This window comes from Camelus dromedarius, chromosome 21, assembly GCF_036321535.1.
Source record: "Camelus dromedarius isolate mCamDro1 chromosome 21, mCamDro1.pat, whole genome shotgun sequence".
Classification (NCBI taxonomy): Eukaryota; Metazoa; Chordata; class Mammalia; order Artiodactyla; family Camelidae; genus Camelus; species Camelus dromedarius.
This window is the reverse complement of record NC_087456.1, coordinates 18,701,988-18,824,395: the sequence shown is the minus strand read 5'-3', so window position 1 is coordinate 18,824,395 and position 122,408 is coordinate 18,701,988. Positions and strand designations below refer to the sequence as shown.

The following is a 122,408-nucleotide window of genomic DNA, read 5'->3' as shown; positions in this document are numbered from 1 at the left end:
AATCACCATCTCACAGCTCCTACTAAGTAATGTTTATAAGCAAGTATTAGGAAACGGTTAATGGGGAACCTTACATTGGATGGGTCACATTGATAGCAACTGAGCCCAAGCAAGTGATGCCAAGAGAAATAATTCAGACATTAGGTGCCTCCTGAGGGGAGGCAATAAAAATACACCACATCCAATGAAGCTGATTTACAAAAAAGCAAAAATGAAAACAAAAGGCCTTGAACTTGACCAAGTCTCTAGATATAACAGTGGTTCTATAAAAAAAAATACAGCGACAAGTAAACAATGTCACAGACATGCGATGGGACAAATCCAAAATGTGGAAAATAGAAACAATACAGAGCCAACAGCTAGGGTCTTCAACAAATAAATGGCAAGAATGAAAGCAGATGGGAGTCTTAAAGATTAACAGACATCAACCAAATGCAGTGTGTGGACCCTGTTTGGATTCTAGTGAAAAGACACTGATGATGAGACAACTGCAGAAACGTGAAGAATGACTGTGTATCAGATGACATTAAAGAATCATCGTTCAATGTTTTGTTATGATAATGGTTTCACAGTTGTGTGGAAAAAAAGAGATCCTTATCAGTTAAAGGTAATATCAAAGCCTTGAGAGATGAAATGATGTGATTCCTGGAATTTGTTTTGAAATAATCCTGCAGGGGTGAGAGTGGAGGTGAGGAGAACTATCTGTGGAGGGGGAACAGATACAGCAAGACTGGCCGTCTGTTAATGGGTAATGGACACATGGGGGTCTATTTATCCTTTTCTCTTTTTTTAGGGTTAGAATGTCATTTTATGATTTTATTTCATTTGCATTCTTTTTTATTGAAGTATAGTCAGTTTACAATGTGTCAATTTCTGGTGTACACATAATGTTTCAGTCACACATAAACATGCATAGATTTGTATATCCTATTCTTTTTGTGTGGAAATTTCTTAATTAAAAAGTCCTTTTTTAACCACCTAAACTGATGATCAGTCCCTTGCAAAGGTAGTGCCTGAGCAACTTAAGCTTAGCTGTGCTCCATCCACAGGCTCTTCTCTCATGTCTCCACCTCCTGCATCCAAGCAAGCACCATCTCTTATTTCCAGTGTCCCCAGAAAGGCAGTTTGAGCCAATTGGTCATTGTCTCTGGTTCTGTATATTCAGTCTATTGCCCCCCCACCCCCTTTTATTCTGTCCTATCCTCCAACCTACCCTCTCTCCTTGGACCATTTTTATGGATTTTAGACCAAGAATGCGACTTCTTTTGCAGTCACCCTTCTGCCAGCCTCCAGCAGCCACTCTTCCTCTCTCCACTTTTTCTTCAATGGGTCTAGCCCCTGGTACCAGGGAGTTCTGAGCCAAGTAGTGGTTCACAGACCTCCTCAGTCTGGTCTCACCCTCCTACCTGGGATCCTCCTCTGCGTCACGTCAGTAGAGGACTGGAGTGCACAGTCCTGGCTCTCTCCAACTGCTCACGTGGTCCTTCCCTCATGAGGAAGACTAATCTGATTGGTTACAGACCCAGACGTGGTGAGCTTTGCTGTTACCACTTTTTAGAAAAGTCTGTACCGGGCCTGCCTCTCCTGTATTTTCTGTTCTACCAACAAACAGGAAATTAAGGTAGCTGGTAAGTCCTTCTGCCACTGGGGTTTAAAAGTCACTCACCGCACTGATCATAACAATGGATTGAGAGGTTCTGCATGTGCTGCTTTCCCCATAGACAAATCCTGTCTTGATTTGAGAAATAGGCCCACCCTTTGGCCTCAGGTTCCAGCTGCATTCTGTAATCTAACTTCTAGAATTAAGAACTGTCAGGCTGCTCATAAACTGTTGGAGAGATTTCTCTGATCCCTGTTTAGCCAGTGAGCTCTGTGTCTGTGCACGATTGTGCAGAGCTGTGGTGGGAAAGCAGGTAATGGGACCTGAAAATCTCTAACAGAAACCAAACCTTTCTTCCCCTGCTTACTGCCTAATAACACATCATTAGGAAAGGTCCACTGCTGGCCCTGATTTCAGGCCAACAAAGGGTGACAGCATGTCATTAAAAACTAAATACTGCACAAGACAAACTTAAAACATCGTTATACCATATACCTAGGAAGCACTCAGAAGCCAACCTGAGAGGCTTCCGGTAACCAAAAATAGGATACTGTGAGCATCAGTAAGAATAATCATCACAATGGATTAAAACATACAAATAGTCATAAGTTTATAATGATACTAAAAAGCAAACAAACAAAAACTAATTGGTCACTTTTAGAGAATGCTAGGAAGCCAAATCATTACTTTGAAAATTGGTAAATAAAGGAAAATATTCAAACATCTATCCTGCCCTTCTTAGAGGACTGTACCACTGGGTGACCAAATAGAAGATGAGGAACATTTTTCTTTAAAGAAGATTTTCAACTGATAAATGAAGAAGGAATGACAGAATTAAATTATCACCATTTTGCAGCTCTTAATGTACTAATAAACTTGGCATTCACCAATAACAGTATTGACGTCATAGACAGACAACCATGTAGAAGGACATAACACCTATAAAGTCATCTTGCTGGTCCCTCCCCCCATCAAAGCTGAATTTGATCAAGCCTCAATCCAACAGCCAATTTACCAATTTACCAATTGGAGAGGTCAGAGGAACATGTTCAACTACACATATACCAAGAGGTGCAACCAGCAAAATCCAGGCTGTAGGAAACTCTATAAGACAAACAACTTGATTTCTTCAGTAATTAAATATCAAGGAAAAAGTAAGGTGGAGGTGAAAATTACAACGGAAACTTTACAAACATATCAACCAATCACAAATATAATCAATCTCGTTGGACTTCTAATTCAGACCAACAGTTTTTTCTAAAAGCCACTCATTACATTTATGAGAAAATATCACTTGAACACTGACTAGATATTTGATAATATTAAGCAATTATTATCCTTTAAGGGTGATAATAGTATTGTGGTTGTGCTTTTTAAAAAACATCCTCATCGTTTAAATATACATGCTGAAAAATTATGGATGTAATGAAATGATGTCTTGCATCTGTTTCAGAATAATGAGGGGGAGGCGATACCTGCAGGTGGAGGCAGGATGGGCCCCGAGTGGATGGCTGTCGTGGAAGGGAGATCCGGAGGTCCGACGTGGGGTTCGTGGCACCTTGGCCCAATGACCCTCTGCGATAAAACTCTTTACAAAAACTTGCATATTGTAGCTTGAAAATGGGAGGTTCCTCTCTGCCTGGCAGGGTAATTTATAGACTTACCATTTTGTCGTCGCCTTCGTTGTTGTTATTACTGCTGTTAAGAAAGGAAAAAAAAAAGCAATTCCTCCTCTCCTTCTTGCCAGACCCTCCCTCCAGAGGGCAAAGTACTCTCTGAGTCCCAGAGAACTGAGCTTCCTTCGCAAACAGGGCAGAATCAAATGGCTTTGTTTTCAAAGCCTTTACACAAACCAACCAGCCTCAGACTTGCCCAGAAAGCACAGGTGGGGTCTCTGGGCCTGGGAAGGGGAGGCGGGGGAGTCCGACCTGCGACCCCTGTCAGGGAAGGGGGAGTGTGGCTGGGGGATCTGCTGTTGGCTGGTTGGCAAGTGGGAGGGAAGAGAACTTTCTTTCTCTCTGGTTTGGCTTTCACACAGCTGATTCTCTGCACAGCTTCACTATAGTCTTAACCGTCCTGTCAGTATAGTCCCTTAACCCATTGAAAAAGCCCTACTTTTAGAAAATGTGTTCAGATGTCTCAATTTCCTCACAAGGGTCATTCTGTTTTCCACTCAGTGGCCTGAGAAGGTGGCAGGTCTTGTCCAATGGTGATAGGTGGTGGTAACAGTGATTGAAGCCAGTTTTGATGGTCAACGATTGTCATGTTCTCGGTAAAGACCGTTAGGTTTTAGAAGTACCATGTAAGCACCCAGAATCTTGTGCAACACTAGGGAAACTGAGGGCTCTTCCTAATGATTGGCCAGAAGGGACTTGCAGCCAGACTTGCTTTAGAAAAACGAAGTGATGTTTCAGCACAAGAATGTGATGGTTCTATTTCACACCCAAAAGTCACATGTTATCCATTTCATTCCTTCCTGAATTATAATAAAATTAAGAACCCCAAATCTCCTTCCATGTACCTTTAGACACAATTTTTGTTAGTGGCTTACTTTTGGCAGCCACCACGCTGGCTCCTCTAGCCCCTTTAATTGCTAATACAGTCGAAAACAATGCCAGTCAGGCCCTGCCCCCACCCACTTCCACTCAGACAAGAACGGTGATCCGGACTGACTATCGAGAGACTTTAAATTTCGAAATCACGAGGGTCATGATAGTTCACTTAGAATGCCGCGAAAGAGGATGTTTTAGACTTGACAAGCAAGTAAAATTGGAGCTGTCATCGAGTTGGACCTAAAATACTTGCAGTATTTTCTCATCTAGATGAGTCCAGATTGTCTCAGGGAATCTGGAGGACCACTGAAAAGAAAGAACTGGGTGACAGTCTAAACAGAGGCCCTCAGTTGTCCTGGGGGGGGGTGGCGGGAGGCACAGGATGTGGGGTCGTCCTGGTTTCACGTTTCCTCTGTGTCTCTTTCTCTGATCTTTCTCCTCCTCCCTGTCTCTAAATTTGAATTGCCCCCAGCTTTGGGCTTAAGAGTCCTCTTCCCTACCCACACCCCCTTCTTACTGAGTAGCTAAAGACTTCCAGGGAAGTACCAAGAGATACGTGGCACTTTGTACAGCCACTCATATAAAACCATGTCCTAAATTTTGGAATGTGCTATTTTACCTTATCTCTTTCTCCAAAGAACTAGAGTTGGCCCCAAGTTTTCAACTTTGTAAATTTATTTCAGAAAAATAAAACACCATTTCCTCAAATGAATAAGAGTTTTCTCCAGTAGGTGAGGTGAATAATTCATGGTGCTCTAAAAGCACTACGACTGATAGCAATTTTTTTAAAAAGAAGAAAGATGCAGCAATCTCACGAGTACACAGCCAAAAGAATTGGAAGTAGGGTTTCAAAAGGATACTTGCACGTTCATAGTCACAGTAGTAGTATTCACAATAGGCAAGAGGTGAAAGCAACTCAAGTGTCCACCGATCAGTTAATAGATAAACACAATGTGGTGTGTACAAATAAGGGAATATTATTCAGCCCTAAAATGGGTGGAAATCCTGACATGCTACAGCATGGATGAACCTTGAAGACATTATGCTAAGTGAAATAAACCAGTCACAGGACAAATACTGTATGATTCCACTGACAGAAGGTACTCAGAGTAGTCAAACTCATAGAAACAAAGTAAAATGGTGGTTGTCTAAAGCTGGAGGGAGGGAAAAAGGAGAGTTGGTTGATGGCATAGCATTTCAGATTTGCAAGATGAGGAAGTTCTGGAGATCTATTTTACAACAATGTGAATATACTTAATACTGCTGAGCTGTGCACTTGAAAATGGTTAAGATGATAACATTTTACACTGCCTGGCTTTTACCACAACTTTTTAAAAAAGAAAAACCATTCCTACAACCTCCTAATTTCACATTCTAGAAGGAAACATAACAGCTTATAATTAATAACATTGTGATAGTAAATCTGGTATTTCTCCACCAGTATCTCAGAGGGCTCACCATCCTCACTCCATAGATTAAATCATCTCCCTACTTTCTCACTGATTGTCTATACCCAGGCAGCCAGTCAGTCTATCTGTCCCTTCCTCTCCGTCTCTCTCCCTCTCTGTCTCTCTCCCCCTCCCCCTTTCTCTCTCTCCCCCTCCCTTTCTCCTCTTCTCCTTCCCTTCCTCCCTCCATCCCTTGCTGGTTTCCTATAAATAATAATTTCTGTCACACTTTATAAACTTTAAATAATTTCACCTTCATTATCTCATTTACACACCAGCCCTGTAAGGTAAGTGTTCTTGCCACTTTATAAATAAGACACAGAGACTTAGCGCAGTTCCTAATCCCCCACTTTCACAGTGCATCACTGCTCCAGAGAGAGGTTCTTACACTGTAGGGTTCGTAAGACTCCCCTGAGAATGTCCGTTAAAATGTGGGTTCCTGGGCCCCACCTCCAGAGAGTCTGCTTTGGAGGTCTGGAATGAGACCCAGGAGTCTGAATTGCTAACAAGCACCCCCTCCCACGTGCTTCTAAGCGGGTGACTGGCAACCTGCACCTTCAGAAACGCGCAGCCCAGGAGACAGTCATGCCCAGCATGACATGAGGCAGCTGTGACCATGAACCTCTCTGCTTATTTAACCTGCCTGGAAGGGGCGGTACAGTGACACTGATCTTCTATAAGGAACTGGCCATATAAACAAGGTACTTTCTTATCTGGAAGCAGTTAGAAAAAGGAAGGGAAGGAAAGCAAGAAGCAAGGAGAAGAAGTTCTAAACACCCCACTCCATCGAAAATAATCCGCCTGGTGGAAATCCCAGCCAGCCTGCCACCGCGAACATTCTTCTTCATCTCTCACCACTGGACACTTGGTACGTGCAGAGGGGACTAAACGGGCACTGCTTTTGGAAGGTGGGGGAAGAACCTGAGTTGGGCTCCTCATTTTCCAGGCAGAAGTGCACAGCGGGAAGGGCCTGGTGCTGAGTCACAGGCAAAGCAGGGCTGGAGCACAAGCCATCTCCAGACTCCCGGGCCTGCATGGTGGGACCTAAGTCACGCAGCTTCCCCAGCCCAGAGGGGCGAGAACGGAGTTCTTTCTGCGGGGCTTGGCGGAGCTGGGGGGGGGTCAGGCAGGCTCTGCAGAAGCCCAGAGTCATAAGGACAAGCAAACTTTCTGCCCAAGAGACAGAGCACTCTTCTTGCCAGGAAAAAGTCATTGTGATTTAAATTGGATGTTGAGGGCTAAGATGAGTGAGACAAGTACAATATGGATTGAAATGGTTTGAGTATAAAGAAAAATATTCCTTTTGCAAATAGGCTACATTTATTCTGCAACTAAGAGATAAAATGAGATATCTGTGGGAAGGCTTTTGTCCTTTCTTGTGGACTTTTAAAAACAGACAAACTTGTGCTAAAGAAAAAATTAATCATATTCCATAAAGCTAACTCTTATGACTACTGAAGAGTTAGAATTACCTTGAGTGGGAAGTTTGACATCAGTCAGGACTTTTGAAAGAATTCCAGAAGGTGAGACTTGGGGGTACCCAATCCTGTGGCATCCTTCTGTGATGGGAGCCTCTCCTCCAAGAGAGACTGATCTTACCATTGATGATGTCACTGATGTCACTGGGGCTCACTGAGCAGCCGTATTTCTCTGGCATGACCAGGGTCACGCAGGGTGACGGGCTGAGAGAAGACAACTCAGGGCTGTCCTGTGTGCTGTAGACAAGTCCGTGCCTGGGTGTGGGCATCAGGCACCGGCACACACTCCGGCTACATGTCGGTGCCGGCCGCAGCCGCCGAATGATATGCCCCCGGGGATGCTTCCACCTTAAAGGGTGTTGCATGTTTGACACCCTCCTTCCTGGCTGCTGCGTGTCACTATCATAAACAGCCCATCTACTAAAGCTCGGGGGTCACCACACCCCTGCCTCAGACTTCTCTGCCCTGCCCTAAAGGCATGTGGCTCATACTCATCTCCGGGTGGTGAGTCTCACATGCATGGCTAAGTGAGTGACACATCAGTTCTCTGCTGGGATTTCACTCTGCCGTAATCTCAGGAACAGTGACAGAAGAAGCACCTTCCATTACTACACTTCTGTGGTTATTTTTCATAAAACCTTCTATAAGTAATGATTCCTTACCATCATTTTTATTCACCATTTTTCAAATGGGATGACCACATATTAATCATCTAAACTGGGACATTCCTAAGAGGGAGAGCTATTAATAATTACACTAGGACAAGTGCAGGCTGAGACTCTCCCAGGTAAAATGGGACATATGGTCACTCTACTTATGAAGATGAGCTGAATGAAGGAAACCCGTGAAGCAGAGACCCAGCTGACCTAAGATGACATAAAACATGAACAAAAAAGAACTCACTGTAATAAACAGCTGAGATTTGGTGTTGTTTGTTATCACAACATAACCTAGCAAAAACTGATGAATACAACCCCTTGTAGCTGTGTAATTTCTTTGTTACCATCTCGGTGAAATGGGGCAACGTAATATTACCCATGTCATTGGGTGGTTGTGGGGATTAAATGAGTGACTATATGTAAAGCACTTAGATCAGTGCCTGCAGAGTGAACAGTCCCTCGATGTAGCTATTATTATTTATTATAATAATAACCTTTTAGGAGACTAAAAGAACTCTCTAACACGTGAAGTCAAATTTCAAGCAAAACATGTTACTACGCAGGAGTGGCAGGAAAGCCAATTGTCTCTCGTTGTCCCACACAAGCTGTTTGCCCTTTTGGAGGCCCTGAGGCCCTGCCCCCTTCTCTCCACCTGTGAGCCCATTCTACCTACATCTCTCTCTAATACCCGACTCCACAGACCATCCTACGACTGCTTTCCTGTGAATCCCTTCACTCCCTTGACCTTTGTTTGCTTCCATCTCACCCACATGACTTAACCAGGAATCAACACAACAATCCATCATTTTCGCTCCTGAGCCTGAGTTACTGAATAAAATCCTCCAGGATTTCTTGAAAATCTTTAATGGGCTCTTTCTCCCATTTCCCACAAGAGATATCTCCAAATTTTACCATTCTCCTCAAGCTCTGTAACCTACCACCTTCCTCCTCACTCAGAAAGGAACTGGAGGCCACTAGGGAGGGACCATGCAGTTGAGTCACTGTTCCTACCCACCAAAAGCGATCCCTCTTTTGCTCTGGAACCTGCTCCCTGCCCCACACCCCCTCAGGGTCTTCAGCTTCTTCTCTGGGGCTCTCAGCCCTTTGAATATCAATGTGCCTGCATGGGTCCCACCTTCCAAAAACAATTCCCTCAACCTGGTGTCTCCCTCCAGCCCTGAATCTCCCCTTCTCTTCCTGCAAGTAACTGTCCCCCGTTCCTCAATCCAATGGAAGATTATTCACTTTCCTTTACCTTATTTTCCCCTTTGCTTTTCCAGCTGTATCTCCTGCACACCATAAAATTTCTCAATATTCTTAGTCAGTATTCAAGACAATATTCTCATAGCAGGTATTCTGAATACATAAGAATTCTAAAGACAGAAGAGAAGTGCCACTTCCTTATATTATCAATTTTCAGTCAGTCTTTTCTCTAGATTCAATGATCTCAACTCCTTTAGCTCCTTTCCATAAATGGTAATATGCTAGATCAGCAAATTTACATTTTTTACACTAAGTTACTGTCACCTCAAATGGGATTTGTAATTGGCACTCATAAAAAATGAATTATTAATACCATTTCAATAGCTCTCCTTCCACATTCTGATTGCTGAAGTGTTTGTTGTTGTTTTTAAAAGAAGCTACTCACATTGCTACTCATTTTCAATTTGTGGTCATTCTGCCCCCTCCCAAGATCTTTATATGCCAAACCTTGGGTCATTCTAATTATTCTTCAATTTGTCAGCTTAATTAATTTGAAAGTAATCTGGGTTTTATTGGAGAATGTTAACGACAGTTCATGGATAATGTTAAAATGTTTTAAGAACAGTTTTAAAATAATTAGCAATTTGTCATTCCATAAGGCTAGACACACTAAATAAATTTGTTTTAAATTGTTATGATTATCTTTAAAAAACAAAATATCTTGAAGTAGTTGTCACAAGGCATTAATTAGCATATATAGGAATTATAAGATAAAATGTGAAATTAACAAGGCCAAGCAATTTTCAAAATTATCCTTTCAATTAGAAATGAAGTCTTTAGTGCTTAATTTTCATCTATCACCATCATTGCTATATAGTCCTTGTAATGAATTGTATTCGATTCTGGATCAATTGCAGCAGACAACATCTCTTCCATTTCCTCCTGAGAAAAGGGCTCACCTAGGAGGAACAAGAAAGGAAACTCATCATTTACAATCTTCCGATCTTTTTTTCTTTCTCTTTACACTAGCCGACTTAATTGCCATGGAATCCCGCCATCCCCCACTGTGTCGCTAGTGACTCTCCCTGGGGCCATAAAGCCAGCACATTATGGCAGTCCAGAGGGTCAAAGAGCATGCTGTTGTACCCCTGGCAAATTGTGGAGTTATTTTACCTTGCGATATCATAGTTCAAGCAACCCACAGAATCGATCTTTTCAGCCAAAACAGAAGGAAGACATGAAAACATCATTAAATAAGATTGTTTATTTACTTAAACTATTAAAATTGCCAGAGGATTAACCTGAACTCACAGTTTTATAGGGGGTCTAATCACTATATTTAGTAAGGGTATGAAGAGAGGATTAAATGGTTGCTATGCAGAAATGCTGAAGAGCAGATAACTGTAACACTATCTTCCAACCAGGGTAGGCCAATTTAGTATCCAGCTGCGCCCAGTGACAGATACCACTCATCAGCCATTTCAAAACAGTCCTCCTTGTTATAGTTTGGCCCAGTATTGCTGTCAAATGAAACCAAAAGTTGGATAGAAAATCTGTGGGCTTTAGTCGGACTCAGATAACAGCTGAAGGCCATCTTGGATATTGGTTTCAAGATGAAAAGCAAACTCAGGAAGAACACTGGAAAGGCTGTCATCTATTTAAGACAGAACTTTGTCCTGATATTAAACAAAATACAGAAATATTCACATCGCCATCTTACCCCTACAGAGCCTTAATTCAAACAGGTAAATTACCAAGGCCTGAGGATTACATACCTTTTGAACGTAAGTTTCCTGCCACTACAAACAATGCTTTCTAAGGTAGAATTCAGTTAATAACACAAAAATTATTCAAGTGGGGATTTTGATGACACTGATGACTGCATCGGGGGGAATGTGCTCAGATCTTTTGAAATCATGCTTACATCCTAAAAGAGAATACCTAAAACGCCTAAAAAGACAAATTCTCAATCTTTCTTATACCTGGTTTTTAAATACTAAATCCACTGCCAATGAACTTTGATGAGCATCACATAAGTCCTTATAAGAATGCTAACAAGAGTGAGGTGGGGCTACAGCTCAGTGGTAGAGTGTGTGCTTAGCATTTATTGAGGTCCTGGGTTCAATCCTCAGTATCTCCATTAAAAAAAATTAATAATAAGTAAATAAAGCTAATTACCCTCCCCCAAAAAGGAAAAAAATTTACTTAAACAAACAAACAAACATTGAGCTATTGCGGGGAGGGGGAAAGGAATACTAACTACAAACATGTTTTGAGAGCTACTGTGTGCCAGGCACTGATCTAAGTACTTCTATGTATTAATGAAGGTTACTCTCCCAACCACCTCATGAGAGGTAAGAACTGTATCCCTACTTACACTTGAGGACACCAGCACCCAAAGAAAAAAGGCAGGCAGCCCCAGTCAGTGAGTGGTGGAATGGGGACCTGAACGCCATCAAGTCCATCTCAAAGTCCATGAACTCACCAACGACTCTGCTGCTTGGAACAAGGCCCTGTTCACAGTGAAATACAGACGGTGGTCATGGCTTTCTCGGGTAAGGAAAAGATATGCAGTATTTGATTAAGAAGGGGAGGAAAACAGCTTAATGATTAAAAGCACAAGCTTGGGCGGCAGAATGCCTGGGTTCAAACACTAAAGCGTCTCATTAGCTTTAAGATGCCGGCAAGTCACTTAACCTCTCTGTGTCTCAGTTTTCCTGTCTGTAAAATGGAGATGATACTAATACTACCTATCTTATAGGCTTGTTATGAGGATTAAAAGTGTTATTATTTGGCTGAGGTCTATCCTGATGGGGCTTTTTCTGTAGACCTACACATCATTGGCATGCCTCACAGAGTAAGTATGTGGTTTCCTTTACTCTCAGAACTACACGTTAGATCTGTGGGAAAGAACTACAAGACAGAGCTGCAAACTAAACTATGAAAAACCTAACAGTCAAACTTTTGATCTTAGGTATTGGCATATTCCAACAATCAGGACTGTTCTAGGGTATGACAGCTTAGGAGTAAATATGATTTGAACTTGATGCATGTTTAGAGGGTGTCTAAAATTCAGAACCAGGCAGATCCATCTCCTCTGATCCTAACTACAGTCCTAAAGTAAGCTGCTTGAGGAAATTTGACCCCAAAGTTTACAGGTGAGGAATTTCTGAAGTATGTTCATATTCCACTGGAGATCAAAGAAGCCCAACTAAAAGAATTGTGGACTGACTGACATGTCAAATGTGGATTGAGCAAAAAATCTTTTTGAAAGGGATATCTTGAAGATTATGACTAAAATATTGGAGAACTAAGGGGATGGACAGTGGAAGGAAGCAGAACACGTGAAATTCCTTAAAAATTTACTGACTTTAATTTTGCCTATGTTACACATAATTAAAAACCCCTTTACACATAAACAAAAGTGTTATTATTTAAATAGCACTTAAAACATTGCCTGGCACACAGGCAGCAACATGTGCTTGTTTCAAAAAATCTTTTTGAGATCTTCCCTGCTGCCAAATACTATCTGACACAATACACACACCTGGACACATGTGGACTTCTATCTTGCAGGAACTTGATTCAGTGTGATTTATTACGTTCATCATAGAACACACACTCTCAAACTGATTAATATTCTGTGGATATTGTGGAAAGCTGCATTGGTCTCTGTATCCTCTAGTCTGTTTCTGATTCCCTAGTTCAGTAGTGGCATTTCCACAATACCCATCATCCAGGCCAAAGCCTTCCTACATTTGACTCAGCTCGCACCTTTGCCCCCTGCACTCTGTTATTCTTCATGACCTGTGGATCCACTGTAGACAGTCCTATTATCTCAATCTCTTCTTTCTATTCCCATTGTCACTGCCAGATAAAGCCCTTATTAGGGTACCTTCAAAATGCTGAAATAGTCTCCTGATTAGTCTCCCCAGTCCAATCTCTTTCTTGCTCATCTAACAAACCCACCAGCACCAGACTAAGCTCCCACAATCCCTCTTACACCATGTGACTCATCTGCTCAAAACCCTACAATGCTTCTCCACTGCCCACAGGATGAGTTCTAAACCCCTGAGCCCAGGCCTCCACAACCTAGTCCCAGTAAATCTGCCTACGTTCATTTTCTACTGTTTGCCAACAAGACCCTCTGGGCTCTCTCTCCTCACAGGCTCCCGAAACATCATGCTCACTCCTCCCTCCCCGTTGTTGTTCGTACTTTTTGTCAGTCTCTGTCTCCCTCTCTTCAGCCCCTTCACCCATTCTACATTCATCTACTGACTCATTCATTAATTCAACAAACATTCGCTGAGACTTACTATGTGTGGAGGTGCCATAATGCGTAGGATTTTACTCCTGTTCTCAAAAACTCACCCATCAACTCCACTATCTTAAGAAATCTATTCTGTCTTCCCAGACCAAGCTTTCCAGGCTGGTCCAGCCCACACGGATCTCCTGATACAAGCTTTTTTCTACTGTCTTCTATTTTGAATTGTCTTATAAGTTAGTTCTATTTCCTCCAGTAAGATTATAATATTTTTGAGAAAGGGAGCAGATTTTAGTATCATTACCTCTCACTGCTCTTAGTATCCCTCACCTGCACACAGTAGGTGCATCATACTAACGACATTGAACTATTTTGGCCTTTTTAACTAAATTCATATCGCCTAATATAATCTAGGATTTACCTCCCTTAAATTAATCCTTAGGATTAAGAAGCCAATGCTTTAAAAGTCATAATATTCTCATCAAAGTTAATCCCTAAGATAATTTTAACAACGTCATGAGTTCCTTACTCTCACTTCCTGTATTCTCACCTAATGATGGATCAAGTCAAAATGGTCAAACTAGCGGCACATGGAAATGCTGTCTTAGTCTTCCCTACTCAAAATTACTTGCACTTCTGATTCTGTCTCAAGTGATTAGCAACTCTGAATCATTCAGGATTCATCTGTGAACTACTGAACTGAACAGAGACAGAACTCTAACTTTATATGGGAAGAGGGGAGGTGATCAATATGAGAATGGTTTCAAGGGAATGTCCATTGGGCTACTGACATTCAGGAAAAACAAATTTGCACATCAGCCTAGGAAAAGAGAATTCCTAAAGGAAATATGTTGGCATATATAGGTGTACAGGTACTACGTATAATTTGTGTGTGTGTGTGTGTGTGTGTGTACACAGTTCAAGTACAAAGCAAATGGTACCATTAGCATAAAAAACTGAAACATTTTATGTGAATTCATATTCATTTGAGGCTGTATTATCCCTAACTTCACCAACTGAAAAGTTCTTTAAAGAAGGAATTTTGATAGACTCCTGAATCTTCAATCTAGTAACACGCACTGACTTATAGTAATTGATAGCTCATGTTTTCCAGGTGGCATACCTTTCACTCTGGAAACACCCCATAAGGGAATAGAATGACTTCAATTTACAGAAGTATCATTATACTTTACAAAATCCTATAAGGCAATAATCCATCTCCCCTTAACCTACTGTTTGTCCACTTTTCCCCCCATGAAACAGAAACCACCCCAAAACCAAAATAATAATAGTAAATGACTCCTTTTAACTGGAATGATGGATTTTAAAGTATCCCCTAGAATTTTTGCATAACTGTTTTTAAATTATTAATCACTTTAAAAAGTCACTGCTATAAGTAGTAAATCACTGTCACCTTCTTCAGTCATATACTTGATCAGTTCTTCCTTAGAAAGAAACCCACGTTTAGCTGGATCTAATACCTAGGGGGAAAGGAAAGATAGAAATTATATTTTTATTTAGTGAATAAAATCTACTTAATGAATTTTTCATATAAATATAAATATATGTAAAATCTGGAGCTTACATACCTCAAAAGCTCGAAGAAGGATATCTTCTGGAATTGGTCTGTATCTAATTATGCAATAAAAGGTTTAAATCTCACAGTACTTAGCTCAGTCTACATAACAAATGATCACATTTTTTAAAAGCTGCTAACATTCTAGGATAATGATACTTCCCTCACTGAAATATTTTTGGGTTTCTAGATAATAAAGTTAAAAGCACTCCCCACCCACAGGGAATACTCAGTTAAAAATCACTGGCATGCTTGATGTTATCTATTAGCTTTTTTCATCATTCTGGAAATCAGTTTATTTGGAAATAAAATTTCTACAGTAAACCAATTATGGTAAGCTAATGCTACACTTTCTCTAGAAAAATAATTAGAGTTAATTCTTATTTATCATCGATAATTCAAAACAGAAAATGATAAGAATGTTGATTTATGCTTTTTGTAGCTTATTTGCCCTTTAATTACACTTTGCTTATTAGATTAATATTGAAGTGGTTGATATTTCTGAGAACATACCAACCAGCAGTTCAGAAGTGTAGAGAAAAATTAGAAGGAAGTTATCCAAAGATAAACATTGGCTGCATATAACATACAAAGTGAAAAAGACAAGTATTTTGAAATTAATGTGATTCTAATCATTACTTTACCTTAACAATTGCATTTACATTCTTACCTTCTTTCCAGTAGAACTTCAGTCATCACTGGAAGAAATTTTTCATACCGAATGTATCCAGTGGGTTCTTCTTCCTCTACCTAAACATTCAACAGATAACAGCCACTTATTCATTCAACAAATGTATTGAGCAACTACTTTTTCCAAGCACTGTGCCAAGTGCTGGGCATTTGATAACGAGCATAATTGGGCATGGTCCCTGCTCATAGAGTTTATATTCTGGTAGTGGATTCATATAGTAATTCAAAAAACAACAAAGCTGAATGCCTAATTCTAAGTTTATGTAAGCACACTAAAGTAAAGGAGCAGGGGTCTACTAGAGCACAGAATAAAGGAAACTTCTACGCCAGATCATCAGGAAAGGCATTCATGAGGAAATCACACTCGAGTTGATTTCTAAAGGATGAGTAGAAGGCAATTAGACAAAGACAGCAGTGAAGACACTCCCAAGTAGATGAAAATGCGTGCTCTGAGAGCCTGCTGGAGGGTCTTAGAGGCCAGGATGCTGGAGAATAGAGAGCAAAGAGGAGAATGTTTTCAGATGAGGCTGGAGAGAGAAACAGGGACCAGGCCGTGCAGGGCATTATCATCCATGAAAGTGACTTTGGTTGTTATCCTAAGACCAATGGGAAATCACTGAAGGTCTCATAGATGTGTGTCTGAAAGATCACACTGGTTGTGGGTGAGGCGACTTCCACAGTAGTCTAAGCAGGTAAGATAAAGGCTTGGATTGGAGGGGTGGTCATGGAGAGAGAAGTGGATGGTTACAGGAAATATTTAAGAAGTAAAACCAGTCACACTTGGTTGCTGCATCTATTACGGGCAAGGATAAGAAAAAAAGAGGAGTCAAGGACAACTCTCCGGATTCTGACTTGCACAAATGCAATGCAGTGATGCTTTTCCCTGAGATAAGGAGCACTGGATAAGAAACCAGGTTAGGGGACCAATCATTAGCTTGAGGACCAAAATACATATCAAATCATTGTAATATTTATTAAGTAACTAGGTGGTCTGTGGAACATTGTTATACCACCACTAATTAAGAGAAGACTACACCTCAGAAAGAATCTTTGGTCCCTAGCACTGTTAGATGAGAGTAAGAAAGACTCATGCCTGTAAGGTTCACCTTTGATGGGATGGCTGAACAATACGCTATTGATTTTAACTTTCATGTCAGGCTATTTATGAGGAGCTGTAAATTTTCCACTCCCTTTCAAAAATCCTATTAAGAGGCTCACATATCCCAATTCAACAGTGGAGATTTTAAAAGATTTATTCTTTGAGCAAAAGGTAAGAAATCTATAGGTTGCTGCTAAGTGGAACACACTGTCATCAAATGACAACTATTTTTTAATGTTTATACTAGGTTCTCACCCAGTATGAGTGGAGCCCTTGGACTCTACTGTCAGCAAAAAATGTCATCCACATAATGACAGAATGATGCGTTTCAGAATTTCTGAGCCCATCAATACATGAACAATGGTTTTCAGCTGCCTTTAAATCCAAGACAAGCATTTTGCAAATTAATGTTCATATGGCTCTGATGTGCTTGAGTAGCACTCTGTAACTCCCAACTCCAGGAGCCTCTTAAAAATAAAATGTCAATCTCATAAGACTGCCTTCAGAAGGATAATTTTTAAATTAAAAGGTTGAGTTTCTATTCTGATTAGTCCAGAAACCTGCTCCAGAAGCCAGAGCAATGGTTTGATTCCCCTTCCTGCCACCCCCAACAAACTACTGCAGAGCAAACAGTTTTGACCTTGGAAATCAAAACTCCTCTTATTTTATGAGCATCCTCTTCAATCTACAAACTGTTTTTCGTTTTTTCAAAGGGAGTTTAACCCTACAGCACTCTCCCCATCATGTGAGAATTCACAAACACACATACATATGTGCCTCAAAATTCCTACCCCTTCACTCCCCCCCCCCCAACACACACACAACTTCCACAAGCCTCTGGTACTCTGAACATAGGTGAAAACTCTGCAGATCATTCTGGCAGATCTGACAGATCTGACAGATCTGTGTAGTGCCAAAACTGCACAAAAGCAGTGAGTTAAAGCAGATCGCCAATGAATCAGGACAGAAGAATAGACATACATTTTCCTTGACTTTTTTTTTTTTTAAAAAGAGGGATAATGAACAAACAGAGGGCTTGTGGTTAAAAAGTAAGAAGAAAAATATCTAAGTCCATCTTTAACTTGGGCGGGTCGTGAAAATCTATGACCCAACACTGTCCTCTAGAGGCCACATCTAATGCATTCTTTTGTATTAAAAGATGTATAAGCAATGGCATAAAAACAATATAATATGATATTTCTAAATACACCATTAGTGAACTGTATAATATATACCAGACACTAGATTATTTAAAATTGTATATTATTTAAATAAATCTATTTTAGAATAGTTTTAGATTTACAGAAAAGTTACAAAGCTAGTAGAGTTCCTATATACCCCACTTCCTCCAGTTTCCTCTAATTGTTAACCCTTACATGACTGTGGTACAACTATAGTTGGCTCATTGTCACAACTAATGAACCAATACTGATGCATTAGTACTCACTAAACTCCATGCTTTATTTGGATTCCATTGATTTTTATAAAAGGTATTTTGAAAATATGGTATATCGCTCTATCATAAAAGAGAAACAATAGGCAGAGGGTAGAATACCACTTCTGGCAATCTGGAAATGGGTGGCGGGAGTGGAGGATATGAGATGGTTCTATTATTTCTGGTGCAGGACAAACTAGCTAGCTTTATGAGGCCGTAAGTAAGATAGGACAAAAACACTACTTTCTAGAAATGTTATGCAATGATGGCTTAATGAATCTTTACATCACATATTAAAACTCCTTTAAGACTTAATAGAAATAAATCCAACATTAAAACCATACTTTATAGTATATTATATATGTGTATATATATACACACACATATACATATATAGGTATAGAGAGAGATATCAGTTGAGTTGCATTCCCCCAAAATTCATATGTTGGAGTCCTAACCCCTAGTACCTCAAAATGTGACTTAATGGGAGAGAAAGTATTTACCAAGGTAATCAAGTTAAAATGAGGTCATCAGAGTGGGCCCTAATCCAATATGACTGGTGTCTTTATGAAAAGGAGATATTTGGACACACAGACACGCACTCAGGGAGAACGCTGTGTGAACATAAAGACAAGTCATCTACGAGCCAAGGACAAAGGTATGGAACAGATCCTTCCCTCATAGCTAACAAAAGGAACCAACCCTGCCAATACCTTGATTCTGTACTTCTGACCTCCAGAACTATGAGACAATAAATTTCTGCTGTTTAAGCACTGTTTATTGTACTTTGTTATAACAGCTCTAGCAAACTATTTTATACACACACACACACACACACACACACGTATATGTATATATATGCATGTGTATATAGTCTAAATATGTATGGTACATTTTAATCCAAATACTTTGAATCACTATCATGAAGCATAAGTCCCTACACTTATCAATGGGAGATTAGGAAAGCAGATATTCAAAATTCAGAACTGATTTTACAGAGTTGACAGAATATGATGTAGCCAGACCTACTTTCTCCAGGAGAAAATGCAATTAACGAACTTATAGTGAAATAAATTCAAGAAACATTCCCTAAATTATAGCAGACATGTTTGAAAAGACTAGCATTGCCATTTCTTCACTTGGAGCAAAGTCATACTGAAAAAATCCATTTGACTTCTGTACTAGTTAGGTTCTTTAAAAAAGAAAAAAGGATGTTGTCTTCCCATAGGAAAATATATTCACCATGTTAGACCAAGGATAGTTTAAAATACTCTGATTAAAACTCATCTCCCAGCATCCACATTTGTAATATGGGGAGGACAGTAATAACTACCTTACATGGTTGTTGTGAAGGTTACATGAGATCTAACATAAAGGTGTTTGTGAACCTTGAATTATTATAATTATTATTGTTATCAATAGTATGCATACTTCTGGCTCTATATCATGCAATGACACTTCGTCCTAAAAAATCCATCTCTGGTGCTAAAATTCTTGACACATCCTCCTTTCTCCACCATATGGACCTGTTTTTGCAGAAGTCTGATCATGTCTCATAGCTGTAAAATGCCACATGGAATGTGGCGAGAGTGTATTAAATTACTAGGCTATCTAAGACCTTATCCCTTGCCCCTGGACCCCCACCTAGAGGACGGGGTAGTGGATTAGCAGCAGTGATGCCTCCACTTCTCCTATTGCCTTCATGCCTCTTTGCACCGATAGGAGAGGGAGAGGGACAGCCACCAAATGCCTCCCTCCTCTTCAAAAGACAAAGACAAACAAACCAAATGTGTCCTGTTACTATAAACATGAATGAGACCAAGTAAGTTATAACCTAGTTTGTTTCATCTAAGGGAAAGGTTAATGTGCCGAAAATAAGGTAATAATTAGAAAGCAACCTTGGCAGCATTTACGAATGCAAAGGAAATAAAACCTCTTTGCAGGATGATCCTCTGGCTTAGGTGTCAATTATCATTTATAGAGAATTCACCTTAACAGTGTGCCAGCAGATGTTCGCCTGGAAGACCTTATACACCTGGCTTCTCCTTCTCCAAAGAACTACAGCGGAGTAGGCCACCTGAAGAAATAGCACTGCTTCCTTGGCACACAAAGAGGCCCCCCTCCACAAGGCTAGCGCTGTGCCTTCAGACATTCCATAGTCTCTCTGCATCCTCTTCCTCAATATGGAGTGGTCTCAACATATATGTAAATACTGTGGGTTTTTTTTTTAAACAACATTTCTCTAAGACTCAAAGCATGAGGCAAATACTGTTTCTTACTCTATTTCAGTAAAAGTCAATATTTTTTAAACCAGTCCTTTTAAAAAATATTTTATTTGTCATTATATTATTTAATTATTTTATTTTGTGGGAGTAGGTGGATATAATTAGATTTATTTATTTTTAGAGGAGGTACTGGGGATTAAACCCATGCTAAGCATGCACTCTACCACTGAGTTATACCCTCCCCTCAAAGTCAATTTTCTTGATCTGTTTTGCATCTGAGGAAATTTGGGCACAGGGAGGTAAAGTGCCTGTCTTGGTCCTCAAAGTTGGTCAGGTGTTCTGATGGGATCACAGCCCAGAGTTCTTTCTCCCCACAGTGAAATCATCAGGCCATCTCTTTTCTCATTAAAGCATTATTTATTTTAATGCTGAACTCACAGGATGGGTGCAATAAAACACAGCAATATTTCATTTCTCCCCAGTGATATAACAATCAGTCAATAAATTGAACTATTTCATGCTTCACAAATCAAGATAATACCAGTAGTTAAGATGGTTTATAAAGCACCTACATTTCATCTAGTTCCAGGTCACCAAACAAGATATACATATGAATTTTTTAAACTACTTGTAGTAAAAAATATAAAAACCATGAGATATTTCAAGTTAGAATTGAACACCACACATACAAACTGACATAAATCATGTTTCAAAACTGAAACATGAATACAATTTTTAAAAATATTTCTCTACTTTGGGTAGAATAAAACAAAAAAATTCATTGGCATTTCCCAAAAATATTATCTTTACAAAGGAAAAATCTTAGACCTACCTACTTAAGAAAAAGTTTTACTCCAAACATTCTAGATGTGCTTGTGAAAAATTAGGCTATATAATTCTTTGGGGTTATAAGTCCCTTTCTTACTACTGGAAGTATCAAAAAAAGAATGAATCACCTTTTGGCTGGACCATGGGAGAGTCTAAGAATCAACAAGTGACTAAACCATGTAATCAAAAAGAGTCCCTTCCAACTGTGACTTTCTACAACTTGAAGTGATGGGGGAGTCAGTGGCTGTTAAGCCGTTAACTTCCCCTTTATCCTCTGGGATGGGGGTGGCGGGTAAGGGGCTCCAGCTGCACTAATTGTTTCACACCCTTCAGTTTCAGTTTCTCTCCGCCTAGGCACTGAGTGTTCCTCCCTAACTCCAGTACAGCCCTCTCCTATTTGACAGAGGCAGTAAGTGTTGAAGCAATGGTCCCCACTAAGGTACTCTTATTCCCATTTATACCAAAAGCAATAGCATAAAACTATGTTGCAATAAGTCTGGAGGAAAAGGTCTATCCTGGGTTGAGATTTGGTTAAGATTTGGTTAGCACAATAAATATCTGAATATTGTATAACATTTATTAGATCCACTGATATGTTTTAAATCACACTTATAACAACATGTTAATTTAAAAACTATCACTATTTTTATATTTTATAAAGTAATTTTATTCAAACTCTCAGTGTATCTTCAACAACACACTTTCAATTTCTAAGAGTTTGACTATTTTAGATGCTTCGTGTAAGTGGACACATGAAGTACTTATCTTTCTTGTGACTACCATTTTCACATAGCATAATATATTCAAGGTTCATCCATGTTGCAGTGTGACAGAATCTTCTTCTTAAAATGTTAGTTTTTAAATATTAGATAACAGTATGGAAAAATCATTTTGATGGAATATTGAAAAAGGTAAAATATTCTGGTTGTGTTTGAGTGATTGATGGATACAAGAGAGATCACTCCCCTACCATTTTCTTGTCCAATTTTAATCAGCATGTATTTTTGAAATAATGAAATCTTTGTAATAACATGGAAAATGTTTGTGGTATAATTAGGGGGGAAAAAGCAAAGTTCAGAATTATACATACTGAATTGAACCATAAGATTACTGTCATGTTAAAAACATGTACAGGAAAATAATACAGAAGGAAGTGCACTAAAACACAATGATGATTATATTAAGGTGATGGATTGTGGGCATGGCCAACATAGCAGAGTAGGAAGACCCTTAGCTCACATCTTCCCACAGGCACACCAAAATTACAACTACTTACAAAGCAACTCACTATGAAAATGACCTGAAGACTAGCAGAAAAGATTTTCTACAACTATAGATAAAAAGAAGGAACCACAGCAAGACAGGTAGGAGGGGCAGAGATGTGGTATTGTCAGGGCTCACACCCCCAGACAGGCAGCCCACAAACAGAAGGATAATCACAATTGCAGAGGTTCTCCCCAGGGAGTAAGGGGGCAGAGCCCCACATCAGGCTCCCCAGCTCAGTGGTTCTGCACTGGAAGATAAGTCCCCAGAACATCTGACAAGTGTATAGGAGAGTTGGAGGGCTGCAGGAAAGAGAGACTCCAATTCCTAAAGGGCACAGACAAAATCTCACTTGCTCTGAGTCCTAGCAGAGAGGCAGTAGTGTAAAAGGAGCCTGTGTCAGACCCACTTGCTAATCTTGGGAGAAACTCCCAGAGAGGCAGAAGGCAACTGCATCTCCCAGGGATGAAGACACTGGTGGTAGCCATTTTGGGGAGCTTCTTCCATCACAATGACACCAGCACTGGCAAGCATCATTCTGGAATCCTCCCCCTAGCATATTAGTGCTGGGGGCTTATCTACCCACCAGTCAGCTGGCAGCAGCCCCTGCCCACCCAGGCCATACAGACAGCTGCAGGTGGCCATACAGACAGCTGCAGGTGGACCCAGTCTTGCCATCCTGTGGACCCAAAGCAGTTGCCTCCCTTCACCAGGCTGTGCAGCCAACCACAAAGAAAGTCTACCCCACCCTCCCAGGACCATAGCCACTGTACAAGGCAGGGCACCACCTGGGCTGGGGACCAGCCACGCCTATCAGCATGCCCACAGTAGTCAGCCCTTCCACTACAGAAGGGTAAACGCAGTCCACATAGGGGGCATATAGCTCTGGTGACCAGAGGGGAGTGTGCTGCTGGGTCCTACATAAGTCTACTTCTCCAAGATCAGGAAGTAACACTGACCTACCCAATACATAGAAATAAACAAAAAGAATTAGGCTAAATGAAGATATTGTAACAAGAGACAAAGAAAGACATTACATAATGATAGGATCAACCCAACAAGAAGATGTAAAAACTGTAAATAAATATGCACCCAATATAGGAGCACTTAAATACATAAAGCAAATATTAACGGACATAAAGGGAGAAATCGACAGTAACACAGTAACAGTAGGGGACTCTAACATCACACTTACATCAATGTACAGATCATGTAGACAGAAAATCAATAAGGAAACACTGGCCTTAAATGAAACATTAGAGCAAATGGACTTAATTGATATATATAGAGCACTCCATCCAAAAGCAGCAGAATACACACTCCTTTCAAGCACACGTGGAACATTCTCCGAGACAGATCACACGACAGGCCACAAAACAGTTCTCAATAAATTTAAGAAGACTGAAATCCTATCAAGCATCTTTTCCAATCGTAACAATATGAGACTAGATATCAACCACAAGAAAAAAACTGTAAAAAACACAAACATTTGAAAGCTAAACATATGCTACTAGACAACCAATTTCCTTGAAGAAGTCAGAGGAAACCAAAAAATACCTGGAGACAAATGAAGAAGGAAACACAACAATCCAAAACCTATGGGCAAAAGCAGTTCTAAGAGGGAAGTTTACATCAATACAAGCCTACTTTCAGGAAAAGAAGAAAAATCTCAATCTAACCTTACACCTAGAGGAACTAGAAAAAGAAGAACAACAAAACACAAAGTTAGCAGAAGGAAATAAACCATAAAGATCAGAGCAGAAATAAATGAAACAGAGACTAAAAAAAATAGAAAAGATAAATAAAACTAGGAACTGGTTCTTTGAAAAGATACAGTAAATTAATAAACCTTTCGCCAGACTCATCAAGAAAAAAAGAGAAGGCCCAAAGTAAGAAAATCAGAAATGAAAAGCAGTTACAACTGACAACACAGAAATACAAAGGCTCATAAGAGATTCCAATTACACATCAATAAAATAGACCATCTAGAAAAAAAATGGATAAATTCCTAGAAATATACAATCTCCCAAGACTGAATCAGGAAGAAATAGAAAACTATCTGCAGAACAACCATTGATGAAAAAGGCTGGAACCTACCCAGAAAAGATCTTCTACAGCTAAAAACATAAAGAAGGAATCACAATGAGACGGGAAGGTGAGGCAGACTCACACTATAATCAAGTCCCATATCGCCAAGTAGGCAACCCAGAAACAAGAATAATTATATTGCAGAAGTGCTCCCATAGGAGTGAGAGTTCTGAACCTTAGGTCCAACTATAAAATAAATAAGCCATGGGGATGTAATATACAGCATAATGAATATGGTATTTATGGAATATTATGGAATATGGTTATTATAATTATATTGTAGTAACTTTGTGCAGGGACAGATGGTCATTAGACCTATCATGGTGACCATTTCACAATGTATGCAAATGTCTTATCATTACGTAGTACACTTGAAACTAACATAATATTGTACATCAACTACATTTCAATGTTTTTTAAAAAGGACAGAAATATACAGGGATATGGTTACAAAACATTGGTCAACATTCAAATTTAAAAAGTGATGGATTATCAGAAAGAATTTTTTATGTTTATTTAAAATTTTTCTGTAATGTGAATATTACTTATACAATAAAATTTTTGAAATAAAAACTTATTAGTCTATTGTCATGGTTGTGTTCTACATAAAGTTATGAAACATATTTATTTATAAATATTAAATTACAGATTTCCCTGGGTCATTTTCATGCTGTTGATCACTGCTTTAGTACCATTTGCTATTTTTCTTCCAACTACAAATAAGCAATACTTTCAGTGTAGTCTTTGTATAAAACATTCCCCTCAACTCTCCCCAACCTTCAAATATACCTTTTTCCATTCACAAGTAATGGCTGGTGGCCATGAATCGCCAAAGTACCTCCAGGTCTACAATTCTTTAACTCCATCATTGAACATTAACACAAATTAAAGCCGATCTAATCCATTCTCCCACCTTCCGCAATTCAAGGATGTGTAGGAAAAATAACAGACAAAAATATTTCACATCCCCAAGAACTTCAAAATAAAAAACAATTACCCCTACCCTTTCTCAATCTCTGAGAAGCTTGGTACAGTCAGATTCTGAATGATGTGACATCTCGGGGCTCATCTGATGAGAATGGTGTAGATCAGGTCTAGGCGGACAGAAATCCACACTTCACAAGTATGTGGATTATGCAGATCCCGTTCCACTAACTAAAGAGCCACTTCTAAAGTTTCAAAGAGAAAAAAATTCTGAAGATACTTAACCAATTAAAAATAATGAGAAACTGTGATTTGGGATCTCGGAGGCTTGTGGTATGTCAGGTATGGTATGATATTTTCATCCAAGATGAAAAACGTAGAAAATGACTAAGCAGGATCATCACATTGCATCACATTATTTTAACTGGTTACTGGGGAGTATCTATCACACTTTGACATCATAAAGTCTTCTCACCAGTATTAATTTAACATTAAATCACTGACCACAGATATATAAAATACTACTGGACATTTATTTGTGGGTGAGTCTCTCCATTCAGCTAAATGAATAGAACCAAATACAATCTCAAATACTTAAATGTCCATGTACTTAAAATTTTGATGTTCACAATTGTTAAAGTATTCAAAACTATCTTAAGCCAAATTAAGATGGGACTTTTTCAGTTTTCCTATGCCGCTAACCTTGGTACCTGACACACAGTACCAATGCTCAATTACTATTTGTTGAATGAATGAGTACCAGCTCACAATAGTTTTTAGTAACTTTTATTACTGTAACCTTGGAATTTTTGAGCACATGAATCAGACCTATTATAAAACTCTTCACTCAAGTAGCTCTTTAGTTCTTTGGAAGTCTAAATTTCCACATTTGCTATTATTCTGGTACTAGGTCCTGCAAGTAGAGTCTAATAATTGTGTTAAGCTATGTTAAGTATAAGAGGCAGAAGAGAAAAGTGTAAAAAACATAATTACAACCAGAATATTCTCAGGCCTATAGGAAACAGTAGAGAAGGTTCTTGAACCAGTATGTCAGATCATTCTAGGTGCTAAGGATGCAATGGTGAACAAAACAGATACACCTTGTGCCTTCAAGAAGCTTATGTTTTAGAGAGGACAGACAGATAGATAAGTAGATTAATTTTAGACTGTGTTGAATACTACTGAAAAAAACACAAAGGGATGGATTCTCAAATCAGACTTACCAGAATCAGAGATCTTACCTAGTATCAAACTTTCAGGAACAGATTCACCAGACATACATGAAACACGGGGCAGTTTAGAATGCCAACATCATCTCCAAGATCCTTTCTTGCCACATGAAGACTCACTCTGGCCCAGATCTAACACACAAGGTCACTAAGTACTGTGTGTACTTGGATATAGAGCATCCCAGAGTAGAAGTAAGAGCAAGAACAAAGAATGACTATAAGTATATTTAACATCACCCACAACAGCAAGGAAACCAGTATGTAAGCAAGAGCAATGGTAGGAAATGATCAGCATGCGGCACCTAGGGTCTTTTAAGCTATAAAAAGTAAAAGTACTTTGGATTTTTCTTCTAAGTGAGTTGGCAACCTCAGAGTTAGGGTATTCTTTTTGTAGTTACCCTTAATATTTAAAGGTGCTTACTTACTACAATCCAAAGTTTGTATTATATCATACATGCTACAATTGTCCAGTGTTCTAGTCCTAACATTTCATAATGATCTCTTTCAAAAGATTATTTAATGATCTGGATGTATGCTACTTTTCTCTGGATTATTGCTGCTATTTTCTATTGAATGGTTATCAAATACCAGTGGAATTATGGGTTAAGAAAGTAAATTGCACATATGCATGTAATTTCACTTTCTCTTTCAAACCTCATTAAAATTGCACTAAAGGAATTATTTTTTAAATAATCATAAACCTACTGAGAGGTAGGGAGAAAAAGAAAGGATTCAAGAACAATAAAAGTTTGGAAGCTGGAAAGCAGATGAATAAGTGACAATGATCTATTAGACCCAAAAAACTGAACCCCAAGCCAGCAGTGGGTAAGAAATTCTCAAGCACCAGTTACTTCTGGAAATTGAGGTGAAGGGAAAAGGAACTAAAATTAGGGGCTCTAGGGCAAGCTGTTTGAAAACTAAAGCATTAAATCACCTCTCAGTTTCTCCCATAGGGTGACTGTCTCTCCCCATCTCTGCAAGAGTCTAGAGATTTCTATTTTGCAGAGAATAAACAGAAGGTGTCTAAACCAGAAGTTGGATGCTTCTGTCTCCCAGGCAGATGGGAAGACTCATTCCTGGGGAATCAAACCCGCACAAAAGAAAATTCTCAAAGACTCTGATGTTAGTGATTCCCACATTACCCAAAGATGTAGTTTAAAGCTGACAAGCTCCACACATGTGTTTGTTATGAGCTTGACACTCAAGGTTTATTCAACATAGGATTATGCAAAGATAAGAAAATGTCAAACTATCATTAATATCTTTAGATGTAGGAAACAAGAACAGGATGCTATTCAGAAAGAAACAAAGAACAAAAACAAGCTAGAAACTAAAAACAGAACATAAATGATAAACTCGATAAATACATCGTAAGAGAAAGTTTAAGAAATCTGCCAGAGAATAGAACCAAAACAAAAAAACAGAGATGGAAAATAGAAGAGTGAAAAATAAGAAAACTAGTAGTCTGGAGGCATACAATGAATAAGTGGTGCTTGAAAGACAAAGCAAAGAAAAAGAGTGGACAGTTAGAAATCATTAAATTTCTTGGAACCAAAGGATGTAAGCTGCCAATCTGAAAGTCTCACTAAGTACCTAACACTTTGATGAAAATGGATCCACACCAAGGTAAATCACTGTGACATTTCAAACACTGAAGACAAAAGAAGATTCTCCAGACTTCCAGAGAGCAGGGGGCGGGGGAGGGAGAGTTTACATACAAAGGATGGAAATCAGAATGGAACTGCACTATCTCAGTAGCATACCCAGAGCGAAATAACAAGGAGAGATATCTTCAAAATTCTTAAAGACTTGAATGTAGAATTCTCTACCCAGCCAAAGACTACCATAGTTAACTTCAGACATCCAAGGTCTCAAACATTTTACCTCCAAGGCACTCTTTTTCAGGAAGCCACTGAATAATGTGCCAAAATCCTAAAGGAACCGGAAGCAGGAAAACTTGGGACACAAAGAAATCTAACTCAGAAGAGGGAAAACAAAGGTTCCCAGGAATATCACAGAGATCCCAGAATGACAGCTGTGCACCAGACAGAGGTCACCGGTTCTACACCAAGGCTGTTTGACTGCAGAGATAGATATGTTGAGGACTACATTAGCACGATCTCCCCTGCCACTGTATCATCTTTTTACCCAAGGACTGAATTCTAGGATAAGCCTGGCCCAGTTCTGACCTATCACTGACCTATCTTACTGGCAAAGTTTCTCCTCACTCTTCCATGACCCACTGCTTGGACCTGACGAGGACCTTCATTTCATCCCTAAGTAGTTTTCTTCTTTGATATAATCCTCAAAGTTAGACATAGGCCCTGACGAGCTTAGAGACAGAAAACGCGAAGCAGCCAAGTCTCTTTGATGCATTCTACTGGACATTTAACACGGTTCACATTACAGCTTTTCTGATGACAGTGATGGCAGCTATGAAAATGTGCCTCTTCGATCCCCGGCTGCAGTAACCATAACTGAATGATGACCCTAACCACTGTGTTCGAGCCAAGCCACACTTCTCATGGGCTGCTCCCAGCCAGTATCAGAGTGTGGAAGGGATACTAAGTAAGTCCCATTCCAAGAAGGGGGCTCCTCCGATGGGCAGATCTGGAGTGAGACCTCCCCACTGCCTTTCCTTCTAGAAGTGCTGCAGTCCAAGGCTTTTCCCACCCAACCTTCCTTCCTTCCTTTCTTCCTCTCACTCTTTGACAGGGGTCAAACCGGTGTTGCATTCTGATGGCTCTCCAAGCCTCCCGACTGATTTCCCTTCACAGGTGTTTTCCCCAATAAATCTCTTCAACATCTAATGCCTAGTGTTTGCTTCTCAGAGTACCCAAAGCATATCACAAGTGGTGTCAGGAGTGATCTGAGACAACAGGTAGTAAGATGGAGTTCTGAGACAGGTTCACTCCCTGTCAAGGAGGCAAAAAGGATGCTCGTGCTAAGCAGTATTTGGGACACAGATAGTCTCTGGCAGTCCCCTGCTAAAGATTTAACTGGAGGTGATCTGGGAAAATCCTAGTGAAAAGGAATGCCCTTGCAGGTGCTATGATTCAAGCATTTGAAAGATGAGGGGTGGGGGGAAGTAATGCCTACAAAGCAGCAAATTTGGCTTTAAGTGGTGTTGATGCCCTGAAGAGGAATCATGAGAAACTGAGGGCCTGTTGTCAAGCAGCACCAGATGTGGGAGCCAGAGGGCCTCTTTGATAGCTTACAAAGAAGCCCCTATCAACTTCAGTAAAAGAGCAGACTCGCTTAGGTAACATGTAAAACTGGCGTGACAAAATTCTATAAAGGCTGAGGTAGTAAATATTTTAGGCTCTGAAGGGCATATAAAATCTTCATTGTACATTCTTCTTTATTTTTATAACCCTTTAAAAATGTAAAAACCATCCTTAGCTCACAGGCAGTAAAAAACAGGCTGTGGGGAGGACCTGGTCTGTAGGACATAGTTTGACATTCTTCAGATAGAAGCTATGAACATCAGGACTGACTGCACAGCCGAGTATTTAAGTGCAACAACCCAGCACACTGAAGCACGGGGTGGAGGCACTCAGGTGGGGTCCCTGAGGGCACTGGCTGGTCAGATGCTCTGGACACTGTGGGCTGGACGCACCCATACCTAGCAGGACACAGCTCCTGTGCTGTCCCGCAGAACACTCTCCCTGACAACACAGCAACAGTGCCCCCCCAGGAACTGCCCTCACCTCCTCGCCTAGCAAGGAAACTGAACACTTGGGTTAAATTCTAGAATAACCTGGCTGGGGAAGTGCTGGTCTGATAAGGGGGGAAAGAGACTCTATTCTGAAACAGCAAAAGGAATTAGCCAGCATGAACGAGAAGGTGCAAGGGGAGGGACCCTGAGACTGGTCAGAGTGCTGGATGAAGGAGGCTGCATTATGTGACAGAATATGCAAAAAATCATTGACTTTGGGTACTTTCTCAGGACGCAGAATCAAATACCTTGGCAAAGACAACAGAAGATGGGGCACACTTGCTGCTATGGTGGTTGTTAGATACCTGGAACAAGTAATAATCAGCACTGAGTGGAGTGAAAAAGCCAAACTGATAAAAGGGGAGGGCTGGAATGGACAGATTATGAATCAAAACACCAACTAGAGGATTATGTCCCACGGGCAGGCTCAGAGGATGCACTGCTCACCAAGGACATCAAGAATGTGCTATGAGAAAGGTAGTGGCATCACTAAGGAGTTCTGTGATGGTCCTCCTCTGCGAGCCATGGCTGACTAGAACAGGCACACAAGGATTTGGACTTATTAATAACCATGGAACCACCCTTATGCCCAAGTAATAGGAGTCAGGCAGAGCTGTTTAAGCACAGAATCTAAGAGGCCACATATAATGACCAGTAAGGTTAAAGAGGGAGGCAAGAGAAATTACAGAGATAAACAGAGTACATGATATGCTTAGGGGCAAAACAGACCAGTAGCTAATAAGGATTCTGTTTAACAACTAAAATCAAAATAGGACAGCAAAAAAAAAATGTTACAATGAAAATATGTATGTTCCCATATAACTGAAAAATTGTGCTCTACACTGGAATTTGACACAACATTGTAAAATGACTATAACTCAATAAAAAAGTTTAAAAAAATCAAAATAAGGCAAGAATGGAGGAACAGAGGACTAAGGATGGTCACCCCCCTCAAAAGTCATGACCTCTGCTTAATTCCTAAACCTCAGTTACTTTTCATACCCAGAACCCACTGACTGAAGAAGTAGCAAAAAGTCGTTCATAATATTCCTTTCTTATGTTTTCTACCTGTGTTACTGAGGTATAATTTACATGCAATAAAGTTTACTCATTTCAAAGTGTTGGTTTGAATTAGTTTTGGCAATATTATCATCAGATCATCACCACCCCTACCACAATCAAGATACAGAAGATGTCTTTGATTATAAAGTTAACTCCTTTGCACTTAGATGCATTCTCTCCTCTAACTCCTGGCAACAACTAGTCATTCTGACACCAGAGTTTTGCCTTTCCTACAATTTCACGTACGTGAAATCACACAATACAGTCTTTTGCTTGACTTCCTTCACTAAACATACTCTTGTTGAGGTTTATCCCTGTTGTGTGTGTATCACTATTTTGTACCTTTTTATTGCTGAGTAAAGCAGTCGTCCATAGTACTTTTTATTTATCCATTCCCCAGTTGATGGACGTTTAAGTTGTTTTCAGTTTTTTGGCTACTATGATTAGTGCTATCATGAACATTTGTTTGTAAGTCTTTGTGTGGACATGTATTTTCATTTTTCTGGGGTAAATAATTACAGTTGGGATTGCTAGGTTGTATAATAAGTGTATATTATTTAAGACACTGACAAGCTGTTTTCCAAAGTGATTGTAACATTTTGTATTTCTACCAGCAATGTGTAAGAGTTTAAGTTTGCCAGCATTTAACATGTTCATACTTTCAAATTTTAGCCTAGAATGTGGATGTGTAGTGGCATCTCATTGTCCCCAACAACTAGAGATGTTCATTATCTTTTATGTGCTTACTGGCCATTCATACATTATCTTTTATGAAATGTCTACTTCAATCTTTGGCTATTTTAAAAATTAGGTTGATTGCTTTCTTAATATTAGTTGAAACAGACATTCATATATTCTGGATACAATATCAGATAAATTACTTTTTAAATATTTTCCCCCAATCTGTGACTTGTACTTTTTTGTTTTGTTTTTTTACTCTGTCACTTGAAGGGCAAAAATTTTTAATTCTGATGAAATTAATCACTGTTTTTCCTTTATGGTTCACACTTTTTTGTGTCTGATCTAAGAAATCTTTGCTAACTGAATGTCCTAGTCTTCTCTATGTTTTCTCCTAGAAGTTTTATAGTTTTAGTTCTCATTTTCAGCTCTATGACCCATTTCAAGTTAACTTCTGTGTATGGAGTAAGAGTGTTGAAGTTTGTTTTCTTTCTATTCAGATGCCCCTTTGCTCCAACATTATTTACTGAAATGATTATCCTTTCTTCATTGAACTACCTTGGCACTTTTGTCAAAGATGTAAGTGTGGTTCTACTTCTGGATTCTCTAGACCATTTCATTGATCTATACATGTATCTGTACACAAATATCACACTGTCTTGATCATTGCAGCTTCATAGTAAATCTTGCAATCAGGTGGTATAAAGCCAACTTTGCCCGTTCTTGTCAAAATTATTTCATTTGTTCTAGGTCCTTTACTTTTCCATTCAAATTTTAGAATCAGCTTGTAAATTTCTTCAAAAAAGCTTGCTATGATTTGGTTGAAAATGTATTGAATCTATAGATCAATCTGAGAAAAAGTGCCATCTTAAAAATATTGAGCTTTCCAATTCACAAACATGTATATCTACCTTTTATTTAGATCTTAATTTCCCTATACAATGTTTGCTATTTTTAAAGTATGTATCACTTATCTTTTGTTAAATTTATTCATTAGTTCACTTTTTATGCTACTGTATATAGAACTGTTTACTCAATTTCATTTTTCTAATTGTTAATTTCTAGTTTATAGAAATACAATTAATTTTGTATGTTGACCTTATAGCCTATGACCAGGCTAAATTCATGTACTGGTTCTAATAGCTTTTTGGTAAATTTCTTACGATTTTCTACATGAACAATCATGTTGTTTAACATACAGAGAGTTTTACTTTTTCTTTTCCAGACAGTGTATCTTTTATTATTGTTTCTTGCCTCACTGCACTGGCTAGGACTTCGAATACAATGATGAATAGGAGTGATAAACACAGGCATTCATGATTTCAGGTAGAAAGCACTGAGCTTTCACCATGGAGTAAGATGTTAGCCTTAGGTTTTTTGTAGATACACTTAGTCAAGTTGAGAAGTTTCCTTTTATTCTTAGTTTGTTGGATATTTTAATCTTTAGTGAGTATTTACTTTTTTCAATGCTTTTTCTACATTTATTGAAATGATCATAAGGTTTATCTCCTTTGTTCTGTTAATACAGTAAAGTACTATTGATTGATATAAAGCCAACCTTAAATTCCTGGGATAAACCCCATTTGCTCATGATATATTATCCTTTTTAACATATTGTTGAAAGGGATTTGGTAAAATTTTATTAAGGATTTTCCACATCTACGTTAACAAGATCCATAGTTTCTTTTCTTTGTAATATAATTGTCTTATTTCAGTATCAGAGTAATACTAGCCTCAAAAAATGAGTTGGAATCCACACACCTATGGTCAATTGATCTTCAGCAAAGGAGGCAAGAATATACAATGGAGAAAAGATAGCCTCTTCAGCAAGTTGTGCTGGGAAAACTGGAAAGCTGCACGTAGATCAGTGAAGTTAGAACACTCCTTCACACCATACACAAAAATAAACTCAAAATGGCTTAAAGGCTTAAACATAAGACAGGATACTATAAATCTAGAAGAGAACATAGGGAAACTATTCTCTGACATGAATTGTAGCAATGTTCTTCTAGGTCAGTCTACAATAGAAAGACAATAGAAAAAAGGCAAAAATAAACAAAATGGGACTTATAAGGCTTGTAATTTAACTTATAAGCTTTTGCCAGCAATGGAAACTATAAACAAAATGAAAAGACAACCTATGGAATGGGAGAAAATATTTGCAAATGATGCAACTGACAAGCGCTTAGTTTTCAGAATATACGAACAGCTCATACAACTCAATAACAACAACAAAAATACCAACCCAATCAAAAAATGGGCAGAAGACTCAAACAGACATTTCTCCAATGAAGACATACAGATGTACATTAGGCACATGAAAAGATGCTCAGTATCACTCATTACTAGAGAAATGCAACTTAAAACTACAGTGAAGTATCACCTCATACCATGGCCATGATCAAAAAGTTTACAAATAATAAATGCTGGAGAGGCTGTGGAGAAAAGGGAACACTCCTATATTGTTGGTGGGAATATAAACTGGTGCAGCCACTATGGAGACCAGCATGGAGATTCCTTAAAAAACTAAAAATAGACATCTATCCAAATTCATCAAATTGTACATCTGAAATATGTATAGTTTACTGTACAGGAATTATACCACAATCAAGGTGTTAAAAAAAAAAAACACCTAAAAATTAGAGTTACCATATGATCTAGCAATCCCACTCCTGGACATATATCCAGAGAAAACTCCAATTTGAAAAGATATGTGCACCCCAATGTTCATAGCAGCACTATGTACAATAGCTAAGACATTGAAGCAACCTAAATGTCCATCAACAGATGACTGGATAAAGATGATTGTGGTATATATACACAATGGAATACTACTCAGCCATAAAAAAAGAATGAAATAATGCCATTTGCAGCACCATGGATGGATCTAGAGATTATCACACTAAATGAAATCAGACAGAGAAAGACAAATATCATATGATATCACTTACATGTGGAATCTAAAATAATGATACAAATAAACTTCTTTACAAAACAGAAACAGATTCAGACATTGAAAACATATTTATGGTTACCAAAGGGGTAGGGGAGAAAAAAATTAGAAGTTTGGGATTAGCAGATACAAACTACTATATATAAAATAAACAACAAGGTCCTATTGTATAGCACAGGGACCAATATTCAAAATCTTGTAATAAACTATAATGAAAAGGAATATATATATATATTCTAGATCACTTTGCTGTACACCAGAAACACAACATTGTAAATCACCTATACTTCAATAAAAAAAAAATGATTTGCAAAGTGTTCTTTCCTATATTTTCAGAAAGATTTTTGTATAGAATTGGTACTACTTCCTCCATAAATGTTTGAGAAAATTAACCAGCAAAGTCATATGAATCTCTAGTTTTCTTTGTGGGAGATTTTTAAATTATAGATTTAATTTTGGTAATTGATATGGGGCTACTCAAATTCTCTAGTTTTTCCTGGGTCAGTTTTGGTAGTTTCCTTCTCTCGGGGAATTTATCCATTTCATCTAAGTTGCCAGATTTATTGGTATAGTATTGTTCATAATGTTTCTTTATTATCCTTTTAAAATGTCTGAAGGATAATGATAACCCCTCCTTTAATCTTGATATTGGTAATTTGTGTTGATCTCCTTAGCTAGAAGTTTACCATTTATATTTGAAAAGACCAGTATTTTGGTTTTAGACCAGTATTTTGGTTTTACTGTCCATTTTCTATTTTGCTGATTTCTGCTCTTTATAATTTTCTTCCTTCTATTTATATTGGGTTTATGTTGCTCTTCTTTTTCTAGCTTCTTAATATGAGAATTTAGGTAATTAATTTTAGATCTTTTGCCTTTCCTAATATAAACATTTAAAATAGTAAATTTTTCTCTAAATGCTGCTTTACCTGCATTCCATACAGTTTCACATGTATCTTTATTAACATTCAGGGTAAAATATTTTCTGATTCCCCCTGTGATTTCTTCTTCAATTCATGAATTATTTAGAAGTATTTTCTTAATTTCAAGTATTTGAAGATTTCCTAGTGATCTTATTCTCAATTGATCTCTAATTTAATTCATTTTTTTTTATCAGAGAATATATCCTGTATAATTTCAATTTTAAAAAATCTATTGAGACTTGTTTTAAAGCCCAGCACTTAATCTCTTACTGAACATTCCATGTACACTTGGAAAGAACATGTATTTTGTGGTTGTTGGATGTGGTGTTCTACAAATACCAGTTAGGTCGAAGTAGTTGATGGTGTGGTTTATATCTTTATAACTTTGCTGATATTTTATGTAGCTGTTTTATCAGTTACTTTTCATCTGTCAATATTCTTTCTGCACAATGCTCTTTCTGCATTCTCTTAAATTGATACTCATTTTGCAGCCTCCTTAAGTGAAGAACTTAAAAATCCTTATTTGTCAGTCAGTCCCGTGTCTACGGCCTTTCTTCAACTAATTATAAAGATTATACATCTAAAGTGAAGTTCTTCCTTGATCCATTACATTACTTGGTCACAGCCATTTCTTAAAGATCTGATATTAATCCTTGCAGATCCTGTTGATTGGCTAATTCGCATAGCTGTCCTAATGTCTTCACTGAGCACATTTAGTAGTTTAAGGCATTTTTTGTTTTTGGTAAGGATTTCTTTTTTAATTACAAGAAGCTGGAGCTAAACAAAGAGTCTGCTGAATGAAACTTTCTTAGCCCTACTTACCTCTGCAATCAGATCGTGTAGCTCTCCTTCACTAGGGCAGCATCCTAATGACCTGATAATTGTCCCGATCTCTCTGGGGAGAAAAGCAGTCAATAGTTTTAGAATATAAACTCTGAAAAGGCAAATGCTATGTTTCTCTAAACTATTTCAGAGCAGGTGCAGCATAGCAAACAAAGTCACTCAATAAGTATTGCCTCATGAGGATGGAAGATACTTTCTGAGGAAAGGAAAAGGCAGAGAAGTGAACCAAAGAGAGAAGAAAGAAGTGTTTGCACTGACTGGCAAGTGCAAGACTTGCCTGGGCCAAAATCAAAAAGTTCTAAAAAAGGAAAAGAAATGAGGGGGAGTAAGAAAAAGAAATGCCATCCACTTACTGATTTTAAGTGCTAGTTAACTCTTTTGAGTTTTTCAGTTTCCACATCTGTAAAATGTGGATGGTAAAGTCCACCTTATAGGCTTATGGAGTCTACATTAGTGGCAGAGTACCTAAAAGTCGGACTTCTAGTGTCAGACTGCTAGGGTTCAAATCCCAGCCCTCCAACTTGCTAGATTGGGCAGGTTAACCTCCGTGTGCATGAGCCTACCTGGTAGGTAAAACACAGTGTCTTCCTTGAAACACTTAGAACTGGGCTGGAAGCACTCTAAAGGTCAAATAATATGATCTCTGCCAAGCACAGCTCTTGGCCGAGTAGCCACTCAATAAATATGTAATGTAATGCAACTTAGTAATGTAATTCAATTCAACAAATAACCTAAAAAAAGTATAAATGATATTCAGTACTCTCTGGATACTAAGACAAGGATTGGTAATAGATAATTAAATATTTCCACTTAAAATGATTAAAAATTTGTAATATTTTGAATGCTAATTTCACAAATATTCACTTAAATAGAACATTTAACTTTTTTTTACACCATTCTAGATATTATTGGTGGTGTTGTATTTACTCCCTATTTTACTGAGAAATCATTTTAAATAAGGATTCTTAAGTTCTTCACTTAAGGAGGCTGCAGGATGAGTATCAACTTAAGAGGAAAACCTAAAGTCCATAACTAAGGCAGATAGAATTCTTAACGTTCACTGATTGATCTGAAGGCCCACTAAACACGTAATGTCCTCATGTCAGTTCTATTTCATACCTCCCTGAGCACCTTAGTGTCCACACATCTGCACTGTGTTTCATGCCCATATCCCTCACTGGGGCAGGATCTGAACATGGTGCTGTTACTAGAAACTAAAAACATTTTAAGAGATTATACTTTCAAGAAGCCTCTAAAGATGACCCATGAAACTGGCTAACATCAATGTAGTAATACATTAATGTAACTAGACTGGCTATTGCATACATTAGAACAAAGAGTTAATGAGGCAGGGACAAAAAATATGATTTGGCAAGTATTCACAGATTTTTCTCCTCTGTAACCTTCCAGGCCTTCTGTTATGCAAATCAGAGAAGTGCTTCAACTCTAGGCTCAGAAGAACAAGAATAAAGACTGCCTTACCTCACAGAAACAAAGGGAAGGTCAGAAAGGGAGGAGGGGAAGAGACTGAAAGCCCTTGCAGGTTAGAAATTTCAGGGAGGTGGTGAGATGGGGGAAAAAAGAGAAATTTCAGGCCTGTGCTGTGCAATATAGCAGCCACTACCTCTATCTGGCTATGGAGCACTGGAAATGTGACTAGTCTAGATTGAAATGGGCTGTAAGTGAAAAACACACAGGTTTCAAAAACTTAGTATGAAAAAAGTGTAAAATATCTCATTAATAATTCTAAAATTGATTACATGTTGAAATCATAATATTTCAGATATATTGGGTTAAATAAAACATATTGTTAAAATTAATTTTACCTGTTTATCTTTTACTTTTTAAAAATACGGTTACTAGAAAATGTTTAACTGTATGTGTAATACTCCTTTTGGGTAAGACTTCTCTAGGGAATAGGTGCCACAATGAGTCAGACTGAGAAGAAATACACCTAAAGAGAAAATTAGAATTACATTGTGTTGTGTCAGCAACATAATTCCCCCTTGAGCCACTCTGAGAAATTTTTAACCGTATTTAAATAAGGTCCTTTGTTGCTGACCCAGGAGTCTCACATCTGCGCCAACATCCATGAGACAGTAACAGGCTAACTTACTAGCTTGTAAGTAGAGTAAAATCAAACCAAAGAAGTGAAGAGCTCCTGTTAAGAAGAGTGTCCTGGCTGGAAGACACAGTGACCCAGGAAGCGCTCAGAGGAGCCACTGTGCAAATATCCCCACCACAGCCCATTTCAAGGCACCAATCTAACGTTACTCAAGGCAGAGTTGGGAAGAGATGCACAAATGCGCCATCACCACATGGTACACTCACCATACAGGGGACAAAAATCATCTCCAGAGCATAAATAAGACTAAACCATAATAATTTAGAAAGTGGTAAGTTTTCAGTATTTATTACCTTTGTTATTTTTCCACTATTAATAAAAATATTTATTTTGCATTTTATACAGAACCACCTGAAAAAGTATAGAACGTTACCTGAGTTCATGTATCACCCTTGTGCGGGGGCCATAATTTCTCTGCACCATTCCAATTTTAGTATAAGTGCTGCCCAAGCGAGCATATTTGTTTTTGATATAATTTACTTGTAAGTTTGTAAAATTTATTTTTATATAAATTAGGTTTAATAGTGGCTTGCAAATTTCCTAAAAACTTGCCCATCAGCTCTTGTGAGCTGCTACAAGTCACCATGATTTCGCTCCAGCACACCACTGATCCAGTGAGCCCCAGTGACTTCATTCAGACAGGTCAAGTGACTTCTGCCCTGCATCTCTAGACAGGTGCATCTCCTATACAAGCAGCATGCTTAGGACTAACTCATTTAGTGTTATAATACATACACAAAGCAGAAATCGAATACAACTTCAGTGAAAAAAAATTTTTTAATCTTTCTTCCTTTGGAAATTTCTTTCTTCCTTTTAAATCAATGTCATGGGATTTTTAAAAAATTACCAACACCTCAATTTTGGTAGTACTTCCAGATAAAATTAAAACCAACTGTTTGATTTAAAGTCCTTAAAATCTGCAGAGAGATTTCTTTTGTCAGAGTAGATTTTCCCTTACGTTGTTAGGACTACAAAGTAACTCCAAAAGGAGTATTATGGCTAATACTAAGAATTTGTCTCTGTACCTGCACCATATACAGAGTAGTAGACATGGAGGCAAAATCATATCATAACAAATGAGTCACAATAAAGTTGTCCAATAGTGGCATCATCATTTAATTTGTATGCAGCCATCGGACCACTTAAAACATTTGGCCAGGACCAGCCTGGTTCTTGGTAAGCTGGCATTCAGTGGATGCAGTATCATGTTCCTGACACAAGGTGGAGCCAGTAGCATTGAGCTGGGTTGTGAGTCTTCAGTCTAAGGGCAGTCTAAGGTCAAAAAGATCACAAAGTTCAGGACAATGGTAATTCTAATGGAGGGAAGAACAGGCAAAACATTGTACCTCCTCTATGAAACAGGTGACACTTGGCTGTGTATGAGAGAAGGTTTAGAGCAGTACAAAAGTTTCTAAGAAGGAACACAGCAGGATTTGAAAATGATTTTATTTAATAAATATGTATTAAACACTACTATGTGCCAGGTACAACAGAAAGCAAAATGAAGACGCTGCCCTTGTGGAAGGCATTTTTCACAGACTAACCTTATTTTTGCAAAAGCCAGGAAATGAAGCTGAAATAATAGCTAATCTTATTCAACAGAACTACTCCATTCAAAAAAGAGAGCCTCTTTTTCCAAAGGTCCCTGTAATCAAGTAAGAATCACTTTTATACTGCTAAAATATGCTTTCTGAAAACCTTTTGGTTCTAACTTGTTACAGTATTATTTCTTATATATCCCCATGTGCTAGTTTGCAGCCTTCAAATGAGGAACTCTGGATCTCCTGTGTATCACAGAGAAAAAGGTTCTATAAAATGTTGGATATTACATAGAGAGATATAATAAATAAGTAATTTAATGACAGCTTTACTTTTCATTTGCTGTGGCCCGGGCACTGCCCTAAGCAGTGTAGTTACTGTCAAGAATTAGACAGACGAGGTCTCTGCTCTGATCATGGAACTCACAATCAGGTGGGAGAAAGTACACACACACACACGCAGGAGATAATTTCAGGCAGTGATAAATACTATGAAGAAATCACCACCGCCATCATTATCATCATCATCATAACTGAACTAGCTTGCTAGGGCTGCCATAACAAAACACCACAGACTAGGTTTTATTTTCTGGAGGCTACAAATCCAAGATCAAGGTGCTGGCAGGTTGAGTTTCCTCTGAGGCCCCTCTCCTTGGCTTGCACATGGCTCCCCTCTTGCTGTGTCCTCACATGGTCTTTCCTCTGCATGAATGCATCTCTGGTGTCTCTCTGTGTGTCCAAATTTTCTCTTCTAGTTAAGGCCATAAACCAGATTAGATTAGGGCCGGCCCTGAGGCACTCGTGTTAATTTAATCATCTCTTTAAAGACCTTAGCCTCAAATAATTATATTCTGAGGTACTAGGCATTAGAGCCAGGACTTCGAGGGGAATGCAATTCGGCCCAAAACAATAATAATAATTATGATGATATGCCTCCTACCACCACCTTTCTCTCTGCCCACCGTTCCTTCTGGCCTGGACCACTGCAACAGTCCTCACTGTAGTCATTCTGCTTCTGCTATGACCAACCACCTCAACCCATTCTCCTCCCAGCAGCCAGAACAATCCTTCAAAAGTGAAAATCATAGCATATAATTCCCCTTCTTAAAACCCTTCAGGGGCTCCCAACTGCACTGATCATCTAAACTCCTCTGCATGACCTATAAGGCTCTACATAACTTGGCCCCTGCTGACCTTTCTGACTTGACCTTATACCACTCTCCTCCCAGCTACACAGTCCTTTTTGCTCTTCTCTGACACACGAAACCTCTTCCTTTCATAGCGCCTTTATAGCTGCTCTCCTCCAGTTCATGACACAGCTGGCCCCTAATCCTAAAGATCTTAACTCAAAAATTATCTCCAGAGAAACCTTCCCCAACCAGAATGCTTAAACTGTTTAATTCCACCTAACCAGCCATCATTCTCTAATACATCACCCTATTTTATTTTCTTTATAGCACATTTTATGACCACATCCTGTTTTATTTACTTTATAGCACTTACTGCCATCTGAAATTGTGTATGTTTACCTGTATATTGCCTGTCTGTTCCTTCTAAAATACAAGCTCCATAAGGACAGAGGCCTTTCACTGCTGTGTTCCAACACCGAAAAGGAGCTTACACCTATTGAGGACTCCATAAATATTTGTTGAATAATGAATGAATAGTTTTCTATAAATTCACCCATTTAATTGTCACATCAATCCATATTATAATCCCCATTTCAAAAATAAGGAAACTGGAACTTGGAAAAGTCATTTGACCCACCCTTTGGAACATAACTAGGATGGAGCAGAACCAGAAGCTAGTCCCCATCCTCTGACTCCTGAGCCTCTGTCTCTCAGCACTCTTGCAATAACATCTTCTCAGAACAAATCATGGTGGTTAGAGTAATTTGGGATGAAAAGTAGTGAAAGAGAAAAAGACTTAGATGCAGACCAGAATCACTATGCCTTTTTCGTATTTCTCACAGATATTTTGGTTATAACAAGGATTTAATAAATGTTTGCTAAATTAATTGACTAAAATACTTCATTGTTGCAAAAGTCTAAGTAATTCCAAATTCAACGTGGCCAAATGGCTGCTCACTGCCCAAACAAAACAAACAAATAAACAAAAAGCTCACTGTCCTGGAATTCTCTATTTAAGAAACAACACTGAAACAGCATTTGACAAACACTACAGTAAATCATTGTTTCCAGTAAGATCAACCAATGGATGCTAAAATTAGTGGGCAACGTTTGAGGAGAAATAGGATGTTTGCACAGTAGTGAAGTATCTCCCAAGACATTTACCCATTACAAAGGGAAAAATAATAATTTCTTTTTATGGGGGAAACCTGGCAGACACTAGCTTAACCAAGAGAGCAAGGTTAACATCAGCAACAAGACATATCAACATCAAGTATCCCCTGATGTGATGCTCTGAGAAGAATACAAATCACTTCTATGGTATTCTCGCCTAAAATGCATTACCTCAGCTATGCATGAGAAAACATCTGTCAAACCCAAACTGAGGGACGTTCTACAAAATCACTGAGCTGGGCTTTTCGCAAGTATCAAGGTCATGAAAGACAGAAAGATTGAGGAACTAACACAGATTGGAGGACTTAAAGATACTGTAACTAAATGTAACACAGGATTGATTCTGCACTGGATCCTGGAACAGAGAAGGGAGATAAGTGGAAAACCCAGTGAAAATCAGTCAGATCTACAGTTTAGTTCATGGTTTTAAATAAATGTTAATTTCTTGATTCTGATCATTGTACTATGGTTATATAAGATGTGACCATTAGGAGAAGCTGGTTGAGGGATACACAGGAACACTCTATACTATTTTTGCATTTCTGTAACTCTAAAATTAATTTCAAAATAATATGCTTTTTAAAACTGAAAAGATTAAATTTTAAAATAATAGCATACCAAGTTCCTTTTTTCCCTATGAGCAAAGAATGGAGATTTCTGGTTAATGAGATATTTTTAAAGAGGTACCACTTTTACATATTAGGGATATTAGCCAAAATATAACATTTTCTCCAGTTGTCATTTATCTTTTGATTTTTAATGATTTTTTTAGCTTGAAAAAATTTATGTGGATGAATGTGTCACTCCTTTTACTTCTGGATTTTGTTTTGAGTCATTTTCTGCATTCCAAGTTCATAAATGAATTCACCCATATGTATTTTAATACTTATAAGATTTTATGTTTTACACTTAGATTTCTGTTGCATATAGACTTTATCTTGGTATACAACCTGGAGTACAGATGTAATTTTATATTTTTTCAAGTGGGTACCCAGTTGTTGAGTTTATCTTTTCCTATTCACTAGAGATGTCATCTATATCATGTATTTATTAACTTTCCACATCACTTGGGACAATTTCTGGATTTTCTGTTCTATTTCATTGGTCTGTTTTGCCATACTCTTTTATTTAATTGTAAAGGATTTATAATATTTTTTGGTTTTAATTCTTATTTTTTATTGAAATGTAGTTGATTTACAATGTTAATTTCATGTGTATGTACAACAAAAGAGATTCAGTTATACATATAATACACATATGTATTTTTTCCAGATTCTTTTCCATTACAAGAAATTGAAATATAGCTCCCTGTGTGTGCTATATATAGGTCCTTGTTGTTTATCTGCTTTATATATGTGTATCTATTAATCCCAAACTCCTAATCTCTTACCTGTAATATGTTTTAGTATCAAATAAAGTCAAACTCATCTCCTTACTCTCCTTAATCAGCATTTTTATTTTTTCATATGAACATTAAATTCACTTGTCTAGCCCCAGAAAAGATTTGTTGATATTTTGACTGTTTGTGTTAAGTTTACAAGTTAATTTAGGATTACTAGACGTCTTCATGATTTCAAGTCTTCCTATTCAAAAACATGGCATGTCTTTCCATTTGTTCAAGTCTATTTTCGTATCTTTCAGGTTTTCCTAATGTGGCATTTGTATTTTTTTGGTTATATTTATGTCTACAAATGTAAGCCTTTTTGTTGCTATTGTAAGTGGGTCTTATCTTCCACTACATCACCTAACTGGTCATTATTTGTATAATTGAAGGCTTTTGATTTTTGTGTATTAACTTTATTTCCTGCAACCTTATTAAACTTTTTCTTTGCAATAATTTTTCCATTGATTTTTTTGTTTTCTAGATATTTCTGACTTCATATGTGCAAATAGAGATGGTTCTCCTTTCTTCTATCTTTTCTACATTCTACCATTTTGTACCCAATATTTATGCCTCTGTTATTACTTGTCTAATTGTGTTGGCTAAAGCTTCTAGTTAATACTAAACAATAAAGACAAATACGGATATTCTTTTCTTGTTCCTGACTTTAGCGGAAATGCTGATTGTGCTCCTCTTTAAGTAAGAAACTGAATATGCAACACATATTTCATGTTAAGGAAATATTTTCTCAAGACTACTTTATTGAGTGTGATGGTTAATTTTATGTGTCAACTTGATTGGGCTTAAGGGATGCCCAGTTGGATGGTAGAACTATTTCTGAGTGTGTCTGTGAGTGTGTCTCCAGAATCTAGCACTTGAATTAGTAGACTTGGTAAAGAAGACTGCCCTTGCTGTTTTGGGTGCACATCATTCATTCTGTTGGGAGACTGAAGAGAACAAAAAGGGGAGGAAGGACAAATTTGTTCTCTTTGCTTGAGCTGAAACATGCATCTTCTGTCCTTGGACAGTCATGCTCCTGATTCTTGGGCCTTCAGACTCAGACCAGGATTTACACCATTGGCCCCCAGATTCTTGAGCCTTTGGACTCAGACTTACACCATCAGCTCCCCTATTTCTCAGGCCTTCAGACTCAGAATGAATTACACCATGGACTTTTTGATTCTCTGGCTTGCAGATGGCAGATCATGGGACTTCTTGGCCTACATAATTACATGAGCTAATTTCTATGATAAATATCTTCTCTCTCTCCTGCAATATATGTTTAAAATTATGAATGTGTGAATTCTGTCAAAGCTTCTTAAGTGTCTATAAACATGATCCTATGCTATTTCTTCTCAGATCTACTAATATGATGAAATATATTAATTCATTTCCTAACATAAAACTATTGTTTCATTCCTGAAATGAATCCCATTTTGCTTTAATGTGCTATTGCATTTTGTTGTTAGTATTTTATTTATAATTTTTGTATAGATGTTCATAAATAAAATTCTTCTGCAGGGTTTCTTAATGTAATCTTTATCAACATTATACTCACTTCTGAAAGAGAATTTGGAAGTTTTCCTTTTTTCCTTATTTTCCAGGAGAGATTAAGTCCTATTGGGATTTTTTTTTTTTTTTTTTTTTTTTTTTAGGTTTGACAGAATTTTCCCATGAAACTGTCTGAACTGAAGCCTTTTCATGAGAGAGTTATTTGAAAACTTACCTATTGATTCTACGGAAATTAGTATGTTTAGATTTTCTGTCTTTACTGGGATCAGGTTTTTATTTGGTTTTTTTTTTCTTTTTGGCAATTGATTTTTTCTTAATGTATATAATTTAGTGGTTTTTAGTATATTCACAATGACGAGCAGCCATTACTACTATCTAATCCTAGAACATCTTCATCATCCCAAAAGTATCCCCATACCTGTTAGCAGTCACTTTGCATTCTCCTCTCTACCTCTTCAAGTCGTTAATCTATTATCTGTTTCTATGGATCTGCCTATTACAGACATTTCATGTAAGTATCATATATGGCCTTCGTTGTCTGGCTTCTTTCACTTAGAATAATGGTTTCAAGTTTCTTCCATGTTGTAGCATGAATCAGTACTTCATTCCCTTTTTATGGTTGAATAATATCCAATATATGGATATACTCTATTTGTTTATCCATTCATCAGCTGATGGACATTTGAGCTGTTTCTACTTTTTGGGTATTACGAATAATGCTGCTTTGGACATTCATATACAAGTTTTTGTATGGACATATTTTTTTCATTTCTCTTGAGTATATACTTAGAAATGAAATTCCTGGGTCATATGTTAACTCTATGTTTAACTTTTTGAAGAACTACAAAACTGTTTTCTAAAGTGGCTGTACCATTTTAGATTCCCACCAGCAGAGTATGAGGGTTCTAATTTCTCCACATCCTCACCAGCATTTGCTATTTTACATTTTAAAAATTATCTTGGTGGATCTGAAGTAGTATTTCATTGTGGGGATGATTTCCATTTCCCTAACAACTAACGATGTTTGGCATATTTTCACCTGTGTATAGCTGTTAAATGTGTTCTTTGGAGAAGTATCTATTTAAATCCTTTCCCATTTTTTAAATGAGTTATTTGTATTTTTATTATTGAGTTATAAGATTTCCTGTATATTGGATGCTGGGCCCTTATCAGATATATGATTTGCAAATATTCTCTCCCATTCTGTGGCTGTCTTTTTATTTTCTTTATGGTGTCCATTGAAGCTTTTGATTTTGATGAAGTCCAATTTATCAATTTTTTCCCCCTTGGTTGTTTGTGCTTTAGGTGTCATATATCTAAGAAATGACGCCCTAATCCTTGGTCACAAAGATTTACACCAATGTTTTTTTTCCAAAAATTTTATACTTTTAGCTCTTACATTTAGTTTTTTTTACCTCTATTTTGAGTTAATTTTTGTATATGGTATGCTGTAGAGTCCAACTTCATTCATTTGCATGTGGATAATCACTTGTACCAGCACCATTTGTTGGAAAGACTTTTATTTCTCCGTTGAATTGACTTGCCAACTTTGTTGAATATCAGCTGATCCTAAATGTAAGGGTTTATTTCTAGATTCTCAACTCTATTCCATTTATCTACAATGTCTAGCCATATGCCATTATTTCAGTATCACAGAGTTTTGATTATTATAGCTTTGTAGTAAATTCTGAAATCAGTAAGTGTTGAGTTCAACTTTGTTCTTTTTTTTCAAGATTGTTTTTGGCTATTCTTGGTCCGTTGCAATTCCACATGATTTTAGGATCAGCCTGTCAATTACTTAAAAAAAAAAAAAAGGAGCAACTGGGATTTTGATAGGGATTGTACTGAATGTGGTGATTAATTTGGGGAGTATTGCCATCTCAATAATATTAAGTGTTCCAATCCAGGTACACAAGGCTAGGATAAGCTTTGACAAATTATATTGAACTAGAAAGTTGCTTTCTTCAGCTAGATTTTCAAATTTACTTATAAAATTGTACAAACTACTCTCTTATATTTTAAAATTTCCTCTGTTTTGATGGTTATTTTCCTCAAGTCATTTGTGCATTTGTCCTTCCTTAAAAAAAAAAAAATTGCCAGAGGTTTATCTTTTTTAGCCTTTTACAAAAAAACAGCTCTTTATGTTATTTATTAGTTCCTACTATTTCCCTGCTTTCCAGTCCCATTCTTTTTTTATCTTCTCTAATGCTTCTTTCTGCTTTCTCTCAGTTTACCATTTTCCCCTAGGTTTTTGAGTTGAAGGTTCTATTCATTTTTATGCTTTTATTTTTCTTGATACAGGCTTTTAATGAGTTTTGATTTCATTATATCTCAGATTCTGATGTCATTTCCAATTTCATATCTCATCTTTCTTTTTTTTGTATTGATGCTTTTATTTTTTTTTAACATTTTTTAATTGAGTAATAGTCATTTTACAACGTTGTGTTCATATCTCATTTCCATTACGGTTATTTTCTAGGAGTTTTCAATTTCATTGTCTTCAAATTTCCCCTTTGACCTAAGAGTTGTGTATAGACTTTAAAATTTTTCTAGCTTGAGCTCCAAATTTGGGTATGAATGAGATTTCCCAGGAAAAGGTGCAAAGTGAAAAGAGGGATGAAGATGAAACTCTGGTAATTATTAATAAGCCAAAGAGGGACAGTTGTCCCAAAAAGGAGCTGAGAGATAAGAGTCGGAGATGTTGGGTGAAAACAAAAGGTGATGTCATGGAAAACAAGGGAAGAGACAACTAGTGACCTCAGGAAACAGTCTGGATAGGTTATGGGGTTGGAGATAGTAGTCAAATTACAAATTGCATGTTGAAGAATGAACAAAGTGAAGGTTATCAATAAAAGCAAACTCCTTACGTTTAAAAAAAAAAAAGCACACTCCTTATTAAGAGTCTTAGCTATGAAGAAAAGGACAATGATAGAATATTTGGAGGTGGGGTTTATTGGGCAGAAACTTTTGTTGCTGTTTTTGCTTGTTGTACATGTAAAACATCTGTGTAGTGGTATAGTTCGGAATAATAATGGGACTTTTGCATCCATAATTCTTTATACCCTTCCCCCAACCTAGGTGGCTAGAGCATTCCTTGTTCACTGCCTCAGGGAGAGGATAAACTCAGCAGAATACCGACATCAGGGTGAATGCCAAGGAAAGCTTAGTTATCAAAAGGGATTGTTACTTGTGAGGGTGTGGCTAAAGCACTTATGCTATGCTATCCCCGCCTGCCCCGTGGAGACATCCTCCTTCCTGCCTGGCTTTGGGCTGTGGGCTCAGGAAAGCACTAAGCCCTGTTAGGTTGGAGAGCTCTCGCTGCCAGCTCTATGTTGCTCTTCCGCTTGCGGTCCCAACAATCTGAGCCTGTGGGCAGCTCCACACCACACAGACACAGTTATCCAGGGTTTTTCCCAAGCTCTAATTAAGATCCCCTCGAACAGAGTATGGGAATCCCTCTTGCTCTACATACCCTAGTCTGTACCTGCTACTGTGAGACTTTGTGCCATTGAAGTGTGTTCTTCAAGTCCTTGTTCAGGTCTTTGCTCATTTTCTGTGTGGGTATGATTTCTAGCTCCCCAGGTGATTCTAATGTGCACCCAGCAGTAGGAACCACTGCTTCAGTCCACATGCCAACCTAGCCACCATCCTGCAGCTGGTTTCCTTTCTAAAAACCCAAGTCTAGCCTCACCACTTCTCTACGCTTATGGCTTTGTATTGCCCACATAGCCAAATCCAGGCTTCCTCGGGCAGCACTCACTCACTCACTGTCTGGTCCCAACCCTCCTTTACACTTTCATTTCCTAATAACTCCTCACAGCTAGATATATACCTTTTGCTAATATTATTGATACTGTATACAGACAATGTTGTACATATTGCAAAACCCAAACATTAAATATATATGGCAGGCACCAAGTTGTCTTAAGTAAGTTTATAACTTAGAGAAGACAAGAAATACAAGCTTTCAGTTAAAAACATAAATATTCTTAGAGTTAAGTTAGCAAAGGAAAGCTTAAAATGACTCTCAGGGGGGAGACTGGAAACTATCACAAAATGCCTCAGCAGTTTTCAGAAAAAAGTAGACATCTGAGTGTCACTTCTCAGTAATTCAAAAAGAAACAGAAGAAGACGATGGGTTAGGGGCTGGTGGGCCACCATACCTTTAAATAAACCAAAAGCTGGTATAAATTACAGTGCTTACGGCCTGGCTTCTGGACTGGTTTCATTACTGCATTATACAGTGGCACCTCTAAACACTTGTTTCTGAACCCTTCCCAGATGAAAACAGTGAATTCCCATGCTCCTTGGGACCCTGCTACTGTAACCAAATCTTCTCTCTTTCAAGCCACTTGAATAGAACCCATACCAGTCCTTTCTCACCTCCTCCCAGGGGAAGAACAGATTTAGACACCTTGCCTTATTATCTCCATAGATGAAAGGATGAAGTTTCTGTCACTCACTCTATCTAGAACATACAGAACACTGAATTCCACTGCTACAACTGACTGTGGTGAAGACAAAGTTACTAGCTCTGTGTACAAGGTTGGGCCACTAGTTACCCCTAATGCCCTTCTCACTCCCCTCCAACTAAACTTGGGGCAATTTCAAACAATGTATCTGATATCCATAGCCTGTGTGATTTGCAGAGGAAGTCTTAAAGGGAGGTGTGCTTCATGTCATGCTTGATCAGAGCAGCAAAACAATGATGACTCCTCTTCTTGACGTCATCAGCCTAGGACATAGCTTAGTAAAATATCTAGGGGCCCCAAACCCTTCCTTGAGTTCCTGTGAGGAAAATTCAGTAATGACAATCTGTGAGGATAATGGTCACTTGTTATAACTCCAACATCCAGTGGCATAATACTATTGTCACCTAATGTCTTATATTAAATTTAAAATGAGTTTTCCTGATCACTAGGTGGCTTTCCTCCAAGAAAATCATCAGGGGCCCAGCTCCTTTCATCTTGTGGTTCCATATTTTCAATACGTGACTTGCAATCCAAGTCACCCTCATGTATCAAACTAGAAGGAGAAAAAGGCCTGGAGGATCACACACGGAGGTCTTGATGGATCAGGCCTAGAAGCACATGTCACTTTCATCTACACTCCACTGGCTAAAACTCAGTCATAATTCCCAGCCTCCCTCTATCTGCAAGGCAGTCTAGGAAGTACAGGTTAGCTGTGTGCTGGAGAAGAGAGGAAAACATCTAGACCACCCAGCCTCGACCAGTCAACCACCACGACATGAATCACGAGCACTACCAAGGAAGGGGGATGGGGATTGTTAAGAAACCAGTAAGTTTATCACAGGGTTCCTTCCAACTGGCTTAGAAACTGGGTTGGAATGGCCTAATATTAGGCTTATACAACCTGATCAGGATTTAGGGGTAACCATACCAGATAGGCGGTAAGGTAATTGACAAATCCAGTACTTCTGAGAGTTTCTTAATGTATCAATTATTATGCTTTGTACAAATTGATCCGCCTCGCCAAGCGTAGCTACTTTAACCAGAGATGGCTACTCAACCAAAAAACAATCTCTCTCTATAGGCCTGCAAAAGAGAGGCCTATCTTCTCTATCATAAGAGCTCTGCTCAAGAAGAGCACTCTCTACTCAATATTGACAAATAACCAAAGCAGACTTTTCTCTTCCTTGGGAGTTTTAAAGGAAGACATAGAGGGATGCAGATGAGATGGAAGAGGGATAACACAGAGGGAAAGCAGTAAGCAGAATCATAAGTCATCAGAACCCATAAGTAAGTAGAAGCAAATGGATAGGGGACACACACTGGAGGTTAAATCAGTCACTAGCAAGTCAATAGGAAGAAGAATCTGGAAGAGAGGGAATAGAAATGTAAGAGTAAAATCACCAGCATGTTAGCCTGCTAGAGTTGAAGTGGAGTCACAGAGTGATGGCTGAAATACAGAGCCCTGTATCCCCTTAACGGCAACAAGTGCTGTTCAGTGCGCTAAGAGGCTTGAATGTCACTGCAGCAAGTTTTTTGCTTATTCCTTATATTAGAAATAACTACTCCTTATATCACTAATTTCCAAATACATCCCTACAATATACTTGCATTAACTGAGAAAACTTAAAGATTATTTGGTCCCATGCAACCTGAAAGATTGCAACCAGCAGATTTGAAGAGAGGGAGCCAGATTTCCAAACATGCCTGTGGCCATCTGAGTACATGGTAATGCTTCTTGGATTAGTGTCCCCTCTTAACTTTTAAAACTAATGAAGATACTGCCATGAAATATTCTGTTATGCATTTGCACTGAGTCTTCCATGTTTAATAATGCTGATAGTTTTCATATGAATCCAATGTTTTATTTCCTATGTTAAGGAGAACAGGTTGAGGCTACAGGAGTACGAACTTGGAAGCCACAGCGGGTACACACTCAGAGGCCACAGGAATTATATGCCCAGAGGCCCCAGGAAGTACACTCCCTGGGACCACCAATACTCAGAGAGCCTCTTGCTCCTACTTTTTGCAGACATAACAGCAAAATTTGGACCTGATCTAGACAGTACAATAAGTACAACAGAAAGGTACCTACAATCCAGAGTCAAGCAAACTTGACCTCCAAAGATATCAAATAGAAAGGTCTTCATCAAAACAGGCAATTAAGTGAAGAGGGTAGCCTGAACCCCAGTGTTATTTTTCTGTCACAATGCCATCCTACTAATCAACTTCCATCTATAAAGACTGAGACACAGTTTACTGGGATACCTAGGGCCCCACACCCTTTGTGATACCATCCAATACATTAAAACCAACACATTTATGGACTTAGCCTAAGATCACCTGGAGAACTACATGCATTCCAAACTCCTGAAGGCTACCAAGAAGCCATAAAAATGAACTTCATCACAGTTTTCATCTCATCCCATGAGAACAGTATTACACTATGAAAGTATGTAATCATTTGAGTTTAAAAAAAGGCGGGGAGGGGTAGGAAAATAACATGCATGCATTTCTTTGTACATTCATAGCGTATTTCTGGAATGATCCCTAGAAACTAGTACTAATTTAGTTGCTAATATTTTGGAGGGGTTTTGAATGGCTGGTGGAAAGGGCTTAGAGGGACTCTTCTCTGTATTTTGTTGTCTTTGAATTTTTTAACCATGTGAATATATCATCTATTCAAAAGTATTTTCTAAAAAATTTAATTGCCTTTCCTGATTATTTTCCTCATATCCTGTAACTGTTTAAGATCCAGTACTCTCTCTCAAATCTTAGTTTCCCCTTTAATATCTTCATCAAGCTTTTCTTCCAATTTCAGAGTGAGTTTCTGTCTTTGTTCAGGCTGCTATAACAAAATACCACAAACTGAGTGCTTAAAAACAACATGTATTTATTTCTCACAGTTGAAGGTTAGGAAGTTCAAGATCGTGGCACAGGCAGATTTGGTGTCTGGTGAGAACCTGCCCCCTAGAGAGCCATCTTTTTGCTGTAACCCCACATGGTGGAAGGGATGAGACAGCTCTCCAGTCTCATTTTCATAAGGGCTCTGATCACAATCAAGAGGGCCCCACCCTCATGACCTAATCACCTCCCAAGGCCCCACATCCAAATACCATCACATTGGGGGTTAGGGTTTCAACATGTAAAATTGGGGGGTACACAAACATTCAGACCATAGCAGTTTCTTATCTCCGCCACTGTCCTACTGCCAGAATTAATTATGTAGATTGAGATACCCTATCTCCCAATAACAAAAGTCTTCCTCTTCAGGAAAAGGTAGAAGAGAACTTGGGCTTACAGGATTTATTTTTTGGCATTCTAGGAAAGGGATAAAGTCTCTGAACAATTCCACGTGAATAATTCTAGCCCTGAGGCAATGGTAACATCAAATTACAAATAACTCAAATTTCCAAAATTAGAAGATATGTCAAATTATGGTGCAGTCACACAATGGAATGCCTTGTAGCCATTAAAAATAATGATATACATTTATAAAATATCATTCAAGTACAAAGTATTCAAGTGTAAACAAACATTTTAAAGACAAAAGAACTCAGGGGAGAATATCCATGAGTATTTTTGGAAAAAAAGTTGACAGTAGAGTCTAGACAACAGAAATAAATCAATAAGGAATTCCAGGATGGAGGGGGAAATGGTGGTTAGCAGTAATTTCATTCAAACACAGAAAAAACATACTAAAAGACTGCATGAACACTCAACAAAGTATGAATATTCTACCTTGTCAGTGCAAAAATAATATACCCAAGATAAACTGGGCGGGGTTGAGAGAGTTGTAAAAAGTGGAAGGAATTTTTAAAGTGCTAACATTCTCATCTTTTACAGCAGGAATTCGACTGATACTATTACATCTGAATTGGGCAGTTGTTTAAAAAACAGGCACAATGACTACAACCTTAATCTTTTTCTTGTTATCTTTTCTGAATTTAAAATAAATAATGTCTCTCATGGCCAACAAACATTTGAGATCCCACAATTTCTTCAATTTAAATTAATTTTTTTCTTGTGTTACATTCAATTAAAATTAAGTTAATACTTATATTTGTTAAAAGTATTATTACTGTGATCTTATTTTTATAGGTATAGTCCTCTTCTTTTATACCTTTAGTAAGTATGTATTGGTTGTCTACTATGTGCCAAGTATAGTTTTAGGTACTGACGTAAATAAAACACACAGAAATCCCTGCCCTTGTAGAGATTATATTCTAGATTTTTTTTTCTTCCATAATTTCTTTCTTTTTCCTTCCTTCCCTTTCATTTCTTCTTTCTTATTAACTTCCCACCCTCCTATCCATTTATCCTATTACACATGGACAAAAAGAGGCCTAAAATGATAGTTATCCGACAATAACAATTATTATTTCAGGAGGTAGGATTTGGAATAATTTTTTAAAATTTTCTTTAAGTGATTCTTTAATCACTTTTCATCAAGAGGTCATTACAAGCCAACCATTTTTTTTACAAAGAAACTTGAAAGTGAGATAGTAAAATAAAAAAGTATAAACCAGTCTTCAAAAATACTTATTTTTATGTGTAATTGTGAACTATTTCAGAGAATAGGACAGAAAAAAAAATATTATACACAGCCATATATCTAATACCAAGATTTAACAGAAGTTAGTATTTTGTAACATTTGCTTCAGATTTTGTTCCCCAACTATAAAACATTGTAAAAACAGCTAAATCCCACTGTCCATCCTTTCTTCCTCCATCTTCAGAGATGCAACTGCTATCCTGAGGATATTTATCATTCCCACACATGTCTTTGTCTTCATAAAAACTACAGTGTCACTCTGTGTGTTTAAAATTTACATATGTGGTATCATAATGTTTACTTTCTTATGTAATATTTTAAACTCAGCATTATTTTTGAAATTTATCCAAGTTACAGACATAGTCTTAGTCTATCAATTATTTCATTCATATGTGTGAACTATCACTGTATGAGTAAACCCTAGGTTTTATAATTCAGTCCCTATCAAGGGGTCTGTAGGGCCAACAATCCCATCCCTCTTTTATAATATACTTTTCCATTCCACAAACGCAGGCCCAGTTTCTCAAAAATTCTTTGAGTGGCCTCAAGCTTTCTTGGATAATAATCGTTTGGGGAGACTGTCTATGCAATTTCTCCACAATGCTCACACTTTTTACTATCTGATAAAAATGGAGTGTGAAATGTTGTATTAACTTCTCTTTAAAAACAGCATTAAATGTGAAGAAGTAGAAGAGTGTTTATACTGCTAGTATAGTAGTATACTATATAGCCCTTTAGGAAGAGTTATTTCTAATCCGTTACAAAAAAGTTCTTACTACCTACTTCTTACTGAATTTTAGACAAGACCTAATACACTCAAGGTTCTTGCCAACTGCTTGAGAAACTTAGGTCTCCTTATCAATAAAACAGATGAACATAGGCTGTTATGTGCCCCAGAGACTCACGCTGAGTTCAGACGGAAGCAGTGAAGAAGAGACCTGCCACATAAGCAGGAGGATACCTGGGGGTGCTGGACTGCACAAAGTATGCCTAAAGACTAAGAAAACAACAGGAAATGTCCCTTATAGATGAGGCAGATATAAAGTAAACACAGAATAGTCTAAAATACTAATAATAAGGCCACTCTGCAAAGGCACTGAAGCTTAGGAATGGCACAGATGGATGTGGCTGAAGAACAGGGAAAGACTAGCACTTTTATACCAGGATTGACCCCTGGGCCATCTTAGCTCACCAAATTCTTGAGTATCAGTCTGTTCAGGAATTGATTACAATGGAGTATTTAAAAATATATAAAGATCTAACCTTATATACTTTTCAAAATTCATTCATTTTTTTCATTTGATACTCTTAATACTCTTGTGGCTTAAGTGGTACAGGTATTATTATTTAAGTTTTATAAATAAGAAAAATGAGGTGGCCTATTAAGAAAAAAAAAAAAAATCACTGATAGAGCCAGCAACTGACTCCACCGACTTCTAGTGTACTTTCATTGTTAGAATCAAAGATGAAAGAACAGAGATTACAAAAAAACTAGGTATGTTTATGAATAAGATTAGAGTTACTTTCAAATTAAATTTATCAGCTACATAGCAAAATTAGCTTCCTTATTTCAGAGGCATTCCTTGCAGGGTGTGTGTTATTTTGTTACCAAACTAGCTTTATTCAGGGTAATTTAAATTTACTCTATTAAAGCTACTCTAATGACTCTAGTTTGCTTTCCAAAGTGAAATCCATACTCAAAAGCTGTGTCATTTGATTGATTTTTTTAAATTTCAGAATGTCAGAAAGTAAAAATAGTCAGAAAACATTTGGCATACATTTCACAGACTGAGGCTAAGATCTTTAAGATTCAAAAAGATAAATAACTCAATGGAAAAAATGGGGAAAAGTCATTAACTGCCAGTTTGAACAAAAGGATACACAAATTGTCTTTAGACATACCACAAGATGTCCAACATTAGGGAAATGAAAATTAACTCTGAGTTTCTAATTTTCACATATCACATTCGCCAAAAGTCCTAAAGTTTGATAATTAAACTTGGTTTAAGAGGGAGTGAGGGAACAGGAACACTCATAATGACGTGAGAGAATATATTGTTAACACCTACCAAAAATATTCATGCACTTTGACATATTTCCAAGAATGTATCCCAGAGAAAAAGACTCAATTTTGCAAAATGACATGCATACTCAAATATTCTCTGCAACATGGACTATTATAGCAAAAGCCTAGAGACAACCTAAATATCCACCAATGGGAGGTTAATTCAATATATCATGGTTTATCCATACAATGAAATGAGGAAGCTCCTTATATACTAATAGAGAATAATCACCAAGATACATTTATAAGTAAAAAAAAAAAAGCAAAGTGCATAATGGTTCATATGCTATCTCACCAGTTATGGCAAAAGTACACATACATCCTGCAATTCAACATCAAAAACAACAACAATAACAACCAAACAATCCAATTTAAAAATGGGAAAAGGACTTGAATAGACATTTCTCCAAAGAAGATGTACAAATGGCCATTAAGTATATGAAAATATGCTCAACATCACTAATCATTAGAGAAATTCAAATCAAAATCACAAGATTCCTTTTTATACCTACTGGGATAGTTATTTAAAAAAAAATAAAATAAGTGTTAGCAAGGTTGTGGAAAACTGGAACCTTGCATTTTGCTGGTAAGAATGTAAAATGGTACAGCCACAATGGAAAATAGTACGGTGGTTTCTCAAAAAATTAAACATAGAACTACGACATGATCTCAATCCTATTTCTGGTTATACAACCAAAAGAATTAAAAGCAGGGACTTGAAAAGGCAGTGGTACATCAATGTTCATGGCAACACTATTCAAACAGGCAAAAGGTAGAAACAACTCAAATGTCCACGGACAGATGGATGGATAAACAAAATGTGCTATATACACACAGTGAAACATTATTCAGCCTTAAGGACTAGCATTCTGACATATGCTGCAACATGGATGAATTGTGAAGACATTAGACTAAATGAAATAAGCCAGACACAAAAAGACAAATATTATATGATTCCACTTACATGAGGAACCTAGTGTAGTCAAACTCATACAGAAGAGACAGAAAGTAGAAGAGTGGTTGCCAGGAGCTGGGGAGAGGGGAGATCGGGGAGTTATTGTTTAAAGGGTACAGAGATTCAGTTTGGGAAGATGAAGTTCTGGAGATGGTCGGCAGTAATGTAAATGTAACTAGTGCTTCTGAACTATGTATTTTAAAGTGGTTAAAGTGTTTACTTACCACAATAAAAACACACACACACACACTTACTTGTATTTGCATGGACCATCTCTGGAAGAATTAGAGAAATTTATAACAAATCTTGCCTTTAGAAAGGGAACTGGAGAGCCAGTTGAAGAGATTTACCTATCACTATATATTCTTTGTACCTTTAGAATTTTATCCCATGTGTATATATTATCTATTCAAAAATATAATTTTCACTCTTATTGACTGAAATCTGAACAAAGAGCAGGAAAATGTATGTAAGTAAAAATGTTCTACATTTTGTATGTGGCAAAATAAAAATGTCCTTAATGATACTGAAAACCTGCCTCGATGTTTTCCAAGACGCAACTTTCAAAAACTATTTGACAAGGAAAATGAAAAAGAAAATGAAGTGCTTCAGAACTTAAAAGATCAAACAGAACATATAGATACAAATAAAAAGTTCTTACAAGTACAATATAATATTGCTAATCCAGATTAAATAGAGGAAAAGCAAGTCTTACTTCAAGAATATAAAGTAGAATAATAATCCTAACGAATATTGTTCTAAGCTTAAATTTGAGTTAATATTGTTTTAAGAGCTTTAAAAATGTCCACTGATAATAGTGGTTCTCAAACTTTTTGGTCTCAGAATCCCTTTTACACTCTTAAAAATTATTCAGACCCATAAAGAACTTTTGTTTATCTGAGTTATATTAATCTATATTTACCATATTAGAAATTGAACCTCAAATTTTAAAACATTGTTTATTATTTAGACATAATAAACCCACTATATGTTTATGTAAATAATATAATTTTTATGAAAAATAACTATATTTTCCAAAACAAAAAATAAATTTAATTATAAGAATGACACTGTTTTACATGTTTGCAAATCTCTTTAATGTCTGGCTTAACAGAAGACTGCTGGATTCTCATATCTGGTTTTGCATTCAATCTGTTGCAATATCACACATTATGTAGCTTTTGAAAAACTTTGTGAAAAATGAGAATGAAAATAGCACACACTGTTTTAGATTTATTATGAAAAGAGTTTTGATTTCACAGGCCCCTAAAAGGGTCCTGGAGATGCACACAAGTCTCCAAAAATTTTTAAGAACTACTTACTAACACCAATCCTATGCAGCAAATGTAAAAATTGAGGCATAGAGAGAATATATAAATTATGGTCACAAAGCTAGGAATGAACCCAGAAAGTCTGATTCCAGACCGCAGGGTTGCCCCTCAGAGCCAGGAGGAAAGCAGCAGGGGCCCATTTCATAATGTTTTACACAGTGATGAAAACCCCACTGGCTGCCTGGCAGTCACAGTACCAGACCTTCACTCCGGCTAATGTGATAAAATTTCAAATTAAATCTTCCAATTCATGCAAAGCAGAGGTAAGGGGACGGGGGTGGGGAGTAGCCACCACAAAAGCTCACCTCTGAGGGCGTGATCGGCTGCCCTTCAAGGAATATGGCATCATAGCTCCACTGAGGGATAAGGCACATTAGGGCAGGAACAGCCAAATGCCCTGGAAGCCTCTCAAGGAACAGCTCTCTCTTCCAAACCGAGCTCTTAGATCTGTCTGGAACTCTCACTCATTCAGACCTTCTTTACACCACTCAACCTTTACACAGAATACTGCCTTCAATTCTTAATTAAAATAGTCAAAAAGAAGACTAATAAAGAGACTAGTTCTAACAAAGAGAAAAGCATACTATAAATTGATAGCAGTTAATACAGGATTGTCCCAGTATAAGATTGAAAGGTAAAGCAATAGATCAGAATACATAGCCCAAATTAGACCCAATTACAGAAAATGCAGTATATCATAAAGTAAACCTAATAATTCAAGAAAAAAATAAGCTGTTTAGTAATTTTTATTAGAAGTCTATTTAGACTTTCACTTTTAATCACATGCCAAAATAAATCCTAGCTAGATGAATCGTTTTTACATATAGCGTGCTGAGGCTGGGAAGGCAGGACCAGACCTTACTCAGCACTGCATTCCCAGCCTCTTCTAGGGCTGCGGCACAGCTGCCCAAACAGAAGGAACTAATTTGAGTCCCAACGCTGCTGCTAGTCCATTATTAGATCTTGGGGAAGTCATTTTGCTTCTTTGTCCTTAATTTCTGATTTATAAAGAATGGATAGTAATGATACTAGCAGCATGAGAACACTCATTACAAACTTTAAAGTGCTATACAAATTAGCTGAAGGAATAAAGATTAGAAACTGCATTCAACCATGTTGCTACCACTCAAATATGCTAAGCATTAATATTTCAGCATTAATTTCTGAGTAACTTTCTTTATCTTATAAAGTAGACATATTAAGTTGTAAGAACACACAGTTTTCCTCAGGGCATCAGTACAATTATTTTAATTCTGAATGGGAAAAAGATGCATCCTATAAATATGTTTATTTTCCCTGAATTGGCCCTTTTACTAAAAAAGGCCTGACATCACTGCTGTAAGGAATTTGGCAGATTTTCTTTTCACAGCTACTTTCAGGAAGCCTAAAAGCAGGAGATGAGCCCATGAAGTCCATGAGAGGTGGGTTGGAGGGGAGGCAAGAGGGAGGGAGAAAATACACCACAGCAAAAGACTCTGAACTAGAAAAACGCTGACGTGACCTTGAGCAAACTATTTATCTTCCCCTAGTCTCCAAAACCTGGAGATGCCAACCTTTACCACGCGAGTAAAAAGACGGAAACGAGGTAATGTACATGAAGCCCCTAGCACCCAACTACATGCAGACATGAGACAGCAAGTCTTGAGTAAATGCTGGTTTCTCTTCTCTGTTCCCCTTCTCTTTCATAAAGCTATCCTGGTCTTTCTTCCACTTTCCCTGACTTCTTTAACAATACCTCTCTCCCCTTCCCCAGTGAAAAGTCTGTAGTAACAGCATGTGCCATTCACACGTTGAGTCATTCAAATCGCAGGCAAGAGCTGCAAGCTCCCCACCCAATCTCAAACCCTATCACCACCACCATCCCACCCGATCATTTTCCTGCTGGGACACTCACACTAAGGCTAAGCTGCTCCATGAAGTATCATTCGCACTGCATGCAGTGTGACCAGCGCCACTCGGAGCTATGCAGTGCTCAGCCTGCAGTTACCCTCATGCTTCCTTGACAATGGCTGCGTCAAGGCTCCTACAAGGCTGACTACAGTTGCAGTGCTGGAACTTAACTCCACTCTCTACCTCACCCACTTCAGTAAAGCCCATAAACATAGTCGAGGCACCAAAAGAAACTCTGTAAGGTGTTACCATAAAGTAATGAAACTGACTGCACTTATTACTTTCCTTTCCTGCAATCACACCTTGTACCTTCAGGTGTGAGAGAATAAGGAATACATGAACAGTCAGCCCTCCATATCCATGGGTTCCGCATTTGAAGATTCAACCATCCGTGGATCTAAAATATTAGGGGAAAAAAATTCCAGAAAGTTCCAAAAGCAAAACTTGAATTTGCCACATGCCACAGGCAACTATGTACATAACATTTACACTATATTTACAACTATTTATATAGCATTTACACTGTATTAGGTATTATAAGTAATCTAGAGATGATTTAAAGTACACAAGAGGAGGTGTGTACATTATATACAAATATCATGCCATTTTATATAAGGGATTTGAACATCTGTAGATTTTGAAATCCTCAGAGGGTAGGGTATGGGGGAGAAATGGATGGGAGTAGAAGGGCGAGTCCTGGAACCAATCCCTTGTGGATATTGAGGGACGACTATAGTTAGAATTTGCCATACATGAAATCTCGCATTGTTCATTCAGTTTAGCTCAAATTTAAAGCACTTAGTCCCTTGAATAGTCTGGAAGTGGTGGCACTGGTTTATAAAAGTTCTTGCCAGTACCATTTAAAAATAACTTCCCACTGCTTCTTGGGCCTCTGTACTATGTTCTAAGTCTTGAGATTGTGATCCTATCAAATATTCCTCATTCAGCATGGCCTCCTGGAAGAATGGTTTCACTGATTCTACAACTTCTATTATACTCATGAATAATCTCCTCTACCTTTTGCCTCTTTTTCTCTCAAACTATTCTTTGTCTCCAGTCTTCCATTCTAGATCTACCAGTATTTATGTCTTTTCCTCATCTTTCTATGTTCTTTTGTTTTGGTTCTTGTTATTTTACTTGGGAAGTGTATCATTGTTTAAACATTATTCATCCTTTTTTGTAATATCCCATTCATGGCTTGATAATGCATACCTATGTATTTTAAAAGCAAATTCTATTCATTCAGTCAACACATATCTACTGAGTGCCAACCATGTGTCTAGCACTAAAGCTACAGTAGAGCTCATCTCATTCACAGAATTTAGTCTATAGGTTAGAATATGCGATGTGGTATATATTCTTTCCACCAGATTACGAAGAATAAGAAACAGATCTGAAGCAACAGTGAGAAAAGACCTTTTACAGGGCACAGGAAAATAAATTAAATAGCATAATAAATCCAAGGAATGTAAAAAGAGGAGAAATGAACCATTTTCTACTTTATGAGTTGAATCAGCAATTTAGAATTAGAAGAAAACATTTCCAAACCTAACATCCACTGTATTATTTGACTCTTGGTCAAACACTTCAAAAGCTTCTTTGATTTTTTTGTGCAATTCTGCTACTGCTATTTCTGCAAAAGAAAAAGAAAATAAAAATTATTTTAATTTAAAATTCAAAACAAAAATGTCAATAACCAGAAATTCTTTTTTTAAATTTACTTATTTTACAATATAATTTTTTTAAATTGAAGTATAGTTGATGTACAATATTGTATGTTACAGGTAGAAATTCTTAATAAGGAAGAACATGCAGAGTTTCTTCCTAATACCCTTTTTTTTAATAGCAGGGAGGTAATTTGATTGATTGATTGATTGATTGATTTAACAGAGGTACTGGGGATTGAACCCAGGACTTCATGCATGCTAAGCACACACTCTACCACTGAGCTATACCCTCCCCACGCCTTCCTAATATTCTTAATGTATCACTTAGCATGCTTCACTTCCTCTAGAGGAGGGAGGGTATAGCTCAGTGGTAGAGTGTGAGTTTGGGGGTGGGGGACAGATTGTATAAAGGGTCTGAAGGCTACTTTAAAAATGGTGTCTTATACTTTCAATGAGAACCACTGGAGGGTTCTAAGCAGTGAAATGACATGGTCTGGCTTCTATTGACTTTGGCTATAATGTTAAGAATACAAAGAGACCAGTTTAGGAGGCTATTGCAATATTCTACGTGAGATAATATTGTACTTACTATTTGAAAAACAGATAGTTTTTCTAGAAAAACTGGAAAGGGAGAGATTAAGCATCAGTTTAGATAATTAATTATAAATATAATGGTAGAAACTGTAGAAAGCAGGAAAATTTTTAATCACTCATATTCCTCTTACCCTAACATAACTACTAATCATTTTGCTATATTTTCCTTCCTTCCTACACAACCTTTTATATATAGCATTTAATAACTACTATTCATTCAACAAAAATGTACTGGATGAATGCTATGTACCAAGTTCTGTGGCATGTGCTCACCTACACTTACAACCAGAAAGGGTATCTCATTTTTGGAAAAAAAGACATCGAAGCTGGGAGAGATTAAGCAAATGGCCCAAGATCACAGACTAAGTGGCAGAGGCGGACTGAACCCAGATCTTTCTCACTTAAGGGATCCTGCTCTCCTGCATCCTTTACCCCACCTAAATAATTGCTAGTACTCATAGTTTAAAAATTGTAACTCCTAACTACTTCATTCAAATATTCTATTTTTCCAGGTTGCAACATAATCTATATAACCTTCAATTTTTAACAGTACCAAAGGTATGTAACAATTTATTGATCTTACTAATTTTTCTTTATTATAATAAATAACATGGCAGCAAACTTCTACTAATTTAATAAACAATGTTATCTCATTACTTAAATTTACATTTCTTGTTAATAGGTGAGTCTGAATAGTGATTCTTAGTGCTTGTTTACCACCTTTATTTTCCGTGTTACGAATTGTCTATTCATGGTCTCTGCTCATCCCTACAGGGATCTTCCATTTTTTCTTAACAATTTGTATGAGCTCTTTAAACCGTAAAGACTTAACCCTATGTCTTAATTACAGAAAATAATTTTCCTGGTCAGTTGTTTGCATTTCTTTTCCTAAAATGAAAACTGTTCCATCTCCTTTATGATCATCAAAATCACACATGATTACTGAAGAAAAAAATGTAAGAAGTTTAGACTAAGTAAAAATCACTTCAAATCCTACCATGCAGTTAACTACTCTTAATGTTGTCCTCTAATCTAGTTGTTCACTCAACAGTAAATTGTGAATATCTTTCAGTCTCAAAAAATGTTTACTATATTATCATTTTTAGTGACTGCTTGATATTCCACTATAGAACTTTACCATAATTTATTAAACCAACCTCCTAATTTAGGTAGTTTCCAATTTTTCACTGTTACAATAATTCTCCAGTGAACCATCCTGCCTAACTCATCTTTGTGCATTTGTCTTACTGTCTCACTGACACACAATAAGTTGAATGCAGCTGAAATGTGCTGGGTATTGGGAAGGTTCTTACTAGTCCCAAAAGCACCTTGGGAAAATCTCACTGATATAACACTGCCACTGCACAAAACTGATAAATGCTTTTTTAAATTTAAGATTATTTTAAAATTACATTATTTTCTTGACAAGGTATTTTATTTTATTATTTTTTCCTTTTTTTTTTGATTTTTTAAATTTATAATGTATTAGTTTCTGGTGTAAGACATAGTGAGTCAGTGATATATGTATATATAACTGAATATAACTGAATGTATATATATATATATATACACATATTCTTTCTCATATTCTTTTTTATTATAGGTTATACAAGCCACTGAATATAGTTCCCTGTGCTATACAGTAGGACCTTGTTGTTTATCTATTCTGTACATTTGTATCAGCCAATCCCAAACTCCCAACTGATAAAGTATATTAGCACTTATTTTTAGGTAGTCACATCTGTTAAGATTTCTTCTTATCCTTTAAAGTTTAGAAACATATCCTTTGAAAGGACGAAAGGAGGGAGAGTATCAGCCTTTTTGTACAGATTTGGTGAATACTCAATTCTATTTTTTTCTATAATCTAAAAATATATTTACTCTTTAATCCATCTGAAACTTATTTTCGCATGATTCAAAGTGAAAGGTTAATTTCTAATCTTATTCTATAATTCCTAATTTACTAAGCACTTGAGTTCTTTCCTCCTCTTTTATGATGTGTTATAGTCTTTTATGTGATGGAGGCTATTTCTATCAATTGTCTATCCCATCAATTCCTTTCTGAATTGCATTTCTAGTCTTAAGTTATTACCATCTTATTTTATTTATTACCACTATTACTGATCTTCTTTTTAGGAATGTTTATTAATATTCTCACCAATTTTTATTAATATTCTCACCAATGTATTCTTTCAAATGAAATTCAGAAATCCAAATAAAATTTAGAAATTCTAAGTTAAACACCATTAAGAGTTTTACTGCTATTGCAGTGAAGCTATACACTAAAAGAATTAACATTTCAAAAATAGTTTTCACATCTAAGACATTATATCAGATATATAGCCCTTTTTATATCTCTAAATTAAATGTTACATATTATGGTTTTCCTCATATAGGTCACACACAATTCTCCAAGAAGATTATGCCTTAGTATTCTATTGTGAAGGAATCTTTTTGTAGATCTTAGAATTTCTGGAAGTTGAGGTAAATATTGATTTCTTAAAATATGCTATTGATCTTAAATACATATATTTCCAGAAACTTTTTATTTTTATCATCTCTTTTCAGTTGATTATTTTATATTTTCTGATAATACATTTGGTCTCTTGTTTCCAAAATGTATAATTCTCATTTTTCCTTCAACTTAAGACACTGGCCAGAACTACCAAAACAACTTTAATGCATAAAATGATAATCAAAATCTTTGCTTTTTAAAAGCATTATTATTTAATAGATTAGAATATTTTAGTCTTTCACCAGTAAATATAATGCTGACCTGTGTTCTGAAACAGGTGTTACAAATAAATGTAAGACAGTATTCTTCCACTCCTATGGCTCTGTTTTTACATTAACAACAGTTACTAACTTTTAACAACCTTTTAACAATATTTCCTAAATTTTCTAAAATGTGTTCTGTTTCACACTCATTGCTCAAGGTGCTTCTCAATAAAAGGCTTCAATGATCAAAAATGTCTAGGAACTCTGAATATTATGTTCTCTTGGGGATTTATAAATGTATATCAGTATATTAAAGTCTTTGGGATGTTCTACAGTAAAGAAACTTACTACCTTTAATGCAGCTTTTTCCAAATTTACTTGATCATGGAATCTCCTTTTTCCAGTTATCATCCATCAGGAATAAATAATGCTTTAGTTGAGATTTGGAACTTCCCTAACTCAGGCATCCTCATGTACTGGACACAGGTATGATGTAAATAGATTACAGGAGCATCTAAAAATACTGATCCTCCCATCTCTCAGTGTGGCCAGATTCAGGTTAGGCAGCTGAAAGCATCTATTCCAGGGCTCCTAAAAGGAGGCTCAAAGCACTACAGGATCTGGATCTGATGGCATGTTCCTTGGCCTGCACAGGCGGCAAGCACAAGAAATGCTATCATGCACCCACTGCTCCATGTCACCATAAATGTGATCTACTACATGGACTCCTATTTCAGAAGTCAGATATCAAATGCACCACTGCTCACCATGGACAAGGAACCCATGGAGCTACTGGAGTAGTTTCATGTTCTGTGCCCAAAGAATATAGTATGCAACTCAGCGTGTGACCAGCTGGGATTGAGGGGGCTTATGGCTCTAAGAAACAGCCCCAAATTTTTACCTTCGCATATATTGGCTAATGCTGTTCCTCTGCAGCTATGCCCTTTCAATAGCAGCCAAGCTTGCTGCATGGCTCTAATAACACATACATATTATATAAATTAAATCTTCACCATTATTTTAAAATAACTGATATGAGAAAGTTCAATTGGGTTAAAAAACACTTATATCACAAAATTTTCTAAGTTATATTTGTCAATTAAAGGATGAGTTTTTGACAGAAACAGACTCACAGATACAGAGAACAAACTAGTGCTTACCAGTGGGGAGATGGAAGGAAGGAGAGTTGAGATAGGGGAATAGGATTGAAAGATACAAACTACTATGTATAATATAAATTAGTAACAAGCACAGGGAAATTTAGCCATTATTTTATAATACCTTAAAACAGAGTATAATCTATAAATATATTGAATCACTATGTTGTACACCTGAAACTAACATAACATTTTAAATCAACTATACTTCAATAAAAAAGGATGAGTTTTAATATAACTTCAACTATTTTTAAATTTTTTAAAGGTTGAGGAAAATGTTTTACATTTTTACATAAACAAAATTTCTCATTGGTAATAAACTATCAAAAATTGAGAAGCTTATACTTAAAAATCTGATCAGAAATTGAAAAAAGTGGTCCCTCAATATCCATGAGGAGATTGGTTCCAGGACTTGTGGATACTTAAATCCAAGGATGCTCAAATACTCTATATAAAATGGTGTAGTATTTGCATATAACCTACACGCATCCTCCTGTACACTTTAAATCAACTCTAGATTACTTATAATGTCTAGTAGAATTTAAATGCTAAATAAATAGTTGCTGGGCACATGTCAAATCCCAGTTTGAGTTCGCAGTTGAAAGCTTAGTACTGTAAACAACTCTATACCTACCACCTATACCAAACTACTGTTAATGTTTTGCTATTTTTTGCTTCTTCCCTCTGCTTCTGTCTCTAAGTAAACTGCAGTCATCATGATTATTCATCCCTAAATACTTCAGCATGCATGTCCTAAAAATGAGGACATTCTCCTACATAATCTAAATGTAATTATGACATCCTTTAAAATTAACAAAAATTCACTAAGATCATCTAATATCTATTCAATATGCAAATTTCTCAAATTGTACCATACTTTCTTTTAATAGTTATTTTTTAACCTCAATCCTAATTAAATTTTATGTACTACATTCGGTTTTCATATTTCTTGGTCTCTTTTAAACTACAACAGTCCCCCATCCTTCCCTAGCCTCTTATCACGCTACGAAATTAGCTTGTGGACGAGACCAGGATATGCACTGTTTTACAAAATGTCCTACATTCTGGACTTGTCTAATAGCTTCCTTGTTTAACCTTCAAGTTAAAAACTACTACTCCATTAAGTTTCATCCCTTTAGGACATATCACCTACTACTCCTTCTCATTGCTGTCTTCTTCTGATTCTTTGATCACTGTCCTCCAAATTTATCATCCCAACTAATTTAGTTTCCAACAACCCATCTTCACAGTTCTATTTATTCATCAACACCTTTTGATTCGGCCAATAAATACTTTTGAAATCTGTCTCCCTCCTTCCATTTCCACAGCCACTGCTTAAATTTAGACATCACTCTGGCCTGGATTAATACAGTCACTTCCTGTCTTTTTGTCTTTAGTCTCTGTTCCCTCCATTTCTATTCCATTCTTCAAACCACAGTCCACATTTTGCTAGGATGATTCTTCTAAAACAAAAATTTGCTCATATGACTCTCTGGTTTAAAATCCTTCAATGGTTCCCAAGGTTTTTCAAAAAAAAAAAAAAAATCAGTCTCCTTAACCGGGTACACAAATCCCTTTACAGACTGGGCCCCTACCAATCTCAAAAATGTCATTTCTTAACACTTTCCCATACATATTCTCCACCTTGGAAATCTTTGTAGTTTCTCAATTATTATGCTTTCTCAGTGTCATAGTGATTGACAGTCTTTCTGTATGGAAGATTCTTCTCCTTTTTCCTGGCTAATTCCTACTCAACATTCAAGGCATTTTAAAAGCAACACACACTTTGAAGGCTACCCTAATCCTCTTTTTGAATTAAGTATCCTTCTATGTAATCAGGTAGGATCCATGAATATATCCATTATAATGTTACATCAAACAGACTGCAACCAGCAGTCTGCATGTAATATAATGAAAATGTTAGGGGAAAACATAGGGGGAAATGTTCATGGCACTGGATTTGGCAATGATTTCTTAGATATGACACCAAAAGCATAGGTAACAACCAAAAAATACATAAGCTGAACGTCATCAAAACTAAAACTTTTGTGAATCAAAGGACACTATCAAGAGAGTGAAAAGACAATCCACAGAACGGGAGAAAACACTTGCAAAGCATATATCTGATAAGAGGTTCATATCCAGAACATATAAAGAACTACTGCAACGAAACAACAATAAACTAACCCAATTAAAAAATAAGAAAAATTTTGAATTGATATTTCTCAAAATAAGTTATACAAATGGCTAATAAGTACCTGAAAAAATGCTCAACATTACTAATCATTAGGGAAATGCAAATCAAAACCACAATGATCAGTGAGCTAGAAGACAGATAACTGGAAATCACTACTCCAGAACAGAAAAAAGAAAAAAGAATGAAAAGAAATAAGGATAGTTTAAGAGAACATGAAGCACACTAGTATTTGCATTATGGGGTCCCAGAAAGAGAAGAGAGAGAGAAAGGACCTAAGAAAATTTTTGAAGAAATAACTGAAAACTTCCCTAACTTGGGAAAAGAAAGTCACACAAGTCCAGGAAGTGCAGAGAGTACTAGTACTACACAGGATCAACCCAAAGAGGAACACGCCAAGGCACACAGTAATCAAATTGACAAAAATTAAGGATAAGGAGAAAATATTAAAGTCAGCAAGAGAAAAGCAACAAATAACATACAAGGGAATTCCCATAAGGTTATCAGCTGATTTTTCAGCAGAAACTCTACAGGCCAGAAGGTAGTGACACAATATATTTAAAGTGATGCAAAGGGAAAACTTACTACCAAGAAAACTCTATCCAGCAAGGCTCTCATTCAGACTTGATGGAAAAGTTTAAAGCTTCACAGGTAAACAAAAGCTAAAAGATTTCAGCACCACCAAACCAGCTTTACAACAAATGTTAAAGGACCTTCTCTAGTCATCAAACCATAAGAAAAGAAAACAAAAAGAAGAGAAAAAAAAAAAAAAGACCTACAAAAGATTGCTTTGGCTGTTCGGGGTCTTTTGTGGTTCCTTGTGAATTCTGGAATTGCTTGTTCTAGTTCTGTGAGGAATGTCGTGGGCATTTTCACGGGGGTGGCATTGGATCTGCGGATTGCTTTGGGTGGTGTAGCCATTCTGATAGTGTTGATTCTTCCAATCTGAAAGCACAAGAAATCTTTCCACTTCTTTGTGTCATTTCAATTTTCAGAGTATAGGTAACCTCCTTGCTTAGGTTTATTTCTGGGTATTTTGTTGTTTTTGATGTGATGGAAATGTTTATGCCAGTTATAAAATTCTGGTTTTTGAAGTGAAAAAAAAAAGTGAATGAAGGGCCACAAATGGCAAAATATCCTTCTTCATGAGTGAGTTGTATTCCATTATACATACAAATATGCTGCATCTTCATTATCTATTCAACTATTGATATGCACTTGGGATGCTTCCGTATCTTGGCAATTATAAATAATGTTACTGTTAATAGCAGGGTGTATGTATCTTTTTGAATTCTTATTTTGTGGTTGGCTTTATTCCTTTGATAATTATGTAAGTTTAAGAAACAAAAGCTCTAAACCTTCTTAGAAACAATGAACAGTACATATATGTAAATTAAAAAATAATATGTGCAGTAAAAAAAAGAAATGAGCTATCAAGCCATGAAAGACATGGAAGAAACTTAAAAGACATATTACCAAATGAAAGAAGCCAGTCTGAAAAGGCTACAAACTGTATGATTCCAACCAAATGACATTCTGGAAAAGGTACAGCTAGAGAAAAAAATAAAAAGATCATGGTTTCCAGGGGTTTGGGGAGAAGGAGGGAGGGAGGGATGAATAGATGGAGCACAAGGGATTTTTCAGGCAATGAAATTATTCTGTATGATGCTATAGTAGTGGCTACATGTCATTATGCATTTGTGAAAACCCACAGAACGTACAACATCAAGATTGAACCCTAATGTAAACTATGAACTTTGGTTGATAATAATGTGTCCATGTTGGTTCATTAACTGTACCAAATATACCACACTGATGAGGGAAGTTGAGGATAGGGGAGTATATATGTATGGGTGGGGAGGGCTATGTGCGAACCTCTCTGTATATTCTGCTCAATTCTGCTGTGAACCTGAAACTGCTCTAAAAAACTAAGTCTATTAATTTTTAAAAGTGCAGTAAAATAGACATAACAAAAAAAATTAACCATCTTAATCATTTTTAAGTATATAATTCAGTATTAAGTACATTCAGACTGTTGTGCAACCAAATCTCCAGAATTTTTATCTTGCAAAACTGAAACACTATACCCATTAAACCACCACCTCCCTTTTCTCCTTCCCCTGGCAACCACCATTCTACTTTCTGTTCTTGATTCTGACTCCACTAAGTACCTCACAAAAGTGAAATCGTACAGTACTTGTCTCTTTGTGACTAGATAAGCTCACTTAGAATGTCCTCAAAGTTCATCCATGTGGTGCATATGCCAGAATGTCTCTATTTAAGGCTGAATAATATCTAATTTCATGTAAATACCACATTTTGCTTATCTATTCATCCATTGATATGAACACTTGAGTTGCTTCCACCTTTTGGCTGTTGTGAATAATACTGCTATGAACATAGGTGTACAAATACCTGTCTGAGCTCCTGCTTTCAATTATTTTGGATATATCCCCAGATGTGGGATAGATCATATGGTAATGCAATTTCTAATTTTTTGAGGAACCACCGTACTATTTTCCATAGCAGCTGCACCATTTTACATTCCCAGTTAAATGTTCACAAGGGGTTCAATTCCTCCACATCCTTACCAATATATTATTATGTTTTTAACAGTAGCCATCCTAATGGGTGAAATGGTATCCCACTGTCCATTTGATTTTTTTTATTATGAATTTTCTTGAAAATTTTTTATAGATTAGTACAAAGATAAATTTCAGTCCAGTTTTTCTCCAAACTTATTAATTCTGAATTTGAGGAAGCAAATTAGGTTTCAATGAGTTCGTTTTCTTCTTCAGTTGGTCTCCACCTGGATGTTTATCAATCTAAAATAGGGAGAAAACTCATTAAATGGCCTCCAAAGTACACATGAATGTATGGTGTGTAATCAATAATCGGTAAGACTTTAAGTTTTTCTTAACCCTTGGATTCCATGTTATGCATATACAACAGCGACTAATTCCCTAGAATGTACCAAACATTTTCCTTCTTACCTATTCAGCATTCCTTTAATGCCAGACACTGTGGTGAGTGATGAGGATATAAGAATGAGTAAGAAGACACTGTATTACAACATTATGAAACAGATATAATTACTCCCACTTTACATTTGAGGAACCTGAAGATCCTTAGGTTTAGCATCTTGACTAAGATCAGACAGAGCTTGAGGAAGTTGTATCTTACTCCAAAGCTCATATTTTCTACTATTCTATACTATACTCTGTACTATCAACAGTTTTAAAAAGTAATATTCACCTGTAATTTCTATTTTTCACATTAGATTTCCAAATGTTGGGTTTTGAGAAGAATGGCACAATATAGGGAAACAAACAAACAAGCAAACAAAAAACTTGTAAAACTTCCATCTAGGAGTTGATAAACTGAATTGGAATCACTTTATCAGGCACTATTATCAAAGCATGCAAAGTAAAAGGGAAAATTTTAATGTAAACAAAAATAGTAAATCCTGGAGATAACTTTGTGAGAGTCTGAGGCTTATTTAAAAAACTGACATACCTTTCAAGGCTCACTAGCCTGCCAAAAATTAGAATGTTATTCCTAAGCAGTTTATTTCCTAGACATGATTTTAGTTACAAGTAGAAGATCCTTCCAGTCCTATATAAAATTCTTTAGAGACAGAAAAATTAAAATAAGATTTAAAGACTCAAAGAATCAACAACTTCATTGATTCTCCATCTAAACAAAACCAAACAGAGGCAAAGAAAGAAAAAAACAATGCTCTGGCTGAGGAAACTTTCAGAGAAATGACAGAATTCAAAAAAAAATTTTTTCCTATCCCATTTCAAACATTCTTTCAGTAAAACAAAAAAAATTAAGTAGTTTTTATAAATCAATTTGACTCTAAAAATTAAATTCTTTTTTAGCTAACATAACATTTCTTAATCTCAGAAAAAAGATAAATTATACTATATTAAGGCACCAAAATGCTACAAATAAGCATGATTTCAATGTACATAATCTTACAGAAAAATTTTATAAATAGAGCAAAATAGTCCCTGTCATAGATTTAGTTTATGTTTCTTTTTAATCTTTCTTTTTTTAGGGAGGTGGGGTAGGGGAGAAGGAGGTAATTAGGTTTGTCTGTTGGTTGGTTTGGTTGTTTGTTTTAGAGGAAGTACCGGGGATTGAACCCAGGACCTTGTGCACGTGCTCTAGCACTTTGAGCTATACCCTCCCCCTAGTTTAGCTTTCTTACCAATATTCTCACCACTTGTATCAAAATTATCCCTAATTGTTGAAGACGAGCTGGATATGATGGCTACCCAGAAACTTAATCCTCCTTTACAACTTAAAAAAAAAACAAGATTAAAGATGAACAACTTAAAACATATGTATGTTTCCACAAAGGATTGTTATTTTCTAAAGACATACCAACAAATACCTTGGCTCTCAAAAAATGTTTGCTGAGCCAGATGACATAGAAGCGTATAGCTTACCTGAAAGGAAGAAAAAAATCCCTATAAATAGTTGTATGTGTTTTTAGGTGTAGACTTTTGGGGAAACAGCAAGTAATGTTTAATGGTTAAAATATAAACCTCTTTAATTAATTCAAATGACCCGAATACAATATTTATTGAGTTCCTACCATGTGCTGGGCACTCTGGGAGATACTGAGTATAAAGAAATGATCCATACCTTAGAGTTTATAAGGTAACGGATATATACTTCAAAACTATCCTTTTGCACAATTTCATGATCATCAAGCAACTGTATGTCCTCCCCAAAAGTTTAATACACATAAAATATTACATTGCGGGGGTTAGCTTTCTGGTCAATGTATCAACATACCCATTTTTAAATTAATAAATCATCATTCAGGTTTGCACATCACTTTTCATGAGTTTAGTTAGCTTGAATGAATCCCCAAAGCTTGAGTAATCACCTGATTAACTGGTTAGATGTTATTTCTGAAACTTTAGAGCTGAGAATCAAATATAGGAGTAGAATATGTGTATACAAAGATGATTACCAATTGAGTCTCTAGTTCATCTTCAAACAACATACATTTATTTCATCATGCCCTTCAAACTGCAAATATAGTTAACTCATAAAACTGCTGTAAAGAGTAAATATGATATTCCAGGGGAGAGGGTATAGCACAGTGGTAGAGTGGCACGAGGTCCTGGGTTCAATCACCAGTAACTTCATTATAAACAAACAAACAAACAAATAAATAAATAAGCCTAATTCTCCCCTGCCAAAATTAAATAGAAACTGCCACTTAAAAAAAAATAAATATATTCCATATAACATTGCTTCTCAAACTTTAATATGCATGTGGATATATTACCTGTAGATATGCTTAAATGCAGACTCTGATTCAGTAGGTCAGGGGCAAGGACTGCGATTCTTCCTTTCCTATAAGTTCCCAGTGATGCCCAGACTGCTGCCCACAGCAGGGTACCAGGAGGGGATGTAACACACCTGGCACAGCTGCTGGCACACAGGCTGCTTATCCCAGCTGACTATTCCCTCCCATTTGTGGATGTCTTATTATCTTTCCTGATCTCACCTTTCTTGAATGAAATAAATGATGGTTTTTCAATCTTTGTATCCTCTTAAGTTCTAACCTAATCAGAATGCATTCCATGATAGGCATTAAACACATGTCAACTGAATGAATGACATTCAGCTTTTAAGTCCACTCTTCTATGGTTATAGACAGAACTGCTTCTTCCTTTGAATTAATTTAGAAAAGTATTTTTGAAAACTGAGAAACCAGAAAAGATTTCTATTTTTTTAAGTAAAGAAGAAAACTGTATTTGCAACATAATCCAGTGCATTTTGTTTCTCAGGCCAATCTAATACAATTTTTTAAAAATCCATAATAACTTGTTAATTTATTTGCTAATGAGTCTTCCATTTTTTTGCAAATACAAATTTAATGTTTTAAAACTAACATTAAAAAGTAATCATTTTCTTAGAATGTATCTTGTATTTTTTAACAGCACAATAAAATCATAAGGACACCTTAAGTCCCTGACTTTTTAGACTAACGGTACCATAAAAAAAAAAATCAAATAGTGTTACTGCTATCAGCAAGTAGGTCTCTGGCACAGTTTCATGTTTCTGCGCTTTTTTTCTGTGATCACCATGACAAGTGACTAAGTATCTTAGGGCTGGCTTCTACATTTGTATTACTTGTTAATCTGATTACATTTTGTTCCACGCTGAGAAAAATGTTGATACGGTGTTTTAAACACTCAAGAAAAGGACAAAGGTAGAGTATTATTGTCATTTCTAAGATGTTTGCCTCAAAAAAGTTACGTGGCTTTTTTGATGTTTTTGTGAAGAGTTTACCAATTACCAAAATAAACAGACTATTATTTTTTGAGTAATTAACGGGATGGTAACCAAGAATCGGGTTTTTAAGCAATAAACTAAGACAACCTAACGGTCTTGCAAATAAACATGGGATAACCGGGTTTTCGCTTCCCAACACCAATCCCCCAAGTCTGGCGACCCCGCCGCCTCGCGGCACAGACCCGCCCCTGCCCGCAGCGACCGCGCGCGCCGGGGCCGCCGCGGAGGCCGGGCGGGCGCACGGGGATCTACGCATTTCCTCTGGAGTTTGCTTTTTCGTCTTTATTGAAGTTGTGTTTTGTTTTTTGTTGTTTAAGACCAGACACCAGGCGGGTGGCGCCCCGAGCAGGCACTTCGGCGCCTGAGGCGCGGATGGAGCGGAGGTGACCTCGAGACCGTGCTCCCACGTCCCCACTAAGGCGGCAAAATGGTGGCAGTGAACTAGAGCCGGCCAGGCCGGGCGGGGTTTCGGCGCGGCCAGGTTGGAGCCCGCCAGACTCTGACGGCCGGATCTGTCCTCACCCAGGCCGCCTCGGGGGCCCACAGCCTGGGCAGCTGCCGGCGTGGCGCCCGCGGCAACGAGACCCCGGGCGAGGGCTTGGAGGCGGCGTCCCCGCGACCGTGAACAAGGGCGCCATTATTGCCGTCCCCTACCGGCGCCGCGGCCGCAACACGCGCTGGAAGCGAGGCTCGAGGCTCGGAAGGAGGGACGAGGAAGAAGGGAGGGATGAGGGCCGGCCGGGAGAGGCAGGGAGGGGGAGGCGGGCGGGGCGGGGCGAGGCGGCGCCGGGATCCGGGGAGGGGGCCTCCCCTGCAGGGCGGGCGGCGGGCCGCGGCTCAGTCTGCCCGCTCCCTGCGGGTGGGGCTCCAGCGGTAGGGTGACCCACCCCGCCCGGAGCTTCCCCGGGCGGCCCGGGGTCGTGGTCCCGCGGCGCCTCTTACCTGTGCTTTCCCTGTCTCTCTCGTCCGCCATCTTGTTGCGGGGCCGTCGCAGGGGAGATCCCTGTCGTTAGGCTAGGTCGCAGCGTCCTAGCCTCCTCCAGCCCCGCGGCGAGTCGGGCCTGGAGGATGGGTGTCTCCGAGTCCCGACGGAAGAAGACCCTTGGGCGTGGTGGGGGTGGGGGTCTCGGAACGCGCGCCCTCCCCCTTCCCGCCACGACCCTCTGGCGCCCGGGAGACCGGAAGCGCGACCCCCGCACCGCGTCCGCGGCTTCAGCCTATTCCCTCCAGAACCGAGGCCCGGACTCTCGTTTTTCTGGCGTGGAGGAAGTATTTAATAATAATAAGTCCCGAATCTCTGATCCATTTGGGGACATCACGGACACACTGCTCTCCCCCTCCCCTCTTATTTGTAGGATGTGGCGTTGCTCGTTGTTTTTTTTTTTTTTTTTAACTGCAGATTTGAAGCCGCAGCTGGAGAGCTGGGTGAGGAGCTTGGCTCTCGAAGGGTGACAGAACCAACCCGCAGTCCCGCCTCCTCCCTTTCGCATCCACAGCCAGCGGCAGCCGCGGACGGGCCCGACCCGCCCCACCTCCTGTCCCCGGTTTTCTCCCGTCCAGTGCTGGCCGCCCGCTCCCAGGGACGGCGACTGCGCGGCGGGCGGGAACCGGGCCGGCGCGGGAGGAAACCAGAGCCATTAGACTGTTATTACTGGAGCCGAGGGGTCGCGGTAGAAAAACATGTGTAAAAGGCGCAAACACTGCGTTGTCAAGGTTGCGATTTTGATACAAAATAGAAGGATTTCATAGCAACAAAAACGTGCCCATGTTTTGCTCATTTTTACGTACATGAAAATGTGAAATTTGACATTTCCTCCAGCTGCAGTTACTGAGGGAAAGTTTTACATCTCGCTTTCTGAAGCTGTGGCATGTTAAGAATTTTTGTCACATTTTAGGGGAAAGGCCACTATTCTAGAATATTTCTTTTAAAAATGATTTTTGAATAAAATGCCTAATGTGATTCAAGCAAATATCTATTTTAAAACGAATCTTAGGTGATTTTTAAAGGCATGTGTGTACTAATTTACTTGATTGTATATAAAAATAATTTATAAACTAAATATTAAGAGGAGTTCAAAATACAAGGTATTTAATGGTTTTATTAACTGAGTCTTTTTGGTCTTTATTCTGGTTCTATAATCTCTTCAGTAAACCCTAAAGGAAACTGACTGATACTCTTCTTTTTTAAAATAAGTATTTTTTCTTTAGAAGATACTTGAGTAATACCGTGATCAGCATTCTCTTTTAAATTGACTATAAACAATTGAATCATCACAAAGTGGCTCACATTAGAAGATAAATACTTATATAAAATGAATACAATCGTGAACAGGAAGTTCTAACTAAATGCCCCAAAATAGAAGAAAGTGATCATTAGCATTCATGCATATTTAAATTTCATAGTCATTGTGGTCTACTTGTTTTTAAGGACCCCTCTTTTCATATAGATGATGAAGGCCTTTGAACTAAATGTGGGAAACCCCAGCTTCAGTCTTCAGGCTTACTACTCACCATGCTGTTTACATGTGCTATTTTCAGTTTCCTTTTTTTGGAAGTGTTCCCTCCTCTCTCTCTGCCCCAACATTCACCGTCCTCCACACACATTTGTCCCCTCCCTGTTGTCAATGACCTCCTTGAAGGTCGCGTACTTCTTGAAGCGTTCCCTGTCAACCTCTTCCTCTGTGGTCTCATACTCATAGGGCCTCTCACCTTGATTTACAGTGACTTTGTTTATTTACATGTTTCCTCCTACCAAATTGTCAGCTCTTGAGTACAGGAAGTGCTTTATTTGTCCATATAGCCCCAGTGCATAGAACACTTTTTCAATTTTTATGTCTGAAAAAAATGTATATTTTAAAAAATTAGGACAGGACTTAGTCTTCTCAGTGACTTGAGAAGCAAAGCTTTTTATTATTTAGACTATTTCAAGCCATATTAATCTCTACTTCTCTGAACTCCTGTAGCATATTTAAGACAACACTTTCTCTAAATTTGAATGAGTAAAAAAATATTGAATGTATGTTAATTAACCCCTACCCCTAATTAGGTTTGAAGACTGGAGCCTAATACATACAGCTTTTATACACCTACAGTACCTATCGCAAGTTAGGGCACACACTAGGGGCTTAATATGTACTTTCAATTGACTAATTAGCTGATTAGACGTAAAAGTATGTAATTATTCTGGAAAACGTTCCACAATGAGAAAAGAGGTTTTCCAGGTGACAAAATAAAACCCACGATGCCAATGAGTAATTATTGTATCAGGCATTACGCTGATATTTGACTGGACTTTCCACTTTTCTTTGGTTTGGGGAATCTGACCTCTGATTAGATTACACTTTCTTTTTAAGTCATATTAGCTTACTTTAAACAATAGCAAACTAACTAGAACCATTTCTTTTTCCTTAGAATATATTTAGTTTATGAACTATAGATTGAGTAGGTTTGTAATATTACTAAACTTTGTAACATGATGATGATGCTAAAGAATTCTTTCACTTAGAATCTCAGTGGTTTTTTCAGAAATTTAAGAGTTGGAAAATTATTTTTGATCTCACTCATGAATACTATAAAACCTTTGATCTAAATCAGAAAAGCGTGGGCATAGTTTCAGACAATGACACTTATTTGATTAATTACTCAGTGGGGCCAGTGGGATATGTACAGGTTATGTCCTTTTGCATGTTTGAATTTATAGTGTGTTAAATCTGTTCACACAAGCATCAGTTCTAAGCCCATGAGGGACACAGAAAATATTTCTTCTGCATACAATTGACTCAGTTACTTAAGATGTGGATGAAGTGGAAAGGGTAAGTGGTGTGAAAAATACAAAATGACAGTCAAAAAAAGATCTTCACAGCACCTTCACTTTCCTAGTATGGAGATCACTGAAATCTGCTTTGACTAGGAATAATTAAAAAAAAACAAAAACTGGATTTTCCTCAGCCATTGCCATGTACTGACCTCATGATCCCAGGCAAGACACGTAATCTCTTTAAAACTCAGTTAACTTAGAAAAATAGAAATAGCCATGTCCTAACTCCCTGTCTTAGAGTTTTTGTGAGATTCAATAGATGTAACTTAAAAGCTTTGAGTGGTTTAAAGAACTCGCAAGAAAATCCACTCAAGTGAAATAAATCCCCACTTCCACGTAGGAAGGAGCACTTAGAGGTGAAACCCCAACTTCTTTCCTGAGATTCAGCTTCCTTTTGGAGAGGTTGCTTTTCCAATACTGCAGCTGCACAACAGGAGGTGGTTTGACTCCAGGCTTTACACTGTTTACGACTGGAATCTGCTGCCTGCCCGGCGTGTTCTCGCTTAAAGGATAGAGCTTTATCTCCAGTTTGTGGCCCCTTTCTGGTTTCCACCTTGCCATTTTTAAATCTCACCAAGCATGAGTGGCCTTAAGCATCTCTAGATTCCTTGGGCTCCAGACCCAGGAAAATGAGAGATGAGGAGTTAATTCTCTGGTCTAATTCTAGTTTTCTAATGGAAAATACCTCCATCTTTGGATGATGAACATCAAGAGTGTCCAGCCTTCAAGGAAGACACTACAACCCAAACCTTACCCATAAGTCTTACCCTGTAATCTCAAAAGGAAAACCGTATCAGAATACAACAGAATAAGGGTATGGTGAGGCTACAGTTATAATAATAAAAATAACTATAAATACTTCGTATACATTATGTTTTTTAATCCTTAAGAGCTAATAGTATCCTGGTTTTACAGATGAAAAAGCTACATCTTCACATGAATGACCTGTTTAAATTCTCAAAGCTAGTGGGTAAGAGCTGGCTAGGAATCTAATTCTGATTCCAGAGCCACTGTGCTAAAATGCTTCTTTATAAATGTAAGATACCATTGTTATATTCTGTTTAGTAACCTGAATATTTAAAGAAGAATGTTTAGGGCAAAAATTCGGGGCAGAATTAGTCACCTTCCTCCTCCACTTTTTTTTTTTTAAACTGCTTCAAAACATCAGCCAAAGTAACTGGCAGAGACTCATAGGGACTTTAAAGGAACCAGACAATGGCATGCATGTTGTCCTTGTCTGGACAAAGTATTAAACTACAGACCTAGCTTTTGAATGGCGGGCAAGGAGGTGAAACCCACTCTTCCACCATGTCCCAGGGGTCTGTCCCCCTTCTTTTCTTTCCTTCCTACCTTCCTGCAGATTGAGGCTTCAGGCCTCTGTGTAATGAAGGAGAATTGTGTTAAATTCTTGGCTCTGGGCAAGAGCATTTCCAATGCCAGAGCTGCTTCGGGCTTTTCAGGGAGACCCAGGGCAGGAAGCTGGGGATGCAGCATTGGGGGCAGCTTGAAAGTAAATCTTACATGAAACCACAACTCTTAGAGCATTTGGGAAAATAACACTCCTGGCCCTCTTTCTCTCAAAAGCACATGTTTCTCTCTCTTTCCCTGAAGACACACACTGACACAAGAAGTCACTGTTTAATTCATTACTCAAGCATTTCCTGTTCTAAAAAACACTTTTCAGGGACACTCATTGCTAAGCAACTTTTGATGGGTCTTTGTTCTTTATTCATTGAAAATCAGACCTGAAAGGGGAAGGGTGGAAACTGACCCAGAGATTCAGTAAATATTTATGATCTCTCATACATCTTCCTCCTTAAGTATGAAAATAAAGGAAAAATGTAGAATTATACAGGGAATTGACTTTGGAATCACTTTTTTAAAATTCCAGCCTCAAAAATAAATCTTTGAAATTAACTTTTATTTCTTCATGTTTCCATTAGGAGATAGTACTGTATAGAAGAATCAAGCAAATAGTTGTAGGAGGTGAATGAACCTGGGATGGAGCCTCAACCCACTGCTCATTAGGTGTATGACTTTGGACATGTTACTTCTCCTGTGTAATCTCAGTTTCCCCATCTGAGGTTACACAGAGATAAGGAGATGCTTGAGCAGTGGGACATGGAAGCACCCCTCCTTCTCCCTTGACTGCTGGCCTTGTGACCATCCAATGACTCTGGGGCCACTAGTGATAGCATTTGGAGCATTTTCTATGTTCCAGGAACTATGCCGAGCATTTTACCTGGACTGTCTCATTTAGTCATCAAAATAGCCCTATCAGAAGGATACTGATAACGGTTCTCTTTTCAAGATGAAGAAAACAAGAGTTAAGATCCCAAAATTGCTTCTCTGAAGGAAAAGTGACTTTTCTGCTGCTGAGCCCCGAAGCCTCTCTGAGGTTCTGCCTTAGAATCTTACTCAAGACTTCTCATATCTTCCCTGTATCAAGCCCCAAGGACTTGACTGCCCTCCTGCCTCTGGGAGGAAGCATCGTCCATCCAATGAGGTGAAGACGGGGAGCTATGAAGGAGGCTAGAGCATCCCAATCTCTTCAGCTCCACCTTTCTTGCTACCCTTGAGTACAATATATGGACATTCGTTTAATTTTAAGGGTTTCACTACTGACCTACGGGGAAAGAAATAGGAAAATAAAATTAACAAATGGGGATATGACAAATATCCTAGAAACAGAAAATTCTTACACACGTGGTCTCTGATTCATAAATTTCTCAACTTGCTCTGAGATAGTAAGAAGGTGTGGCTCTTCCTTCAGCCTGCCATTCTAATACTGACACTGCTATAGTTAATTTTCCTTCCCAGAGTTCACACAGATTAATGATAGTCCATGTGACTCTTAAAGGACCAAGCAAACGAACAAAATAGCCTACAGGATAAATAAATAGACAGTTGTAGATATATGTATATGTGGATTTTTAAATTTCAGATACTGAAAGGTAAATTTGTATTATTATTCTGTATTATAGATAATTCCAATACTGTTTGTAGCTCTAGAATTGAGCAGAAAGTGGCTCAGTGCTGTTCCTCACCTTGACTATGTAGGCCTGGCCTGTGATTATGGACACTTATACTTAATAAAATGCCTGTGTATAGCAATGAGTTGAGACTCCCCACTCTTGTGAATTGGAAGCTAACTCCTTGATAAAGTTCCACATTACCTAGTAACTGCCCTAGAACTACCACCCCATCCCCAAGACAGATCATCACTAAGCAAGACAATACAAACATAAAAGGATTTTTAAATCTTCTGGATTTTGCTGGGGTTTTCTTTATACTTTTTTTTTTCTTTTTCAAGTCAGCTCTGTTTTCAAGAAGGTAAGGGAAGGTGTGAGATTGGAAGTGAATAGTGGTGACAGGAGAGAGAGTTTAGAAAGGAAGTTATTTTTAGGAAAGCCTTGGATGGGAAGGGAAAGTCAATTATACACAGGGATTGGGGGCAGGGCAGCTAAGTGGAGGGAAAGCTGGTTAACTCTGTAAGGGTTTACCTAGTTCTCTGGTCTCTCTTATTTCTTCCTATATGTTCACAATCCTTTCTCATCAGGTAGTAAAAGGAGGGCAGCTACAAACTCCCAGGCGGGAGGCACTATCTTGTTCATTTTAGCCACCTTCTCCATTCTTGGGGGAGAAAGATTCACTCAGAAATCAGAAAATATTCATGAATATTTAATGTCCTGTGTGCAGGACAGTCTGTTAGGCACAGCAGGGAGTACACAAACATGATAGCTGATAACTGCTTTCCATTTGCTGAAATACAATTTAAATTAGCAATTTTGAGGGTTTGGGTTTTTTAGGGGTTTTATTTATTTATTTATTTGTTTGTTTGTTTATTTTGATGGGGGTTTTGGTCATCCAATCTTTTTGTCCCAAGGCTTACTAAATTATTGGCCCACAAAACTGAAATACCCAGCCACCACAGCTACTTTCTCCTTCAAATGATATTCTGCACCCTTACCATAGCCACGGCATACCTAACAATAGTTTGTATCTACAATATATGATCAATTATCAGTTCTCCAGGACACCATGGAAGTGTCGTTTGATTGGATTAATGATGTCTTTTTCCTGATAAAACATAAGTCGTAGGTGATACCTATTTATGAAGAGTAGGAAATTGCAAATTTAAGTAATTTCACTGTGTCTGTTCACTAGGTTGTTTTATTTCAGAGCCTTGAGAGGGTCCCAAGACTTTTGAATTCATAGACCTTTAGCTAAACAGAATATTAACTAGAAATTTAGTACTAACTATGGCTTGTCTCATAGGTGAGTATATATTGTAATCATACAACAATTTTTTTCATAGAAAGAAATATAAAAAACCAAGAATGTAATAAAACTTTAAAAATTAATGCCCACAAACACAAAACCCTTCCTGAATGATCCTCCATAACTGTGCCTATACAGAAATAAGGTTTTAAGTGTATCTGTTTTTTTAATGCTCTTCTTTTTAAAATGTGAGTGATGTGAGGGTCCAAAAGACTGTTCATTTTTTACTTTTTTTTTTTTTAAAAGAATGATCACTTCAACAAAGAACAGCATGATGGCCCTAGAATCCTGAATTTTATGTCTATTTTTCTCTAATGTTATTTATAAATATCTACTGCTGGAATTTCTGTGGAGTATTTATTAGGCTTCAATGCCTCCATTTCTTTAAGATGGGTATAATATTATTACCGCTTGATAATATGCTTTCAAATCTTTAGATGAGAATTATGATCTCTTCCATTAAGTATCACTTACCTGGTAACAACAGGAATATAATTTGAAGACCAAACATGTTAAATAGGATCACTAACTTACCTTGATAATGTTAAAGGCACATTTCCATCTAAGTCTGTTGTACCCTCATCTCTGTCCGACCTTGAGCTCTCCTGGCAATGAATGCTTCTTCATATTCCATAGTAAAACACTACTGTGAAAGTAAAGTGAATGAGAAAGATCTCAGCTAGATATAATCCCAGTTTTAAACAAGACTGACCTCAATACCAGTCTTTGCTGGTGTGTTTTTATCAATAGACTTTGTTTTTTAGAACAGTTTTACATTTTCAGGAAAATTAAGCAAAAAGTAGAGTTTCCATATACCTCTTTTCAGGCCCCTCTACACAGTTTCCCCTATTATTAATGTCTTGCATTAGTGCAATCCTATTCTTTTTAATCTATTACATGTAAATAAGTGAAGACAGCTATTGCTTTGGTGAATAAGAAAATAAGTAGTCTAGTGATCTTAAGCAGTTGGACTCGGTGGCTACTAACAGAAGTTCTTTGGCACCGTTTACATACAGACTAAAGTTATTTTATTTGGTAGGAATTCCCATATTTAAATAGCTGCTCAGCTAGTTGGGGGGCACAGTTTGCAACTAAACATGATAAGGAAAGCACTAAACTTGTAACATTAAACTAGGGACTGAGGTTCTGCTCCTGACTTCCTTGGTTGGTGACTTTGGCTGGATCTCATAACATCTGTGAAACTCTGGGTAGGGTTAGAACAGCTAGAAGAAGACCTTCCTGTTCTTTCATTAATTTATTCATCTCTTGTTCCCAAAGTGAGTAGAGGACTATTTTAGGTGGCGCATATATATATATATATATATATGTATGTATATGTATATATATATATATATATATATATATATATATATATATGTATGTATATGTATATATATATGTATGTATGTATATGTATATATGTGTATGTGTATATACATACACATAGGTACATATATACATGTATTTTTTATTTAGATTGTTCTGTTTTTATTTTAATGTGTACTAAAAAGTCTAGTACCTCGATAATTTCACAAAATCATTGCTTAAGACAAGGTTAGTTTTTAAAATCAGTCAATTTATGTCAAATTAAAGAAAAAATTAAGTATCTAATAATATAAGTAACAAAAACCAGAGGTGAAGAGTAACTGAATAAAGTTTGGGAGACACTGATTAATTAATGTACGAATCTATTTGAGAAATTGCTTCAAATGGGTGTCCCAGAACTCTATTTTGGAACCTATATTCTAAATAATTTGGCTCAACTAATGAACCTCAGAATTTACAGGAGGAAGACAATGCAGTAAGAAAAGTGCTATTTTAGAGAAAAGCCTGAGGTGAGGGAGCACGGAGCGGAGCAATTAAATCTAATGCCAAAATACCTTCAATATTTCTGGAAATTAGACAAAAGCTACAGAGCCAATTTTTGAATAAAGGCCTGATTAAATCTAAAAGTTTTTCAGGCTGTAAGAACTTCTTCATATTATATGGCATGTAACTTCACATATTAGCCATGAGCGTATCTAGTACTTGAATTCACTCAAAGCTCTTTCTCAAGGAAAATGCTGTTATGATTCTCTCAGCAGGCAACCCCATTCTGCATGGCACCAACTGAACTGGCTTTTTATCTGATAGGACAGAAGACAGCTGACTCTCGTTTTGACATAAGGTTTCCTTCTGTCACCTCAAGTATCTAAAGCATTTGGCTAGAACCATAAGGCCAAAAAGAGCAATACATCTTATTCATCTCCATAACCCATAGACCTTTGCCCAAAGCCTGAAACAATTACTGAGCCAAAAATTTAAATAAGTTAATTAGGCATAAACCATGATTCTGTTCTGCTAAAGATACACTTAAAACATCAGTCATTTGAAAAGTTTTCATCTGTCCATTTTTCTGGATTTCCCATGCCCTACTCATGGAAGTCAGAAGGCAAAGAATTTGGATCTTGCCTCAGTTTCCCAGCATAAGTTGTAATATAGTGCTCGACCACCTCAGCCCTTTTAGAGAGCAGATAAAAGGTGCCTCACATGAATAATTATTTCTGTGGTGTGCAAAGCTGCCATTAAAATTATCTGCTATTCCATGCAATGTCCTGAGTTTAAAGGTTCATTTTATAAGCTCCTGTTTAAGTTTGGATGGTCCTCATTGATGAATGTTTATTGTTTCTTTACCAGAAAGTAGAATGTGTTTTTTTTCTCTCCTTCACTCTTGGGAAGAATCAGTCTCAATTATAGTAATCCCCCTTTCTCAGGTACTTAGTGATATGCATTGCCTCTGTTACTTTTACAAAATGACAATAGCTAGTATTTCAATCCCATGGTACTAGGCCCACAACTAGCACACAGGACTTTAACCCAGTGATCCTATGAGATATATACCATGATTATTTCCACTTGACATTTTAGAAAACAGTGGCCCAGAGAAGTGAGATTCCTTGTCTCAAGACCCACATTTTGTATTGCCCAAACTGAGACATGAACTCAGGTAGCCTGACCCCAAAACCTGTGCTAATAACTGCTCTTTTTTTGTCCATAATTCTCCTATTCTGTGTTATGTTTTATAAAAAACTTCTTTCGAAATTTTTTTAAAGGAAAAAGTTTAATATTCCTAAATGTATAAATCAATTTTATAGGGAGAATGTCTGTGAGGTGTGTTTTTTTTTTAATCCTTTATATGGTACTCAAAAAATTCATTCATTCCTCAAATGTATCTATGTTTGTATTTTTATAGAAATGTTTGCTTGATGTGATGTGCCATTACTTCAAGTTATAGTACCCACCTGCCTGTCATTCTCTTCTTGATGTTCGTGGAGTAAGATTATATGATTTACGGACACATATTACATGCCTTCTTCCCTAAATAATCATGCCCACAGCTGGGGCACCCTAGCAACTAATTGTGTGCTCCAGACAACATTTAAAAGATAGGCGATTAAAGGAGGCCCTAAGCTTCATCCCTTCTCCTGAAAGCCGCTGTGGTCCTGGGAAACAAGTCCTGGGCACAGTGAAAGGAGTTTTTATCTGGCATACCAGCTCCCATGGTTTCTAATGACAGAATGACAGTGTTAACCCAACTTTCTAAGTCTGCCACTGTAAATTTCCTGGGTGCAGAGAGAATAGTTATGAATATAATTTCTGCCCCTCATGCTTTCTAGTTATCTACCAGTCTAGCCATGTGTGCATCTGCACCCAAACATTTTAAACATTAACTGTCCTCTCTCAAAGATCTCAAACTGTCTCTCTCTCTTACAGACTTTAAGAAAATGTATATTATTGTAGTAAATCTAGTATGTGTTAATACGTACTGAAGCCACAACATTTACAGGTTTTGTAGACAAATAAAAATAATTGAAAAAATAATTATTGCAGACAAATTAATAAGAATATGTCATCTGAGTTTATTTACTGTATATATGCATGTTGATATGTATTTTCTCCTGTAGAGAAGGGATAGACTGAATCTGAAATGGAGGATGGATAATTTTATACAAATGCATAATCAGTTTATGCATGTTCTTCTTTTTTTGTTGCAACCGCTGTTACTGCTTTCCATGACTTGGTATCTTAGATTGAATTTCTGCCCTTGCTATGTTTAGAAACTATTTTTAACTTGGCCAACTGACTTACTATGGAATCATGTGACTGTTGCTATTTTTAAATATGTAATAGTCATCCCTAGGACCCATCTAAAGGCCTCTAGAAGACCATTGTGTGCCTAGCTCACTCCACTGCACATGTTCCAAGACGTCAGATAATGATTTTTTAATAATAAACTATTACTGAGTTCCTACTGTATGTCAGGCAACAGGCTGTGTGCTTTCATATGTTTTCTCATTTAATAATAAAAAAAAATCATGTGTTGCTAGAGACTGTCTTAGCAAGCATACTGTAACTCCAAATATAATTATAAAGTGGTGTAATGAGAGGGAGGATTTAGCTCAGTGGTAGAGCGCATGCCTAGCATGCACGAGGTCCTGCATTCAGTCTCCAGTACCTCCATTAAAAAATAATAGAAATCAATCAATCAATCAATCAATCCTGATTTAAAAAAAGAAAAAGCAAGCTGTGTACTGAGTAGAATGAACTTGGGTATTGATGCCATTCAGTCCTGAGTTCAAATCTTGGCTTTGCCACTTGTTACCTATATGAACTTGGACAAATCACCTAGCCTCTTTTAGCTTCAGCTCTTTCATTTGCAAAATGGGAATAATAATTCCTTGTAAGTCGTTGTGAAGGAGTATTGGGTTGGTGTAGGATACGAGGCCCTATAGAATGTCTGGCACAAAGCAACCCAGTAAAAGGTACTTATCATTATTTTTTAATATTCTGGATTTCTTCATGTCCTGGAAGAGAAAAGATCAAAGAACTTGGAAGACACGCGCTACTGTAAGGATCACTATGCTGATCCTGGAACTACTTGACCTGAACAGTTTCAATTTGAGTGGCTGGAAGTTGCTGCAGTAACTCGATGTAGCATTTGAACAACTGCCAGGCATTTTGGTTAGAGCCTTTTGCCCCTGGGAGTCCTCAGACACCTTCTGGAACCTCATGAGTGAGTCCTGGTTATTGTTTAACAGAATATCAGCTCTGAGGGGGTGTGTCTCTGCCTGCTTGGTCTCAACAGAGCTTATGAAGAGCAACAATGCACACTTTGGGGGGAAGCCGTTGGCTCGCATGTCTACATCCAATTGCATGTGGGTTGTCAGCACCTGGTGAAGATTTCACATTCCCTGAAATGTTCTCTGGGGGACCTGCTAGAAGCTTTCTGGATGCAGGGCCTCTGGAGCTTTTCTGGGTGCTTTGAGTTCACACCTTGTGACTTTGAGTTTTCCCTGAAAGCCAACAGAGAGAACAGGTTTGGTTCCCCTATTCCTGCTCATGCAGACCCTCCGTATGGTCTTCTCTACTGTCTGCTATTGGACTGTCCTCTTAGGGGAACTGAATATAGTTCCTTTAGTTTGGGGACAGGTGTTGGGAGACCTGGGCTGCTGCAGTTGATGAGACAGAAGACGAGATGTCTTACATTTACTGAATATCTACTGCTGTGCCAGGAAATTCTCAATGGAGGGAACAGCATTGCAACCAGTAAATCAAGGGGAAGACTTTCCCCTATGTTTGCTTAGCGTGAAATCTCATACGTAGTTTAAAAGCAAATTGTTTTGTAAAGAAACAAGTCAGTTTCTTCTGATTATCTGACCAACATGAAAAAAGCATTATGAGTCATCTTGCACTGAATGTCCACTGATAAGCCATGTCTTCTACTATGTAATATACTTACGAGAATTATTTGTAGAATATAATTTTGATAGGCAGGTTCTGATATTTTGCAGGTTCTTACAGACTTTCTCAAGCAGTTTTTGTATCCTCAGGTATTTATTTACTTCTCTAGTGCAAGGATTTTGGCTTTCATTTTTCCAGCATTTCCCAAATCATCTAAAACAGATCTCTGTCGCAGTGTCTGCTACATCTCAGTTGCTGAGGCAATGAAAATTCCATTGATTTACCTCAAGACAGACATTTTCTAGCCAAGTATTTTTGCATGAAATTTTACAAGCTGAAGGACTCTCATTTTGTTTCATTAAACTAAATGATCTGAGTGGTCCTTGGAGATGGTTAATGTTTTAAATGTCTCTCTTGTGTACAATCTTGTTTGGAAAACTCTTGTTTCATTTGCCTTAAATAGGCAGTCAGGATTTATGTAAATTGTTGATTGTTCTTATGATACAGTTTTGTCAGCAAAAATCAAATATATAACCACAAAAAAGTTTTATATGTAAAAGTAATAAAGTTACTCAAAATATTTAGAAAAAATAGATTTTGATATTTTAACACCTAAGTCGAGTTTGTTATATTTTAGAAGTGTCCATGTTTAAAAATTCGATATTCTCAGTAGAGTTTTTGCAATGGATCAGGCATCTTTGCAGAAACAGTGTATTGTTCACTGAGTTGTTATAAAGTAAATCTATTTAAATGTAGTTCATTTAACTATTTCAACTCATATATATTATCAGACTTGAATGGGACTTTTCAGGGAATTTAGTTTGGCTTTTTTGTTATCAAAGCTTTGGAATTTTATAAAAAGAAGCTCAATGAAAAGGATAATGTAATTAAGATTTTTTCCCATTGCTTAAAAAGGATTAACTATTTTTTGAATCAGTAACACAGGTACATGGAACAAAATTCAAAAAGTACAAAGGCTTTATATGAAAAAGCAGTCTCCCTTACTCCTTGTCCTCCATCTGCCTATCTCTCCCTAGTGACAGTTACCAGCTTTTTTGTTTCTCTCTACTTTTAAAAACCTACCTGCAAATACGTAAGTGCATATATATATATATATATTTATTTATTTATTAATGTCTTTTTACCTTCTTTTTTAGATAACCCCAAAGATGTCATAGCATATACTCCTTCCAGAATCCTATACGAAGTCCTTATTCTGCAGATGAATCTACATAAAAATTGCTTATTTTTCCTGAACCTTGGGAAAGTCTTCTATTATACATTAGTACAATAATGATAAAGTAAACTCTGCTACAGATTATGAAGGAAATAACCAAAGTGACCATACTGAATATTTTAATTAAATTGCATTGAAGTTAGAGATCATAATAAAATATTTTAAAATTATTTGGTAATCATGTTTATATATACTGTTTAATTCTCTGATTTTCAAATTCCTGAATCAAAGCTTTTTATTAATTTATATAGGGTTTGAAAATGTCTAATTTCACCTCACTGGGAATCCTTGTCTTCCTATGATTTCTTTCGTATGCCAAGTTCAAAAAGTAGGAAATGCTGGACATTTTAAGTATATTTTATCTAATTCTCATAACAACCTTTCAAGATTGAATTTGTTGCCCTCTTTGGAGATGAAGAAACTGGTACTCCAAGAATTGAAGTGATTTGCCCAGGGTCAAGTAGTAAGTGCAAAGCTGGGATGGACACCTAGTTCTGATGACTAAGACATGACCCAGTGTTGTTTGAAACAGAATTTCCTGGTCTAGGAAAAGAACAGTGTGGATCTCATTTCATCAAAGCATATGCCGGAAGCCTGAAGACACATTTGTACACAAAATATAGTCAGGGAAATTAGGTGAAAATAGATTTAGGTGAAGTGAAAATGAATAAAATGACCATATCCTTCAAGTGTTGATTAGCAACCAGTGTATTCGTGGGAGTACTGCAATGGGTCTCCACCCTTGGCCATGTTCTGATGAACATTTTATTAATGCTTGGGACCAGAGCAGTCACTATAGTATGGAAGGACCTATAAATACCTATTGAATAAATGAATGAGTGAACAAGGACATATGTAATGTGCTAATCATATCTTTAGTTGCCGCAAAATTTCAGGTCACAATAATTATATCAAACAGGAAATTTAAAATCAGAATATCATAATAGGCAAATGTGATAGGTCAATATTAAATATTAAATCCTAAACTTAAACTTATTCTACGATCAATTTTACAATGAGAAGGTATGGGAATGAAGGCTTGAAGTGTGGAAAAAGGAAGAAAGAGTAGAAAGTGAAGGAAGGAAGAGAGAGGAGAAAGGTCTGTACTTTTCATGGATAAGAACCTCAAAATGAGGCTAGTAATATGATACAGCTACTTGGTGAAATGTATAGACAGGGAACAAAATAAAGGAGGAAATTTCTTGTGCTTGCAATAGATTTCTTGTGCGACAGTCAGAATATCCAGAATATGTTGCAAACTCTAGGTCCCTCTTCGGTTTTTGGCTTTTTTTTTTTTTTTTAACTGGAGGTTCTGGGGATTAGAACCCAGGACCTTGTGTATGCTAGGCAGGCACTCTACCACTGAGCTATCCCCTCCCCCAGGCCCCTCTTCTTAATGGGAACAATAGCCATCTGAAAAAGTGATTAGGAAAGCAAGTAGGGTGATGAACTGAGTTAAATCTGTGATACAGGAAGAATAGTGATAGTATCAGAGATTTTAGCCTAGAGAAAAATTAGTTGAGGAAGCATGATCACTGTCTTTGAGAACTTGAATGATATGTGGAAAAGAAATTATATCTACGGGATGTTACTGGACCATAGACTCACAGCATTTGAAGACTCCTCAGCAGTTATCTCATCTATCCATTCTCACCTTGAATCACGGATTATAACTTTTACACATATCTCAATGGGAACATAACAGAGTTGTTGACCTGGAACCTAAATTAGTGGTTCTCAGACTGTGGACCCAAGACCCAGCATTACCTGGGATCCTGTCAGAAATAAAACTCTTGTACCTCATCCCAGACCTACAGAATCAGAAAATCTGGACGTGGGGCCAAATGTGCTGTATGTTAACAAGGTCTCTAGGTGATTCTGATGCATGACAGTATTTGAGAACCATAATAGATCATCTGATGCTGGTGTTTAGCCTTAAATCTTGCAGTTTTATTTGAAAACCTGCCTTCCCCTCAATGATTCCTATTTATGTCTCCTTTGAACACATCCAACCATCAGTCCAATTCATCCTGTGCAGTGGATATTTGTCAAGTTTTGGCTACACAGCTTCTAAGCCCGCTTTCTGTTAGGATTAATATTCCATTTTATGTGTCTTAAGAGTAGACAAGGTTTCCCACTGTGGATGCCAAAGGGTCTAGATATGCCCTCTTGCAACTCTTGGGGAGAAGGGTGTAGACACAGGAACCAATATGGCAAATTAGTTGCTCTTGCCTGGAACTCCTAACCTTGAGCAAGTAGCACAAAGATGAAGGGACGGTTTAGAATTCATTCCTCAAGCAAGGTCTAGGGGCAGCAATGGCAAGGTGTCTGATGCTGGTGGTGGAAGCAGAGCAACAGCTTCCCATCCAACAGGTTTCTTTGATGTGACCTTGGTTTTGGGTGCTTCTGCCCCACTTTCTGGGGTTTCTGGCCCTTTTCTGAGCCTGGTTCTCCAGCCTTCCTACAGAGTCTATAATTCATCCAGTATCTTTTTTTAAATTAATCATATTTTATTTCATGTTATTTTTTTAATAGAGGTACTGGGGATTGAGCCCTGGATCTCATGCTTGCTAACCATATACTCTACCAATGAGCTATACCCACTCCCCCAATCCTATATTCTTTTAATACAGTACTTTTAATAAGTTAGTCAGAGTTCATCTCTGTTGCTTGCCACCAAAAAAACAGAAGGATACACACCTGCTCCTTGTTAGCACACATTCTATAGTCTGCTAGGCCTTCAGATTGTTACCTGCTATTGACAAAGACAAAAATAGATAACCAATGCTGGCCAACATTAGCAAGGAGCAGGAAAAAAAGGTTGACCTAATAGTTGGATTTGGTGACTTTTTATGCCCTATCACAGCGAATCTTTAGGAAAGATTCCAGACGCTTCCTGAAATCCTCCAACATTGCTGGATTTTGTAGAAACTTAAAAACCTCTAAAACCTTCACCAAAGAAATCAAACCTGAATCTAATCAAGCTTCTTGAGCTAACTTTCATTCACAGGAAATCAAGGAGATGATGAAAGAATGAGTTAAGTGACACCAGGAGGAAGGAAACAGGCAAATCCAAAATATGCGACATCATATAGGACAACTAAACCATAAGTATCTTCCATAAGTCAGTGACATTAAAAAAAATCAGGTGGGAAGGAGGGAAGAAGATCACTCTAGAAGAAAAGAAAATTAGGAGCTGTAACAACCAAATGTAATGGGTACATCTTGTTTGAATTCTGATTCAAATAAATTAGTTGTTACATACGAAGAAGAGTAAATTTATAGGTAACAAGTGAAAAGAAAGCAATTTCTCCAAAACCCATTATTTACATACTACTATAAAGCACACCTTTGATTTTCCATAAATGTTACATAAGAGGATGATTTGCATGTAATAGTAATAAAAAGACATCCTGTGGGATAGAACAATTAATAGTTTCAAACCTGTAAGACCTCATTATGGTTATTGCTCTGTGACCCCCAAACAAATTATATGACACACTCAGCTGTCAAACGGTCATGAAATGGTCAGTTAGAGTCCATAATAAAAGCTATGGTAAAGAACATGGTAAGCACAGACACTACAGAACAGAAGCTTTAAAACAATAGTCTGTTTATGCAGTCTCTAAACTGGCCCTCAATGATCTCTTGCCCCTGGTATTCACACCCTGTGAAATTCCCTGCTTTGAGTGTGGTGTCACTTCAGAGATTAGGTTACCAAAAAAGACATTAGATGGATAATGAATGAAAACAAATTTAAAAGGCACCAGCCTGTCTTCCAACCTATAAACAGATTGTGCTTCAAAAAACCTCAGATCAAGACCATGAATTGATGGTTGTGTATAACTCCACTGCTTGAATAGACAGTAACATTGTTCACGGAGAATGTGTGTCTTAATGAACCACAGGTGCATTAAGAAAGGAAGAGAGCTAAGGAAAAAAAAGAAAGAAAGGAAGGAAGGAAGAGAGCTAGACTACATCTTTCTTTTTTAAGAAATTTACCATCTTACCCATTTTAAGTGTACCGTTCAGTAGTGCTAGGAATTTTCACGTTGTTATGAAACAGATCTCCAGAAATTTTTCATTTTGCAAAACTGAAACTATACCCATTAAGAAATAATTCCCCATTTCCCCCTCCTTCCAGCACCAGGTAACCACCATTCTACTTTATGTTCCTATGAATTTGACTACTTTAAGTGGAGTCATATAGTACCTGTCTTTTTGAGATTGGGCATATTTCGCTTAGTGTAATGTCCTCAAAGTTCATCCACGTTAAGGCATGTGACATGATTTCCTTCCTTTTTAAGGCTGAGTCTACTTTTAAGTTAAAGGGGTTGAAGGAAGTGTTCATCTCTACATTCTTTTGGGGTACACCTATTCTTTTGCTTTCTTTCCCTTATTCTGGAGGGTTTGAATGACCTGCCTTTTAAGGTTTAAAAATAGGTGTGCAGACTGGGCTTTGAAATATTTCAAGAATACAGAACTACATGTATCCTACATTACATAAAAATTTTAGCTACATTTTCATCCCTACAAATACAGTGAATTTTGTCATGCCTTCAAAAGCACTAGCAGTGATTTTTTTTTTTTTTGCTTTCCTTTCATTAATCAATTAATCTTTCAATGAGATGAAGACTTCAAGTAGTGCGAGAAGGTTGCTTCTGGAATCTACTCTGTTGATTTTAAGCATGCATGGTGTAAACTAGTGGCCAGGGAACACAAACTGACCCACCTGGAAACACGATGAAGACAAACTGAGAAGACTGTCTTTAAAGGGGTTCTTGGCTGATTTGGGTAATGGCAGAACAACAACTGTTAGATGACTGTTAATTCCGCTTAGCCTCTCTTTAGTTGTATAAAACCAGAGAGTATAGTGGATGGTCCCTGTGATGCTACGTGTATGTCTTGCCCATGTTCTTCTTCTAAGATGTGGATGTTCTTTGTCCACCTTGTTTTGTGTCATATAACCCTGTAACATTGGCCCCACTGACCATGAGACAGCTCTAGCCAAAGCCAGTGAGTGATAAAGGGAGAATACAGACCCATAAAGTGGCCTGGTATAAGAACCCTAGCCAATAGGAGTGATCCAGATTGAAGAGTGACTGGCCAACCTAATCAGGCCATCTGTCTTGGGGAACTTTGAACATGAACCAGAGAGAAGGCATTAGAAACTGAATCTGAGAAAATGAGTTAATAGTATGGACATGTCACTAAAGCAGGGTACAAAATGCTTCTACCTCAGAGGAGAGCGTAAGATGACCACATCTTTAGAGCTGCCACTGTTTCCTACAGGCATTGCTCACAATTACTGTTTTCTATGAAGCTTGGATTTTTTGCTGCTAAGACATTTTCTTGTTTCTTTACTTTCCTGGTATTCTTATATGATTAAAAACACCTTTTAAAATAATTTGATACATTGAATAAACTTCAAACAATGAAGAAATTTATGTTGGTGAAAATGAAAACCCACGCTTTCCCCATTTTAATATCCCAAAGATAACTACTATTAAAAGTTTTGCACATTTATTTTAACATATTATGTACTGTAACTTGCTTTCTTAATTCAGCAATAAATCATGGGTAAGTTTCCATGTTAAAAAAAAGTATCTATCTATCTGTGTATCTAGATCTTATTTTTTTGCAACAGCTGCATTGTATTCCATTGTATGGATACGCTATATTCTACTTATTTTATTAACCACAGCAATTTAATACCAATGGCTGTGGGGGCTATTTCAAATTTTCAAAATAACAACTAACAATACAAATACAAAAGTCTTTTCCCACACATGTTTATATATTTATGTAAATATTTCTATTAAGTAAATTCTTAAAAGTAGAATTTGGGGAGTCAAGGGAATGCACACTTAAAATTTTAACAGATGTTGCCAAACCACCTCCCTACCAGTTGAGATCATCTAAGGCTCACTCTGTTTCTCACCATTTAAAGAATGGCAATGTGTGAGCAGTGTGGATTTGGCCGCACTAAAGGTCAGTCACTCCATCACAGTGAAGTTGATTGTGCCCAAGTTAATGATACCTAATGGAATCTATCCCTTGTCACCTGGGAAGTGCAGGTGTGTCTCATCACGCTGTCAGTCTGTTTTCCGGCACCTTGCTCAAGTAGGTTACACTGGAATGAGCACCTTGTACATTTTGAGAAGTTCTTGTGATTGTCATTCAAAAACTGTTCTATGCTGAGGTTTGTCCTCATAAAAGACAACAATCAAAAAGACACACATTAATTTCAAATGTATTGTTTAGTGCAGCAGTGTGAACTGATGTTAAGTCTGAAAAAGATGAAAGCCTTATACAAACCTGCACCAGGCAGATTTTATGTATGGAGGCGTAAAGTCAGAAGCCATCCTTGAACTGTGCTATTTGGAAAGGACATGTCCAATGATATTCAAACAGACAAAGCAAGGATTGAATTAAGAAAGCTGAACATATCCTTTTAAAATGTAGCTAGCCAACTAAAGTGCTGTGGGAGAAGTAAGGTCTAGGCTCAGCTGAAGGTCGTTTTCATTCAATAACATTTATTAAGAACCTTTGAGGCCTACGTTACTAGGGATTCAAAGACAATTAAAACGATTCTCTACCTTAAAAATATTACAGATCTATGAAAGCGTGGAATAAGATGGCACAACTGATTAGACATGAGGGACCTGGGGTAGATTTCACAGAGGTGGCCTCTGAATGGAGACTTGAAAGATAGGTAGGCATTTTTCAGATCAAAAAAGAAGGGAAAAACATTTTGGGTGAAGGGACAGGAGATTAAAATGATCTGGTAAGTGTGGGGAATGTGCAAAATGGTAAGTTTAGTGCTTTTGTAAGACAGAGTCAATACGGGTCTGGTCAGAAGGGGTCCATCCGATTAGCATCTCTGATGAGCCAAGTGTCTCCACTGGGTCCTTTTTCTATGTCTTCACACCCTGTCTGGAATGTGCCATCTGACATAGAAGTCACTGCTCACACGTGGCTATTGAGCACCTAAAATGAGGTGTGATCAAGGAACTGAATTTTTAACTTCGTTTATATTTTAATTAGCTTAACTTTGAAACTAGATACTCAATTCATTTATTAGAAAAATTGTCAATATATGTATATTTGGGATAACTTGGATATGTGAATGTACTTTTTCGGCCATAAGTTTTGTGCAATTTGAATATAGATCAAATATTTCTAATGAAAATTTAGCATCTGAATTGAGATGTGCCATAAGTGCAAAATACACACTGGTTTTCTCCTTGGCCCAAAACTCAGCTCCATCTTCTGATTTTTTAAATAAGAGAAACCCAAGTTTCTATGTACATTTTCTAATTTTTAAAATGTTGACAACTCTGACAAAAAGAAATTCCTACCCAATAGTAATTTCCCCCTTTTTCTTTTATAACAGAATTCTGCTTAACCCAGGCAACAAGTTTCCCATTCAAAAAAAATACATTTTCTATTCTCCTTTGAACTTTGGATGGATAATGAGATAAAAGGGGAAGCTGTGTGGGAAGGCCAGGTAATCTCCTGGGCTAGCTCAGCTGGGAAGTGCCCTTTTTTTCCTTGCCACCTTTCTCTTTTCTGACAGAATGCAATGGCTGGAGCCCCAGCAGCCACTTTTTACCATAACACAATATGGAAGATGGAAGCTCTATGTTAAGAATGGTAGAGTGGAAAGATAAGTGCCCAGGATTCTGCTGACTCTGAAGTTACCACCCTACCATTAGCTTTTCTTTTACATGAGAGAGAAATAAACCTCTATCCTATTTAAGCCACTAATTTGGGTTTTCCATTTATACATGGCCAAGCCTAAGTTGGCAACTAATTTTTTCAAAAGCACCAAGCAGACACAGAGAAACAGAAAAGAAACAAACACAAAACATGCCCAAGGCTCACTTAAGAGTATCTGGGCATCAATTTCCTTATTTGAAAAATCAATTCCTTTTGCCAACTGTTGGAGACCACTTCCAGGCCTAAACTTTGTGTTTACATTGATTTACTCATCACATATATAGTACCTATTATTTACCAGATATGACTTTAGGCATGGGTGCGGCAGACAACAAGAGTACAAGTCAAACTCTTCCCTGACAGAGGCACTGTGGTTCAGTCCGAGCTGATCTTTAAGCCCAGGTCTGCCCTAACACGCTGTGCAAACAATAAAGTCACTTAGCTTCTTTATTCTGGCTTGTCTAATCAGCAAACAGGTTAATAATGCTTTACCTCAAAAACAATATCTAACATGTGTATTGGAGATTATATTATTTATTCCTTACAACTACCCCCAGTTTCTTTGAGAAAAATGAGAAAAGAGATCAGATCATTTGCACACAGCCAGTAAGCACTAGAGCCAGGTTTTAAAATGAGTCTAATTCTTTGGCCACTTTGAGGATCAAATGGAAATAACAAATATGAAAATATTTGGGGGAAATTAGCAATTGCATACAAATTCTTTCCATAACAAAGGTCAGTAGAAAACTAGAATGAAAACAGAGTTTCTAAATAGATGATGTGTGTTACACATATACCGAGATAATATTTACGAGTTATTTTGTGTCAAGGACATCACCAAGGACTCTATATCTATTGCCTATTAGGAATCAAATAGTGGCCCATGTACTGGGGATACAGGGATGAATAAGAACAGTAAACTGTAGAAATGAATCCACTGTATTAGGGGAACATAATTTAATGTTAGCATTATTTGGAGAACTGCCCCACCAGTCACAACTTTCATGTCTTCTTTCTACAGGTTCCTATATTCACCATCCTAGCTTGTTTACCAACTTAATTAGCTGAGGATTTGCCCTAATCAATACCCCTTAGTGATGGTTCATTAAATCATTTCACCTTTTGGTTATTTTTTTCTGTATTGGAGGAAGAGAAAACCTCGAGAGAATACTATGATAAAAATGACACAATATTAACTTCTGTGATCTTAGTTCCACATGACAGGCTGAGAAAAATGCAATAGGTTATTTCATGTATTTGATCGGCTTATATCTATTGAAGCATTTAGTTTTCAGTTAGTGGTAAGTACACAGAAAATTAAGTAGATAAAACAATAAGGCAATAATTAACACTTGGAAAAACACTGTGCAGGAAAGAATTTCATTAGCAGTGAATGATATTTTATACAGTCATAATAATTTAAATGCTAAATTTTGATTTAGCAAAAATTATGATGGGAAAGATGTAGGGAAGGTAGTGGTGCAAGAGTTGGGAATCTCCCTGCATAAAAGAGAACAAGTAGATTCAAATAACCAGAAGAAACAGTTAAAGGAACCCAGTATGGTTACCTGTGGGGAGTGGGAACAGGGGGTTAGGAAAGGTGAAACAGGAGACTGCTGTTTTAAGTATAACTTAATAATGAAAAAGAATATGAAAACAAATACATGTATATATATGTATGACTGAAACATTATGCTGTGTACCAGAAACTGACACATTGTAACTGACTATACTTCAATTAAAAAAACGTCTAATAGCAGTCTTGACTCTTTAATGTATAAAATTAAATTTAAAAATCATTGTAACTTACGTCAACAATCCTCTGGCTTTTCCCATTGCCTGACATGTCAAGTCAAATTCTTCAGACCATAAAGTCTCTCCGTAATCTGTCTCCACCCTCCTTGTTTATCTTATCTCTGAATTTTTTTTTTCCATGTTGTACTTTTGGGTTCCCTCAAGCCCTATTCCCTTCAAAACAATCCCTTCAAAAACATCATTCACTCAGCCTGGGATGTTGTCTCTCCAGTCTGATCTAAAATCTTACTGCTGGGTGGAACAAAGAAGCCCTAGAGTGAAGGTTATCCTCTCACCAACATTAAGAAGCATCAAAATGTAATAGAGGAGATCAGTCAACAGTAGACTGAGAGGTTGATAAACCGAGGAGGAATGCGTTAACAGAAGAGGGATGGTCTCTATGCATCTATAAGAAGTAGGTTACTGAATCTTTCAATATAAATTCATTAAGTGCTAAGCATGTACCAAGTATGTACTCCTGGGAGTAAATAACAGCAAGTGGCATGGTTAGATGCCAAGAATTCAGAGGGACAGAGGTATTACAGTTAGTCTAGAGGGCTAGATCTTTCTAGAAAAGAGGGGCCAATAAACAACCATCAAAGTCTCATCTCTGCTTAGTAGACATAATCTCTGTAGAGAGATTTGCTACAGGCTTGATGATATGAAGAGAATGGTTTGTTTAAGATCTATTTTGTGTCAAGCTCTGGACTGGGTGCTTTATATTCACTTTTCAGAACCCTACAGCAGCCCAGGGGGTTATAATAATACCTATTATTAATTCCATTTTTCCAATGAATAAACTGAGGCTCGTAAAAGCCAAGGTTTTACACCCAGTGTCAGAGGAGAGATTTGATTTCTGATTCAATTCCAAGAGGAACTCAGGGCCCATTCCTCTTCCACTACACCCCACAGCCTCCCCAGCCTACTAAATCATGCCTACCAAGCAGCCTCTGATTTAATTTGACTTCACGTGTAGGAAAAAAAATGCTCTAGTTGATCAATAAAACCTTCCTTTGCTAGGCAGGTAGCAATAATAGTAAAAATACCAGCTGCTAACATATTAAACACTTCTGATGTGCCAGGCACTATGCTAAGTGCTCTACACACATGAAATAGAAACTATACTGTCTATCTCCATTTTATAGATAGGAAAACTAAGGCATAAAATATGTAAATAATTTGCCTTAGGGCACAAAACTGATAAAAGAAAGACCCTGTGCTCTTAACCATTCTTTGCTTATTGCCATCTAACATACACTGTATTGTTATAAAGGTAATTTATTCATTAAATTATATTGAGTGAACGCCCACTCCATTGCTTGGGGCTTGTTGGGAGAATATCAATGAAGTATAAGACCTAATCTCTGTCTTTCAAATATCTACAATTGAAGCAAAGAGGCAAGATACACACAGTAAAATGGTTAGGTAAAAATTGAGGTTTGTATGTAATTAAGTACTAAATTGATTAGGGCAGTCGCCAAGGGTGTTGACATTTCAGAGAAAGGAGGTTACTGAGAACCAAAGCACAGGTGAGGTGAGCAGTGAACAGACCCCAGCAGCAGAGAGAAGATTCTAGGACAGGAATGAGCATGGTGTCCTGGGGGCTGGGGACCAGCTGCCCCAGCCATGGAGGTTAGTTGTGTGAAGCAGCAGGACACACAGGCAACTTCCTTCAGAGCCTTACCTCAGAAATTCTAAGGCTCGGGAGAGCCCTTCAGCAGCAAGAGGCTGCTGGTTCGGTCCTCTTTCCAATTCAACTTCGAACAAGGAGGTGTCAACAAGGCCACACAAGCTCTTGAGTTTTTGCCCCATTATTTCCTAAGTAGCTCCCCAGAGACTCCGGCACTAGGAGACCGAAAGCTACTGGGAGGCAAAAAAAAAAAAAAAGTTCATCCTCATATCCCAGCGCCTCTGACAGAGACAGTACCTTGCATGTGCTCCATAGATGTGTGTTAAACCAGGAAGAAAGGACCCCTGCACAAATAGCTCTCAGTGTAGACGAGGGGCTAAGAGTGTGAGAGGCAGCAGAGTTTGGCGCTGCCACTTGCTAGCTGTGTGGACCTTGTGGTTACTTCACTTGTTTATACCTCAGTCTTCTCGTCTGTGAAAAGGGTCTATTGAAAGCATCTGCCTCAGAGGGTTATGGCTGTGAATATTAAATTAATTAATAGATGTGAAGCACTTCGAATAGGGCCAGCATCTATTAAGAGCTCTTTATGTTGCTGTTATTGATAATGAGGTCTCCAGAGCCAGACCAAGTGGTTTGAAGTCTATCTCTGATGCTAATCAAATGAGTAGTCTCTCTGAACCTCAGTTTTCCCCTTTGTAAAACAGGTGTTACAGTAATAGTACTGATCTCATGAAGTTATTGTAAGAGTGAAATGAGTTGAATGCAGGCAAAGTACCAAGCACAGGCCCATGGCATCCCTCGATAATACAGGAGAGCATCATTCTCCTTGCTTAGTCACCAGGCCTCTCCTCTTAATCTGCTGTGGCAGCTGGCAGGTGGCTAGCACACTTCTGAATTAGGCAAGACTTTATTTATGGAGTTGGTATAATTCTACCATAATCAGTTCCTCTTCAGCTTCCTTCTAGGGTAGTTTTTATTTTAAAATAAATTTTAGGTTTTTTATTATGTGATTTTCAAACATTAACACAAACATAAAGATGAACATGGAGAATCCCCACGTATCCATCACCCGAAAGTTACTGACACATGGCCGAACTTACTCCATCTACATCACACCTACATTCACTCTCCTCTCCAACTAGATTCTTTTGAAACAAATCTCAGATAGCATAAAATTTTACCCACAAATACTTTCATATGCATCTGTAAGATATAGTCTTTTTAAAAACATAACCACAATCATACTATCACATCTGAAAGTTTTAATAATTCCTTAGTATCACCAAAAAGCCATCCAGCACTAAAATTTCCTTGATTTTCTCATACATTATCTTTTACAGCTTAAAAAAAAAATCAGGATCCACACAAGGTTGCATTTACCTGATGTCTTTCCATCTATGGGTTTCACGCCCTCCTTCCTTTCCCCCTTGCAATTTATTGTTGAAGAAACTAAGTAGGTTGTCCTGGAGAGTTTCTCATTCTAAATTTTGCTGACTGCTTCCCCAAGACATCATTTAATATGTTCCTCTGACCCCTGGAAGATCTTGTTGTACCCAAAGCAAGGAAGCTGTCAAAGATGTCTTGGGTGGTGTCAGATGGACACCGGAGCACTGGCAGAAGGTGGGGTGTTTTGAGGATCAAATAAATAAGCAAATAAATAATGGCAGCATATTGAGACACATCAGTCTTGGTAATATCCTCAGGCTCATAGAAATGCTCCCTTACCTTTGAAGGATGTGAAAGAAGCAATTCTTTATTCCCAAAAAGGGTAGAAAAAGAATCAAACATTTATTTTGCCTTTCCTGTATAAACTGTGTCTCGGGGTAATCAAATAATTAGTGAGAACAGATCTTTCCGATCAATGAAGAAGGAATGATACAATCAAAATATTGCCAATTTGCAAGCCCGAATGAATAAAGTATCTAAGAATTTATTATCAAGGGCTGCTAAATACTTAGGTAAAGAGATGGTGAGGAGCTTTATATTGGACATACCAGGTTGACAGTATCTGTCAACAGATACTGTTATCATGAAAAGAAAAACCACCAGATACTATGTGTCCTTAATTTGACACAGGAAATGTGCAGCCTGTGAAGTATTCACGCCAAAAATTCAAATCTGAATCAAACCTCTATTAGTAACTACTACCTTAAAGGTTGTTTGTACTCTTAATATTAGTTCTTTTTTCCCAAAAAGAGCAAACACTACATGAAAACCCAACAGAAATCATAAGGCACCTGTCAAACTTGGCACCTCCTAGTGTGGGTACCGTAACACAGTTCCAGTAAGTACTTAAACGCAGCTCCCACAATTACAGAACCATTACATTCCTGAGATTAAGGTAGCTTTGCTTATGACAAGTGAAAAATTGCAGAGCTGACAGGGCTTTTAGACTTCGGGATGTGCATGGACTATCTTTTTGCCCTGATCTGTAAGATGAACTTGTGTGCACACGCGCCGTGCCTTTAAAATCTGTTGCTACTGTGTTCAAGGAGATGATGTTCCATAGACATGCTGGCATCTGACAGCTGAATCATCTGTCAAGAATCTCCGCTGGCGTGAAAGGAGTGATGGAACTGCGTTTCTGACAAGCCACAGAGCTAGGGCCACTTCTGCAGCCCCGGGACACTGACACGCAAGGGAGGCGCTCGCGGGGGCGCGCGGCGAGCCGCGGGAGCGGCCCGTGCGCGCGCGCGGGGTTGTTGTCGAGAGAGCTGGTGCCTGACCCCTGGGTCCTGCTGCGCGGTGCCCGGGGAGGGCAGGGCCCGTGGCGCACGCTGCCTGCCTCATTATTTCCGTGAGCCTGACCCTGTTTATGATCCTAGCTCCGGAAACCCCCGCTCCATCAGCTTCCTCCTATTCTCCATATCAAATTCTGTATTCCGGAATACGGACAAGCAGATTCGGGTATCGTTTTCGCAGATAACTTAATTACATATATTTTGAAAACCACAGGTCTTAAAGATGACCAGCCTGGCCGGCAGTGCCTAGCATTTTGCATATTTAATTAGAGTTGTTTAGTACTCCACTTTGTAAGAACACTGATATTTTATTTCAGAGATCACGTGAAAAAATGTGAATCACAAGGAATTAAATGACAGTAGAAAAATGATCTCTAGATGCTTACATTAGAGAGACTATAAAAATCTTTACCATATAAGATTTCAAAATCCACTGGATTCTTTAATTTACTTTCGTTTTCAAATGCACAAAAGAAATAACCAAATAATACTTTAAAAAATTGTTTTTGAAAAAACATGTGTTTGATCCCAAAGAACAGAGGTGACATCTTTTCCTGCCCTTCTAAGTTCTGTCACAGCCTGACACATCAGTGAGAAAAGATCCAAGATGTGTCCTGGCATTTATCGATGGGTTCTCTTCGTCATTCTCAGGGAAATGTGGTGAACGAAATTTCCTCTTAATGGTAGTATTTAGCTTAGGTTCTATGAATTCAATTTATTTTATTTTATCTTTGGTGGGAGGCAGGGGCAAGAGAGGTAGAGAGGGATGCCCACCGGAGCTGGGTCTGAGCTTTTTTGACTTGTATATGTTGAATCTGAAGGGAAGTTTCCTTGCACAGAATGAAAAGTGAAGGGTTAGTCCGGGAGTTCACCTTCGGCCCAGGGCAGAATGATTATTCCAGGCCTGACATTTAATACACCGGTGATCACAGATGTTGCCACTGAAAGCTTCCCTAACAAAGCAGGAACCAAAGAACCTTACAGCAATAACTGACTTCAATTGACAAACATGTGGGAGCTGTGAGGTGAGGATAAACACTGCCTTTGCAAGACACTCTCAAGTATCTCTTTAACACAAGGGAAGGAACAGTAAAGCAAAGAAAACCACACATGTGCAAATAGTAAGTATGGGCTTACACAGCGCACGGCACATCCAAATGCAAAGTGAAAGTCTGACTGTGAAGAATTGTTTAAATTTTATTTTACCCAATCCCGTGGGACCCAACCTCCTGAGAACAGTGTCTATGCTACAATCTCTGGGCAAAGAATAAACTGGGATGAAGGAAAAGGTAAGATAAAATTCCTTTTGTGTGTTAGATCTGCATATTTTTTCCCTCCCTCTAAGATACCTTACCCCAATGGTTCTCTATTATAAAACAGTAAAATAGGATGGAGAGAGAGGGGAGATACACTTATTATGAATAGCAGTTATCATTTCCATGCTCTGGCATTTACAGCTTTTTTAGTGGTATTTATACCAAAATATTATTAATTCTTCAATCCGCTTATTATCTTGTCTTTGAATTTGTTTTGACAACTGCAAAGAGATATTACTAGGGCTCCCTTTCAGACCAATACCTGTTAAGTTTCCAAATGTGTATTTCACATGCAACTGTTGCCAAGGAATTTTTGTTTAAAAAGTAGAAACAATCATTTCTTAAGGATCATCCTTATCATGACATCAGTATGCTGAGTATGGTTTCTTCTTTCTCCAGTGTATCGAGAAGGCTGTGAGCTTTGCAAGGTCTTGACCATTCCCTGTCCTTCCTTGCTCCAATGTCCTCTACACCGTTAAGACTGCAGGATGTGCTCAGGGAGTATTTGCTAAATAGATGGAAAGCTCATGATTCAACTGAATTCATTTTTGTTATAAGCAGTGGGCACTGGTGAGATAGCATGGAGCTCAACTGAAAAGAAAGCAGTTATAATTTCAGCTCTGCAGAGGCTGTGGGAGAGGAATGTGCTACCTGGAAAAATAAATTATCTTGAAAAATAAATATAAAGAGAACTAAAGCCTAAAGTGGAGAAATGAGATACTGGGCTTGATTTAATATGGCATCCTTGTCACCATGAACTGGTTACCTTAATGGGATGTAAGAAGTTCAGTACAGAGATTCCTTAAAAATCTAAAAATAGACTTACCATATAATCTAGCAATCCTACTCCTGGGCATATATCTGGAGGGATTTCTAATTCGAAAACATACATGCACCCCAATGTTTAACAACACTATATACAATAGCCAAGACATGGAAGCAACCTAGATGTCCATCTACAGATGACTGGATAAAGGCGTGGTGTGTGTGTGTATATATATATTCATATATATATATATATATATATATATGAATACTACTCAGCTACAAAAAGGATAAAGTAATGCCATTTGCAACAACACAGATGGACCTAGAGATCATCATTCAAAGTGTGGTAAGCCAGAAAGAGAAAAAAATACCATATGATATCACTTATATGTGGAATCTAAAAGACAAATGAACTTATTTGCAAAACAGAAACAGACTCTCAGACATAGAGAACAAACTTGTGGTTACCAGGAGGGGAAAGGTGTGGGAGGTGATAAATTGGGAGTTCAAGATTTGCAGGTACTAACTACTATATATAAAACAGATAAACAATAAGTTTCTACTGTATAGCACAGGGAACTCTATTCAATGTCTTGTAGTAACCTATAATGAAAAAGAATATGAAAAGGAAAAGGAATACATGTATGTATATGTATGACTGAAACATGCTGTATACCAGAAATTGACACAACGTTGTAAACTGACTGTACTTCAATTAAAAAAATTTTTTTAAGTTAATTTATTGTGCTTATGTTTAAAAAACCCAAGCATACAGATTATCTTGGGGTCCTTTAAAATAATTTGCTTTTAATGACACAAGTATTTATTGTGTTGAATTAATCAAATTTAGAAAACAGTCTCAGTGTATACTAGTAGAAGACTTTACTCCATGCCTGATAATTAGCCAGAACATTGTTCTTGTTAATGACAGGCAGCCTGAAGTATTGTAGTGTGCACTAGTCTAAGTATGTTGAATTCTTTGACATGGAAAAAAGTCATCAACTTTCAGCGCTGGAAGGAGTCTTGGAAATCTCATTCCAGCATCTTCAATTCAGCAACTGAGACCCAGAGGAGTGTGAGACATTCACCAAAACAGACAGAAGGTGATCAGAGTGCTTCAGTCCAGCTCTGGCCTCAGTCTTGGGCCCAGTTCCCAGGGGCAGAGCCTACATTAATTATCCCTTCTTTATCTCATTGGCTTTTAATCCCTTTCCAGAACTTTTAAAACACAAATTTTAGAGAATTTCTCATTAATAATAATAATAATAAACAGCTATAAAATGTCCTCAGGTTTTGTACAGTATTTGCAAAATGATGGTCCCTGATATGGAAGAAATTTCATTTTTTAAGACAAATATACAAAGTAAGAAAAATAGAAAAGGGACTTTGTCAAACCTGCTCAAACGGAGCCTCTTGTTTTAATCATGTGCTCCAACATATAATGATCAAACTGGATAGTAAAATGAAGATGTTGCCGAAGGGTGTGAATCAGTCCTTTGCAAACTTACTCTTAACACATTGCTCAGAACTCTAAAACATATGACAGACAAAAGTGGAGCTGCTCTGCTTGAAGTTGAAAAAGAGAGTCCCAGCAGCTCCCCCTCTTCTCTGTTTCCGTCTCGGAGCCTCTATGGCACTGTTGGAAAAATCAGTGATTTAAAGGAAATGGTCAGAATTAAGCTTAGATAAACAGTGCCTGGAGCCGGCTGTGGCTGAGCTGTTGCATCACACTCATAACCAGTGCATTCACTACAGCGCGATGAATTGAGCTGTGCCGCTCTAGGGTGGTAAGTTCAAATACACTCATTCTCTCTCTCCCTCCCTCTCCCTCCCTCCCTCCCTCCCTCCCTCCCTCTCTCTCTCTCTCTCTCTCTCTCTCTCTCTCTCTCTCTCTCTCTCTCTCTCTCTCTCTCTTTTTCCTGTGTGTTTTGCTTGTTCTTTTATTGTCTGTGGCAGGGTTTTAAACTGCAGGATGCGTAAGAATCACCTGGGGAGTGCATTGAAAATGAAGCTTCCCAGCCTCTGTGAGTACAAATTCTCTTCCAGTGGATCTGGGTACAGTTCATCAATTTGTACTTCAAATATGAACAGAGGAACTGTGGACCCACCCCTCTTTGAGAAACACTACTCAGAAGCATCTTAAAAAATGCCTTGCATGTGGTACTTATGCCTAATATTTTTTCCTGGTTATTATTTAATTTTTACCATATTAATTAAAATGGAACATCATATTTTCAGGTCCTAATGATTATGCAAATTGTGATACTAATTAATAAATTCAGTAATGTATATTAAATATAATGTATATAGATTCAAAATGAAATATGTGGGGCTCTGTGGAAACTGCTTTGAGCAAGAGGAACTCTAATAAGGACCAAACTGGAAAACCATTAGCAAAGAGAAAAATAAAAGGAATCTTTTTTCACGTGATACAATTTTTCTGTTTGAAATCAACAACTGACATCATACTTAGTAGTGAACACTACAGACATTTAAAAATCTGAAACAAATGTGTAAGGTGTGTACCTTGTCACCACTCCTATTCAGTGCCATTCGGGTAGTTTTAGCCAGTGAAAGAGATGATGAAAATTGAATTTAATTATTGGAAAAGAAGAGAGTATTCTTCTTGCTCCCTTCCCCTTTTTTTGGGCAGTTGCTAGATTTATGTACATAGAAACCTCAAGAGAATCAACTGAAATACTGTTGGAAAGAATAAGAGAATTCTGTAAAGTGACTAGTTATAAAGTCAGTATTTAAAAATAGATTTCCTATAAGGCCATTACAAACATAATGGGGAAATTTTCAAGTCAAAATAGAAGCCAAAGTGTGTAAAATGTCTGGGTACAAACAAAATAAGAAATACAAGGAAGCTTTTGGAAGAAAACTGAAACTCTCTATGGGAGCACACATAAGAAGACTTGAATAAATGGAGAGACATTCCTCTCCATTTCCTCCTGTTCCCAGGAGGAAAGATTTAATATTAAAACTCTATCAATTCTCCCCAAATTAACCTATACATTTAATTCAGCTTCAACAACAACAACAAAAAGAATTTCACTGGAAATCAGCAAAGTGATTCCAAAATTAATCTGTAAGACTAAATACATTACAATATCCAAATTCAGTCATTAAATTTAGTAAATGTCTCTTTTAAGGACCTTTAGCATTTACTCCTTTTCCTTTTCTAACTTTGTAAGGTGGAGTAAAATTGCTTCCATTTAATTTTCATTTTATAGTTGGGAAACTGAGGCACAGAAAGGCTAACTTTAAAAAAACTGAGGTACAATTGACATACAACATTATATTAGTTTCAGGTGTACAGTGTAATAATTCAGCACTTGTACACACTGCAAAATGATCACCGCAATAAGTCTAGTCACCATCTGTCACCATAAACATTTACACAAAAAATTTTGTTTCCTTGTGATGAGAATTTTCAAGATCCGCTCTGCCTGCAACTTTCAAACATGCACGACAATGCCATCGACTGTTGTCGCCTTGATGCACACCCCATCCCCATGATTTATTCATTTCAGAGCTGGAAGTCTGGACCTCTCAACCCTTTTCATTCATTTCACCCACTCCCAACACCCTACCCACCACAACCATCAGTCTTTTCTTTGTATCCATGAGTTTGGGGAGGGGGAGGTTGTTCTTTTGTTTTGATTTTTATATTTCACATGTAAGTGACACCATATGATATTTGTCTTTCTCTGTTTGACTAATTTCACTTAGCATAATACCCTCAAGATTCACCTGTGCTATTGCGAATGGCAAGATTTCATTCTTTTTTACAGCTGAATAATATTCCATTGCATATGTATACCACATCTTCTTTATCCATTCATCAATCAGTGAACATTTAGGTTGTTTCCATGTCCTGGCTATTGTAAATGATGCTTCAGTGAACATTGGGTGCATATATCTTTTCGAGATAGTGTTTTCATTTTCTTTGGATTTACACCCAGAAGTGAAATCATAGATCATACAGTAGTCCTATTTCTAATTTTTGAGGAACCTCCATAATTCCTTGGTCTTTATACCTACTCTTGCTTCTCTGTACCAAACATTTTAGGTGACCAAGTGCTTACCAGAGGTAAATAATCAGATATAAAATACTTTTGAGATTTTCTGATGAGGTGTAAGTGTCCCCTTTAGACTAGTGTTCTCAGTCAGGGTGATTTTGCCCACCAGGGAACATCAGACAATGTCTGAGCCATTTTTGATTGTCACAACTTGGGGCAGATGATCCTACTGGCATATAGAGGGTAGAGGCCAGGCATCCTACTAAACTTACACATAATATAAACAGACACAGGGCAGTCCCCTGAAAACGAAGAATTATCTGTCCAAAATGTCGATTGTGTCAAGATTGAGAAACCCTGTTATAAGGTACAGAAAAGCCAGTGATCTGCCAGCCATAGAAAAGATGCTTTTTCTGCCTTAAAAAAAAAAATACCCTTTACATAACAATGTGATAAGATTTAACAAAAACAAAAAAATTACAAGGATTCCAACTATGTGACATTCTGGAAAATACAAAACAGTAGAGACATTAGAAAGACTAGAGGTTGCCAGGGGTTGGGGAGAGGGAGGGGTGAATAGGAGGAACACGAAGGAGTTTTAGGGCAGTGAAACTACTCTGTATGATGCCACAATGGTGGGTACATGTCATTTTACATTTGTCCAGAGTCATAGAACGTATACCACCAAGTGTGAACCCTAATGTAAATTATGATAATGATGTGTCAATGTTCATCGATTGTAACCAATGTATCACTGTGGTGGGATGTTGATGGCGGGGGAGGCTATCTGGAGAGGTGGGGATGATGGGGGCAGGGTGAGACAGGGGATATATGGACCTCACTGTACTTTCTGCTCAATTTTATTGTGAGCCCAAAACTGCCCTTAAAAATTATTTTATTATTATTTTAATGATAATATTAAATATTATTTTAATAATAATTTAAAATCATTTTTGTTATTTTAATAATAATTTTAAAATAAAATAACAAATAATAAGTAAATAATAAATTAAATAAATAATGATAACAAAGTTTATTTTTTTGTTTTTATTTATTTGTTTTGTTTTAGGAGGAGGTAATTAAGTTTGTTTGTTTGTTTGTTTTAATAGAGGTACTGAGGATCAAACCCAGGACCTTGTGCATGTTAAGCATGCACTATACCGCTAAGCTATATTCTCCCCCAAAAAGTAAAGTTATTTTTTAAAGAAAAATCTAATTGGAAAAACAAAATAACATTTAAGAAATTTGGTGAATTTCCCACTCTGACATGTAATTTGATAAAAAGAGATTTAAAAATTCACAATGTGAGTTTTATAACTAAACCCATCTGAGAGTGTGACAATACCAAAGGCACGATTCAAGCGTCAAGGCCTGGGTGTGGTAGCGGTCCCCTTCTGTGGTTGATAGAGCACTAGGTCTGGAAGATGTTAACAGGTCTGACTTGAAGGAACATGGGAAACCCTGGGTTAAAGAAAATAAAGCAGATTTGGGTCTTTTGCTATTTTTCCTTTCATGAAGAGCCCTTCAGGGCCTTGCAGACGCCAGTGCTCACTGTGAACCCGAGCGGGGTTTCCTGTACACAGCATTTTCCAAACTTCTGTGACTGCAGAACCCTTTTCCTAAGGAATATCTGAAGGGACTGACTGTTTCGGACACTAGTGGAAGACACGGGAGAGTCTTTCAGGTTGGCTAATAACATGGTCTTCAGGCTCAGGTTTTGCCTCCGTCCCTTGTTCCCTTATTTGTGGCCTTCTTGCTGGCTTGTTTTGGTTGTTATTCTCATTGTCTCCAATACCATCATCTCCAAAATTCAATCCATTCCCTAGACCTGAGAGTGCAGGGCTCACTCGGGGGTGTCCCCAACAGAGGGACGGCAGTTTCGTCACCGTGTGGCTGGGAGAGCCTCCCTCGATGGCCTCCTGGCTTCGTGGGTGACTGGCCTTGGCTGAGTAACTTGCCTGCTTGTGTACTTCCTGCAAGTTTGCCACATGCACCTTGTGAGCCCTGAGCATGCCTAGCGGTCTCAGAGAAAGAGGCGTTAAATTTCATTCTCTTCCCAGCGTAGAGGAAATTCAGGTCCTTTTAATGGTGTTGGGTAAAATTTTCAAGTCGGCTTCACGAGGCCTCTCTCCTGACGTCCCCCCGCTGCCTACAGTACAGGGGAGTTCCTGTGTTTCTCCAAGTGGGTGCGCCTGTGCTATTCTGGGTCTTTCTTTCCTGGCTGCCAGCAGAGCAGGTGTTTTTCATGGAACACGAGAGCTGCCAGGATCCACGCTGCCTCCCCCTTTGTGCTCAACACACTTGTGTCTGGGCTGCTTGGTGCTGCCAGAACTGTAGATTTATTTCCCCATCCTTCTTTTCCCGTTGCATGAAAAGATGAAGCAATCTGTTAGACAGATCCCCAGTTTTCTCTTTGTCTCTAAAGGGGAGGAAGAATTTATGATTTTTGCTTTCTGAATACGTAAAGTGGAATACCCAGTCAAACCCTTGGGACTATTTCCCCAAAAGACTAAATCATATTTGAGTGAGGTTGTCTGCAGTGTTTTGCTTCATCAAACACCTAGGAACCTCTATATGTCAGGCACTGTGCTGGGGGCTGGGGATAAAGGGATAAATGAGACACATTCCATTCCTGGGGGCTGAAACAAACAAGAAAGCTGTCTCAGTAGAGAGGAAAGTGCTGCGAGGGAGTCTGTACACAGGGGCCATGAGGTACCAGGAAAAGCAGTCCACTCGCCTGTGGGTTCCAAGGGTGGAGTTGGGGGCACCCTCGGAGCAGATGCCCTGAGCTGAGTCTATCAGACTTCTGCTGGAATTCCCAGCGTGATGCATTTCCTTCGAGTTGCAAATAAGTATTGTGTTTTCGACTTGTTTGGCATAACACATTTAACTGAGAGCATTTTATTTATTTTCATCTTGATTAAGATTATTGCTAACTGGGTGGCTACTATGACCAAAGTGCTCATTTTGTCAAAAGTAGCGAGGGGAAACACAACAGAAAAATCTCTCAAGGCATCTTAGGAACCAAATGATAATAAATCACATCTGTATGACATTTTAAGAGTTGGCAAAGCACTTTTGCATGTATTGTCCTACTTGGTACTGACAATAATCTTACAAAATAGGTAGGCTTAAACATAGCATAGTCAACACAACCGTCCATCTCCACGGCCTCCTGGAGCACTACCAAATGACAGAAGAGAAATGAAAATAGCATAAACCTATACGGTCAAAGAGAACAGAAGAGAAAATAACAGTGAATGACAGGTGGCATTACAGTTTGTGAATATGGAAATTGGATGAAACGAGGTGACTCACATAGAAAGGGGAAAGCAGCACCGGATCAGAGGAGGGTACCCGTGTGCTCTGCAGAGCCCGGAAAGAGACCAGCATCTGCTGAGTGTGGTTGAAAACAGAGGTATTGGCGGAAAGTCTGTATAAGACTTCTCAGCATGTCCCCTCCACTACTCCATATAGCCAGATGAAGACACCTACTCCTCACCCTGCCCCTGCCACTAATCCCAGGAGTCCAGAGACTGACTTCTGGGGATATTGAACTGTAGAAGGTCCAGACTTAGGAATAGCTGACATACTGGAAGGCAGGAATGAGGCCCTGGGCTGAAAATAAGAGGGGCTATGTGACGTGCACCCAGGCTCCGTCCCCATCTGCTCCCAGAGTGCTGTCATCCAGGAGTCTAACAGCCTTGCCCCCATCCTCAGGTAGAAGAATGACCCTTCCCTGGGGAAACTGTTCAGCTAAAATACTGAATTGCTGGTGGGGAGAGGTGGTCCTATCACCTCTAGCAAAGCTCAACATGACTAAGTCTCAGTTGTGTTTCCTTCCAGTTTTTTAGGGCATCACTGGGTAATGCAAATGGTTATGCAAGAATTACTGGACATTTGAGTGAAGGCTCCCACATGAAAGACAAGAACGTACACAAACAAGTAGGAAAACAATTGGAGAAAACAAAGGCAATGCAGGAGATGGGAAACAAGCTTCAGAAGCTAATTGGTATCCTCAGAGAGACAGGACAAAATTATAGCAAATTTTTTTAAATGAAGGAATTTCCCATAATATAGAAAAATGGACAATAAGAGAGAAAATATTTTTTAAACTAAGGGATTAATCCAGATAGTCCAATAGCCAATTAATAGGATTTTAAGAAATAGAACATAGAGAGGAGAAAATTATCAAAGAAGTCAGAGAAAAAGATTCTGCAGAATAGGAGAGCAGGTCTCCAGGTTCAAAGAACCTATCCAGAAAAATGAATGAAAAAAAGATTTATAGTAAGTCATACCGTCGTAATATTTCAAAATACCAGAGACAAGAAATACTGAAATCTCTACAGAACAACAGCAAAAATAAATCTCATAATAAAGATTCTGGAATCAAAATGGCAGTGAAATTCTCAAGAACAGCATAGGAAGACAATGGAGAGATAGATGCCATTAAATTTTTGAGGAAAAATAATCTTTCAACTTGGAATTCTCAGCTTTGTACAATAGTTAACAAGTGCACCTACCCAACTATCAATCAAGTGTGAGTGTAGAATAAAGACGTTTTCAGCCATGCAAGATCTCAAGACTTTCACTTCCTGCACATCCTTCCTTAAGAAGCTGCTAGAGGGTGAGATCCACCCAAATGAAGGAGTATTCCAAGAAAAAGTAGGATACGGAGTCGGGGGGTGGTGCAGGGGGAGTGGAAAGGAATCCATCGCAGGAGAGGGGCAGAAGGAAGCCTCAGGAGAGAGCTGCACTCAGGGAGCGCCAGCCCAAGCAGGACCAGGGACAGAGGCTCCAGCCGGATGACGTCCAGGGGAGAAAGGGCACCGATAAGTAGACTTAACTTGGTGTGTTTGACCACATAGGAACTCTTACCCTGGGGCTTTACAATTCAGGCAGAGAGTGTGGAAAGAAATAGTGATAATGATATGGGAAATTGAGCAAATGAAAAATTAAGTAGTATGAGAAAGGGAGTGTGATGGTTATGTATAAACTGGCTCAACCGTAACTAAGACTTATACAGTAGTACTAATAAGGCAAGAAATAAATATTAACAAATTCGACTTCTAGTTCCTGTAGAAGTGGGAGGGAGAGATAAGAGTATGATACCTTCATATTCCAAAATCAGGAGTCAAATTATAGCATGTCTGAAATGTATAGCAGTGTAAGCATATTAATTCTGATGGATTATAAATAGTGAGAAAAGGCAGCTAAAAGAATAGAAGGAGTTTGCTCTCAGAAGAGTGAGACTGCAAGATGAGAAGAATTAAGTAGCGTTCTGGTCACTATTGTATGTAAACAGATCACCCCTAAATTTGGTGGCTTTAAAGAGTAACAACTGTTTTCTGCATTCTCTCTCGTGCTTTCTGTGGGTTGGGGTTTCAGGAGGGGCCCTGCTGGGCAGAGTGGATGAAGGGCTCTCGAGCTGTTGCTGTCAGAGGGAGGAAATGGAGCTGGAGCTGGGACAGCAAGAGGGCTGGAGCGGTGGCGGCGGTAGTGGGGGCCTGGCCAGGCACCTCTCTCCGCCTTCCAGTGGTCTCAGGGCTTCATTATGGGATCTCTCCAGGCAGGCTGCTTTGGGCTTTTTCATAGTGTGGAGACCTCAAGGCACTTGGATGGCCAATATGGCAGCTCAGGATCCCAGAGGCAAGTATCTGAAAAGAACAAGATGTCACATAGCATGTATGATAATTTTCTCTGTCAATTTGACTGGATCATAGAGTGTACAGCTCCCTGCTTAAACACTATCGCTGCTTGTGTCATAGAAGGCATTTTTAGAAAAGAAAAACATTTAACTCAGTAAATCAAATAATGTAGATTATTCTCCCCAATGATGGTGGGCATCATCCAATTGATTTAAGGCCTGGATAGAACAAAAGGCAGAGGAAAGATGAATTTGCTCTCTGCACAACTGCTTGGGCTTCTCCTGCCCTCAGCACTCCTGTTTCTCAGGCTTTGAACTCCACCTACCCCACCAGCCACCCTGGGTCTCCAGTTTTCAGAGGGCAGATGTGGGACTTCTCAACCCCCATAATTTATAATAAGTCATATATTATATACATATATATATAATCTCCTATTAGTCTGTTTCTCCAGAGAACCCTGACTCATGCAGCATCATGCCATGCTGCTCTCCCAGTCAAGGCAGTCACAAAGCGCCCCCCCCCCACAGGTTAGAGGGGAGGGAACGTAGGCACCGCTGCGTGGAGGAGCATCACAGCCTTATCAGACTGGGGCATTGTGGGATGGGAGATTGCCTTGTGGCCGTCTTTGGAAAATACAACCCATCCTAGGCAGGGTTTTGCTGGTTTTTTTGTTTCTTTGTGTTTTTTTGGTAGTATTATTTGAAACAACATGTGTGTTATTTTTATAAAAATACGAATTAAGTGTCGAGGATATTCTTATTACCCTTGAGCAAATGAGGGAAATCTTCTCAGAGAGGTAACGAGAATTCTTGAGATGGGGCTAGCTCTTTACTGCTAACGAGATGACCAAAGAGAGTCACTGTCATTTATGTTAATGGTCACGGCCTACCTCAATTACAATAGTTAACAAACGCGCTGGCTCGCCGACCTCAGCACTTTTAGCCTTACCTCAATATTAGTATGTCTTTGAATGCAATTTATCAGATCTCAGCTGAGCAAGGTCAGAGCAGGAACTGATGATGTTTAACGTGATGCTTCAGGCACCTCAGCATTAAATTTGGGTTTTTGGGCCGTGGACCCTAGAATTGAAACTACACTTAGTGTCCTTCAGGGTGACTCTGCCCCCACTTTAATTTTTTTAATATTTCTTTTTATTTTATTTAATATATATATTTTAATTAAAATATAGTCGATTTACAATGTTGTGTTTGTTTCTGGTATACAGCATAGTGATTCAGTTATATATATATGGCCCACATTTCAATGTCCACTTAAAACACACACACAATTGCCAGACTGAAACACAAAACAAAAACTAAGAAGTCTTTAAATAAGGCTCTGCCTAGATTAGTAATGCCAGCCTTGTCTATCCTTTAAACATCTACCTGCACAAACCACAGATTTCCCAGGAGGAGACATTGAGCTCGGGACTGTGACTACCCAAATCTGTTCCCACTGCCAGGATGTTGCATCACTCTGCCACTGAGTCACTCCTTCTGAGGAGGTACTGCTACTCCCAGACCACAGCCAAGGACTAGGACATCGCTCCTGTATAGTGGTCAAGTTTGAACCTGGTCTATGAAGCAAGAATACCACATGCAAAAGAAAACAAAATGGAACAAAGCAACAAGAGCTTTAAGTTGAAGCAGGAGGAAGAAGAGGAAGGGTCCCCAAGTTATATGCTTGAAATGTTTAATGGAAACCGGTACTGCTTGCTTCATTGAAAATAATCCTTATGAATTTCTAATTGGAAGGATAATGTTTCTGGAATCTGTGTGGAGGTGAGTAGGATTTAAGTGACTGCATATAGCAAAGAATTGAGTAGTTTTCTAAAAGCTGCTTTTAAAGAACAGATGACTGAATAAAGAAAATGTAGTATATATGTGCAATGGAATATTACTCAGCCATAAAAAAGAATGAAATAATGCCATTTGCAGCAACATGGATGGACCTAGAGATTATCATATTGAGTGAAGTCAGTCAGACAGAGAAAGACAAATATCATTTGAATCAAAAAAAATGATACAAACTCTATCTATAAACCAAAATCAGACATATGTACATAGAAAATAAACTATAATTACCAAAGGGGAAGGGATGGAAGGGATAAACTAGGGGTTGGGGATTAACAGACACACATTACTATACATAGAATAGATTAAAAACAAGGACCTACTGTATAGCACAGGGAACTATATTCAATTTCTTGTAATAACATATAATGGAAAAGAATCCAAAAAGAAAAAAAGTATAGGTATGCATATGTATAACTGAATCACTGTGCTGAAAAAAAAATGTATTACATTTTAGTAATTTAAAAAAAAATAAAGGAAACAAGGGCATAGAGGAAAAAAGGCAGGAAAGAGTGGAACCCAAATCTCAGAAAGTCCACTGCTTAGTTAGGGTAAGTCTTCAAAAGAATCCAAGTCAAAAGGACAGAAAGAAAGGAGAGAAAACAGAGTTCTTACAGCAGTGTTTGGCAGCTGAGTTGATGCTGGGGTAGCTGTGACCTGTGAAGCAGTTATAACCAAAGAACATGGGGAGATGCCTGAGCTTCCACATCAAAGAGACCAGGTCAGGGCTGCAGCGTAGAGCCCAGCCCTGAGACTAGGAAATGGAAACAGACTACCCAAACAGAAGGACCACAGAGGGGCTTTGAGGTGCACCTAGAAGGCATTTGTTAGAACCCTGAGCCTGTACAAGGCTGAGTGTCAGGAAGTCACATCCTCACTGTTTGTTTTGAGCTGAATTGTGTGCCCGCCACTCACATTCATACATGAAGATTCTAACCTCCAGTCCCTCAGATTGTGACTGTTTTGGGACATAGAGCCTTTAAAGAAGTGATTAAGTTAAACTAAGTCCATTAGGGTGGGCCTTAATCCAATCCCACTGGTGCCCTTATGAGAAGAGAAAGACAGAGGGACACCAGGGATGTGTGTGCTCAGAGGACACACCCATGAGGACGTGGGGAGAAGACAGCCGTCCACAAAATGGGGAGAGAGGCCTCAGAAGACACCAATCTTGATCTTGGACTTCCAGCCTCCAGACTGTGAGAAATGTATTTTTGTTATCTAAGCCACTCAGTCTATGGTGTTTTGCCACAGCCACCCTAGCAGATGAACACATGGTTCTACCACAGTGTATAGTTTGTAATCTCAAATTCTCTCTCACTGTGGTGAAATTTAACTGTGTATTTGATCTGACTTTGGTGGCTAAATCACAGGGATGTGTAGGAAACCACGCAGGACCAGAGAAACCTTGGGGGCAAGGTCAAGACGGAAGACTTTGGTTTCCACTGGAGAAATGGCCTTCCTTCTCACCTGTGGGGCTGAAAAGAAGTTGCGGAGACTCCTGCCCTAGAGGCAGGAGAGGGCAACATCATGCATTTCTTTATCGTTCACATTTTGATGTTACGTCCAGCAGGACCTTTTAAATGCATAGATAGATACAAACTTTTAATGAAATTTTTTTCAAATAAAAAGATGCAAATGAAGAATATACTGCCTAGTGGATTTGTTTATTTTTGCCAAGCATAGAAGAGAGAGCTCTCTATGCCACAAATGCCCTGATTAAAAAAGAAAAAACATCATGGTTGGAGAGTCATAACAGAAATGGCAAACTCTGAGCTCTTAGTTCGGATGCAGAAGGAGCTGGCTGACTGGCAGGGCTCCTTCTTTGTGCCTTCTTTGGTTCCCAGGAAGGAATTTTTTTAAGACAGAAAGAAAAAAAATAACCAACTGTGATAAAGTGAGATGGTAAAGTAACTTTATAAATATGAGATTTTGAGGAGCCAGAATAGGGAAAATTGCAGCAGGGCAACGTGTCCTTTTTGATTTGAACTGGGTCATCCGAAGTGCTTTGAATATCACTCTGAAGACCTCAGATTTTTTTTCTATGGGCGTGGAGAGGCATCAAAAGTGCCAAGAGGTAATCACATTGATAGATTGGAAACTAGCAACTATGAAAGCCAGGAGGAGTGGGGTGTGGGAGAGGTTGGGGCCCAGAAGCAGGGAAAGCAGTTAGAATGTTTTACAGTCCGAGAGTCCGTTTTACAGGGTCGGTAGGCCCTGAATGGGGGCAACGGCCATGAAAATTGGGAAAGCGTATGGATTATTCCAGAGACACTCAAAGGTGAAAGCAGAAGGAACAGGGGATTTGTCGAAATGAGTGGGGCTAGGAGCAGAGAGTTGTGAAAGGTGAAGTCAAGTTTTCTGGATTAGGTAATGTATTAGTTTCCTGTGGCTGCTCTAAAAAATTATCACAGGGTGTGGGTATAGCTCAGTGGTAGAGCACATGCTTAGCATGCAGGAGGTCCTGAGTTCAATCCCCAGTACCATTTTAATTAATTAATTAATTAAAAATTATCATAAATCTAGTGTCTTAAACAACAAAAATGTATTGTCTTACAGTTATGGAGGTTACATGTCTGAAAGCCTGACATAGGTCTCTGTAGGGCTGCATTCTTTTCTGGAGGCTCTAAGGAAGAATCTATGCCTTTTCCAGTTTCTAGAGGATGCCTGCATCCCTTGACCCATGGCCCACTTTTCCCATGTTCAAAGCCGGCAGTGGCAGACTGAGTCCTCTCCTGGCATCTCTCACCCTTCCACTGTCACATCTCTCTCTGACCATAGCCAGGAAAGATTCTCCACTTTTTAAGGACTCATGTGATTAGACTGGGCCCATCTGGATCATCCAATATGATCTTCCCACCTCAAAGTCTGTAACCTTAGTCACATCTTCAGAGTTCCTGAACATAGTCACAGGTCCCCTGGATTGGGTTGTAGGCAGGTGAGGAGGCGTTATTCTGCCTATCACAGGCGTCAGAGTGCAGAGCTTTTCAAGTGGACCCATTAGTGAGTTGTGAGATGAATTTCATAGAGCCACTACCAGTAATTTTTCTTTAAAGGGGAATAGAAATTAACAGAGTACAATGTGTGTACTAAGGATATTAATGTCTCATGAAACTTCAATTTAGTGTTTTATGTGTCAATATACTGGAATGTGATATAAAATGTATTTCTTCCTGAAGGTCATGGGCAAAAGTGTTTGAAAGCCATTGACTTAGATTAAGAGGATGATGAGAATGTTAAGCAAAATAGACATAATGCTAACAGCTAACATTTATTGAATGTTTGCAATGAGTCCTGCTTGTTCTAAGTACTTAGCACTCGCTAACTCATGTAATCTTTCCAACTACCCAATATGGTAGATACTGCCATTTTCTCCACCTTGTGAATGAGGAAGCGGGGAGAGATTGAGTGTCTCGTCTGAAGTCACACGGCTAGAAAACGGTATTGCTGGGATTTAAAATCAGACAGTCCAGCTCCTTGCTCCCAAGGCTGTATGTTTAACACCATTCTGCAGTGTCTAGGGGCAGCCAGAGCCCGAGGAAGGCAATCTTGCCTCTGTCATTCATTCTGCTGCCCTGAGAACCTTCGCCCATGCAGAGAACCCTATTTAAAAGAGGAAATGCTAGTAACTGCAGAGCAGAAAAAGGACTTCTTATATAACTCCAGGTGTGGGTGTGGATTGGGAGAAGAAAGGAAATAGTCTCTCAATCCAGAGTCTACACAGCGAGTTTCCCTCTACAGGCTCATAGCCTGAACTCAAACTAGGAGTTGGAGCACAAGTGTAATGCACACCATTAAGACTCATATGTATGAAATTAATATTGTTGCCTAGCAACAAAGGACTTACCAATAGATAAATGCTCTTAGAAGAGAGACATGCAATATGCCATATATCATAAATGCACATATACAAACTATATTTTATTTCAGTGATAACTATTCCATTTTTTATCATAGTCATCAAGTAACAATTAAGTGATTAACCACCATTCCCTTTGCAGTGGCAATAGCGAAAAAGAGAGTTGATCCTCATAAAAGATATGAAATGTTCATTTTCCTTTTTGATCAACTTTGTGTCAAAGCCATTAACTTAAAAAACGCTTAGGAAACCTTACTTCCCCATCCATAAAACGGAGGTAATAATGTAACTATCTCAGAGTATGAGAATCTGATGAGGTGGTGTATGTGAAAATTGTTTGGTAAAGGTGCTAAGGTGTGAATTAACTAGATTTGTAATTTTATTTGTTTATCAAACATTGATATAACATTTAATAGAAGCCTGGTACTATTTTAAGTGTTTTGCAAAAATCAGTTTATCTAATGCTCATAAAAACTCTATGAGTGT

At 38.0% G+C, this 122,408-nt stretch overlaps 1 protein-coding gene and 2 non-coding genes across 4 annotated transcripts; 1 reads left to right on the top strand and 2 right to left on the bottom strand.

The window, feature by feature from the left end:
• Positions 1 to 9,668: 9,668 nt before the first annotated feature.
• Positions 9,669 to 77,120, bottom strand: EFCAB2 (EF-hand calcium binding domain 2). 2 transcript variants are annotated; one of them, XM_010992321.3, is made up of 7 exons: positions 76,456 to 77,120; positions 62,408 to 62,492; positions 36,715 to 36,787; positions 15,451 to 15,530; positions 14,794 to 14,836; positions 14,619 to 14,685; positions 9,669 to 9,899 (listed from the first exon to the last, which is right to left on the bottom strand). In XM_010992321.3, the coding sequence occupies exons 1-7, from the start codon at positions 76,484 to 76,486 to the stop codon at positions 9,784 to 9,786; spliced, it is 495 nt and encodes a 164-aa protein (XP_010990623.1). In that variant the 5' UTR covers positions 76,487 to 77,120; the 3' UTR covers positions 9,669 to 9,783. The 2 variants fall into 2 exon arrangements, with proteins under 2 accessions (XP_010990623.1, XP_031294358.1); XM_031438498.2 differs by lacking the exon at positions 14,619 to 14,685.
• On the top strand, positions 11,735 to 11,866 carry LOC116148742 (small nucleolar RNA SNORA18). The gene has a single exon (XR_004132305.1). It is a non-coding gene; the product is annotated as a small nucleolar RNA SNORA18 (small nucleolar RNA).
• On the bottom strand, positions 39,216 to 39,318 carry LOC116148735 (U6 spliceosomal RNA). The gene has a single exon (XR_004132301.1). It is a non-coding gene; the product is annotated as a U6 spliceosomal RNA (small nuclear RNA).
• Positions 77,121 to 122,408: the final 45,288 nt, after the last annotated feature.

Coding starts and splice junctions, on each gene's coding strand:
- EFCAB2 (XM_010992321.3), bottom strand. CDS start 76,486: ATGGCGGACGAGAGAGACAGGGAAAGCACAG. Junction 36,788..62,407: donor AATAATACAGTGGATGTTAG/GTTTGGAAATGT, acceptor TTTTCTCCCCAG/AGAGATCGGGACAATTATCA. Junction 14,686..14,793: donor TCCTTCTTCGAGCTTTTGAG/GTATGTAAGCTC, acceptor CTTTCCCCCTAG/GTATTAGATCCAGCTAAACG.